The sequence below is a fragment of the Lissotriton vulgaris genome, chromosome 10 (assembly GCF_964263255.1).
Source record: "Lissotriton vulgaris chromosome 10, aLisVul1.2, whole genome shotgun sequence".
NCBI lineage: Eukaryota > Metazoa > Chordata > Amphibia > Caudata > Salamandridae > Lissotriton > Lissotriton vulgaris.
The window spans coordinates 539,882,454-540,026,632 of NC_141698.1; the positions used below are offsets into that span (position 1 = coordinate 539,882,454).

The window sequence follows — 144,179 nt, forward strand, 5'->3', positions numbered from 1 at the left end:
GCCATCTCATATTCTCATAACCACTGAAAAGACACATTTTTTCGTTAGTTCTCACAACTGTGCACTGATTATAGCAATGTCTTGTATGTATCTAGAACAGTAACTGGCCATTCCAAAAAATGATCGTAACATAGAAATGTCTTAAGGGGGGGATTTGCAGTCGACACTTGTACTTTAGTTGGACCAGGTTTCATAACCCTATCAGAAAAGATATGACCAATGAAGTTCATACTTTTGTTTGTGGAATTCACATTTGTAAGCATTCAGATTTAAGTCTGCATCGTTCAGCATCTGACATACTTGAATGAGAGCTTTGTCATACTCTATTTTTGTGCAGCTCCAAAAACCGATCTCATCACTTTAGTTAAATGCATTTACTACAGGCTCCTATGATATGTCAAATGACGTCTTGGAAAAGTTCTTCAGCAGAGGATATACCGAAACTCAATTGCTTGTAGCAAAACAAACCAATGAATAGAAAAGGTTGTAATTAAGGCTCTCTGTTTTCCGTTTTTACAGATTTTTTCAGATAAACAGACAGAAAACCTGTTGGTTTTTTCTCTGTATTTATATTTAAATGTGTATAAAAATTTAAATTAGATTGTTTTTTCACTTATTCTAAATGCTCGCCCAATAGCTTTGTAGATTTCAGGTGTGGTGATTAAAAAATAAAGACATTTTAGTAATGAGGCTTAAAAAGCAGATATACATAATGTTGATAATAAAATGTGCATGTTTTCATTTAAGTGCTGTGATTTATCATTTGCCGGTGATTATATCATTGAAACCTGTCAAGAATTCAAGTAAGCGTGTACATTTATTGGATAGATAAATGTGAAAATATACAAGTTTAAGCTTATTTTTTTCCCCAAGAACCAAAATAAATATAAAAAAATACAGATAAAAGTAGCAAAATTTAAATATGTTTACATACAGACTGAAATATCAAAAAAATAAATACCATAAAGCTGGGAGCCCTAGTTGTAATGTACCTGAATTTTTCTTCAAGTTCAAATTGGCGACACCCTTTACTTAGGTCAAGTCGTGAAAATAACCATTCAATTGAGTTATCATATAAGCAATGTGTGGACCGGGATGCCTCTTGTTCAATTGCCATGTTGGCCTCACGCATGTCAACGCATTAAGTGTAAAGCTCCTTCACTGTCTCTTTTAGGCACTATTACAATGGGAGAAATCCATTGTGTTGGACCAGAGTACTATTCAATAACGTCATGTTTAAGCAATTCATTAAGTACCTTTTAAACAGCTTCTTGCAATGGAAACACTACTTTTCTGTGTCTTTGAGCAACAGGACGAACATCCTCATTGATGTGCAACTTTTTTCATCGTTTTGAGTTTTCCTAACCCATGAAATAATAATGGAAATTGACTTACAAGTTCATGATGATCATTCACATTGTAGTTCACTGATATCAGTCCCATATCAGCAGCGGTGTTAAAACGCAGCAAACAGGCACTTGCAGCTGTTCCTTGAAGTACATGAATAACATTTGTACCACAGTTTTCTTATGTTTCATCATGGCTACAAATGAACCATCACTTTTTAAGGGCATTAAGGCAGCCCATGTGTATACTTTAGTCTTGGACTTCATAAATTGTGGTAACAGATAATTCTTGATACTTCTGCTCCAGGCATGGTATTTATTGACGCACTGCTTTCAATTATGAATGGTATTAAACACCTGTTTATCTTGAGAGAGATCGTTGGACAACATTTGAATGTTTTAAGTACTTTTTTATGTCGATTTTCTTCACCAGTAATTGTTCCTCAAGTACAACCAGTCCCACATGTGCATGTCTCTTTGAAGTAAACATTGTCATTGTCACTTTCACTGGAAAATGATACTGAGGAACTTTTTGTCGATGATTTAGATAACAATCGACTTCATTTGGTGCTGGTTTGCCTCAGTTGGTGTGGCCATTTAGTATTGTGTGAGCGCGTTGAACATCACTGAGAAATTGGTCAGATGACCATTTTGTTTTCATGCTGTGGAACACTTACTTTTCTCTGCGCCTTACAAGTCTTCATGAAATCGTTTGCTTTACCACAGCCGATGAATTTCTGTCCATTGGCGGACATTTATGTTTGTGTGGAAATGACAGTCCAAATCTGTAACATATTTAATTTTTCTGTGGAGAAACCACCTTATGTCCCTCGGCCTTGCACTTTAGCTTACTTTTCATGTTCATTGCTGATGCACTTTCAGCGCCACCTTGTCAGTCGCTTGACGTTCAGCACACTTCAGCACAGGCAACCTTGAGGACTTGTTCCAAGCTCATATTTCTTTCAGCTTTCACTGTCAAAAGGAATATGGCAGACATCCATTAATTAGTCTGAGGAAGGTAGCTTCCTCATCATTAAATTAATTGAATTTACAGTACTTCACCAGAACATCCAGTCTCTCAACAAACTGATTGATGGTTTCACCAGTCTTGTGTTCTTGGCTGAATATGTATCTTTCATAATCCACATCTGGCATTGGGTTAAACTTGACATTCATAGCTGTTTTGGTTTGATCGTACGTCATTTCACCTTATTGTGGTCTCTTTTCATGGCTTTTTGAACTTCATCAACCATGGTCTTCATATACTTTATATTCTTTTTATCATTAAGAATTCAGCAGCTGTCTTTGCTGCAAATTGCCCGATATGGACAATGCTCGCTGTATCTTAACAATAAAATTGGTAAAAAAAATTCAAAAAGAGTGCAGCAGCTGTATGTACATTGATGGACAATAGTGGTCTCAGGCGCTTCCTGTGGAACTTGATTAGACAGAACTTCTCTAGCACCTCGTAATGTGCTAGCTTTGGGCCAACCTTAATGACTTTTGGTGCTTGGGTCTCGCACTTGCTCTCCTTCAGAGCTCTTTATTTGATGGCAGTCTGACTGGGGGTGAGCCAGCTGTAACATCCAGCCAGCCCAGGTACTCACCCATAACCACGCCACACACAGAGTAATTTTACACGTCTTTATTCTGCTGCGTGCAAGTCTGTCTTCAACTCAGCTCTCCAACACTTACATCAGAGCACTACAGTGTACAGTGGGAACCAAGAGTTCCAGCGTTCATTTATTTACAAGACACTAACTTACTAAACCAGAAAAGGTGAAAAGATTGACTATTGAAGTCGGAGTGCATTTGAAAATGACAGCTAAGAGCGGCACAGGCATGGATGGAGGAAGGTAGTGTGGGTCACCTGGGGGCCAAGGCACCAGTTCCAGATTGGTCTTGAATTGCAGCTTGGAATTATTAGAAAATATCTGATGGGTGGCTGTAGTTAGAGATCTGGAATTTCCTTCCATCCCTTCGGAAATTACACTAACAGGGGGAATGCAGAGTGTATTTGGGGAATACATACTACCTGCTATCCATACCGCAACAAAGATGATAAAGAAGGCCCACAGGGTACTGACTAGGACACCTGAAGCTCTACCTAGTTCAACTGGTAGCACCATCATAGTGACCCTCGTTGAACTAAAACATGGGGCAAACAATTAAGACACTGGCAGTGTAGAAACGCTACAAGCTCAGGTACAACTGGTTTTCCTTTTTTCTGATCCCAGCACAGGTATGCAGACAAGGAGAGACTTGTAGGAGGTTCGTAAGGAGTTGGCACACTTATTTATAACTTTGACACTCTGATAACCAGCACAATGGAGAGCAGCACTAGAAAGTAACATGTATGCCTTCAACCAAACCGATGAAGTGTGCTTCTTTTTGGAAAGTGTAAGGTCTTGTGGTGTCCAGACAGTCTAGGATAATGACAACATTGTGGTGATGGGATGATATGGAGATCTCTCTCTGAAGCCAACAAAACTTAAAACTGTATGAGATGACAGAACTTCTTTCATTTTGAAACTATGTACAGATTGTGTTTTTTCCCTTATTCACTTGACATTTTTTCTCAGATCCTTCTTTTTCAAACACCGATGCAGTTAGAACGTTGATGTATATTTTGGAGATGCATTTAATTGAAAGTACTTAGTGGTGTCCAGTAGAGATATTTGTTGATTGTCTAAATTAGTGGCTCATACATGGCGTTAAATCGATGTAGCTTTCTGGAGAAATGGCTCCTTATCTGTACAGTAGGGCAGAGTTGATACTCCAGGCCTCATTTCAAAAAGGATTTTAAAAAAACATTTACATTTTTTTTAAAACGTTTGTAGAACCTAGATAAGTATTTAATGTTTTCCAGAAAGGCAACAGATTTTGCTCATTCTTTAATTAATATTAAGTGCAGATATTCCCACACTGCAGCTTCATTCACACATAGGGTGCATACTGCACAGAAAGCTTTTCAAAAAATTGATTTAAACTCATTGACCTATTCGAATCGTGTCAGGCAAATATATAGATATATCCGTGCCCCCGCCAGATGGATTCCGGGGCACGAGGTTGATGTGGTTTGGGGATCCGGGGAAACCCTTGACTGCAGCAAGATATTGGCATTAACAGCACCAGCAAACAGTCCAGCATGCAGTGAGACCACTATGGCGTTAGTATACCCCCCTGCATCACTTACCTGAAAAGCCTACAGCATTCTGGGACTAGTAGTTCGCTACACATTCGTGAGCTACCAGCAGTGAACAGATACACCTGTGTTGGGGGCGGGGCTGCCGTTGTCCAATCACAACGAAATGGGACTTTTAAATAATTGGGACCGAGATGCTTCCTGAAATACTGCTTGGCACTGAGGAAGGCCGTCAGGCCGAAATGCATTTGCCTTTAATAAAGTGGTTTCCCGGTATTCTCCTGCGTGGCCTCTGCTCTGTCCGAGAGGAAGGAGTTCTGTGTGAGATATATACACACACACATATACACCTACTGACCAGATAGTTTGATGAATTAGTATAGCAAGCTTGAATTGTATTCTTCTGATGAGTTGAACTTTAAGATGCACAGGCATAATTTGCTGCCTTTCATTAATTCATACCACTATCCTAGACATAGTTTTGAATATTTTACAATCTTCTCCACATGGGAGCAGGCAAGTACAAAAATGTCATCCAGAGAGATCCCAGGCTGCCGCTGAATGAGCTTGCGAAGGTTTGACAAGCGTCACCCCTGAATCAGCTGGGTCCTAACTTCACCTAGTTTGTCAATTCCCAAGCACGTGCTCGCCAGCTTGCGCAGCCCTTCGAAGAAAGTGCCCATTGACTCCTCCTCAGCTTATTGTGCCTGCTGGAATTGAAACTTTCATGATTCGGATTCAACTTCGGGTCGAAATGTCACTTGACACACATGATGTGGAGCTACCCGGAAATACAAGGTTACTGGCAGAAGACAGTGGAGACCCTCAATGGAGTATTAGCGCGAGAGTGGGGGTGTAATCGTGAGGTCTGTCTGCTGGGGCTTTTCCCTAGGCCTAAAGCCCGGAAAATTGGCCACAGGTTCTTAGATCTGCAGATGATACTAGCCAAAAGGCAAATAGAGTGCAGATGGCGAGCAGCAGAGGGCCCCAGGGTGTCAGTCTGGGAGGCAGAGGTCTCAACCTAGGCCAGAGCAGAGGAAAAGGCACTGACCAGGGAGGACAAAATAATGAAAAGAAAAGGCGCTAACCCCTTACAGAACCCTGGACTGAAATATTGCGGGCCTGGGAATCGAGGGGATCCGAAGATATTGAAGAGAATGAAGGGGGTCTCGACGACACAGAGGAGGAGAGATCTTCCTTGGTCCCCCCCTACAGCATAACAAGGTTGAGAGCACAACAGAACATACATGCAGAGGGTAATAGATTGCACCGATAGACCTGTTGGCTCCTACCTTGGCTTCCGTCTCCTGGGGGGCCTCCCCCCACCGATGGCTCCCCGTCCTCCCCTCCCCCACCACAGAATAAATACAGAGAAATATGTGGAAGGTAAATTAAGAGACACAAATATGAGAGGAGACCCCAGGGAAAGCAGCAGACAATTGTTATATTTGTTTTTTTTCCTGTTTTGTTTTGGTTAATCGAGGAATATAGAAAGGGAATATATTTTAATTAAATGAACGATCTGGGAACACTACATACCTCACACCACGGACACTCTTTAACCAGGAACTTGAGGTTCATACATTTGTGATTACCTAACCCAGGAATAGAGTGCCACAGAGCGGGAGTGGGAAAGAAGAGTTTGAAATGATGTTGCTGATTTATGCTCGGTTACGACTCCCTCTGCCTAAAGATGCAGCAACAGTGAATACTTAACTTTGAATCTATACTGGATAATACAATGTATGATGTTCAATAACCGAAATTCTAATAAAAACGATATTTTTAAAAAACTGCAGGTCGAATTTTCTACTGAGGGCTGCGGCGGCATCACATTTGTGGTCAGCACCTGTATTAGACAAGTTCCCGAAGAGATCGTACAATCATTACTCCCCATGTGCAGCATCATCGATCTCTTTACTGCGTCAGTCTCTCAGGTGGCGCAGGAGTAATGTTGCGAACAACCGGTCTACTGGCGCCATTGCAGCGCAGCTGTTGCTGGATCCGCCAGTTGAGTGAATGGCGGCAACACAATGATGGGGCGGTGCGGGCATTGCTGCAGGGACAAAGATGAGAATGCTTGAGGTGACATGGACATGCTGCTTGGACGCACTTACTGCAGTCTCATTTGCCCGTGGGACTTGGTTGCTGTGTCCTGGGGTGTCTGGGAGCTGCATGTGATGACTGCGCGTGGATCCTCCCACACACAACACACTGAAATCACCAGTTGTCTTGGCAGGATAATCTGAGGACCAGGCATTGGGACTCATCTGGGCATTTCCTGGGTACTTCGATACTCCGTGCTGTCCAGGACAGTGTCGGGGGAGGTGGCTGGGGGCCACATGCTGCCTTCTAATGACTCCGATCTCACTGGCTGCCACCAGCCCTTCATGTGGGCCCTGCAGGGATCTTCCTCGCAGGGGCTTATAGCAGGTGTAAGCTCTCGCTCGGAGCTCAGGCATGCGGCATCAACAAACCTCTTCCTGGGGGTGTTTAATATTGCTGCCAGCTCCTGACCAGAGCTAGAGTACGTGGCCTCCCCTGGCATGGTGCACAGGGTTGTGTAGGCCTCAGGAGGGGCTAAGGCATAGCACCCGCTGTGATGCACCACTGAAGCAGCAGGTAATGCTTTACTAAGTCCAGTGCCCACCGCTTGCCTTTGTGGTTGCCACACGCCATGCGTATGAGCACCATAACATACAGCAGTGGTTCCCAAACATTTTCGACCCGTGGCTCCCTTGACCCATTGGCCATTGCCCGTGGCTCCCCACTGTTTACTTTTTTGGGAGGGCAGGGGGGAGAGGGGGGTGTAAGCCCGGCCTCGGGAGTACTTGCATTTTTCTCCCTGAAAATAATTAAGATGAAGCTGATGAATGTTTTATAATCAATTACGCAGGGTGTTTTGTATTACTAAGGCGGCGCCTCTAATAAAATATTCCTAGTTACACTTCTTTGCCCATGCCTTTTTTAGAGTACCCTCTTAAACTTTTTTATCCCACTTACAATTTATCCCATTTACGGAGCTAGAAAGATCCCCTATGCTTGTAGGCCCAATTGCCAAAGTTTTTCTGCGTTTGAAGATTATTTGCATGCACTTCCATTTCTACCCATGTCATATGTGCCAACACACCTCTCAGCACTCACAACTTTTTAATCCACATACAGCTTTATTTTTGCTATCTCCTAAAATTTCCTCCAAATCAATGCAAGTAAAATATTCCTCTTATTTTTTTGTTTAAATGTCCCTCTTTCTTGCTTCAAATGTTGGCATTATGCCATATATGGAGTTTTACTTTCCTGTGTTTAAGGAGAGACCAGGCCTGTCTGGAAGTGTGTGTACTGAAAGAAATGTGTACTGGAAGTACCTATGATTCAAGTACAAATGTTAATATTTAATAATACTTAGTATGTTTAATAGACAGGCAACTGTACTTTCCTGATAACTTGCATTGTTGAAAAATGCATTTGGGGAAAAAAGAAACTATTAACATGTCTAACAAAATATATCAGGCATTTTCTGCCTACTTTGGTAGTGTGGGAATCCAGTGAAATATGGAGGTCATCTCCCTCGAGATGCCATCAATTAAGCACTGTTTACAGCTTTAGGCATGTCACTTACAAATCATCAACATCATATGTTTAAGTTCAATTAGTTTAACTGAAGCCAACAATCCCTTCGAAGTTAAATGCATTAAAGTGCTTGGGTGCGCGGCTCCCCTGGCTAGACTTGATGACTCCACAGGGAACCACTGACATACGGTGTGTCGATCCAGCAGCATCCCCACACAGTCACACTGCAGCCCCAGAACAGCTGGGCAGCCGATGCATGTAAGCGGTCACTGCACACTCTGGAGCCCACCTCGTCACCAGTGTTGAGGTGTGGCCTAGGTCAGCGTTTCCTAAACTGTGGTCTGCCGAACCCCAGGGGTCTGCAAAACAGTACAAGGGGGTCCTCAGGACTCGAGTGCCTAACGTAAAAGGTGTGAATGTACTTGGCACCTGGGCGGCAAGACTGCAATACAAGCTGGCCCCCAGGCTCACAGCACATGAGAGGTGTGAAAGTTGCTGGCGCGGCAAGACTGCAATGTAATCTGGCCTATCAGCCTTCAGCTATAAGTGCAAGCTGAAGGGTGATTGCCCTTTTATTGTGTTATTCACTTCTGCCCATCACCAAACGCAGAGATTGAAGAGCATTGGAGGCTGGAGCATGTCGAACGGGCAGGAGGGCTCTTCTTCTGGAACTGCATATAAGTGTTTAATCTGTGTGTGCGTGTTTGTGTTTCCCTCATTTTTTGTGCCCTTCTGCCCTCTGTTCCACTATTTTTTTTGTCCTTCTGCCCTCTGCCACTCGGTTTTCCCTCATTTTTTGTACCTTTCTGCCCTCTGTTCCACTTGTTGCTTGTGCCCTTCTGCCCAGCGTTAATTAAACAACTGGAATCCTACTCAAGGAAAAGAAGGGGGAGTGTAAACCACAAAGATGGGGGGACACTCCGTGTTTTGTAAAATACCCCTCACACACCAACAGGCCCCTTGGTGTCATGCTTCATCATCGGGGTCTTCGCACCCCACTAGAGGGATGCGGCGTGCTGCGACCAGCGACTACGCGGGAGCACTGTCAGAGTAGACTATGTGTGGTGTGTGTAAGGTGCAAGTGATGGGGTATTCGAAAAAGTGAGTGGTGGGGTATAGTGAGGGTTAAAAAATACCTGGCTCGTAGGTTATAGGAAGAAAAATGTATTCAAAACCTCAGGCTGGTATTAGTAAAAGAAGTGCAATATGAGGTTAGTTGTCATCATTACGGACATTACCTCTGGTGTGCGTCGACATGTTTCGGAACTGGTGTTCCTTCTTCAGGACGGGGGCACAACTTCCCCACCTTACTCACGTATTTTTATAGAAAAACATTTTTTCTTGTGGGTATATAGGTAAAAATAAAAAAGTGAAATTATTTACAGTGAGATACTAAGGCTATGGTGTGCCTACAGTGGTATTGGTCTATGCAGTTGCATGACTCATTAATTTGTATTTTCTTGCTTCATGAGCATTTCCAGAACGTCAGGGGTGGTTGATAGATTCGTAATAAAATCAGCCAGAGATTGCCTCCTTGTACCCCCTAACGCTGCTCCTTACACACACCACACATAGTCTACTCTGACAGTGCTCCCGCGTAGTCGCTGGTCGCAGCACGCCGCATCCCTCTAATGGGGTGCGAAGACCCCGATGATGAAGCATGACACCAAGGGGCCTGTTGGGGTGTGAGGGGTATTTTACAAAACACTGAGTGTCCCCCATCTTTGTGGTTTACACTCCCCCTTCTTTTTCTTGAGTAGGATTCCTGTTCTCCATACTCTACCTCCCCCCTGTTGTTAACATTCTTCTGCCCAGTGTGCCACTCGATTTTCCCTCGTTTTATGTGCCCTTCAGCCCTCTGTTCCACTCGTTGTTTTTCCCTTCTGCCCTCTGTGCCACTCGTTTTTAACTTTTTTTGTGCCTTTCTGCCCTGTTCCACTCGTTTTTCCCTCCTTTTTTGTGCCTTTCTGCCCTGTTCCACTCGTTTTTTTGTGCCCTTCTGCCCTCTGTGCCACTCGTTTTTCCCTCCTTTTTTGTGCTTTTCTGCCCTCTGTGCCACTCGTTTTCCCTCGTTTTTTGTGCCCTTCTGCCCTCTGTTATACTCGTTTTTGGTGCCCTTCTGCCCTCTGTTCCACTAGTTTTTTTTTTGTGCCCTTCTGCCCTCTGTTCCACTAGTTTTTTGTGCCTTTCTCCCCTCTGTTCCACTCGTTTTTTGTGCCCTTCTGCCCTCTGTGCCACTTGTTTTTTGTGCCTTCCTGCCCTCTGTTCCACTCGTTTTTTGTGCCCTTCTGCCCTCTGTGCCACTTGTTTTTTGTGCCTTCCTGCCCTCTGTTCCACTCGTTTTTTGTGCGCTTCTGCCCTCTGTTCCACTCTTTTTTTGTGCCCTTCTGCCTTCTGTGTCACTCGTTTTTTCCTTGTTTTTGTGCCCCTTTTGCCTTCTGTTCCACTCGTTTCACCTGCTGCTGTTCCCCCTGCGGCCCGCCCCCCCTGACTGCCCACTCGCTGCCCCTTATCACGATAACTATAACTTATTATAGTTATCGTTGGATTGTAGATGTTGCACTTTTGCATATTTTTCAATATAAAATAATAAAAGCTTTAGTAATGCAAGTATTTTGGTGTGTACTTGTTTGTGTATTTTCTGCGAATTACTGTTTTAATTTTTTGGGAATTGAAATTGTACAAATTGCTTGGGGGTCCCCAGCTTCCAGTAGTGATTCAGTGGGGGTACTCAGGAGTCAAAAGTTTGGGAACCACTGGCTTGGGTGGTTCAGGCCCAGCAGGGGCTACAGTACTTTGCTGGTAAAAATAAGTTGCACACAGAATATGGTTGTGACATGCTTTGCCCTCGGGCAGTCATAGCACTTTATTTATGCCCTTGGGGTGCATGTTGGCAACATTGTAGGGTAGAGGATGGGTGGCTCACTGCGCTTAGGTCCCATGTGAGATGTAACAGGAGTGCTGACGAGAAAAGGGGATTTTTTTTTATAAGACAGGGCATGTGTGTAAAAATTCCACACAAAATCAAAGGTCCATTATTTGCAACAGGGAAGGAATTAATCCGATTATCAATAATAATTCAGCACAATGAGGAACCACTTACATGCAGAATATGACAATCTTTATCAAGTGTAATGGCTTATCATACTTACTAGAACTAGTCTATTCCGTAGTTCTCGTGTGGTTTATTATTTGGGATGTATTCCGTATGAAAAGTAAAAAGTTGGACAAAGAACCCAACTGCCTTAAGGCCAAATCTTAAGAACCTTTCCAAAAATTAAAGGACCGTGTTAACTAGAGAGACGTTATTCATAGTGTCATCCCAGAGGAATAATCTTGGACAAAACACCCATGCATGGATTGGACGTCTGCTCCTAAACTATTTCTCATGGCCCTTGGGTTCAAAGATTAATGGTTAATTTTCTCATCGGGGTCATTGTGCGTGGAAGGGGGATGGGGTTAAACTGTCTAACTCATGGAGATTGCGTTCCACGTATGATGTCATTTGGGTCAACAAGCAGTAGATCCATCACTGTTCTTTCACAAAAAGGTGACTCTGTAGGTTCTACTGACTACCTTCCTTTAGGAAATGGTCTGTCATCCTTATGGTGTTGTGCTTGCATCTCATGTTGCTGCAATGTTCGCAGAGCCTGGTTTCGACTTTCCTGCTGGTCATTCCTTCACAGCGAAGTTGGCAAGGTCATGTAATCATGTATATTACATTCACTGAATTGCAATTCATGGGATTCTTTATCTTCCAGACCTTTCTAGGTTCAAGCTGCAGCATCTTTGGGTTCAGATAGTTTACGCTGCAATTCCAAGAAGCGTAATGACCCACTACTCAGGTAGACCCCAGCTATTCAAAACACAGTGTTCCTCTGTTCAGAATGTCTTTTGGGGCGTGTAGGGACTAGACAATCCTTCAGACTCTTCGCTCTCTTGCGGGAGAAAAGGGGTTTCTCCCAGTTCAGTTTCCCTGTTTGTAGTATGTGCCAGTGCTTGTTTATTTATTTTGTCACTTGATTAGAAACTGGACTGTAAGTTGTCAAAAGTGTGGCAACCCTTGGCACCCCCTCCCTCCGGATCCATGTTGCCCTAGTCAGCAGCAATGTAAGCAGGTGGAATACTGAAGAATTGTTCACATATTTTTGGTTCTCTTATCACTTACACATGAATGGCATGACGCGTAGTTGGGATTGTGCTGCCAATAACTATCAGATGTATGTGATGCGATAGCAAAGGGGGTGAGCCAACGTCCCCCCACGCCCTGGGCCACACATACCTTGAGTTGCTACGCAACACTCGATTTCTGCTTGATTACACTAGTGGTTATAATTTAGGCTGATTGAAATGGGCACATGGTGCCAAGAGGTGCTCGTTGCCGCAAGTAGTGGAATGTGACAAATGAAAGGAAAGGAGCACTTTGAAATGAGATTGTCCTTCTAAAGGAATATACACACTGGAAATGGCATGAGTTGTGATTATTGCATAGTCATATAAGAGGTTATACAATTGCATGCCTCTTGAATACAACACAAGTGCGTACAAAACTGGAAGCGCTTATCCAGTTGCATGAGGAGCATGGTGCACGACACACTCACGCTGCGCTATCTCTGCATTAACTTTATCAGTGTTTTTAATCTTCCATGTTTTATGCATAATGTCTGTCTCGCTGTGATCAATCTTTTCAGATACTACAAGACGTTGGCTAAAAATTGCAAGTTATAGAAAAACCACCCCAAACATGAATGCATTAATGATTACGAGTTGTCTGTATAGGGTTTTGTCCCAAGCACCTTTGTCCTGAAGAATGCCACTGAGACTCAATCAGCACGCATTGTTAGCTGAAACATGTCGATCAAACACCAGGATGTGTGAGACCACTAATTTCTCACTGCACAGCCACAACGGTTTTAACCTTACCCAAGGAATCAACTATTAAAATTGATCCCATTAGGCGGATATCCTGGAGGTAGTTTTAAAACTCACGCAATTTCACCACATCACAAGAAATAATTTGGAGTTGTAGTATATGTAAGATGCACTCGCCATCCTAGGTGGGTACCAATGATGAAGCATGCCACCAACTAGGCTGATGGGGGAGGGTTATTATAAATAATAAAAAAAAAACTAATGGCTTTTTCTGAGACGTCAGTTATATAACGGTTGAATGACATGGTAGCATATGCTTTACAATTTGTACATCAGGATCTTTGAAATATCAATGTTATGTTACAATATAAGCATTTATAGAGTGCACGTACACCTGGTGGTTGATGGTGCTGAATTAACAGAACCACAACATGGCGCCCGCAGTTTTAGTCATATATGCCCATTTAAAAAGCCATGGTTTTAAGACTTGTCTAAATTTGATGTAGCCAGGGATCATCCCAATTTCTGCTGCCAGAGTTCCATATTCATGGGGCGAGTATGGTGAATCTAGAGCAGCCGAGTCTCTTCTTTTTAAAGAAGGTAAAGGCAAGAAGATTCAAATGAGAGGATCTTAAGATTGCTGGTGGGTATGTATTTTTGGAAGCAAGCTCAAATGAATGCTGGGCTTTTGCCATGTAGGGATTAAAAAATTATGCATCCAGTCTTGAATATTGTGTGCTGTTATACTGGTAGCCAGTGCAGTTTGCTCATCAAGGCGGTAATGTGGCATTTCCTAGATTTACAATAGATCAACCTGGCGGCCTGGTTTTGTACCAGGTGTAGCCAGCGGTTGTGATCCTCAGAGAGACCCAGGTAGAGAGAGTTGGCACAGTCTAACCTAGAGATCACTAATGCAATGATTATCTGGATGAGGACCTGAAAGCCCATTGCTGCTGGTCAGAAACTAGGATTCCCTGGATAGAGCTTGGTGCTGGTAATGAAGATTTTCAGCATTTAGTTTGAGCTGGTTGCTATTCATCCAGTCCTGGATAAATAGCAATGTGTTTGAAAGGCAAGTACAGATTTCGGCGAACTGTCAAGAGCAAAGAGCAATTGGATATTGTCTGCACAGATGTAGATCTTCATCTTCACCAAAGAGCATACAAGGAGGCATATGTGCAGACTGAAGAGGTGGGGAGACAGACCCCTTGGGCACTCCACAGGAAACGGGACCTTGAGGGAGAAGGGTGATAGCAGACCGACTGACAATGGTCTTTCAGAAAGTAAACAATCCAGTCTAGTGCTGAGCTCTGTAGGTATGCAGCCCTGGCACAGTCAATCAAAGGTTCATGTCACAGTGATAGTGATCGAGCGTAGAGCCGATTGTTGCCCGGTCTATAGACAAGATTGTTGCTTGTCAAGTGCAGTTCCAACTTTTCAGAACACTGTTCATCTATCAAAGTGTTTTGACAAAACAAATACTGCTTCAGTTTAGGAGATAAGAAATGCCTCCGATGCACAAATCATCTATTTTCAAACAACCTATACTTCAAGCTCTGCCTCTACAGTTGTGCTGGAAAACTGGTGATCTTCTCTTAGAGTTGGCCAGAAGTTTCAACTGAAACAAATATTTACTTATAGACCATACAAGTCTCCAGTGAAAATGCTTGACCATACATTAAAGAGAATGGTTAATGTTGGACATGTATTTAGTTTATGGCAAATTTGCCTCTGCTACAGAACTGATTGTTTGTGGAATGCCATTATCATAAGTATTACCGTGGTAGAGAGAATATAGATGCTAGGTTCCAAACGGTTGCCTAATTTGTTGGTTGTTTGAAACTATTTCCCAAGCTTCAATAACTTTGTATCATATTTCCACTTGCTAGATTGAAGAATCATTCTGAAACTCTGGAACAGTGCAAAGTGTAAAAAGCTGTATCCTGGCTACAAGGTCTAGGTAATATCCATTTACAAGAAGGGCTACTAGTTAAAAGTTCAAAGTAATCTAATCCTCTATTGAGGTATAGTCTATTTGTTTATTAGTTGGGGGGGGGGGGGGGGGGGGAGATTATTTTATTAACTTGATGATTCCAATATATATATGAATTGTTTTTCCATCTTAAAGATCAAACTCAGATATTTATCAATTTCCCCTCACTCTCACTACATAAGAACTTGTGTATTATATATATAAAAATATGGAATAGTTAATTTGCAAACTTCTTCCTTCCAGAAAACATGGATCCAAGATGGGTGGATAATGACTCATTAAGAAGAATTTGGATACCACTAATACATAAGACCAAGAGATGGTTCCGCTTTTGCTACAATACCTTTTATATATTGCTCTCCTACGCAAACTTAAGGTTTCTTTCAAAAACCTGAAGGATGGTTTCTCTTCTCTCTGAACCTCAAATGACTGCTTCATTAAAAACAGACTACTTGTCAACTTACTTTCTTTTTCAAATCGGTTTCCCTTTGTGTCTGAACACCTCGTTTAACAACACTTTATGTTTTGCTTTTGACATTTAAACATGTCATCTCAAAATCAGATCATGCTTTTTTCAGCTAGGAAGGCTAACAAAGGCATCATTTAACAATGTGGTTCTAGAAACTATGCATTACAGTATTGTTGCCTTCGATTTGCTGGTCTAGTCAAATATGCCAAAACACAATTTCCTGAACTGAATACGATATGATTGGAAATAAGCAACTATACAATGTGTTACATTTCCAAACTATAAAGGACAAAACAGAAACCCTGAACATAACCCGCAGCTTTTCTCATTGCAGTGTCCTTACAGAGTATGGCCACTTAGGCAGTTGAGGAGATGGATAGGCTAGTGGTGGTATGAGGGTGTACATCGGCAAGATGGAGCCCGCTCATTCTTTTCTTTACATATTCGAATGCATATACTCTCTGTGATGTTCCAGATGAGATTGGTAATCTTCTGCATACAAGAAACAGCGAGAGATACCTTCATCGCTAGCAACAGGGCATGAGAATTTTGAGAAAGCATGTGTAGGTCTATGGACTGATTTGACCTCTGTAAGAACATTTTCAGGAAGAATTTGGTTACCACTGCAGTTTTACAACCTACATTATAGAAGAACTCACAAGATGTGTCTCCCAAAAATGATTTATTAATTATCTGAGACAAAAAAAATCAGATTCCAAATGTTATTCAAGAATGAATACTTAAACGTTGGTCTTTAAAACTCTTATGACTTCAGGTTCATACAGACACTGGTTGTAATACATCCGTGGCCTTCAGAATCGAATATTCATCAGCACTCCCACCTTTACTAATTAGATACCAGCGCTCACAGCAGCACAGATGAAAATGCCTGACAATGTCAAGGATTCAGAGGCAAACTTATAAATGCACTGCCCAGGTCTTTATGCATCATAATGAGAAACAGTAACAATGCAAACACAGAGCTCTCAAAGTCTAACACCCTGGCATTCTGACCCTCAAGAACTGAAGAAGCCAACACGCAGATCCATTTCAGAGCACAAGGACTAAAATATATAATAACGGAGGGTTTACCAGTTACTGAGAAAGGATACAAATTTAACAAAACACATCTATTCACAACTCTAGTAACCAAGCGCTCAGACTCATAATTCAAAATGCATAAAACATTTCGGAGCAAAGGGCACTTTTGCAAAATCTGAAATGCTAGTTGAAAACCTGGCATTTTCTCAAGATGCCTGGTTTTGGGATTTAGGCCTTAGTGTAAAGTTAGGTGGGGTGAACTATACAAGCTCTGTGGAAAACCACAAGTCACGGATAGGTTTAGGGTCTAGTGAAGGAAAAGAGCATTAGATCTTCGTGCAAGAGAAGAGAAAGGTGCTAGATTAATACCAGCAGCTTGTAAAAAGTCAGTGTAAAATTGAGATGAAATTCAACATGAGTGTTGCGCTACGACCTGAGCGCAATCTCACAAAGCTTAAGTATAAGTAACAAACAGGATGGTGACAAGTGTGAGTGTGTATTTGTGTAAAAAAAGGAACCAGGGTAATACACTTAAGTATGTACTTGTTGGGGAGGTGTGTGTCCCTATAAAAGAGCAAATGCTGATACAGGCAGTGTACCCATTATATGAAGAGTCAAGGACGAGATATAACCTAGATTAATTTTAAAATCAACAGTCATTCCACCCTTTATCCCTAAATGGTGCCATGAGGTTTTGGTGGTCAAATAATATGTCAGAGTCCTTGCTCTTAACTCTTTCTTTGCTTCAGTCTTTCCAAATAAACCTGCAAGGACTTCTGAATGGAGTCTTTGGTGACAAAGCTGACAAAGCTGGCAATGTCTGCGTCTCGGTGAGTAACAAGTCGGTCCCGCGTGGGCTTCCTCATCATGGACTTGGTCAGATGGCGAGCATGGTCTGCAAAAAATAAGACAGTGTTACAAGTTACAGCTCTACAGGCTTGTCCATAGGTTTTAACATAAGAGAAAATAAAGTAACAGGGGAAGATGAGAGGGGAGAAGAAAGCTAATGGCAGTGGAAAATAATCTGCTCTGTGTTAGGTGAAGACTATGCTAGTAACCACATGAGAAGCAGTACTTGGCTCCTTAGTTTAGCTATTACGTTTGTAAGCTGAAGTCTGTGTCTAAATAATAAATTGTTAGCAAATCACTTGCTTCGCCACACCGGATACTGTGCTGAAATAAAGGCATACTTTTTCGCTACAAAAAGTCTCTCAGAATCACAAGGAAAACTCAGTGCTTTATATGATAGTTTATGTTCAATTATTCTAGCAGAGCAGCCAAAGTCATTCTAATCTAGCATGCTGGAATATAAGCAACTCTACAAATTGGTAGCGGTTACATCAATGGTGTCATTTTATTGGCACGTTTATTAACGTGCCACTGTTTTTCAATAGCAAACAATACAAAGGCAATTACAAAATAATCATACAAAGTAAACCTATACAATACAGATCATACAACTTAAGGCAAATCAAGAATGAACAAGTGTAGTTAATAATTATGGAAACGTAGACAATTTGACTACAGCAAGTGCTTAACAGAGGAATTTCAAATGTTTTGTTGTCTATGAAACAGACAATAGCATAGTCTTTCTCTTCCTGGCATAGAGAATCACAAGCCAAAGAACTCAAGAACTGATGAGTGCATTGATTTACATGCCTATTAGAGAACAACTGGTGTGCTGTAAGGCTTACAGTGTGTTTCAGTTGAACAGTGCGATTCCTGTCTTCGACCTTGCTGCATCTGCTGGTGCTTTGTCTGTTACCAAACATGACCATTGCTACTAGTGGAGAAGAGGGTGTAAGCTTTATGTTCCCATCTTGCTTTGCTGTCTACATAATTTCTGGCTCCAGTTCTTGCTGCAGGGTGACTGGGAGGCTTGCTTGAACTAATGGGCTGGTGCACAGATGCTAGGAGTGTAGGTGGTGTGTCAGTCCCTTTCTACTTCACTGTTGGGTCCAGACAGCATTCTGCCCAGAGTGGCTTGCTCATAGATTCTTGTTATTATTACAGAAAGACTTCAAAGGTGCAAGGAAGCTGTAAAAAGGGATTCTTCATTGCCAATAAAGTGTTTTCATCTTTTCCAAGTTAAGAATTTTCTGTAATTTTCATCATACCTTTGCAACCTTTCACAGACCAACTATATAAAGGATGGGGACTGCAAGGGCACAGGTCCTGATAGGAAATAAAACATTTTACACAATCAGCTGTAACTTAATCAGTTCAGCTTGTTAAAGCCACAAGTTAAACAGGCTTCAGAGCTCAAATAAGCTCCCTTCAGATGATCATGAAGGGTACCTGTTCTAGGACCTTTCAAATGGTTGATCACATTCTCTGAGACTCCAGATAGTGGGTTACATGAGGCTGGCGAGGGGCACTTGCAAGTGTCCACAAACGCTATGCTCCCCATTGCAATATTCACTGTAGCTCTGCTTTATAATATCCGGACACCATTTAATCATTTTATGTAGAATTAGGCAGTTGACTAGCAAATAGAAGGACAAAGAAAGGTTTTTTAGAGGGGGTGCTGTAGGCTGAGATGCCCTCTTTGGCATGTGATCAACTCCGTAACACATTTTAGTTTGCATTTTAGAGCTGCCATGGCAATCAAAGCGTCATCAAACCCTGAGCGAGTGCATTTTCATTATTTAACACTATCCAAATTTACATTGATCTACAAAACACATTATATATATATGTATTCACTGAAAAAACAAAGGTTACAAGGACGTTATGGTTACACTCAGGTTTCCCTCGTACAAAACCAGTGAAAATCAGCAGTTCTGGTTAGCTGAGCGAACTATAACTTGCACCCCCGCAATGCACAGCTTATCACCTCATATATTACTTTACTCATGATATGGTCAGAAACATCACTGATGACATCTCAAATAACATCACTGATTACCTCATCCAGCGACTAAGTGTTCTTAAAACGTTTATGAGTGTAAAATATATATACCAAAGTTTATTGGTGAATCAGGGGCTGTATGACTGCCTGCATGAATGATTCAGTGGGTGCGTGACTGAGTGTGTAAGTGAATGATTAGGTGTATCAGGGAATGTATGGATGAGTCACTGGTTGTGTGAATGATTGTGTCAGTCTGTCAGTTGGTGTCAAAGTTGCTGTATGGGTGTGTGAGTGGGTATGTGAGTGGCTGTACAGGTGGTTGATTGGTAACTATGGGTTAGTGAGTTTGTGAGGGGCTGTATGGATGAGTAAGTGTGTATATGGCGGTGTGGGTGAGTGGATGTGCCAGTGGTATATGCAGGAGTAACTGGGTATGTGAAAGGCAGTATAGGCAAGAGATGGGGTACATGAGTGACTGTATGGGTGTGTCAGTGAATGTGAGGGTGGCTGTATGGGTGAGTGTGTGCTTGCATCAGTGACTGTATAGGTGAGTATGTGTTGGTACCTGTACGAGTAATTAAGTGGGTGTGTATGCAACTATGGGTGAATAGGAGGCTGTGTTACTGACTGCATGGGTGAGTAAGTAAGTGTGTGAGTACATCTTTGGGTGATTGACTCGGCGTGTGAGTGGCTGTATGAGTTTATGAGTGTAAGACCTTTTGTAAGGCCTAGAATGACATAGCAGATCATATGACAGGCAGGTGAAATATATGGTCAAGTTCATATAACTGTTAGTCTTGAGGAACTTGGGTGAGAAGTGGGTTTTGTCCTGTCATGTACCAGGGGCGCCCCTAGAGTGGTCTGTATTTTGCGAACTCTGTTCTTGCACAAAAGCGGTTAGTTTTGGGGGTGACCTGATGACGATACTGCTCAGCTATTTCCTCTCGGCCAACGCCACTCCGGATGCACAATGGACTAGCTGCAAAGGGTTGGTTGAGTATTGCGTGAACCGGAAGAGGAAGCAGCTACCTACGTCAGTTGGCAGAGTTGATATTAGGTAGCAGGGTGTTGGTTTCTGGCGCCACTAAACTGCTCTCCCGTTCACCCTGTGGCACGGCCTAGCCCTTCACTCCCCTATAGATGTTGCTGAGTTCAAAGTGGATGGGGTCAAGGCTGTAAATACATTGTTTCAGCATAAAACATACCTGTAAAAACATGAATTATAGACTTCTGAAAATTATGCATAACCTAGACATATTAAAATAGAGTGCCTTTAGCATCAACGTGTGCAATTGATAATGCAATAATAATCTCCCATGGTACATACTGTTTGCATCGGATGGCATCCGCATCAGCTCTTCCTCTAAATAAGCCATTCAGACTGGAAGTAATGCGCTAAGGAAGAGTATATTATTTGATCATCCGTTCTACGGCAAAACAGTTGTGCTTCAGTGCATAATGTTATATTGAAGGATTTCAAATATCAGAAAAAGTTTTTTGCATCGAGCAGCCAGCGACTTTTTGGCAAAAAAGCATAAAGGTGCATTGCAGCGCCTAGAATCAAAAGAATTGAACCTCACGTTTTGAGTTAAGGGCAATTGGCGGATGTATATAAACGTTCTGACACAAAGTCAGAATTTTAACTAAAGACCCAAATGAGTTTGGTCCGGATACGGGAAGACATATTAAAAAAGAGGTTCATACTTGTCAGGGATCTTAACTAATAGATGCATCACTCCAAGAACTGAGAATCCTTGTTAAAGTGAAACATGTGTAGGCAACTAGATACAATAAGATCTTGATTCATTATTTAAAAGAATTTGGGATGGATGAAATACGAAAATATAATCAGAATAAACACAATATTGAACTAAAAGTTAATTTTAATTTGCCTTCCTTTCTGTATGTGTTTAAGATTACTGTAAAGAGTATATCTGTTTATATTAAAGGGCGGTAGCTTGCTGTTGGCCTTTAGTGTTTCACTCTTTTTGGCTCCCTAAAAACCTTTGCGCTTGAAGTCATTGGGCCTTCAGAATGTGTGAGGGGGGAGGTCTTTCTGGCCAAGTCAACATGGCAAACACCTTTACCCAAGTCTGTTGAGCCTAAGCTTGAACAGTCTTTGGGTGTGTGATCACTGCTGCCTTCTCTTCACCTGTGTGTTTGTTGTGAAAGGCCTTGTTTACTGGGGGAACCAGTGAAGGGTCGGCTACCACCTCCAAGGCCATCTCACACACAAACAAGCAAGCATTTGCAATGCAATAGGTCTCGCATTACTGAAAGTTTGAGCTATTGGCGTTGCATTATTGTTTGCAACAGCAATAGCTCAAACTTTCAGTAATGCGAGACCTATTGCATTGCAAATGCTTGTTCATATTCTAACCAATAGGAGCGCCATTATCTTTATTAATTGGATCAAATAGCTTTACACTTGTGCCACTGCCAGCCTTCATGCAAATGCATTCTACTTTGACCCAGTCATGATCATATAAGGCACCAGTCAAGGGTGCTCCTTTGTCCAATTTTATTTTCCCTAACACTACTGCCACTTGCATAAAGACTGCCCCGGCATTACTCCTATAAAACCCTCAGCTTTGCAGACCATACATTTCTCACATTGTTATACGCAAATGATTAGGCGACCTTTATCTCAGTTTCCAAGGATAACCCATTTCCTAATATCGGGAAGAATCAGACCTTAATATAATTTGGAGTAAATGTCTTGCCTTATTACTCCCAATACGGTGAACGGTCCCCTTGACTATCCAGTTATGTGATGTATGGAGTAAGTGAAATAACGGAGTTACCCGAAATCTAGTTGCAAACAATAGGAGATGCTATGGTGTGTCGATCATCAGTGTTGAGGTACGATTAAACACTGATCTGCTTTGCCCCTCTCTGGCAGACAAGCAACCAATATTGATGAAAATGATCCCCCCTCCAAATAAAGTCCTTTATTTATCTGTTGTAGCAGTTGACAGCCTAAGAGCGATGGGTATGCCCAGAAATGGGTCCCATGCTCACTGTGCCACAGGACTCAAGCTACAGTCCACTGACAATCATCATGTAGGGCAAACCTGTCCAGGGTTGCTTGAGGTCCCTTCTGGCATGGGGGTCACCTGCCAGTTCAGGATGGACTGTTCCCACGAGGAGCAGGGTTGGCGCTGAACTGCGTAAGGCAGGCCTTTGTCTAGAGTGGCACGGTGGGTGAAAATGATGGACTGGAGTGTGGCCCAGAGCAATTGTCAGTTTCTGAGAATGGTTCAAGCATTCTATCCATACCTTTGCTGTTGTTTCAAATGATGAGCTATGTGCGATCGGTATGCTTAAACGTGTCTCCTGTGCTCTCTGTACCACAGGATTCAAGCTACACTGCTGACAAGCACCAAGTATTGCAAAACCTGCTGACCTGCCCCAAGTAGGGCAAACCCGGTCTGGGGTTGCTGTGGGCCGTTCTGGAGAGTGCCTCGCCCGGCAGTTCAAAACTCACTGTTCCCATGAGGAACAGGGACTGTACTGTTTTGCATAAGATGGGCTTTTGTTTAGAATGGCCATGGTGTGTGAAAAAACGATGGACTGGAATGCGCCCCATTGCAAATGCCGTTGGCTAAGATTAATTCAAGCATCTCATTCATCAAAGTGTTGTTCTTTTATTTATTTAATAACATCCCCTAACATTTCTTTACCATACTAAGGTCCTTGCTGATTGAAATGACCTAGGCCGGCATGCACCCTAGGCTTAGATAATACCTTTGCACCCATGTGCAATAAGCTCATAACTAGTACAACCTGGTCCAAAACTTACCACAAACCATAACTGAGAAAGATTTTATGTCACCAATTGCACTGCAATTCACTGACCAGGAACAAAAGGTCTGAAATTGATAGTTATTTGCACTGTGCTAGCATAGGAGAAAATGCGCAGTAGAACTCCGACTTAACCCCTTCGATGCTGATGACGGCTGGGAGCCATCATGGCACACAGTGCTCGTGTGCTGATGACGGCTCCCAGCCGTCATGACCACGCCCGCGATTGGAATGTGCCGCACAGGAGCGGCATTCCGGCCGCGGGCAAAGGGTTAATATTCACCCAGTTTCCTGCTCCTGTATCAACCCAAGTTCATTCCAAACTGGGAAGGGAAATCACAGGTGTAGCTACACACACTGAAACTTTCGAGATTCTGTGATTTCTCCCAGAGGATGATTTTATTTAACTATATAACAGCAGGGGGAATTCGATATACCTTAGTAATATGTTTCTGTTATAAGCTGCATTCCACATGCAGGGCTGCCTTCTCCACATTCCCAGATAAACACTCTCAAATCAGGACACTAGCACTACTGCATGCTGGCAAAACCCTTCAGGGCCTCATCACACAAATATGCAGTTCCATGCAATCCAAAGTTCCAACAATTAAGCCCTCTTGAAAGACAAATGGAACCTTAAGCCGCGTTGCCCAATGTCAGAAGCAGACTGGGCCTACTGCTGTGTGCCGACCGGTGATTTCTCAACCAGCAGCAGATTGTGTATAATACATTTTAAGTTCTTCCACAGAAACTACCACTTGTCACTTGCCAGACGATAGCAGGGTTATAGAAGATGGCTTAAGATCTAGATGCAAAGCCACATATGCAGATTTTCTACACCTGGTGTGGTTGTGCTTTCAAATCAATAAATACTGAAACAAGATTATAACAACGTTAACAAAGATGGCAAGTTATCCCTCTGAACTCGACTGTGTTATAGCTCGGTTTGGTTTTGTTATTAATGTTTCCGGGGATGCAAGGAGGCTCATAACCCTAGGGTTACTGTTCACAAAAAGACAGGTACTTAAGCATTGGGGACAAAGTCGCTTATCTACTTGCGGCATAAGTTTCAAAGATCATATATACTGCAATGAACACCTTGAAATGTATGCAGAACCACTCCCCTCCTCGCCTTGTCCTAGAGATATTGTGGATCCCTAAGGAAGCTATCTGTTATGTTGGGAAGGCAAGTCTGTTTCCAGTGACTTATAGTTACACTCTTCATGTACTGCTTCCTCTAATTTATGCTGGAACCAGAGAAAGGAGTTTGAGATTTATGTCTTTTTATGGTGTGTTGCCCAAGAGTCTAGAAATTCTAACAAGTAAGTCTGGGATGAATCAAAGAGAAACAGGGCTCAAAAGGACTCTGTATATAGTATTATTTTGGTTTATGATCCCAATGGTGGTGATGAGAATGTGTGCCCTTGCTTTCCTTTTTAAAGACGGGCGGTTGCTCTTGGCAGCATCTGGCAAAGTTGTGCGCACACCTGTGAGTGACAACTTGGTACATACAACATGGGGTCTACCAACCATGCATTAACATCACGGATAAATGGAAGGGAAAGATTTTTGTTTGCAGAGTGGTGTACAATTGGCTAGTACAGAAAGCTGAGCTTTGGAATGAAACGAGGGGGCAGCAGTAAGCACAAAGTTGTCTTGATGCATTGCAGTTGGGCCCAGAGTGAAAACTGAAATGTGTGATCCAATAACCTGATGGACTGAGTCAGGCTACAGTAAATACCAAGGGTTGAAGAAATTAGAGTGAACCCATAGCACTGAAGTGTTACCATAAGTACTCTAGCTTTTCCCTGAACCTTTATGAAGGATCGCCTGGGTATCTCAGAGCATGCTTCTTCGACCTAGTTACAGAAATGTGGGCTACATCCATTAAAAGTGTATTTGTGGGAGGATATAAACGCAAGTTAAATGTTTTAGAGGGGCTATCTAGTTATACAAAGCTAAAAAACACAAATGTCTTCAAATGTTGAGTTCCACTCAACACATTGCATGTCATTGAAAACATAGGGTGTATTTAGAATGAACGAAGGGAAAGTCTGTTGCCATCTGTATTAAAGCTATTGTGCCCCCCCCCCAACAAGGTGCTAGATCAGTGGTTCCCAAACTGTGCGCCACGGCACCCCGGTGCGCCGTTAGGAGTAGCCTGGGGCGCCGCGCTCGATGTGGGAAAGATAGAGGTGGCTGTGTGCTAATCAAGCTTATAATCATGTTGTGAGAATGTGGGCCAATGAAATAATGTGAGTCTTTTGACGCCTAACAGAATGCAGCAAGTGAACCGTATTCCAGCGGCAGCCAAACTCACGGGGGAAATACGAATGCCATTGCACCTGCATGATCCGGGGTTTGGCCTAGGAGCGCAATGCCGCTGTAGTGCCTACGTGCTTTCACAGACATAGCCTCCGCATGCACAGCATGACTGTCGAACGTTATTGCTGCCCACCGTGTTCTGCCATCGGACGACCCTCTTCACAAGTTACATGTAGGTAAGAGGGCTGATTCACTGCACGCTCATTAACGGGCTTTAATTTGTCAAGTGGAGTTTGAAAGGGACAAGTTAAATAAATGTTTTGTGGCCCACAGTCTCGTCGAAAAACAGGAGTGCATTTTAATGAACACGTAGGCTCCTCGCATAACAACTTAAGCAAACAGGTGCATATGAATGAAATTTATGGCGCAGTAAAGCTTCCTGGAGAACCAGAGTTATGTAGGGGGGAAAACACAGACTTGTGACATTTTCACTCGAGTCAAGATGAAGATTTCAAATATTGCTACAACTTCACACAGCCCGTGTATTTATATGCTGGCTGCTGTTCCGCACTTTGAGTGAACTTGTAGAAACGCTGTGCCAGAATTTATAAACCAGAAATTCCAGTGGGCAAATTCGCTTTGGAAATAGGCCGCATTGCAGCAGGATTCATTTCCTGACCCCAGTCTGACCCTCAGCCAAGGCCAGGCAGCACGCATGTAATAACTGAAATAACCTGTTTCCCTTTCAGCCTCAGTGAAAGCAGTTCATCATTGTTCCCTCCATATATTTCTCCATGTTATTGACAACACTAGAGGCCCCCCAAATTAAATAAGTATAAAACATTTTCTGGAACTGGTACTACCCGTCCCTGTTTCTTACACTACTAGCCTAGCGCTTACATCGGACAAGATATCGCAGGGCTGATATGCAAGTTCAGCTCAAACTGCGGCAACCTGGGCATCGGAGAAGCTGTTAAATCAACTCAGACTGTGCCACATATGTGTTTATTTCTGTGAAGTGGAGTGCAGCAGAGGGATGAGAAACATAGGAATCTAAAAAGTGACACTAAGACTTTTAGTCTGAGAAAACAAGGGCAAGCAGCAGGTGGAAGAAGGAATGCACGGGGTAAAACAAAGTGTGAAAGAATCAAAGGGGGAGAGAAGGAAAGCAGGACATAAAGGAAGAGAGAGGGGTGAAAAAAATGTTGAAGAGCAAAGGCAGCAAGAAGAGGTAGAGAAACGAAAAGGATGAGGGAATAGAAGAGGCTTTAGCAGGCTTTAGTATAATTTAAAGTTTCATTAACTGACCAAAAAGATGCAGCAGAGGCTGCAACTATGCAAGCTTCCTTAAAGGACTGAACAGGCACACATATAGCTGCTCTTTTTTTCTAGCTTTTAGTAGGGCATTCTTGGGCTTGTAGTTTGCCTTTTTTACATCATGATGCTGATTATTTCTCACAACTCATGGCTAGGGAGAGCTTTTAGCTAAAATGCCTGGACTGCTCGGAGGTGTCATACTCACAGAAGGTGATGGCAGGAATGCTTTGATCTGTCTAATCATGGTACACTTGATTAAGCATATTTCACTGAATCCATTATTAAAACTTTTATTAAACAACTGCTATATTTTTATTTTGTTACAAATATGATTATAATACTTTCATCGCACAGGTAAAAAAATGGTGGGGAGCCGCGGCCAACTGCCAATTAGGCCAAGGGAGCCACAATTCAGATTCAGGAATTTCTAGAAGAAGTCCTTCAAGCATCTCTAGAACTTAATACCAGAATCATTCTCTCTGGGCTATGCATGGACTATAATGTAAATGAACTCCGTACGAGATTTGTTGTCTATGTTATGCTTTTGGCAAGGCGTTAAATCTGTAGAGCCTGGAAGGATCCAATTCCCCCTTCCTTTTCAAGCTGTTTAAGACATATTATCTTTACAAGTAAATCCGATATGGCATGTGACCCTATAAGTTTTGATAAGACCTGGACGGCCTTAGTCTCATGGCAAGATAAGTGATTGGTTTTCCGATTATTTATCTGGGGCCCTGATGGTTCCCGTGCCTTCAAAGTAACACAGGGCGCCAACACGGTGTGAAATGGAGTTGAACTGGGAAAGCAGTGGCTACTTGAGGGATCAGGTTTGCTATCTGTCTAGTGGTCAACAAAATCAGGGCTGGATAAGGATGACCATCTATATAGAGGCTGCCAGTTTCCCATCAAGACTTCCAACAACGGTATATGAGGATTACCAAAAAAAAAAAAAAAAAAAAGGGGGGAGCCACAATTCAAAAAAGTTTGGGAAACACTGTGCTAGATAATGGAAAGAAAAAATGTGCAGCCTAAATGGGGATTCTTGCTACGTCTTTAGCTACAGCGAACCTTGTCAATTAGTTGTCACTTCAATCCTGTGTGCATGCATGATTTAAAGATATCACTCAAACATTATTTTAACAGATTTTTATTGTAATAGTAATTTTGTTGTTTTTATTAAAACAAAGTAAGATGTTTCCTTTACTGCTCCTGTGTGCATGATAATCCAGACTCCCTTCCCGCTCGGCAATTCATGCTTCTGTTCCAAAAGTCATCACCACAGCCAGGATTGTATACAATCAGCACATTGAAAAAACGTCTGTCCCAAAAGTTCATACTTTCACATTTCAAATTGATGACTTTTTCCAATCATGGGTAAGCTCTTTTAATTTGAACAAGTGTGTTAAATTGCAAGTAAAATAGAATTCATTACTTTAGCATTGTTGCATCATTTAGAGATCAAAGATTGAGAGAATAAGATGAAAGACATTTCCTTCATAGAGCTTTAAGTTGTCTTACGTTGTGCTGTAAACATGCATTAATATTCCTGTCACACAGAGTAGGGTAAACTAAAAAAAAACAGTCTCCAGCTCTTACCAACCAATGACAGTCAAACAACCACACATGATATACTTCACACATACGTGTCACAATAACGCAGACAAACTTCACCAGAAAACTCACACAACAGTCTAATAAAATTGCCAGGGAAATGTTCATTCTTATATTTGCTCTCACAAACATTTTCAAGTTGTGTACTTCCACACAGGCCAGTCCCGCTGAGGGACTTTCTGGACAAAGCACAAGCCAACAGAGGAGATGCTTAAAAACACACTCATATGTGGAATTTTCAAACAAATCCTACCTGGAATGGCTAACCACTCAGACATCTTAGTAGAGGCCTCTGTCTGCACCTTGTCTTCAGACACTAACTGATCCACCAAGCCCACCTTCAGGGCATCTTCAGGGCTGTACATATACCCAAGCTGAAGGGCTTTCTCAGTCTCACGGTTTCCAATCGTATTTGTCATAGTGTCCTTAAACCTGAAATAGGAAATAAGATGTTGGTGTATATGGTGGAAAAGAAACTAATAATTACAATTCAGAATTTGCAGTGTGACAGATGTAGGAGGAAAAACCTTAACAGATTCAGACTGAATGAATGTCAGAATACTGATCTGCAAAGTGAAAAACGCATACACTCATTCCAACCTCCAGCTTGTGCTTTTGCATTGTGCTTAAGAGGGATCTTGGAGTTGGGACGGTACAAACCGGTGCAGAGACTGTGGTATAACTTAGCAAACCTCCTTACAGATATGAAAAGCCAAATCTTCATAGTTTTCTGGAAGAAAGTCTAAGGCAATCTAAGACAATTTTTCATAATTCATTGTGGAGAATTTTCCACATAGTATGCGCAGATCCAGAGAATGATGTGCCTCAAAACTAAGGTATCCTAAACTACAGAATGGTTGGCCAATAGGAAATTAGAGTTACTGCCTGGTCCCTACCATACAAGTTATGCAGAAATCTTGGATATGTCCACATAAAGGCTCTTTGAACCAAGCACAAAACCAAGCACAAAACCTTGACAGACATTCTTTAATAGGAAGCCACTGAAGCTTGAAGAATGGCTAGATCTATAAGGGTTGATCACTATCCTACTGGCACAGTTTTTCACAAGCTGAAGCGTGTTCTGATGTTTTGCCTTATCCAGAGAAAATCTCTGTAATCAATCTACCAGGCAGAGAGCAGCTCAATGTTCATCATATGTAATGTAGGGCATGATCTTTAGAAGTATTTTAGATGGAAAACGCACGTCGAAGAAACAATAATCAATTTTAAAACAGAGGTTAATCACAGCATTTGAGGAATGGGATAGTCTCACGAGGGCGACACCATAAAGAGGAATTCCACAGCTCCATGTTCCCTTATGTATAGTGTGCAGATTCAGCTCTTAGTGCTTCAAAACACTGCAGTGTCCACAGCCTCTGCTGGGATACAGCAAGCATCCATTGGCCAATCCATCCCGCCATGCATCAAAGTCTACAATATGTTAGAAACGAAACATTTCGAAATTTGCAATGTTAATAAATATGAAAAAGAATAAATATGTGCAAAAATGAATCTTGCGCTATCCTTAAATAGAAAAGAGTTAAAAAACCAGGGATTCCTGTGAGGCTTTGTCAGTGTATGATTTTTGTTCTTGCAGAAACCAGAAAAAGGAACTGTGTCAAACATTTGCAAATGAAAGTTCTTTACATCTAAGAGTTTTTCACGGATCATAGTTTTTTCACGTTAAAGGACTAACGGCTTGGTTTAGCGCAGTATTAGCTAATTTCATAAAGCGAACCAGTCTGCAGGCTAATTGAATGTCCTCCCCATTAAAGCACGCCAACAATGCCTGTCGGCGGGTTCACAGACGTCTTTGGTTCCAAAGCTGTGTTAGTTGTCTCCTTAATTCGAAATCTAGGGCTTTGCAGCTACGTAGCAGTGCAAAACGTCCTCCTTTGGATCTTCGCAGAGTCTGCACTTTGTGTTGGATCCCAAGCGTTTCTACAGGGGAAGATGTTCTTTTGATGGTATTACCCCCATCCTCAACTGCAAAAAGGATTCCTTCGCCGCCCTTGAGAAGCCAGTGCCTAGGTAGACCTGTGGTTGGAGCCTGGTGTAGCTCTGGATCACGAACCACCCGTGAATTCTCCTGGTTAATGCTGCTTTGTCTTCTTCCAGGGATTGAATCTTCACAGTTTTGTTGACGAGCCGTTTAAAGCATTTGTGGCTGCAGCTTGCTTCCCAAAGCTCTTTTAGCACAAGGGTGCTTATTGCTGATTGGAGATAGACCAATGCAAGGCTGTCCTTGTTTCTTTCCAGCTCCTTCCATAAGTAAGTATTCAGGGTGCCCATCTCAACACTTTTTACTTTGTGCCAGCATTTTGCGTAATCACCCTTACGTGCTATTTGTTGTTTCTGTAGGCCGAACTCAAGCCTTAGTTGGGCTGGCGAGGTATACGGTGAGAGACTGAAGAGTATTCGCATTGTTTTTGCTACTACTTTGTCTAATATGGATTTATCTCTCCCTCTCATACATTCGCTACCATAGGTTATCAATGACGGAAGTCTTGCTTGTAGAACGTCTAGCAGAGGGATTAGGTTTGGTCCCGCTATTTTATTCTTAATGCTCTTTAGTGCAATGGCCAGTGATATCCCTCTGTTCTTAATTGCAGTTTTTTGTTCTTTGAAAGAGCCTTTTGGAGTCGAAGATTATGTCCAAATATTTATATTCTTTGACTGTTTCCATTTTCTGGTCTCGCAGAAACCACTGTGGGTGTGACTTTTTAATTTTTTGATTTAATATCATTACCTTTGATTTTCCTAAATTAATACTTAATCCGTTCTTTTCTGAGAAATGACTTGTTGTGTCAGCAGTGGTAGATCTGCAGGGGAGGTGTGTTAGACCTACAGTACACTACTTTTCCTTTAATTGCTCCAGCCCTTGGGAGAAGCCATTGTTTTAACATTGTCCAGGCCAAGGAGGGACCCACAGCGCAAGTCCTCATACCATCCCGATCTCTGTTTAATACAGGATATAAAATCTTGTACATGATCCTAAGGACCAGGGTATCTTAGTTCTTTAGCACTAGCTCATCCAGACCAGGCAGGATGTGTTCTAACGAGGAACATGGCAGCTTATGAGACTTCTATTACATGTTTTTAAACAAGGCCCTTCGAATGCCAAGATGCAAGCAAAGCCATCCGTCAATATGAGAAAGACATTACACACTTTGACTTGGCAATATTCATTCACACTCAGAGGAGCAGGGGTTGAAACAGGAATTACGAGGTGGGCACAGCTATTTTACACAGCTCCAAGGGTGAGAATGAGAACAAGGTGGTGTACCAGGCAGATTGACTCATCTCATTTCTTTTTCATTCCGACAATGGCACCACTGACTGCTGGATTGGGAGTGTGAAGAGATTTGAAAAATGATCAATGTACACATATAGTCTCCCTATTATAGGTGGATGACACCCTCATATCTTATGGGTAGAGACTTGGGAGGTCAGCAGAGACTGGGGCAAGGGTGGATCCTTCAGTGTTGTGTTAGTAGGTGAGAGTCTGAGAGGGGCATTTGCTATTGACACTAGGTCGAGTGGGACTAGCCAAATTGGTGACACTGTCACATTAGCTGTATTTCTATGCGCCACTACCTATGAGTTTGCCCATTAGAATAATTGGAAAAGTCAACAGGTTGTCAATTTGCCTCACATGGGGAGGTAAAAGACCTACGACTTCGCTCCTCAAGTTCCAATCATCTAAGGCGGAGGGGTGATTGAATGGCCACAGCTTTAAGTGATGTTACATAGTGGCCCTAGTCCAGAGGGTATCCAGCCAGCACAGATGATCTGGAGGTAAGGTACATTCTAGGGGTAAAGGGTATTACTGAAATTCTGTTGCAACATTTTGGGCTTCACAGTAAATATGGGGCCAATGGAAGACTATTCGGGGTGGCCAAATACTGTTGGCATAGGGTGGTCTCCGTAACAGGCACAGAGGTTGCACATTCACTTCTGCATTACAGAAATTGTGCCTCCCTGAGTTTGCGGTAGTGGCCAGGAAAAGCAGAGTAAATCGAAGGTGGGATTGATGGCACAGAATCTGTTCTTAAATGGAGACCAACTGCATTCCTTTCACAGCCTGTGATGAGAGTCTGGGCTGCTACAGGGCCAGTTCTTGAACGTCCATGACTTGGTGAGGAGGTTAAAAATCTGCTGGAACACAGATAAAAGCACCACCACAGGCATATGCAATCATATATTTGTTGTTACGGCTGCAAGGTAGTATATGGGCGGTAACCACTTAGTCACTAAAGGCAATTCCTGAGGGGCCTGGACGAGGTACATTGGGGAGGGGAGGGGGGCAGAGGGCACTGACAGAGAATATGAGAAAATGGTGTGGTATCTAAATAAGCCACCTAGAAATGTCAGATTACAACTTACTCACTTTAACATATTGCATAGGTCTGATCCGACACCAAACAGGTTACACAAAATGCTTGTTGTCATGCCCCATCCCACAATAGACTCATATTAGATGTATACCCTATCATTTACAGAAATTTCGACAGAGATGCCACTTGTCCACGACCCCAAAATCTGTATGCTGCCATTAATGGATAACAAAAGACACACAATTGATTGTCAGGATACAGAACAAATCAAAACATTCACCCAAGGGAGGACCTGGCCTGGCAGTTCGGGCTGGACTGTTCCCATTTGGCGCAGGGTCAAGACTGATTTGCATATGGCTGGGTCCAAACTGGAATGGCATGGTGAGCAAAAAAACGATGGATTTAGGCCCAGATCTCTGTACTGTGGTGAATGTATGACATTGTTCTACATTCTGTCCATCAATTGTTCTTCTTTTGGCATTAATGGGTAAGCCCTAGAAAAACAGATTTGCCAGTAGATTCAAGAATCTAGCTAGCCTATGGACCAAAAAATTGCTTGCAAAAGATTGGAAGAATAGTTGTGCCCTACAGCACGGGAATCAGGAGAAGGATTTCATTAAATGGGAGGATGCCTAGCGTGCCACACTAAGCTATCTGCAAAAGAATGAAAGCAAGCAATAGCGACGGAATGAAATATCCTAAAATTGTAATCCACTAGGAAAAACAATGAAAGACCTTCTTGAATACAGGATGTGTGTTACATACTAGGAGTGCTGTTGGCGTGCAAGGTACTGTCCAGACCTTAAGGGAGGGTGTGACCAAGGATTGGCATTTAGATCTATATAGTCAAGATTTTGGATGTGTTGGAAAGCAGACTTTTCTGTATGTTCACCCTGTTTGTATTGCCTTTTGCATGACTATATTTTTGTTGGCTTTAGAACTTTGTGCACTTTACCCCTTCTAACTAGTAGTAAAGAGGCTGTGCTCCCTCTTGAACACCCAGTTCAATGGCATTTTCATAAATGGCATATTTAATTTGCCTAAAACTTGCTAGTAAATGGTAAAAAGTGTACCCATGGTGTGGAAGTTGAACACAATTAATGGACTACAGCACCTATTGTGATAGCCCCTACAGTCGCAGAGCAACATGGTTTCTAGCACTGTAAAAACAGAAATTCGACCTGTCAAAATAAACCCTTTTGACAGGTAAAAACGTTACTTTTAAATACTAGTACGTAACCTTGATACAGGCCTCGTAGACAAAGCTGCATGCATTGTATTTAAAAGACACAGAGAAATTTAAAGTTAGCACCTCCTTACTGAGACTAGCCCCCAAAAGCTATTTTCAAGGTGGGAAGGTTACGTCCCATAGACAAATCAATGGGAAGCAATAATAAAAACTAATAATGTATCTCGGGAAAGGGACAAGCTATAGGTAAACCTCTATTTTTAATTAATAAAAATCCAATTCAATATTTGTCACATTTTTTATAACTACTAAAGGGAAAGTAACTTTTAGAAAGCTACAGAACTATCAGAAGGCTAATTAACCTAAACCTCTGCAGCCAGCAACTAGTCTTGAATAAGCGTGAAATGTCTCCCAGGAGCAAACAATAGGCTGACCTTAATGGGGAGAGAGTACTACTCTGAAATAGATGGTGCAAAGGGGTGGCTATGAGCATGGTTTTGGACAACACAGTGTCAAATTCTGCTTGACATGTTGAATTGGCACATATATAATTCTTGGGGCACACTTGAAAGGGGAAAGAACAGGATGTCAAGACAATTTCTGCGGACTCACTGTCTTGTATGTTGATTTAGTTCATATGCATTTCCCGATTAATGCACTTATAAAGGTACATTTCACATTGCCCGTATATAGGCATAGATATCCAGTCCTTATATAGGCATAGTCCATGCTACCCAAATACAGGCATGGCTACTTCAAGCCGTTCATCTACGTCACAACGAGTTCCTGGAAAATCAGACTCTTAAGCCGTTAGGGACTTCCCCTTGCTTGGATATTGATTTCTCCAAGAACTCATTTATTATGCATGAACATCTATTCCTTAGGGGTTCACTAATGACGTTCATATGCCCTACTTTACGTCAATACTGGCATTCCTAAACACCTTCAAGGTATAAATATACCTTCACTTGCTATGGCAAAGCACGGTGTGGTTCGGTGCAGTTCGACTACCTACTTGCACGACGCAGCAAGTACCAAAGTAATCCAACTCTCCAGCTAACGCACAGACTAGACGCTGTCATCCTCCTGCCGAGAATCCAGCTCCAGTGATTCTGATTCCCCTAGCGGGGTGATGGGAAATCGAGTCCCGAGAAAGAAATACCAACCTCTCGCATTCTAAGGTAAGGTTATTTCCCACAGTGCTACAATAACATTTTGCGGCATAACAGTACACTGTTAAAGCCCAGAACCCCAAGTACAGAAATCAACATCAGGGAGCAGCAGGTTCACAAAAAAAATGTTGAATCAATAAATCCATTAATCAGGGTTTACAGCCAAAAGACAGACCTTGTTGATGGGGGGGGATTGCTCTACATGAAGCAAAAATGATCCCGCAATTGCTACTTTATTTTCAAAGTAAATACGTCTACAGCTCTATTGTTTGTTGTTGTTTTTTATTTAAGAAGCAGACCGAACTCACACAAAACTGGTGTGGGGCAACAGTTTGAAAAGGGTGGTAATAAAAACCTTAGAGCTCACCATTAACTGATGAGTGATTCGGCAACCCACATAAGGCACCTCAATGTTGCCACTTAAGAGGGTAAATCTTGGAAAAAGTGCAGTATCCAGACCTATGGATCAATTAGTACTCCGACAATCCTTAGGTTTACTAGGATTATCTAAAATAATTATGGTCATTAAGAAATGCATCGACCAGGTTAACGGATAATCAGATCTCCATGCTGACCAGATGCACCACTGTGGCCCAGGTAGACCTTTAATAGGGCTGCTTTGGGTTTGACAGGATGGGCCATCCTTACAAAATGCAGGAATTGCGCCTCTTCACAACAATCGGGGATGATTCTGCTACCCTTGGTGGGCACTTATTGTACTACAAGAGGGAGATCACAGCAGTGATCGGCAAATAAAGAGCTACCACAAACGAATAAATAAAGAACAAACGTTGGCTGAGGTAAAGGCTCACAAAGATTCAAAAGGTCTTATTTAGAGTTCGCCAGCGGCCAGGACATAGCCACTTTTTCCCACATGTCCTGTTCCGTCAAAATCCAAGTTCCTAAGTTTGATAAGTAACCCAAATGAGGAATGAGCTTTGGACCCATGTGTTGGATCAGACGTTGGTACGGGTTATTTTGAATTTAAAAGTTCAGAGCAATGCAGGCTCAAAAATAAACAATACAGTTAAACATACAGAACACACATTACTCCAGTGTTAATTCATAAGATGAATGTACCGGAAAATAAGCAAAAGATAAGGAGTGGTAGGACCATATACTATTGCCCCAAGATGAGTTTACATGGTCTGCTTAACCAGGAAAATGTTTGCAAAGTAGACCAACAAGTTTACTGATCTAGCACCAATGCTGGTTTAAGAACAATCTCTATGAAATGCAAGTCCCATGCCAACCTAGCTTTGTTGTCAGTCTTAAAGATAAGTAATAATGTCACTTTCCAGACTTTTTGGTGGTAGCCTTTTCATTGCGCTTATGACATACATACATAATCAAAAACATAGAAATGTGGTCCTTTGCCAGTGCAGAGACATCTTGACAATAAACGGGTTTCTTAAGTGAAACCAGTTTTCAACAGCAGATGAGTGATCACTGTGTATCTCTAGGTGGTTATTACATCTCAAGTCTACTAGAGAACTGGGCAAGTCACTTCATACCATCTATCCTTGACTGATTAACAACAATGGGATGCCAAGTTTAACTTCCCATAGCTAACTGTATGCTAGGCATATACAATGAACTCAATGAACACTCGCTGCCAATAACAACATTATGGGATTCGTCACTCAACTTTGAATATCTGTTGACCAATTTATAACTGCTGACTGTTGGTTCTCAGAGGCCATTAAGAGATTTATACATATATAATAAACAACTTAAAATGATTAGTTGTAACCATCTTCTCATTCTAGCCAGAAAACTCACCGAACTCACTCTGGACAACTGCCCTTGGTCAAACCGTAATACAATACAAGTCAACGAAACCTACCACTCCAAATTTCCTTGCCACCAGAAGGCAAAACCAACAAGTTCAAAACAGAGCAGCCATGCTACTCTACAATCTTAAACCTCAAAAGCGTTCAAGATACATTTTAAAAACCAATTGTCTACCATGAACGCTCACATCAAATTTGACACAGCTTGATTCACTGACTAAGCATTGCACAAGGCCAACCCTAGCTCCTTGCAGAATTGGCTTTCCAGATACAGGTAATACAACTAAAATATGCCAACTTTGTTTCGCTACTCTGTGGCAACATGTTCTAGATAACGCTTTAGAGGATACAATGTCAAGTCAAGCTCCTATTTTGTGGGATTACCTCCTCCTACCCTTGAGATATGAGGCCAACCGCAACAATCCCGAACAATACAAAAGGAATTCTTTTTTATCAGCAGCCTAGCCCTTAAAAACTCACATCCCATTGAGTCAGTCTCTACTATTTGTCTCTCCACCCCAATATATGCACCTTCCTGCCCATCATGCACAATCTCAACTCCCACTTGCCTCCCTTCGAATCTGCTATACAGTCAGAAGCAGTTCCTATCTGCAAATAGCACTTTACAAATTCTCAATAAATAAAAAAGGATAAACTCGAAAAAATAAGTGATTACAATAAGGATTTTACCAGAAAGGTGCCACAATTCCCAACTTTGTTTCATTGAGTCCAATACTAAATTTTGGATCATCAGCCATGATTCGGTAGTCGCAGGCCATTGCCATTAAGCAGCCTCCAGCAGGACTTGAACCCTGAAAATAGAAAATAGATTGAATTTCAGCTATCAATAAACCATCTTATAGCACATTTAAACTCCCCAGCTATGTATGAAAGTGGACTTCTTTAGCACAATCCTATTTACAAAGCAACAGAGTGATTCATCAAGCTTTCAATCTTAGCCGGTTACTTTTAGGATTCTGCTGTTAAATGTATTAGTTTTTTATGTATTTTTGGGTTTTATTTATGTTCTACACAGTATTATTATACTATCTTGTAATTATCTACAGTTGTGGTGCCTTGAAGCATTAACGAGTCTGGGGGTGGACCAGGAAGGGAGCTCGGCAAGGGAAGAGAGCTCCTCTATGGAAAAGGGGAACAAGGCTGCCTCCCAGTCAAAGGCTGTGGAAAAGACATCTTTTTTGAAAAGCCAGATTTTGACAGGAAAAGATTTCCACACTCTTCAAATGTAAGCTCAAGATAGACTAGAGTTTGTATTTTTTTCCTATGAGTTTCATTACATCCAGAAATGGTTTAAAGGCATGGGAAAATTGAGCAATTGGCAAGGACACCTCGAAATACAAGAAGCCTCCCTGGTAAAGAGACTGGGACATTCAGGAAACTATCTTTACCTCTCTTTCTATTCTGTACCTTTCTCCATCTTGGCAGTTCGGGCTGGACTGTTCCCATGAGGCACCGGGTCAGGCTGATTTGCATATGGCCATGTCTGAACTGGAGTGGCTGAGTGAGCTAAAGAATGATGATGGATTAAACCCAGATCAGTTGACTGGGGTGAGTGCTTGCAATGTTCAACACTCTGTCCATCGTCCCCTTTGGTTTTACTTTCTCTTTCAACCTCTTACATCTATCTCACCATTCTATACCACTACCTAAACCCCTTCTCTTGCCCCCATTTGCCCTTCTCTGATTTCCCCATCATATCCTTCTATTACACCTCTATCTACTGGTCTCACAATCTCAGCTCTCTAAAACAATTCAGTGCTCACCGATAGATCTCCACCTCAATAATGCAACTCTCTCAAGCCCATTTCAAACTCTACACCTAGGTGCTCTAGTTTGATCTCACCTCCGTGGATCTCATTTATCTACCTCACCTTCCCCCCAGTCCCATCCTTTTACCTCGCCTCATCTCTCCATCTTAAACTCCCCCTGTATCTGGCCTCTCTATTTTTCAGCCCTCTCTGTACCTCACTAACTTCTAGTTCTCACTGCCCAATACCTCTTTACACACCTCTCTCTACTTAACCTCTAAATGTATCTTGTCATTTGTTCACCATCACACATCTCCACAACCTCTCTTGTATTTCAACCTCTGGTTAATCTGCCTCAACTCTCCCACTATGTTACTTATTTCTCACTACCTTTGTCTCTTCTTCTCTACAATTACTTTCTCCATCGTCTCTGCACCTTACTCACTACTTCAAATCATCGTCTTTAATACCCTAGCTCTATTTTTCATGTCTCCCTGCAGCACCTGTTTTTACTTACCTCTCTTGTTCACTCATCATCTATCTTTCACTGTATAAACCGAACCTTTTATCAACCTCACTTCGGTCTCTCTGGACTGCATCCCTTTACCTAATCTCTCTACCACATTCTCAACCCTCTTCCGACCTCTTTCCCTAATATCTTACGAACGTCTTCACCTCATCCCTCTCTCTAAATCGTTTCTCTCTACATTTCACATTTCCTCAGTCCCTCATCCATCTCTACTTCACCTCTATTTCACTTAATATTTAACCTCTCAGTAAGCCTCAGCACATGTTTGATACCTTGTCTTCCTACCTATGCGGTCTACCTCTAATCTTACTACCTTACTCCTTTCCATTAATGTCTTTTTCTCTATTACCTCCTCTATCATTTCTCTTCACTTCTTCACTATTTCACCTGATCCTCTATACCCTGCTTCTCTCTATTTTATATCTCTCTACTGTGCCTGGGACTCTTCTTCTCTCCTTATCGCTAAGCCTAAGCTATCCTCTCCCTACAGCACTATAAGAACTTAACCATTGTCTACCTCGATTGTCTCTCAATTTAAACTCTCTGCCCCTCATCTCTTTCTCCCCTTCACCGCTACCTCTACTTTTCTCTTTGCTTCACTTCTTTCTTTCACTGACTTGTCTTTCTACACCTCATTCTTAGTTTCCTCTCTCTACCGTCTCCACTCTATACCAGTCTACCTCTCTTGCTCTTACCACTCTAACACACCTTTCAATCTACCTAACCTAGTGTTCTCAGACCGCTATACATATTCTTCACCCTTACAATAGTTCTCCAACGCTGTACCTCAAATAAAAACCTTGCCTATCCACTGTTCTTTGTCTACATTCCTCTTACCTCTCCATAGCATCCTTTGGGGCTACCTCACCCTTCTATTTTTATCTTGCATCTCTCTACATCACCTATCTCTACCTTCCAGCAAACTACTTCACTTCTCCCATTACATCTTCCTCTATACCTCTGTTATTTTCAGGTCTCCTGCTGCCTCCCATTTTTAATTAGCACAACCAGAAGTAACAGTCAAGAGAGTGAAGTGTAGAATTAAAAAGGAGGCGAGAAGGGTTCCGGCGGCTGAACAGAAGAACAACATTTTCAGATTTTATCTTAAGAGCTCAGAAAAGTACTTGGATTTTCTTTATTGTAGCCAGGTGGATGTGGACAGGAGAGCCCACCTCTTTGACATACCTGCAGCTGAGCAAGACTTTTGCAAACAGTACTCCAGAGATCATACACCTGCACAACGCTCAACTCCAGAAAGACCCTGGACACTCAATTCAATGCCAATGTAGACCGCTTCCCATCAGGATGAGATTTGTACTTGGGCAACATCATCAGCCTGCCCCTCACACGCCTACTGACTGCAACACGCTCCCTCTGCTCTGCATAGCACAACAGACTGTATCCTGTTTTCATTTTCTGTCAATCACAGACTTAATTCACAACCTTTTACCTTGGGGATCCAAAAATACCCCAAGCCACCGCCGCGGTGTTGCTATCCCCCAGTAGTATAAACAGTAATGTCCACTGTTTTTCTCCTTTGTACTTGCTGGGTTGTTTAGTTCGAGATTTGCTGGGGCAACCAATGCCTGCTGTGGGTGGCAGGAGGGGGAAACGGGGGGTGGGTGTAATCAAGATGCTGTTTATGTTTAATGTTGATGTTTTCCCACGCATACTAACCTTGAACTAAGTTTTATGTATGCATATGCCTATTGCCTTACATACACTCACTGATGTTACAAATCAAAACATTTGAAGCCCATTTTATAAGATGCACATTGCTTTCTTGGAACATTAGAAGTCTGAATAACCCCCGCAAGGGTAAGCACGTTTTGGGGTATCTCACAAAAAATGGTACTCAAATAGTCTTTCTACAGGAGACCCACCTCTCACCTGGTGGACCTTAGAACTTAGCTTCCCACTGGGGGTGCCACCGCTATTTCTCATGTTACAGTACGTATTCGAGGGGGGTCTGCATTTTGATTCACAAAAGTGTACCATTCCACCCAGCGACAGTTGTCCTTGATGAACAAGTACGTTTTTATGCCTTGGTGACTGGGATACTGGTGGGTCACTCAGTGTTACTGGCTAATGTCTATGCACCAAACGTTGATTCTCCCATACACAATTCACCGAACTTGACTTTGACCACCTTATTTTAGGAGGGGTTCTTAATCTACTCATAGGCCTATCCAGTGACACAACAGCTAGCTCTCCGTCTGGCAAATCCCATTTACTCCACATATTAAGTGATATGTGACACTTAAATTCCGGGACACAGGGTGCCTGAAGCGTTCCTCCCCCTGGCATTTGCTCACTATTTCACTTTTCACGCTACCTGGGCCAACGATTATTACCTAATTTCTGAGTCATTGGGCCCTTGGCTAGAATCGGTCCATCACTTGGCACGCATCATGCTCCAGTCCGCACTACTTTCCGTTCACCATTCAGGGGAGTTCGGGAAAGACCGTGGGGACTCCAAACAGTGGCGAATCAGGCTGCACTATTCCGCTCAGACTTGCAGGATTCAGTGCTAGAATATTTTCAGCTCAGCGAGGGCCCCATCCCCACACAGGCCACATTGTGGGAGGCATTTAAAAAGGTATACATCAGAGGTGTGTGCATTTCTAAACAATCTTCAAGAGCTCCCCGTGGGGCTGGCAAGTAATGAGAAGGAACTAACCGGACTAGACTCAGATAGCCATCAACATCCGGAAACCGTGAGCTTCCTTAAGCGCACGGCACTCCTTTACAGAATACCGTGGCCTGGCAGACCGCAAGGTATGGTTCCTCGGGAAATATACCATGGCTCGCAGATATGGGGAGGGTGAACACCCCAGGCGCACATTGACCTGGCTACTTTGCCCCCTAGGGGCACCTCCATTAACACTGAATTGCACACAGACTCTCGTCAAGGGTAACTTCCAATGACAACGTATTGAACACCCTTCTCCTGAACTACACACGCCTTTATATCACTCAACTCTTCTCCGATGACTTATTGGCCTAAACCGCATACCTTGATGAGATAGCCATGGTGTGGCTCTCAACAGCACAAAATCAATTCCTCAGCGAACCCCTCACCTGTGATGAGATCGTTCAGGCTATAGACTGCTTTGACTAATCCAAGGCCCCCAGCCTTGATTGTTTCACCAGGTAATTCTATAAACACTTTAAACATATTTTTGAGCTGCGACAATTGGCCATTTACATGGAGCCTATAAACACGGAGGCATTTCCCCTTTCGCTACGGTAAGAGGTTATAACTCTGCTCCTCAATCCCAGCAAAAACCCAAGACACTGCGGATCATAGATCCTGATCATTTTTAAATGATAATATCAAAATACTCGCCACAGTAATCTCTAATAGCCTCGTCTTACTAAGGGGCCAAATAATATCTCCTACACAGTCTGGGGTTGTCCCACATTGCCCCACCTCCTTAAATCTAAGGATGGTCTTCAGTCCTCAACAGGATTTTCCCTGAGATACCGGCCACAGTAGCCTTCTCGATGCAGAGAAGGTTTTCAATTCACCAGAATGGCCATTCCTCCATGCCACCCTGCGCAAACTAGGCATTCTCAAAGGATTTTCCTCTTTGATAAGCCACCTGTACACCAGTGGCTCATCTCAGAGTTAACTCCTCTACTCAATCATTCCCTGTCACTCAAGGCTGCCTCTTATCCCCTTACTATTTATCACAGCAGTGGATTCTCTGGTCCGTCACAACGGGATCATATGCACCACGGTCGACAATTCTGCCCAGGACCACTACTCTTTCTATGCAGATGATGTTCTGCTGTTTTTCTGAAACCTGAAGTCCATGGTTCGTGAGCTGGTGCGCTTCTGGGGCTATTCTGGGCTAATGATCAACTGGTCAAAATCCGAACTATTTCCCTAACCAACTCCACTGCCCCTTTTCAATGTGAATTCCTACTGACCTGGTGTGATGGCTCTGTTAAGTACCTGGGCATCCATCTAGTCGGTGACAAAGAACAAGTAATACGACTGAATTACGGCCCAGCCGCTGACACCTTAACCATTCAGGTGGAACGCTGGATAGGTCTACCACTATCCATAGGACAAGACAAAAGAAGGGGGCTTCCCAAGGGTTTTGTTGATAATATAGGCAGGCCAAGGGGGAAAAAACAACTGTATAGAAAATGAAAGAAGGTACCCTGCCTAGTGTTTATAAAGGTCCTAGTTGGAGGATCCAATCATGATGCAAAAAGGGGGGGTGATTAGCCCAAGGGCTGACGCTGCACAGGACAAACACCAGGTCAATCAAAACAGACTAAACAAGATATATTAGAAAAATACATACTTTTTATTTTTCTTCTTTTTAAATATATTATTAGTGATTTTCAGAAGACAGACATATGCAAATTAGATAGTCACATTGATATATCACAAAATACATAGCAAAAGTTTTAGTTAAAGATTAAGAGCTACCCAGTACTGACCACACTTCAGACACACTTGCACACTCATTCATGCAGGGATTGTCTCTAACTCTAGTTTAAGCATTCAACTACCATTCATCCATTCATATAGTCCTGGCTTAGGCAACAATAGATATTCAATAAGTTGCCTAGATCGGGAGGTTCATCCAGGTAGGTAGTATTAATACGGGTCCTGATGTAGTTAGGACAGAATTCCGTATTCCTGGGACAACATGCCGACGCGCGTTTCGGTGAAAAGCCAATATGGCAACACCTTCATCAGGGCCAGGGTAGTATGCTGGGTAGGGGGAGAGAAGTAAAATCTGGAAGTAAAAAAACTTTGTCTTAGTCCCGTATTTCCAATATATAGGTACATAAACATTTCATTTTCATAGTATTATTAGCGTTTAGAAAAGAGGAAACATGTATAGACCTTCTCTATATAGTACATTTGAAGTTGACAATTTTTTGACACTGTGCAGCAACAGACCAGTTGGAGACACTCCCATAAAAGATTCCCTGTTCAGTGGAATCTAAAAAAGGGCAAACTGATGGCCTAAGCTAAATGAACAATAGAATCTACTTCACAACACAAGACACGCATTTAATAATCACACACTCATTGTCATAGACCTAAGACCCCAAGGTTTTAGCTAGGACACTCAATATTGGTGTTTTTAATACAGGAAGGAGCAGATGGTAAATTGCATGACCCAGTTATCCTGATTTGCCCCAACAACTTATACGTTCTTCTAAACTCCTGTAGCATTGGTGGTTTCACTTTTTTTAGTATTACCTGTTTATTTTGTTTAAGGTGGCGTGCGATTAGAGGGCCAACGTCACGACTGCAACGGGAGATGGGTTCCAATTGTAACCTTAATGAAAAGGTATAATCGATTATTGTCTTTGATCAAAGATCTCCTTTTTAATACTTGGTGTAACAGTTATAGGCCGAGGCAGTCAATTTACCAGGCTATTTGATCTGGGTTTGTGGTTCCTTTGGTCGGGCTTATGCGGCTCGTTGCTCCACCAGTTAGTTAACAAGGGAGAGGTAACCAGAGGTGTAGAATTTTCTAGATATAAAAAAGATAGGTCATTATATCTCTGTTCTTAATAATTCAGGAGACATTCAAACGCCCCTCTAGAGAGACAAACTAATAGGCAGGTACCTACTATGATGTAAAAAACTTTCGAATGTTATCCTATCTCTTCAGAGACGTCCTGTTGGTCAAGACGGACGTTGAACCTGTCGTCTCGCTGTCAGTCGTGGTTGTATCGATAGTAAGTGCTCCTGTTGGTAGTGCATTAAAAGACGCCCATTAATAATAGCCTTAGCAAATTTGAACTTAATAGAGATTTACAGCTTTTCTTTAGGAAGGTTCGACTTCAAAAAAATTTCCAAGAGGCACCTCCGACTGACAATAACCAGAACAAATCAGGATGTAAACCACCGTCCTCGTTTACTCCCAGCTTAGAAATGGTGGGCCCTGAGGTTAACATCTTTGAAAAAACAGTGTTGAAAAAAATAAACAAAATGACTAAGTATGTACCCATACCTAAGGCCAATATGTCCATCATAGAGAACAGAGCCCTCAAAGAACTTGAAACAAATCAAAATATCACTATAAAATCGTGTGATAAAGGGGGAGGAATCACAATACTTGATACGTCTGACTACAAAAAAAGAATGACTGACTTACTGTCTTCTTCAGGCCACTATGTACAGATCACCCGGAATCCTGAGAATGCCTTAAAAAAGCGCATATTAAAAATGGTCCAGAAAGCTGTATCACAGAACCAAATCTGTGAGGATGAAGCAGAGTTTCTAACTCCTAGCAACACTAAAATGCCCATAATTTATGGGCTCCCCAAGACCCACAAGTGCAGCTTGGATCCACCCTTGCGACCAATTGTTTCGACGATTGGCTCGGCCACCGAGCCGTTGTCCAAATATATTGATAAATTCCTTAATCCAATGGTGATCGAGCTAAAATCCTACGTGCGCGATACAGGACACTTTATTCAGCAGGTGGAGGGCACCCAATTCTTTGAGAACTCCGAAGTCATGGTCACACTAGATGTGGAAGCATTGTATTCTAACATCCCCCAAAAAGGTGCATATGATGCGATTGAAACTGTCATCTCTAGAAACACCGAAATCACCAACAAGGAATTCATCCTGGAATGTCTCAAGATAGTTCTATTCGAGAACTATTTTGAATTCGATAACACCATGTACAGGCAGGCCTCTGGAGTAAGTATGGGAGCCAGTTGTGCCCCAAGTATTGCCTGTCTGTACATGGGAGAATTTGAAAGAACAAATATTTTCAATGAACTGGCCCCCTTCTACGAAAACGTCAAAAGCTGGAAACGTTTTATTGACGATATCTTTTTTATTTGGAAGGGGGCTGAGGAACAACTGCACGAATTCATTGAGTGGCTCAATGCGGCGGACGCCAACTTGAGATTCACCAGCCACCTTAGTACAACTAAAATAGAATTCCTAGACATTTGGATTGAGCACCAGGACAACATCATCAAAGTTTCTCTATACACCAAACCTACGGCACGCAACACTCTACTTCAATATGCCAGTTACCATCCGCGGAGCCAAAGGGATAGTATCCCCTACAGTCAGTTCCTTCGCATTAGAAGGAACTGTACGTATCTGGATGACTTCCTGATTCAGGCTGACATTCTTCAGGAAAAACTCCGGATTCGAGGATATCCACCCAGACTCATTAAGGAGTCATTTAAACGGGCGAGATACACCGACCGGGAGGCTATGTTTGTTGAAAGAGAACCGGAGAAACCAAAGCAACTGGTATGCGTGATCCGCCACTCTGAGATGAACCACAAAATACGACAAGCGATCAACTCCAGCTGGCAAATCCTGAATTTGGAACATGAAACAACACATTTAAACCGCCCTATTTTTGCGTTTAAAAAGAACGCCAACCTTAAAAACCATCTTGTTCGGGGCAAATTTCGGGAAAAATCTGGAAATAATCAGACAGCCATCACCGGACTGGAACCAATATATGGCAACCACAGATGTGGGACATGTCACATCTGCCCGCAGGCAATTACTGGAGAAACTGTCACCACCAATACCCGTACTGTGTCTGTACGACGCAACGCCAATATGACTAATTGCCGTACAAGCAATGTCATTTATTTGATATTGTGTCCGTGCAATCTTCCCTATGTCGGAGAGACTGGCAGAGAATGCAGGACTAGAATTGGAGAACATAAGTCCAATATTAGGAACCAAAAACAAGCAGCTCCATTGGTGGCACATTGGGTTGAGAAAAACCACACAGAGTTAGAGCTTCGGTGGTTTATTTTAGAGAAAATAAAAACCTGCCCAGGAACCAACACCACAAACCTCCGAAAAAAACGGGAGGTATTTTGGATCTTTTTTCTAAATGCGGTGGGAAAAAGGGCTTAATGAAGAATGCCCTTGGCACCAAGCGATTCTGTAAAAATATGCTGGAAAACCATTGGTCAATACATATGGAATACAGTATAGTCAGACTGAATATAATAACCTGTGTGAATATAAGGAAATGGATTGGAACAATAGCTTGCGCATGTGAGAGCATTTAAACCCGGATGGGAGCACTAGAATATGTCTAGTTTTTAGCGCTATCTACTTCCTTATTCTATCCCTCTGTAGACTGGGCTAAAATGATATAACATGTTCCTGGCACATAACCACGATTACATCTCTCCATATGATCCTCCGTTATGGCATATCATTGGGTCACGCAAGATGGCTGAGTAGGTGCTCCTTTTAATGAGGAGAAACGTTAAGAACTATAAGGTCCCCATTTGGCATCTCAACCATCATGGTGGATATTGCCCCTCCACAGTTGGGAGTCCCTTTTCAGTGTTCTGCAAAACATGAGATACGGTTGGGTTTAGTCCCAAGTCAAAGCACGATAAAAATATTTACTTTCACGCCATCTGAAAGGCGCCTGGTTTTACTTTACTCAACTTAACCAACATGGCGGGGACAGTTCCCCCACAGAAAAAAGTCCGTCCTCAGTGTCCGTTATAACGCGAGACTCGACTGGGGAGAGTTCCGAAAAAAAGCGCGCGAGCAAATACCTATTTAAATGTCTTCCAATTAGCGCACAGACGAGTGTCCTGTATCGTGCATTTGGCCGACTTGGCTGCCGGCGGAACCCCACATGAAGATGACGACCGACTCTGCGACGGTAAGCAGAACTACGAGACCACCTTAGCCCGCATAACGGAGCCTTTTAAACGCCCCCATATAACGGACAATATGTAAAAATCTTTTTTGTTGTCCATCTTTAGAAATGCGAGTAAGCCTTTACCGTCCTGAGCGCGTCCGAGTTGGTGGAATCCCTGAGACAAAGCCTTACTTGACTCTACTAAGGTAATTACCTTATGAAAGTTACCCAACATCGCTGTTTAGCCTAAGCGCCCAGCCAAGCCCACATAATGGAGCCTGTCAAAATGCCCTCTCGTAACGGACAATATGTAATTATGTTGTCCGTTTTTAGGAATGCCAGCGAGCAGCCTCCCTTCCTGAATATGTCCTAGTTGGTGGAATCCCCGCGATAAAGCCCGACTTGATCCGTTGAAAGGTAATTGATTCTTTAAAATCACTTGCTAGTGTGGTTACGCTTATCGGCAAGATGTTCCGTGGTGTTATTCACATACCCGACTGTATGAGACCACTAAAGGGTTTTGCTATTTTCAGCACGACTGTTTGATATTATTTAGGGTTATCCCCCTCACAGTTTTTAGGTTACACCTTTTTGTCCGCCATCTCCCTAGAGCACAGATTAAAGAAAGGCTATTATTAATGGGCGTCTTTTAATGCACTACCAACAGGAGCACTTACTATCGATACAACCACGACTGACAGCGAGACGACAGGTTCAACGTCCGTCTTGACCAACAGGACGTCTCTGAAGAGATAGGATAACATTCGAAAGTTTTTTACATCATAGTAGGTACCTGCCTATTAGTTTGTCTCTCTAGAGGGGCGTTTGAATGTCTCCTGAATTATTAAGAACAGAGATATAATGACCTATCTTTTTTATATCTAGAAAATTCTACACCTCTGGTTACCTCTCCCTTGTTAACTAACTGGTGGAGCAACGAGCCGCATAAGCCCGACCAAAGGAACCACAAACCCAGATCAAATAGCCTGGTAAATTGACTGCCTCGGCCTATAACTGTTACACCAAGTATTAAAAAGGAGATCTTTGATCAAAGACAATAATCGATTATACCTTTTCATTAAGGTTACAATTGGAACCCATCTCCCGTTGCAGTCGTGACGTTGGCCCTCTAATCGCACGCCACCTTAAACAAAATAAACAGGTAATACCAAAAAAAGTGAAACCACCAATGCTACAGGAGTTTAGAAGAACGTATAAGTTGTTGGGGCAAATCAGGATAACTGGGTCATGCAATTTACCATCTGCTCCTTCCTGTATTAAAAACACCAATATTGAGTGTCCTAGCTAAAAACTTGGGGTCTTAGGTCTATGACAATGAGTGTGTGATTATTAAATGCGTGTCTTGTGTTGTGAAGTAGATTCTATTGTTCATTTAGCTTAGGCCATCAGTTTGCCCTTTTTTAGATTCCACTGAACAGGGAATCTTTTATGGGAGTGTCTCCAACTGGTCTGTTGCTGCACAGTGTCAAAAAATTGTCAACTTCAAATGTACTATATAGAGAAGGTCTATACATGTTTCCTCTTTTCTAAACGCTAATAATACTATGAAAATGAAATGTTTATGTACCTATATATTGGAAATACGGGACTAAGACAAAGTTTTTTTACTTCCAGATTTTACTTCTCTCCCCCTACCCAGCATACTACCCTGGCCCTGATGAAGGTGTTGCCATATTGGCTTTTCACCGAAACGCGCGTCGGCATGTTGTCCCAGGAATACGGAATTCTGTCCTAACTACATCAGGACCCGTATTAATACTACCTACCTGGATGAACCTCCCGATCTAGGCAACTTATTGAATATCTATTGTTGCCTAAGCCAGGACTATATGAATGGATGAATGGTAGTTGAATGCTTAAACTAGAGTTAGAGACAATCCCTGCATGAATGAGTGTGCAAGTGTGTCTGAAGTGTGGTCAGTACTGGGTAGCTCTTAATCTTTAACTAAAACTTTTGCTATGTATTTTGTGATATATCAATGTGACTATCTAATTTGCATATGTCTGTCTTCTGAAAATCACTAATAATATATTTAAAAAGAAGAAAAATAAAAAGTATGTATTTTTCTAATATATCTTGTTTAGTCTGCTTTGATTGACCTGGTGTTTGTCCTGTGCAGCGTCAGCCCTTGGGCTAATCACCCCCCCTTTTTGCATCATGATTGGATCCTCCAACTAGGACCTTTATAAACACTAGGCAGGGTACCTTCTTTCATTTTCTACCACTATCCATAGCAGGACATATTGCGATTATTTAAATGGTAGTCATTCCCCGCTTTTTATACCTATTTCAAACTATCCAGATTCCCCTAACCAACTCTTTTTTTATCACCTCATGAGGGTTACTATTGAAACTCATCTGGACTGACAAGACGTCCTTGCATTAACTGGGACAGGCTGGTTCTCCCTTACGATGTGGGGGGGAGGTGGGGGGGGGGGGGGGTCAGGGTCCCACACTTCTGCCTGTTTTACCTAGCAGCACATTGCCAAAACTCGTATGACTGGTTTCACAAATATGCCAGGCTCCCATACACCAAACTGGAAAAATCGACCAGCCCGCATCAGTTGCCTCCATCCTACCGAAGGGTCTTTCCCTAGACCCCAATGACATACAACCCTTATCCATCACATGTTGGGCCTGATAACAGCTGATAACCCGTGGCATCCTATCATCTGTAAGGCCTTCATCATTAGTACTTTAATACAATATTACCGTTGCATATTTGCTGATCTTTTCCACGATGGACATGTCCTCTCCCATTCTATGGATGTACACTTCGACACCGCAACAGGCATGGACCACTTTGTGATTTAACGTCTACACTCCCTGCGCAGATCCCGTCTGATCCTTTGGCACCCGAGGAGTTCACACCTCTCACACTTTTGAAAGATAATGAAAATGGCACTCGTTTGGTGTCCAAGCTTTAGCACACATACCTAGCTGTATTGCTCATCCTCTCTCAGAAACTTCAGAACTGTTGGGAAAACGATGCAAGTTGCCACTTTACAGATAAAGTGTGGACTGCCTGTTATGTTAAAATTATTTTTAAAGCGCACTTACACCAAACGGTTTCACTGCCTGCTGTTTGCTGACATGCTCCAAATACCCTAATCATTGCCATAAACATATCCCTTTCAAGTTGGTACAATGCACAAATATCACTCCAGCAGACCACCACAGGTTCGACCACACCAGATCCACCCAATACTCCAAATGCCATGACATAGAAGCAAACGTCCTTCATACGACTTGGAACTGTAGACATATTGCAAGCTTTTCCTGCCTGGTCCAAATGGTAGGGGTGGACTTCAGCACGACCACCCTTCCAGCCCTACTGGGTTATGTGCAAGACTTCCCAAAAAGCAACCACCGAAACACAGGGATGGCCCTCCTACTTGCTCAACTGGAGATTGCCCTTCACTGAGGGAGGAGACAAGGCCCCCCTACCCCCCCAACCTCAATTGATAAAGACTGGCTGATGGGTTTGGCTTACTGCGACACCACCAATGAACTATACACCTCACTCCATCCTCCATCTTCCAGAATGAAGGACTTGTGACAGCCCTTCTGTAATTATTTACTATCAGTGACTGACTCTACCCAAAAATCTTAAGGCAGGAACGACTCGACACACCGTCACACACCAAACGCTACCCCTTCCCGCCCTCCTGCTCAGCCTGCCTCTTCTGCGGGAATCACCTCGATCCCCAACAGCATGATCCCTACACTATGCCTCCTCCCAACAAACGAGGCATAACACTCCTGCCCCCAATACACACACACACTTCCTCATGGGCTCCATTAAACCTGGAAAGGTCATTAGATACGAGTCATTAACCATAAAATGCAGCTCACTGTGCCACAATTGGTAACACAATTTCATGATTCTGTACATTGTTTTCCGCTGTTTAATTGTATTTTAAAAATGAAATCTGGCACCCGAAGATGCCATATGAGCGTGTATTGCTCTCCTTCATTGTTTTTTCTTCCACACAACACATTAACTGGCGGAACTCTCTTCTTTTATGCTATATGTACCTAGATTTTGTATTTGATGAAAGGCTGGTTAGGATTTGGAAGATTGTCATGATGCGATATATGTCTGTACTATACACAACAATAAAAAAAACCTTAACGAGGTCCTGAATATGTATTTTCTACAGTGGGTTGAACAGGCTTTATAGAGACTGAATTCTATACATCTCTCGCCGCAGCCACATCCCACCTCACCTTATAGACCTGCACTGGCTTCCCGTCAACAAGAGGATCACCTTCATGCTCCTCACGCACACACACAAGGTACTCCACAACACCAGACCGGCATACCTCAACAGACGTCTCCCCTTCTACACCTCCAACCGCCAGCTCCGCTCCACCAACCTTGCCACCGTCCCCTGCATCAAAAGAGCGATCTCTGGCAGCAGATTGTTCTCCCACATCGCCGCCAAGACCTGGTACACCCTCCCCACCCTCCTACGGCAGACCCAGGACCTACTATCTTTTAGGAGACTACTCAAGAACTGGCTAATTGAGCAGTAGCAACATTCGGCCCCCGCCCAACCCCCCCCCCACTTTCTCGCACCTTGAGACCCTCACGGGTGAGTAGTGTGCTTTACAAATGTTAACATTGATTGATTCTATTGCTTTCGCGAAGCAAAACATATTTTAAATCCAAGAAGAAAACAAATGTAATTCATCAGCTTGTTGAACCTTTCTTTTGCTACTATTGGGCTGCCTTATAGTATAATTCAATAGTGGTTGGCATTACAAGAGTTTCATTTGGCTGAAATGGGTTAATTGAAAGTTTTTCCAAACAGAGAACGTTCGGGTGGCAAAATACTACATGCCCAGGGCCCCACAAATCCTTAATACAGTTGCCTATACCTTTGTGAAAAGACCATGCCCTGCAGGAGATAGAATGCTCTGTATTCTTCTGCTGATAAGAATCACTGGCAAGGCTGTAAGTGCTCTATACTGCCCAATTTGGAGCTTCGAATCAATGGAATCCTCATTATATCATTTTTACCAGCCAAAATGGCTAGAAACTAACTCTCGTTGATAGTAAAAGAGGCCCGTTACTATGATGGGTGATGAGATCAGTGCCTGCAGCTGTTAGCTAGCAGTGGCTAAGATTAACCCATGCATACACATTTCCTTAATTAATGTCACATTTCGGTCTCCGTTGTATTATATCTGGGAGTGGGCTTCTAACTCCCGTGAAATGCTGCACGAGAACACCGACAACTGCCACAGCAACTAACTTCAAAACACTGATTAAGCTTACTGCCCGAGTCCCCTAAGGGAGGCTTCAAGTTTAAACGGAAATATGTTTCCACTAATTTGAAGAGACCACAATATCAGTTTTCGACTCATTGACCAAGGTGTCTTGGATCTTCCCACAAATTTTGTGTCCTGAAGATGGTCTCGCAGATATATTACAACAGAGACTGAAACATCGACGTCTACTCCAATCTTCCTTTTAGTTATTGTTAATTCATTTAGCCAAATTCAGATCCCATGTATAGGACAGACTCCATGTTTGACATTAAGGAGATGGGCATTTTTTGAATTGATGACTAGTTAATTTTCATCTAGTACAACTGGAATACCAATTATCAAGGTATGTGAGAATTGTTGTGAACCCCAAATTCTATGTATTTTGATATAAACTGTTTAAGTAGAAATACACCTGGCTAATGGAATTTATTTCTTCAGACAAATAATGTGCATGCATTTTTTCAACTAATGTGCGATGTTATGAGGAGACATCTTATGTAAGATATAGATTGATAAACTATTGAGTTAAACAAATCCCTTGTTTGCACCCTTGCCTGTTTAACGTTAATTACCCAAGCCCACAAGGGTGTATTGGGTTTCCTAAATTTATTTCAATACAAGATTAATCCAAGCATATCATTTTGATGTTTGAAGGAGTAGAAGTCCTAAGGCCGACAGGTTTTCCCGGATTTGAGTATCTTGCTCACTGTGATACAGGACTCAAGATATACTAGAGGCCTAACTTGGCCAAAACCTGTCTGGAGTTGCTTGTGCTCCTTTTTGGGTGGGGAACTGGTTTTGCACTGTAGACGAGACTGTCCTTATTGGAGCAGGAGCAATACTGATTTGCATATGTCTGGTCTCTCTCTAGAGTAGAAGGGCGAGAAAAATAGTAGACTGAAAAATAACTGAACAAACGCCAGTGGCTGCGATCAATTCATGTGTCCTGCCCATCACTTTGTTTTTTGTCACAGTCATAGTATGACAGTAGGGTGGACACTCATTCACCCCCCTTCGACCCAGTCACTGTCTACAGGCGACATCAGAGCTTCACTGTCTGCAGTAGATGTACTGCTACCGGCCACCCAATAATGGGGAATTAAAAGAACACCTCATTTTGTAAATAAAGCATGCTATTAAAAAGCACAACCACCATGGTATACCATCTCAACCACACATGGAGAAATCGAGCTTTGGTTCAAACAGACAATTCCTGTGGACAGAAAGTCTGAAGCCCGGCCTGTGACATGCATATTCGCCTCCCCTTTTACTATGTTGTATGATCAGTCTCTTCAAGATTTTCATGCATGTAAATGACTGGAGATGGGATCGCCTGTACAGCTAACAATTTAGGCACTTGCAAGTGAACATAGAGAGCAGGTTCTGAATTTAATGAGTAATGAATGTAGAACTACAGACTAATACAAGAGGATTGGATATGAGAGCACAGATTGGCAAGGAATTGACAGTAGAATAACACGTTGAATTTGCCCTCAAGTCTTCCCTTCACCAAATGAAAGCAATTGGTAATGAATGGTTAGTGTGCTTGGGTACGTTTATACGTTTTTAACGCTTATTAGATGCCTCATGTAATTAAATATTTATCATACCATATTTCTAATAGATTAAAACTTCACTTTAAATTTGTGATTTGTGGACAAAGGGTAAAAAATAATAAAGGTAATTGAAAGATTATGGAGGGTATATTGTTTCCCCATTTGATTTAATCATCGTAAATTGGCTATTCACATTATTCTTAAGAATGTCCAACATAGGTATGACAGAATAATTTCCCATTTATACAGACTTACAGAGCCATACTTGGTGAAAAGGTAAGGTATGTTTAAGGTGTAGTTAGTTACTGGCATTCCTGGAACATCTGATAATACCCAGGAAAGGGGGCAGTGCTTGAGGTGTTGATAGGGAGTGCTTCATGGTTTGTTTTCATCTGGAAGTATTTTGATCATTGATACCAATTGCTCTAAAATGGTGTTATTATAATAAAAGGCCAACTGAGGTCCTCAGTGCCCAGGCATGCACACCAGAAAATCCATATAATATGTATTCACTGCCTAACTCTATGCAACAAATGTGTGAATTCTAAATTGGACTTTTAGGTATTGACAGACTACTAAAGAGTAAGCAGTTGGTGAGCTTTAGCGCTTGGAGTCAAATGGCATTTTTTGCACAGGAAAACCATCTAGTAAGGTTGGTGGTGATGGCCTGGGCAGAATCTCGATTTGCTAATATACGAAAATGAGGCAAACCAGAGGCAACGGATTTAGCTGGCACAATAACAATGATCGAAAATATACCAGCTACAAAGCGGTAAAACAAGTACCGCTCTACACTAGGCCATGAGAAAAAAGGTATCAAATCATGTCTAGAACCCAGAATTGCTCATTTGCTCTGGCTTAAGTATAGATCTCTCCCATCTCCACAGTAGTTTACTATCAGAGGTTTCTGCAATCAGGGCTTGTATGACATTAGCATGCCTTACTTCACCATGTATATCTTTACAACGCCGATTTTACAACGCATAAAACTGCCACGCATTTACATTCATTCACATTAGAAACACCTTCACCACGCATTCCTCTACAACGCATACTTTTACCGCGTTTACGTTCCTAAAAAATCCTGTTAGTCTAACACTGCCACCTACTATTGTTCTAAAATTATAAATTAAATGTTAATATATTAAATTAATATCCTTTTTCGTTTAAAAGTTCGGTACTATTTGAACATCTTATAATTGGGAGGGGAGGGGCGAGACCACCCCCCAAACCCCTTTTAATTACCCTCAAAAGCATGGTTGTCTTGTAAATACTTGCGTGCCAGCAGTCTTTACGATGCAAAAAATGCGAGTAAAATGTAATAGAGTAAAAACTTCAGCGTAAAGGCTGTTTCCCAAATCAGGACAACCCACAAGGCCCTTAACTACAACAACTTGCATTGTAAATTTCAGAAACAGTGAAAGCCACTTGCATTAATGGCAGCGATGGTGACCATGTTGGAGGCGTAGAGCTTCAGCCAAAAATCCTGCACGGCTCTCCAGAACGCTGCATAGTGCTCAGCGCTCTTTCCACACATCTCTGTGATATCCAGGCCAGCTGAGAAGACCCTGGGAAGAGCCTGCAACATAAAGGCAGAATATTATTAGTATGGTGTGAGCTAAGAGATGATCACTATGAGGAGCTCACACTGCAGTAATGTGGAAAAATAAAAAAAGACGAGGGAAACCCAGTTGGCATACCTTCCAGCACCATCATATTTACAGAGCAGGGACTGTTCTCAAGCGATCGCAAAGCAGGGCAAAATAATGCTTGAGCATTCGTTTTGTTTTTCAACACTAATGCCTCCTCGCGCATTCGCAATTCTCAATTCACTGGCAACCCAGTCAAGATTAACTGGGACTGCGGTCTTGAAGGACAGGCTAGTGGTATATAGCATAACTACACCAAGAGGAAGAAAAGAAATGCTCAACGAGGAAACACTAAACTTGGGAGTAAATTACCTTTATGGAAATGTCTCTCCACAAATCTCACTAACTATGAAAATTGTTAAATTTACCTATCGGAATGAAACGAGAATGCGGAATTCTTATATCTGTACTATGTGGACATTTGTCGTACAACAGGTATTCAAGTGCAGTGATGGTCATGTGGGGCAGGACGTGGCTGCAATACACACATTGGAAATTAGTAGATCCTTTTTGAAAACATCTGAGGCATTACTAATCAAGCGCACAACAACTCATTCTGAGAGACCGAGGTGATAGCTACTCTATCTGCGGATGAACATGTGACCTGAAAAAAGCAGAAAAACAGTCTAGTAGCAAACCACATTCAATCGGAGATGGAAATAAAGACACTGTAATGGAAGGTACAACCAAGTTTCTTGAAAGAAACAAAATTCAATCAATATTATTATATTACTAATTGACATAAGTGCTAACAGGAGATTACTCCCGACTGCTTACATTATTTTTAACAAATACTACTGGAAGCTCTTCCTGTATTTTGATTTCTCATCTCGAAATAAGACTTTTTTCCTCTTCTTGGAGAAATGCAACTCCATCTGCCCCACTATGCCGCCAGTCTTACCTGCAAAGTATTCCCTTTAGCTCCCTTACACCGCTCATGGTGCTCAATACCTCGTTGTACCTGAACTCCACTTGTGGTCACCTTTGCGCTACCAAGATGTTTCGGTGTGTGCAGATCCCTCTAACATGTTAGTCTCCTGTGCACTGCCGAAAAGCTGTGGTGCGACCAACCCCTATATTTACACTGCATGGCACTCCTATAAGGAAAGAAATCTAAGACCTTTATAACATTTTTTTTTTTTTTAACAAACTGCTTGCATATTATGTTTTCATTTTATTTAGCAGTTTTTTTTAGTTTATTGTATTATTTACATTTTTTGTCAGTTTCCAATATTTTCAGTTCATTAATTCTAAATAAGTTTTAGGAGAGGCATAAGACATCCCCTGGAGACCTCTTAGCCTTTGACATTCCTCTGTAGGTTTAAAAAATAAAAAGTTAAACGGAAAATTCACGTTTACAGTACACTCAACTCAACCCACTACGCCGGCCACACGCTTGACCCCGTCTTCTCATCCGGCAAGCACATCTCCTTCAGCCACGCCACCGGACTCCACTGGACCGACCACAGCTGCGTCCACTTCAGCTTCAGAAGAACTACGACCCACCACCACCCGCAACAGGTCCCCCGCCGGAGCTGGAGCAAGATCACGCCGAGCAGCTCACTGCCTCCCTCAACCAGAACACTCACACCAGCACAACGGACCCCAACGAAGCAGCCAGCAACCTCCCTAAGTGGCTGACCGTCTGCGCCGATGACCTCGCACCACTAAAGAACCCTCCCAGCAGACCCAGCAGCAAGAAAACCCCCTGGTTCACCAACAAACAAGAAATCCAAGAAGAACTGCCGCGCCCTCGAGAAAGCCTGGCGGCTCGACCAGACCACAGACAACAGGACCGCCCTCAAGCACACCACCCGCAAACACCATCAGGTGATCCGCGCCACCAAGAAGTCGGCACTCGAAGAACGACTGGACAACAACGCCCACGACAGCAAGGAACTCTTCAGCATCGTCAAAGAGTTCTCCACCCCAGCGCCGGAAACAACAACAGCATCACTCCCTCGCAAGACCTCTGCAACTCACTCGCCTCGTTCTTCCACCGCAAGATCGCCGACATACACAACAGCTTCGATGCACAGACCACACACCCTACCACCGAACCAACGCCCGCCACCACCACACTCTGCAACTGGACCCTGATCAGCACCGAAGACACCACCCGCACGATGAACTCCATCCACTCAGGATCACCAACCGACCCCTGCCCACACCACGTCTTCAACAAAGCCGGCGCCATCATCGCACCCCATCTCCGGGACATCATCAACTCCTCCTTCCACACCGCCACCTTCCCGGAGAGCTGGAAGCACGCCGAGCTGACCGCCCTCCTGAAGAAACCAACGGCGGACCCCACCGACCTCATGAACTACCGTCCCATCTCGCTCCTTCCCTTCCCGGCCAAAGTCATCGAGAAGACCGTCAACAGACAGCTTGCCGCCTTCCTCGAGACGAACGGATCCCTCGACCCCTCGCAGTCCGGGTTTTGGGCCAACCACAGCACCGAGACCGCCCCAATCGCAGCCACCGACGACATCAGAACCCTGATCAACAACGGAGAAACAGCGGCCCTCATCCTCCTGGACCTCTCCGCGTTGTTCGACACGGTCTGCCACCGCACCCTAGTGAAGCGCCTCAGCAACATCGGAAAACGACAGAAAGCACTGGAGTAAATCATCTCGTTCCTCGCCGGAAGAACCCAGAAAGTCCGCCTCCCCCGTTCAGATCTGAGGCCACTGAAGTCATCTGCGGAGTACCACAAGGATCTTCACTAAGACCAACCCTCTTCAACGTCTACATGAGCCCCCTCGCAGCCATCGCACGACAACACAACCTCAACATCATCTCCTCCGCCGACTACACCCAGCTGATCCTCTCCCTCACCAACGACCCCACCACCGCCAGAGCCAACCTACACGAAGGGATGAAAGACGTCGCCGTCTGGATGAGGAACAGCCGCCTTAAACTGAACTCAGACAAGACGGAACTCCTCATCCTGGGATCATCACCCTCCGCCTGGGACGACTCCTGGTGGCCCCCGGCCCTGGGCACCGCTCCCAAGCCAACGGACCATGCACGCAACCGGGGCTTCATCCTGGACTCCCCCCTGTCGATGACCAGACAAGTCAACGCTGTCTCATCTTCGTGCTTCAACACCCTGCGCATGCTCCGCAAGATCTTCAGATGGATCCCCACTGAAACCAGGAAGACCGTCACCCAGGCACTCGTCACCAGCCGACTGGACTACAGGAACACCCTCTACGCCGAAACCACGGCCAAACTTAACCCCTTCGATTCGGCCGCGATTCCCCTGGTGTGCTGTAAACAGCACGAACAGGGGCGGGCCGTGACAAACCCCAGCCGTCATCAGCACACGAGCACCGTAGTGCATGACGGCTGGGGTTCGTCATGAGCATGGAAGGGTTAAAAAAAGACTCCAAAGCATCCAGAACACCTCCGCACGACTCATCCTGGACATCCCCTGACACAGCCACATCACCGGACACCTGAGAGACCTGCACTGGCTCCCCGTCAGCGAGAGAATCACGTTCAGACTCCTCACCCACGCACACAAGGCTCTCCATGACCTGGGCCCCAAGTACCTCAACGACAGCATGACCTTCTACACGCCCACCCGCCAGCTACGATCAACCAGCCACGCCCTCTCCACCGTACCACGCATCCGCAGAGCCACCGCCGGAGGAAGATCCTTCTCCTACCTGGCAACCAAGACTTGGAACTCCCTCCCCACCCACCTTTGGCGAACCCAAGACCATCTCTCCTTCAGGAAGCAGCTCAAGACCTGGCTGTTCGAGCAGTAACATACCCCTCTCCCCCAGCGCCTTGAGACCCTCCCGGGTGAGTAGCGCGCTTTACAAATGCCGTGATTGATTGATTGATTGATTGAGTGTGCTTCAAAAGTTCCTAAAAACAGGAAGGCATGGGACCAAGGACAGAAGGCAGGCAATAGCTCCATCTGATGTAGAAGATAGAATCTCCAAAACAAATGACACGTGACCTTTGCAACTGCAGGATTCCGAATCCTTAGGATCACCAGTATGATGACCAGAAGCATTTGTGATAAAGTGCACCTTCCCAGACTCTGAACGTAATGAAAAATGTCCTAACGTAACAGAAAGTTTCAATTCTATGGAGGATACGGAGGCAAGGATTATACTTTGCTTTCGCTGCTTTCATTTTACAGCAGCCATTTCACAATACTATCAAAAAACTATCTTTTCCATGAAACTTCGTGAAAGAGAAATAGAAGATGGTCCAATCAACACAAGGTCATTCCCCTCATAGACCTTTCTCTGTGTTCACGTCCCCTCTTCCTTTCCGCGACCAAGGTCCATTCATTCTCCAAAGTTATTCCTGCATGATTGATTCATTCCCTGGAGAACAAGCATTTACAATGCAACGGTCTCGCCTTTGCAAAAGTTAGAGCTATTGGCATTGTAAATGACAAATTTTGTATTTATGTGTTGGTTTTGAAAACAGATAAATAAATGGAATTGTCGTTTACAATGCCAATAGCTTAATCTTTCGCAAATGCGAGACCTATTGCATTTGCACCCACACTGACAGAGAGCCACACACACAGAGCCACACACACACACACACACACACACACACACACACACACCCACACACACAGAGCCACACACACACAGAGCCACACACACACATGGTGGTGGTGGATGTGGTGGTGGTGGATGTGGTTGATGTGGTGGTGGATGTGGATGTGGATGTGGATGTGGTGGATGTAGATGTGGTGGATGTGGATGTGGTGGATGTGGATGTGGATGTAGATGTAGATGTGGTGGATGTGGATGTGGATGTAGATGTGGATGTGGATGTGGATGTGGATGTGGTGGATGTGGATGTGGTGGATGTGGATGTGGATGTAGATGTGGTGGATGTGGATGTGGATGTGGATGTAGATGTGGTGGATGTGGAAGTAGATGTGGTGGATGTGGATGTGGATGTAGATGTGGATGTGGATGTGGATGTGGATGTGGTGGATGTGGATGATGTGGATGTGGATGTAGATGTGGTGGATGTGGATGTGGATGTGGATGTAGATGTGGTGGATGTGGAAGTAGATGTGGTGGATGTGGATGTGGATGTAGATGTGGTGGATGTGGATGTGGATGTGGATGTAGATGTGGTGGATGTGGAAGTAGATGTGGTGGATGTGGATGTGGATGTGGATGTAGATGTGGATGTGGTGGATGTGGATGTAGATGTGGTGGATGTGGATGTAGATGTGGTGGATGTGGATGTAGATGTGGATGTGGTGGATGTGGATGTAGATGTGGTGGATGTGGATGTAGATGTGGATGTGGTGGATGTGGATGTAGATGTGGTGGATGTGGATGTAGATGTGGATGTGGTGGATGTGGATGTAGATGTGGTGGATGTGGATGTAGATGTGGTGGATGTGGATGTGGTGGATGTGGATGTGGTGGATGTGGATGTAGATGTGGTGGATGTGGATGTGGATGTGGATGTAGATGTGGTGGATGTGGATGTAGATGTGGTGGATGTGGATGTGGATGTGGATGTGGATGTAGATGTGGTGGATGTGGATGTGGATGTGGATGTAGATGTGGTGGATGTGGATGTAGATGTGGTGGATGTGGATGTGGATGTGGATGTGGATGTAGATGTGGTGGATGTGGAAGTAGATGTGGTGGATGTGGATGTGGATGTGGATGTGGATGTAGATGTGGTGGATGTGGATGTGGATGTGGATGTGGATGTAGATGTGGTGGATGTGGATGTGGATGTGGATGTAGATGTGGTGGATGTGGATGTGGATGTGGATGTGGATGTAGATGTGGTGGATGTGGATGTGGATGTGGATGTAGATGTGGTGGATGTGGATGTGGATGTGGATGTAGATGTGGTGGATGTGGATGTGGATGTGGATGTAGATGTGGTGGATGTGGATGTGGATGTGGATGTAGATGTGGTGGATGTGGATGTGGATGTAGATGTGGTGGATGTGGATGTGGATGTAGATGTGGTGGATGTGGATGTAGATGTGGTGGATGTGGATGTGGATGTGGATGTAGATGTGGTGGATGTGGATGTGGATGTAGATGTGGTGGATGTGGATGTGGATGTAGATGTGGTGGATGTGGATGTAGATGTGGTGGATGTGGATGTGGATGTAGATGTGGTGGATGTGGATGTGGATGTGGATGTAGATGTGGTGGATGTGGATGTGGATGTAGATGTGGTGGATGTGGATGTGGATGTGGATGTGGATGTGGATGTGGATGTGGATGTGGTGGATGTGGTGGATGTGGATGTGGATGATGTGGATGTGGATGTGGTGGATGTGGATGTGGATGTGGATGTGGTGGATGTGGATGTGGATGTGGATGTGGATGTGGATGTGGATGTAGTGGATGTGGATGTGGATGTGGATGTGGTGGATGTGGATGTGGTGGATGTGGATGTGGATGTGGATGTGGATGTGGATGTGGATGTGGATGTGGATGTGGATGTAGTGGATGTGGATGTAGTGGATGTGGATGTGGTGGATGTGGATGTGGTGGATGTGGTGGATGTGGATGTGGATGTGGATGTGGATGTAGTGGATGTGGATGTGGATGTGGTGGATGTGGATGTGGATGTGGTGGATGTGGTGGATGTGGATGTGGATGTGGATGTGGATGTAGTGGATGTGGATGTGGATGTGGTGGATGTGGATGTGGATGTGGATGTGGATGTAGTGGATGTGGATGTGGATGTGGTGGATGTGGATGTAGTGGATGTGGATGTGGATGTGGATGTAGTGGATGTGGATGTGGATGTAGTGGATGTGGATGTGGATGTGGATGTGGATGTAGTGGATGTGGATGTGGATGTGGATGTAGTGGATGTGGTGGATGTGGATGTGGATGTGGATGTGGATGTGGATGATGTGGATGTGGATGTGGTGGATGTGGATGTGGTGGATGTGGATGTGGATGTGGTGGATGTGGATGTGGTGGATGTGGATGTGGATGTGGTGGATGTGGATGACGTGGTGGTGGATGACGTGGTGGTGGATGACGTGGTGGTGGATGGCGTGGTGGTGGATGGCGTGGTGGTGGATGGCGTGGTGGTGGATGGCGTGGTGGTGGATGGCGTGGTGGTGGATGGCGTGGTGGTGGATGGCGTGGTGGTGGATGGCGTGGTGGTGGATGGCGTGGTGGTGGATGGCGTGGTGGTGGATGACGTGGTGGTGGATGACGTGGTGGTGGATGACGTGGTGGTGGATGACGTGGTGGTGGATGACGTGGTGGTGGATGACGTGGTGGTGGATGACGTGGTGGTGGATGACGTGGTGGTGGATGACGTGGTGGTGGATGACGTGGTGGTGGATGACGTGGTGGTGGATGACGTGGTGGTGGATGACGTGGTGGTGGATGACGTGGTGGTGGATGACGTGGTGGTGGATGACGTGGTGGTGGATGACGTGGTGGTGGATGACGTGGTGGTGGATGACGTGGTGGTGGATGACGTGGTGGTGGATGACGTGGTGGTGGATGACGTGGTGGTGGATGACGTGGTGGTGGATGACGTGGTGGTGGATGACGTGGTGGTGGATGACGTGGTGGTGGATGACGTGGTGGTGGATGACGTGGTGGTGGATGACGTGGTGGTGGATGACGTGGTGGTGGATGACGTGGTGGTGGATGACGTGGTGGTGGATGACGTGGTGGTGGATGACGTGGTGGTGGATGACGTGGTGGTGGATGACGTGGTGGTGGATGACGTGGTGGTGGATGACGTGGTGGTGGATGACGTGGTGGTGGATGACGTGGTGGTGGATGACGTGGTGGTGGATGACGTGGTGGTGGATGACGTGGTGGTGGATGACGTGGTGGTGGATGACGTGGTGGTGGATGACGTGGTGGTGGATGACGTGGTGGTGGATGACGTGGTGGTGGATGACGTGGTGGTGGATGACGTGGTGGTGGATGACGTGGTGGTGGATGACGTGGTGGTGGATGACGTGGTGGTGGATGACGTGGTGGTGGATGACGTGGTGGTGGATGACGTGGTGGTGGATGACGTGGTGGTGGATGACGTGGTGGTGGATGACGTGGTGGTGGATGACGTGGTGGTGGATGACGTGGTGGTGGATGACGTGGTGGTGGATGACGTGGTGGTGGATGACGTGGTGGTGGATGACGTGGTGGTGGATGACGTGGTGGTGGATGACGTGGTGGTGGATGACGTGGTGGTGGATGACGTGGTGGTGGATGACGTGGTGGTGGATGACGTGGTGGTGGATGACGTGGTGGTGGATGACGTGGTGGTGGATGACGTGGTGGTGGATGACGTGGTGGTGGATGACGTGGTGGTGGATGACGTGGTGGTGGATGACGTGGTGGTGGATGACGTGGTGGTGGATGACGTGGTGGTGGATGACGTGGTGGTGGATGACGTGGTGGTGGATGACGTGGTGGTGGATGACGTGGTGGTGGATGACGTGGTGGTGGATGACGTGGTGGTGGATGACGTGGTGGTGGATGACGTGGTGGTGGATGACGTGGTGGTGGATGACGTGGTGGTGGATGACGTGGTGGTGGATGACGTGGTGGTGGATGACGTGGTGGTGGATGACGTGGTGGTGGATGACGTGGTGGTGGATGACGTGGTGGTGGATGACGTGGTGGTGGATGACGTGGTGGTGGATGACGTGGTGGTGGATGACGTGGTGGTGGATGACGTGGTGGTGGATGACGTGGTGGTGGATGACGTGGTGGTGGATGACGTGGTGGTGGATGACGTGGTGGTGGATGACGTGGTGGTGGATGACGTGGTGTTGGATGACGTGGTGGTGGATGACGTGGTGGTGGATGACGTGGTGGTGGATGACGTGGTGGTGGATGACGTGGTGGTGGATGACGTGGTGGTGGATGACGTGGTGGTGGATGACGTGGTGGTGGATGACGTGGTGGTGGATGACGTGGTGGTGGATGACGTGGTGGTGGATGACGTGGTGGTGGATGACGTGGTGGTGGATGACGTGGTGGTGGATGACGTGGTGGTGGATGACGTGGTGGTGGATGACGTGGTGGTGGATGACGTGGTGGTGGATGTGGTGGTGGATGTGGTGGTGGATGAGGTGGTGGATGAGGTGGTGGATGAGGTGGTGGATGAGGTGGTGGATGAGGTGGTGGATGAGGTGGTGGATGAGGTGGTGGATGAGGTGGTGAATGAGGTGGTGAATGAGGTGGTGAATGAGGTGGTGAATGAGGTGGTGAATGAGGTGGTGGATGAGGTAGTGGTGGATGATGTGGTGGTGGATGTGGATGTGGTGGTGGTGGTGGATGTGGTTGATGTGGTGGTGGATGTGGTGGATGTGGTGGTGGTGGTGGTGGATGTGGTGGTGGTAGGTGTGGTGGTGGTGAGGTGGATGTGGTGGTGGTGAGGTGGATGTGGTGGTGGTGAGGTGGATGTGGTGGTGGTGAGGTGGATGTGGTGGTGGTGAGGTGGATGTGGTGGTGGTGAGGTGGATGTGGTGGTGGTGAGGTGGATGTGGTGGTGGTGAGGTGGATGTGGTGGTGGTGAGGTGGATGTGGTGGTGGTGAGGTGGATGTGGTGGTGGTGAGGTGGATGTGGTGGTGGTGAGGTGGATGTGGTGGTGGTGGATGTGGTGGTGGGGGATGTGGTGGTGGTGGTGGATGTGGTGGTGGTGGATGTGGTGGTGGTGGATGTGGTGGTGGTGGATGTGGTGGTGGTGGATGTAGTGGTGGTGGATGTGGTGGTGGTGGATCTGGTGGTGGTGGATGAGGTGGTGGTGGTTGTGGTGGTGGATGAGGTGGTGGATGAGGTGGTGGATGAGGTAGTGGTGGATGAGGTAGTGGTGGATGATGTGGTGGCGGATGTGGATGTGGTGGCGGATGTGGTTGATGTGGTGGTGGATGTGGTGGTGGTGGTGGATGTGGTGGTGGTGGTGGATGTGGTGGTGGTGGATGTGGATGTGGTGGTGCTGGGTGCGGTGGTGGTGGATCTGGTAGTGGTGGATGTGGATGCGGTGGTGGATGTGGATGCGGTGGTGGATGTGGTGGTGGTGGATGTGGTGGTGGATGTGGATGTGGCGGTGGATGTGGTGTATGTGGTGGTGGATGTGGTGGTGGTGGTGGATGTGGTGGTGGTTGATGTGTTGGTGGATTAAAATATATATTTTTCAATAAATGATGCTCAATTCGGGGATACATTCGTACATACTTAATCAAAACACTGAAATATGTTGAAAAATAAAGGTTTCCATTGTAAAGTCTTTATCACTTGTTTTCAAAATATTTACTGCCGGATTTGCATATGGCTCGGCACATACTCTGCTCTAAGAGCCAATCCAGATCTCTGCTTTTGCCACTGAACTAATACCGTATCTTGGACTTCCTCCAAATTGCATGATAACCTTACGCATTGAATTCGCTGGGTAAGCAGGATAAAACATTAACAACAACCTGCGTAGAAATACAAACTAAAAATATGTTTGCATTTGTTGGAGCAAATGTTACCCAAAACTGTCAGAGTATCCTGACATAGACACTAAGAGGGCAGAATGTATTAATGAAGCACATTTGTTAGGAAACCATGATGAGCAAACACTCGCAGTTTGGATGTGGTTCACTGAGATTTTAAGCACAAGTCCTCAAGAGCCATCAAATCAATTAGACTGGAAGTGCTGATAAACTAGCTATGCTTGGAGTTCGTTTTACATATGCCGGGTGGAAAAAATAAATTAGCGGCGGTTCTGTTCTAGCTTTTGTTGTATTGCTGTACAGCAAACAACTCCATAGAAAATATTATTGTGTGGGTATTTTTTTTCTCCAAGTCACACCATAAGAAATAATAATCATCATGTTGCGACAATCCCAGCTCCGTAACAATACTCCCATCCCCATAGCTGAAGAAATACTTCGCCATGTCGTCCAGACTTTCGTCCTAACCCGTCCTCACACTCACATTTGTCGCAGACAATGACTGGTGTTGGAGAACTACTTCTGCTCCTCAGCCCGATAGATGCCCACAATAGAAGCACTAGATCGGTACCTAACGACAAGAACGGGCCAAAACGTAAACAGGAAGTGACCACTATCCAAAAACGACAACTTCCGCTATCAATTTAATTCACCAACCAACGGCACCCTTATGAACTTCCACCAATCACAACGAAGTTCTGCGTGACTGTTATTTCCCCCACGTTCTGCCTATCATCACTTTATTGATGCATTTGAAACAATTATTGCAACACGAAGTGAACGTTTATATTCAACTATTATCATATAAAAATCCTCTACCCCGCATCCTCCAGTAGTGATAGTCTCCCTTGCACCAGGCCGGGTTTATCTCCGCCTTTCCCGGGCCACCTTCTCCCGTGCCGCCAGGCGTCTTTCTATCTACCCTTAGGCCGGCAGCTACTCACCTCTCCGTGAACTGCGACGCTCGCCACCTGGGCTTCGCTGCCGTTGCCAGGGTGCTGTCACGGCTTCCCAGCCCCACGCACAATAAGGCAACTTTATGGGGAAGAACATCAGCGTCCAGTGCAAGGAAAGGCGGGGGAGGGAGGGCAGGACCGGAAGTGGGAGGAAAGAGTTGAAGGGGCGGGCGAGAGACATGGCAGTTGGAGGGCTGGGCTAGGGGGAGGAAAAGCGACGAAGACAGAAACAGGGCTGGTGTCAAAGACACGAGATGACGAAAGCTTGGACTGAAGGGGAAGGCAAGGTGAGGAGCAGAGGTAGCAATCATTGCAGTGAAACAAAACCAACTGAGTGCGACCCGAACCGAAAGTGGGAGGTGTTCGTGGCGAGCGGCGGAGAAAGGGCGGTCAAAATAAATGATGGACAACTTTGCGACGGAGAGCAGCACACTGTAAAATGAGAGGAATAAAGCACAAGAGTTTAGAATGGCGGTAAGTGGGGCTGGGGGCGCTTGTATGTAGGCGGCGGTGGCGGCGGGCGGAGGGGGGTGTCTCTGTATGTGTGTGTGCGTGCGTGTGTGTAGGTGCGCTCCTGCGTGTGCGCGGCGGGGGGGTGCGCGCGTGTCTGTGTGTGTGTGTGTGGGCCTTCCTGCCTGCGTGTGCATGTGTGTGTTTAGGGAGTCTGTGGCAGGGGACGTGCACGGCGCCGGGCTGGGCGCCGGGCTGGGCGTGCGCGCTCACGAGGTCAAATCTCGGCCTGAAAAAGCGTGTGGCACTTTGCTGTCCACATTCCCCCAAAAGTAACAACATAAATTGTCTCGCCCTAGACAGCAAAAGCTTCGCTTTTGCTTTCGTCTAGGCGAGACCTAAAAAGGAAAATGCTACTTACCAGAATGCATCTGTTCTTGGCATGTAGAGCTGCAGAGTTGCACACTGTGCATAGATCGCCACCTAGTGTTGAGCCAGATGTTTGCAGTTTGTTGTTGTCCTGAAAAGTTCTTTGGAAGTCACGAGATAGGTGACTCCTCCTTAGGACCTCATTGTGCATGGGCATCGGCTCCATCCCCAGATTGTTTTTCGCCATTAGGGAAATGATGGAGCTTTGCAATAAAAGGAAGGATGCTCACTAATTTGTATCTAATTAGGATAATACTGGAACAGACAAGGGTAGCCGGGGAGGCGGTTGTTCATGTGCAACTCTGCAGCTCTACATGTCAAGAACAGATGCATACTGGTAAGTAGCATTTTCCGTTCGAGGCATATGAGCTGCAGATTGCACACTGTGCATAGATTGTATAGCTGTACCCACTCTTAGCGGCGACCACCCCTATCTGTTGCAGTAGTTTGGAATAATGTTTTGAGAACAGCCTGGCCCATATTAGCTTGTTGTTTTGTTTGCACATCTACACAATAGTGTTTTGTGAATGTGTGTGGTGTAACCCATGTAGCTGCTCTGCAGATGTCATCTAGGGGAATGTTTCCCAAAAATGCCCTTGAAGCCCCTATTTTTCTTGTAGAGTGGGCTTTAGGGGTAACAGATAACGTATGTTTAGCATTGTGGTAACAAATCTGTATGCATTTGACAATCCATCTAGCTATCCCAGATTTTGGAATGGGATTACCTTTGTGTGGTGGTGAGAAAGACACAAAAAGTTGCTTTGTCTTACGAAAAGGTAGAGTTCTTTCTATGTAGTATAGCAATGCTCTTTTGACATCTAATGTGTGAAGAGCTCTTTCTGCTACTGACTGTGGTTGCAAGAAGAAGGGCAGTTCCACAGATTGATTGAGATGGAATGGAGAAATGACTTTGGGCAGGAATTTTGGATTAGTACGTAGAACTACCTTATTTTCATGCATTTGCAAGAACGGTACTTGGATGGTTAGTGCTTGTAGTTCACAAACTCTCTGCAGAGAAGAAATAGCTACTAGGAAAGCAACTTTCCATGTTAAAAATTGTAATTCACATCTGTGTAAAGGTTCAAAGGGAGGTCCCATTAACCGTGTGAACAACATTTAAATTCCACACAGGCGAAGGTGGTACTCTGGGAGGGATTATTCTTTTAAAGCCTTCCATAAAGGCTTTAATGGCAGGCACTCTGAACAGAGATAGATGTTGTCTGTTTTGCAGGTATGCTGCTATTGCAGCGAGATGTAGTCTAATAGACGTATAGGCTAAGTTACATCTTTGGAGATGCAGTAAGTATCCCATGATGTGTTGAATAGACACATTTAGGGGATCAATATTGTTGTTGTGACAAAATATCACAAATTGTTTCCACTTTGCTGTATAACATGCCCTAGTGGTTGGACGTCAAGATTCTTTAATGACATTCATGCAGTCTGGAGGAAGGTTCAGATATCCAAATTCTAGGACTTCAGGAGCCAGATCGCAAGGTTTGAGCTGAGCTGGGGCCGGGTGTCTGATCTCTCCATGGTTCTGTGTTAAGAGGTGTGGAGACAGGTGCAGTTTTTGGTGCAGTACTACAGACAGTTGTAGCAGTGTGGTGTACCACGGTTGTCTGGCCCATGTTGGAGCAACTAGGATGAGGGTCAGAGAATGCTGCTGTAGTTTGCGTACTACTAGTGACATGAGTGGTAGAGGTGGAAAAGCGTACGCAAATCTCTTTGACCAATTCATCCATATCGCATTGCCTTTTGACAGTGGGTATGGATATCTGGCGTGGAAGCTTGGGCATTTTGTGTTTTCGTGGGTGTCAAATAGGTCTATTTGAGGTTGTCCCCACATCTGAAAGAATGGTTGAAGAACCTGCATATGAAGTGCCCACTCATGGGTCTGTTGCGTTTGACGACTTAACAGATACGCTATAGTATTTTGTACTCCCGGAACATGCTGGGCTAGGAGGGATATGTTTTGAGGTATAGTCCACCTCCATATGTCATGCGCAAGTTGAGAGAGTTGCAGGAAGTGTGTGCCTCCCTGCTTCTATATGTAGTACATTGCTGTCATGTTGTCTGTGCGGATTAACACAGCTTTGTTTGCTACTTGCTTCTAGAAAGCTTTTAGTGCTAGGAATATTGCTAGTAACTTCAGATGATTGATGTGGAGTAATTTTTGTTGCGGTGTCCACCTGCCTTGCATGGTGTGTTGCAGTAGGTGGGCTCCCCTGCTGGAGAGCGAGGCGTCCGCAGTCAAGATTATCTGAGGAACTGGCTCTAGGAACGGTCGTCCCTTGGAAAGGTTTTTGGTGTTACACCACTGCAGAGAATGAGGAGTCTGACCGTCTACCAACACTAGGTCTGTTAAGTGACCTTGAGCCTGGTTCCATTGACGTGATAAGCACTCTTGTAGGAGACGCATCTGAAGTCTTGAATGAGGTACTATGAAGATGCAAGAGGCCATCATCCCTATGAGTTGCATGAACACTCGTGCTGGGAGGGAGTGTTGTAGCTGAAACTTTGTTAGAAGAGTTTGCATGCTGGCTATCCTTGCTGGAGTGGGATAGGCTAGCGCTGTTGAGGTGTTTACTGTGGCACTGAGGTACTGTTGTTCTTTGGATGGTTGTAGATGAGACTTGGTGTGGTTTATTGTGAACCCCAAGTTGTTGAGCAGTTGGATGGTGGCATGAGTGAGTTCCACGCATTGATTGTATGAGCTGGCTTTTATGAGCCAGTCGTCGAGGTACGGGAAGACATGTATGTGCTGTCTTCGTAGATGCGCTGCCACTACTTCTAAGCACTTGGTGAATACTCTTGGTGTTGTTGCGACTCCAAATGGGAGTACTTTGAATTGATAGTGCTGTCCGTCTATTACAAATCTGAGATACTTCCTGTGAGCCTTGTGAATGGGAATGTGGAAGTATGCGTCCTTGAGATCTAGAGTAGCCAGGAAGTCATTTTGCAGCAGGTGCGGAAGGACTTGTTGGGAGTGTGACCATGTGAAAATGGTCTGACTGTATGTATATGTTTATCGGTCTGAGGTGTAAAATAGGCCTTAAGAGAGCGGTCCTTCTTTGGAATCAGAAAATATAGAGAGTAAACCCCCTGGTTTTATTGGTGCAGAGGAACTGGTTCTATTGCACTTTTTTCTAGCAGGGATATTACTTCTTGCTTTAACAGTGATAGATGTTTTTGTGACATTGGACGCTGTTTGGGTGGTATGTTTGGGGGATAGATGTTAGTTCTAGACAGTAACCTGACTGAATAATTTGTCGCACCCACCTGTCTGATGTGATGTTGATCCAGGCAGGCAGGAATTGTTGAAGTCTTGCCCCCACAGGAGTGGAATGTTGGGGGGAAGGGGAGGAAAGTCATTGGGTAGGGGCAGAGCGGGAGTTGTTGTTTTTGCCTCTGCCTTTGTTGTTGTTACCCCTTTAACCCACTCTCTGGTAGTCCTTAGTGAATGTGGATTGACCAGGGGTTTTGTAGGAAGTGGAGGGACTTTGAGGAGTAGCTTTTGCTGTATCGGTGTCTTTTTTCATTTTCTCTAAAGACACGTCAACATTTGGGCCAAATAAATGCATCTCATCAAATGGCTGATTAAGGATGAAGTTTTGTACTTCAGGTTTAAAACCTGAAATACGTAGCCAGGCATGTCTCCCTAGTACAGTGCTGGTGTTGATTGCCCTCGAGGCGGTATCTGCAGCGTCTAGGGCACAACGAATAGAAGTATTAGTGATATTTCTACCTTTCTGTAAAAGTTCATTATCCCTATTTTTGTATTTGTCTGGTAGGTGCTGCATGATGGACTCTAGTTCATCGTAATGTGCCCTGTCATATCTTGCCAGCAACGCGCCAGATGTTAGCTGCTTGTGCCGCTGTTCGCTTGTCAGAGGCGTCAAGGAGTTTAGATTCTTTGTCTGGTGGTGAGGCCTAACCTGATGTCTGGGAATTAGCACGTTTACGTGCATTAGACACTACTAGAGAATCTAATTGTGCTGGACCTTTAATATAAACTGGGTCTGCAGGGGCAGCTTTATATTTTTTTCTCAATGGGAGGATTGAGGACCCTAGACCTGACAGGATCCTTAAAAACCTCTGTTGAGTGCTTGATGACACCTTTCAGCATTGGTAAAATGGCAGTAGACCTTTGTGTGTTATCAAAAGTGTCTAGTAGGAAGTCTTCCTCCACTGCAAGTCCACCCCATGATATTGTGCAGCCCTTTGGACTAGTAGGTTCAACCCTATAGTGTCGTCTGGAAGGGTATACATCATCTTGTGGGATGTGAAGCACATCAGGGGTGTTGTAATCATCCCATGGATTAGGTGCCTGAGGGGGACAATTGGTGCCTGCAGGGTCGTGTGCACCCCCACGCATGTTGTCAGAATCTGTGTCTACATCATCATCTGGATTAGTAGATGGTGTAGGTGAATGTTGTGGTGGAGGAGTAACAATATGGGGAGGTGGAGGAGAAGGGACCCTTAATGGAGAGGTTGCAATGTCCTCCTTCTTTCGAGGGGGAGGAGGTGCTGGCGCCTCAAGTGGTCTCTTCTTCGAGCTGAGAGTCAATTGTCCTGTTTTAGGATCCTTTACAAGAGTTTTCTGATTGGGATCCGGTGTAAAAAGTTCTTCTGAGTGGGGCAAATCCTTTGGCGTCAAAGTTTTCGGCTCCGTAGGTTTTTTCGGCACCAAGTCGGTAGCTGGTGTCGAGTCTTTTGAAGTCGGTAGCTGGTGTCGAGTCTTTTGGCTTAGGAGTGTGCCCTTTAGCAATGTCTTTTACCGGAACCGGTTTTTTCGGTTCCGGGTGTGTCTTCGGCTCCGACGCGTGTGAATCTGGCGCTTTGGGCGTTTTTTTTACCCAGCTCAGAGTACGGTTTCGGCATCGATGAGCCGCTGCCAGTCTTCGGCGCCTTGTGCTTAGGTTTCAGTGCAACAATCGGCGTAGTAGAGGAAGATGGCTTTTTTTTCGGTGTCAGTATAGGATTGGCACCGGGAATAGGCTGGCTCGAGCCCGAGCCGCCTGAAGGCTAGTGGGCTTCTTTGCTGGGCCCGAATGTGGGGCATGGGAAGCAGTGTCTCATGTGCACCCGGGCCCGAAGGTGAGGGTGTGACCGAAGCCTTTTTTGAGGGTGTAGAGGAAGGGTTGGAGTCGACGGTCTTACTTACGACCCGTTGAGCTGGAGTGAGGTCCTCAACGTCGGAGTCTTTGGCATCTGAGGATCCGATACTCTCTTCGGCGTGCTGGTGTTCTAGCATGTCGACGCCCTTTTCAAAGATGTCGTCGGGGATCGAAGCTGACGAGCGAGCCATAGTTCTCCGAGCTAGTCGGTCCCGAATGGTTTTCTTGGAGCGGAATGAGGCACACTCCAAACAGTCTTTGGCCTCGTGCTCCGGTGAAAGGCAAAGGTTACACACCTCATGTAGGTCGGTGTGGGGAAACTTCGACTCACATTGAGGACACTTCTTGAATGGCGTTCTTTCCATGAGCCAGAAAGCAAGGCCTAGGTAGGCCCGAAGGCCTTCGTCGACGACCGGAATCGAAGACTTCGAATTGGTAGAGAATTGCGTTGAAGTAGTGCGATCGAAACAATACCGTCGAACTGGGTGAGGATTGCGCGCCGAAGAAAAATTGGTTCCAAACTGGAGCGCAGGAAACACAGCCGAGCCCGATGGCGGAAAAAAAAACAATCGGGGGATGGAGCCGATGCCCATGCGCAATGTGGTCCTAAGGAGAAGTCACCGATCCCGTGATTTCCAAGGAACTTTTCAGGACAACAACAAACTGCAAACACCCGGGTCCAACACTAGATAGCGATCTACGCACAGTGTGTAATCTGCAGCTCATATGCCTAGAACATACATTTCTAGAAAATAATCTGACCTCCATTAAGTCCCATCACGTGTATATACAGTAAGATTAACTGTATGCACAGTAAGATTAACCAATACTACTCCATATCATCAATATTGTTCATAATCACATACCAGAAACAACTGATTGCAAAATTCCTAGAGAAATTGATACTTCCTACCATACGCTGTTCAGGAAAAAATGTTAATTTGTCCCTACTATACTGGGTGGGACCTAGAGTAACTTCAGGGTGAGATAATCCTTGCCGCTGTGTCCTTAATAGAATTCAAGCTTTCTGTTACGTTAGCTAGGAAATTTTTCATTCTATGTCAGGATCTGTGGTGCAAACGTATGCTTGTTCAAGCTTTCTAACAATGAGGGAGGCCATATTTACCACTGGTTTAAAATTAAAGCTTTTAAAAAGGTAGAATCCGAGGACCAATCTGGCAAATTAAAAATGTCCTCCAATCTAGCCCCCAGAGAGAAGGCTTTTGACACCAGGGCCCCTCTAACAGAATGAGCACCAAATTTGGAAATGTTAGTTCCAGCCTCCTGCGCTACCCATTTAACTCCTCTAGCAATTGTAGGGGAAGAAATTGCATGGAACGCTTTCCGCAAGCCAATGAGTAGTTGTCGTTCACCAGGAGGCCTGAACTTCTTAGTCATGGGTGCGAATGGTTTAATAGACCTCACAACTCACAATTGTAGATGGTCATCACATGGCGGCTGAGAGATTAGCCGTGAGTGGCACTTTGTGCGTCTAGACACATGAAAAGTAATCCCTTCCGGGGTAAACACCATCTGTAATCTCCTGTGCTTTAACATTGGAAACACCCTTTCAGGAGATAAGGCACAGCAGCATAGTTAGTATTCCCGAAAGTTCTTTTGTGGAAAGGTATTTACTACTTTTCCAAGAGAGGAAAAAGGTGGAGGAAAACATTCACATACCAAATAACGGAATACCTTGGTTCTGGCAGAAGTTAAAGGGGTAATCCTCTGATAAGGTTACAGACTAAAGAATGTTTCCCCAACTTGATAGCCATCAATAGGGGGATGTCCAGCAGATATAGGTGAACAGAAAGTGCTCACAGATCTATAAGCCATACCTTTAGATGCCAGGGATGACAAGAAATTCAGAACTGAAACAACTCTTGATCCCTTGGGATCCAAGTCTCTCCGGAGACACAAACCCAACCATTTCGACCATGTTAAGCGAGATCTCTTGGTGGTGCCCTCTGCTCATGCCTTTGATAAGAGGCACTGAGCTTTCCACGAAAGTCCTGGGACTTTCCATGGTTTCCAATAATCTTCCACGCCATATGAAACAAGTGACCCCCGATAGCAGAGGGTGAGGGTTCCCTTGGGGATCCAGAAGAAGGGCTGGGTAACACTAACAGAGTTCCAGAAGAACTGAATATTAGACTTGTGATCTCTAGATCAGAGTTATTACCACAAGATCTGCCACTTGGCACCTCATCTGTGCCGACAGGAGAAAGATCGTAATGAATGGGAGAGACACTTATTCCTTCTCCCAATTCCAATCATGGGGGGATGCATTCTTTGCCCCTGCCATGGGATTGGGTCTCCAGCGGAAGAATCTCTCTAACGGGTGATCCACCCAAGAAGCATACAGGTTCACAGAGAAAGGACCCAATCTCTTGTTGTTGGCTTTTAAAATCAACGGGAAAAGTTTCCATAGCCTCGAGTCTTGGAAATATTTGGAATTACGGTCTACCACGTTTGCTTCCCTGGGGAAATGTTCCACGACTAATGAGATGTTCCGTTCCAGACAATAGTGCGACAAAACTCGTGGCCAATTTCGCCAACATCCTCGAACATGTCCCGCTTCAGTGAAAAATATAACAGATAGCTTGACACGTTGTCCATCTTCAACAACACGCAGCATTGAGTCTCATCCTTGGTTCAGCACGTCCTGCGAATGAACCCGCCAGGAGTTTCAGATAGTTGATGTGAAACTGTCGATTTTGAGAGGACCACTTTCCTCCCCTTGATAACTTGGCACAGAAAGCACTCTGGCCCTCTCTGCTGGCGCCCGACTCGATAATGATGTCCGGGCGCGAACCGAAGATCACTCTCCCATTCTACGCCTCCATGTGTGAGAGTCACCACCTAATTTCTTAGTCGACCTCCTGTCTCAACTGAACAGTCTTTGAATACTTCACACCGCTGAAGAGATGTTGCGCCTTCATGCGTTGAAGGGAGGCCCTGTAGTGTAGAGGACTCAAAGATGGCCTGAATTGACAAGGAAAAGCGGCCTACCAGTCATGCTACTTGCCTCAAGGACGTTTGTTCTTTCACAAGTGTCTTGGGGAGCTCATGCCTGATTTTTTTGCCACTTTGTCGGAAGGCTCAGAGTAGGCTGGCGAGAATCTATGATAAGCCCTAGAAAGGTAGTCATTTAAAAGGGCATCAAGTTCTTCGTGTTGATGACAAAACCCAGAGTTCCCAACAGCTGCAATGTTTGAAAATGTGTCAAGAGGTTCTCCCGGCACTGATCCATAATAAGGATATCGTCCAGGTAGGATATCGTCCAGGTAGAATTTCGGCTGTATCCCTTGGGATGGCAACTGTTCCATGGTTGGTCTCAAAACCTTGGTGAAGCACCAAGGCGCGAATGATAGATAGAAGGGCAGGGAAGCAAACTAGTAAGTTTGGCCATCCAGATGAATTGAAGAAATGTCTGGACCCTCTTGTCCACTAGGAATAGGTTGCACACAAATCCCCTGGGATGAAGGGAGGTACGGTTAACCACCCCTTTGGATAGCAGTTCCTCCACCTTCTGGAATATCACGCATAGTCTTGTTCCGATAACCTGAGAGGTCGAGGAAGTTGCCTTTGTACCGGGGTACCAAAGAATTTGATATGGAAACCCATAAAGGTTTGTAGGTCCCATGCGTCCGATGTGAGGCTTTTCTGTTTGAGCACTGAGCCAAGCAACCTCCCACTCTTAGGCGGGAAGAAGGGAGAACATTTACCGGAGTCAGTGGAATGGATGTTTCCACATAATCCTCCTCTACCGCACCTTTGGCAAGGTCATCTGGACGGGTAGAAATTGCTTTACTTTTATTGCTCTTGCTATTGACCACGTTGACAGCCTTGACCTCTGGAGGGGTGGATGGAGGATGTGCAGCAGGACGAGCCCCCTTTACCTCGACCAGCCCCGGAGAAAATCCGAGGGTGAGAAATTAGTTTGATTGTAACTTGGGCCTTCTCCAGGGACATATGTTTTGCCACAAACTTGCCCAGTTCTTTCACAAAGAGGTCTCTGATGGGTCCCCCTGGTGTCACAGGGCCCGCTTCAGATGAAGAAAGATCTCCCAGCTTGGGATCTACTTTGATTAGTAGGGATCATTGGCGCTCGGTGGACAGGGCGCAATTAGCGTTGCCCAGGAATATATTGCACGCTGTGCCCATTTCGAGAGTGAGTCAGGGGAAATAGGAGAACCAGACTGTTTCGCTTCCTCCACCATATCGAGGATCTTAGTAATGGGCCCTGCCACATCCGTAATTTGTCCTGGCATAAGTGCCAGGAACAATCTATACCCTTCTTAGAATCTTTGATACACTTGCCTAAGGTAGCCATCCTCGCATCTATTTAGCTGGTTAAGGATACTTTGCATTCCAGGGAAGGGCGGGGGCATTCTGCCGGGAAGGGAACTCAGGTCTCTCTTCTAGCAACTTTCTAAGCTGTCCTACGACATAGGTCATCACTTTGGCTGCTGGAGCCCGCTCGGAGGAACAAGGGTGCATCAACTCATTGGGGGTCCAGCATATCTGAGGTGCCCGTGGGGTGAGATTTTGGTAGGAATACATCCAGTTCTGGGGATGTACGCCATGGCCAAAAAGGGGCCGGAGTCTCCATCAGACTCCCTACGAGAATCCTCTGCCTGGGATTCAACCTGTCAAGGAGAGGAGAGAATGAGTTCACAGACTGAGTTGAGGCAACCCCTGGAAGAACCCCGGAGGGGTTAGGGGGATGAGTCGAAGCTAGTGACTGGGACGTCTGTGAGCAAAGGCTGGGATAGGAACGCTCATTTGAAAGGATCAAATGCATTAAAGCCCCTATCTTTTGTGAGATACCAACAGGCATAGCTGCCCGCAGTGGGGGATCTTGTGCATGGGGGGGAAGGGTCCATTAGGCAAAAAGCGGTAGACTGCTGAAGCGCCATTATCATGAGCTTGTGCTGTATAGATGCTACAGCGGAGGCCATCCCTGGTGGAAAGACGTGTCCACAGCATCGCAAAACTCTTCATCAGAGGAGAAATGCGTAGGGCTTCACTCTTCGGCCACAGAGTGGTGCATTATTATGGCCAGGAAGAGTCAGTATACTTTATAAGGCAGCCGCGGACGCTGTAGCATTTTGGGTACTGTAAACAGCAACTGGAGATCAAATTCTCTCCAGAGGGGTAATCCCTAGGGCATAACGCCCCTGGTTAATAGGGGCAGAGCATCTGGGTTGTCCCCACGATGTGAAAGCAGGTGCTGTACCTGCCAATAATAGAGCGTCAAGTGCAATAGTACTTGGGCTTAGGTGCCCCGAAGAGCAGTACATACGACTGTTGGGGCCGCTAGACAAGTGGGTGCAGTGGGAGGCAACTTTGGCGCAGGGAATGGACACCAGGAGCCAAACCGCCCGGAAGTGAGTCTGGTGGTTAACTTGTCTGCCCGCCAGCTCACACCGGAAGAGGAAAAAGTGTTACAAAAAGGACTTGGGTTTGTTCCAACTAACAAATGTGCGAAATACAGAAGTTTTTTTCGCAAGATCAGACAGAGCTTTCATTGAGGGAAGACCACAAGAGACCACTGAGGAATCAGGCCTTCACAACCCTTCTACCTTTACCCCACACAGTGGGATGGTCCCCAATGAAGTCTTGACTTATGAGCAGGCAGTGTTTAAGGAAATTGGGTCAATGGAAATAAATAATAAACATCTCCAAATCAGAGATGCAGATACTGGACTCTCTAGCCAACGACCCATCGATAACGATTAAGCAGGCGGACAAAGGCGGCGCCACCGTTCTGATGAACACGTCTGACTATGACACTGAATGCCTCAGGCAATTGGGTGACAGACGTTACTATACGCCTATCCCCTCTAACCCTACAGAACACTTGAAACGAACCATCACATGCTTAGTTGAGTCTGCTGAATGCCAGGATTGGATCAGCAAGAAGGAGGCGGAATTCCTGGTCAAGAAAGAACCCAAGGTTCCGTATTTCTATATCCTCCCTAAAATCCATAAAGGGACTATCCCGGTACCAGGACGCCCTGTAGTCTCAGGTATAGATTCCGTGTTGGAACCTCTTTCACAATTCTGTGATCAATTCCTTCAGCCCTTAGTCAAACGCATCCCATCTTACATTCAGGACACTACCGATGTCCCAAATTGACTTTCTCATCACCCTGGACGTGGAGGCCCTCTACACAAACATTCCGCAGAGGGCCACACTAGAGGTGATCGAAGGCATCCTGAGTACTGAGGAATGGACCTCACCTACACCTCCATCCTTCATAATGGAGTGTGCTACCCAAGCACTGACTGAGAACTACTTTGAGTTCAAGGGGCAATACTATCATCAAACCCAGGGTACTTCCATGGGGAGTACATTTGCCCCTTCGGTGGCGTGTCTCTACATGGCAGATTTTGAGGGCACGTGCATTCATGAACAGACAAACCCCTACTACACCAACATCAAATTATGGAAGAGATTCATTGATGATATCCTGATCTTCTGGGTTGGCAGCTCTGATTCATACATGGAGTTCTTTGAATGGATCAACTCTTTGAACCCCTACCTTAACTTCACTATGACAACCTCCCCGTCACAGATTTCCTTCCTGGACTTAACTATCAGGCTCACGGAAGGTCAACTGAGCACTAGCATGTTCAGAAAACTCACTGACTGCAACAGTCTACTCCACTTCACTAGCCACCACCCCAAAGCGCTACTGTTAAACCTACCATTTGGACAGTTCCTGAGAGTTAGACGCAATTGCGGCAACCTCTCGGACTAAGACCCAGTCTACCATTCTGTGTAGGAATCTAACTGTCAGGGGTTACCCTAGCAGGGAAGTGGCCAGGGCACAGAAAAGAGCTTGAAACAACCACAGGGGAGATCTCCTTGAACACCAGACTCCAAACCCCCAAGGGAGTGACCCTATAACATGTGTTACCACCTTCACGCCAGCCTCCAAACAAAGTCAAGCAAATCATGAAACGCCATTGGCAGATCCTTAACACAGGGACTATTCACCTAGAGATACCCAGATTTGCGTTCAAGAGATCGAGGAATATTAAGGATATTCTGATTCAGACTAGACCGAAGAGAGTGGGCCCAGCTAAACAGACAACCTTGTGGCAACTACCACCCGTAAAGGGACATTACCCGTGTGGCACATGTAGCGCATGCCCTTTCATGTCTGTCCATATGACTGTCCTACTTTCAGAATCCTTCACGTGGGAATTAAGGGGGCACACAAACTGCAACACAGCTAACTGCACATATCTATTGGTATGCCCCTGTGGACTTCAATATGTGGGCATGACCACTCGACCCATTAAGACTTGTATCTCTGAATATAGGAGCAACTTTCGTTGCAAAAGGACAAACACCAAAATGTGCATGCACTTCAATGAGTCAAACCACACTGCTTACTCATTGACTTGGCTGATACTTGAAGCCAGTACCAGCATATCTGAGCAAAACTTGTTCTTTAAAGAACAGAGGTGGATACACCGACTAGCCACGGATAGACGGGGATTGAACAAAGAGATACCCTGGAGCTCGCTGTGATGAGCCAGCACACGATCTGGTTGGGATCCCAGGCTGATGCCCCATGTAATTTAACCTTTCATTTCATGGGTCCCCTAACTGGTAGGCTCTAAGTGTGGACCTATTAACTCTGTCATTTGCACCACATTATTAAACATACAGCTCCTATTGATCACCCACCCTACACCTGACGCGCCAAGCAATCGGTGTAGGGTTATGATCCCGACCCATGCCATACAATTTAATAAGGTTGCTACCATCCTGCAACCTTCAACAAGCAAGACAATTTCCATCGATTCCCACCCTCTGAGGTGGGCATGCCCTCTACACCTGACCCTGGCATTTTCTAGACGGGGGCTGAGATACGCTATTAAGTACACTAACAAGCACTTCTATTTTACAATAGTTTGACATTTCTGACATTTCTCACCAATACGCCCCATAATATGCCGCCAGACACTGATATACCGACCCACTGCCACTAGTTTCCATCCCCAATAACCAGTATTGGCCTGCTTATGACTCCACTACAAAATGGTCGCCCCTCTCACTGCCCTTATCACGTGACCACAGGGAATATCGAGGCAAGTGTCTGCAGTCACATGGGCTGTGCCCGCCCACTTTTCCTATATAGAGCATTGCCGTGCCGAAGCTCCCTACTACCCGGTCCCAGCGGTGAGGGGTAGGCGAACAGACACGGACAAAGGAGATTGAAGTAAGTTCCTATTTCGCTGCCGCCGAGGGGCAACGCTCGCAATGTGGCTCAACGATGTTGGCTGTTAAAAGACCATTCTACTAACTTAATCCCCACGAGCTCTTATACAGCGTCCCCTCCAACGGGCATGCGCACAAGATTTACACTGTTGAGAGGGAGACAGCCTATTCAGACTGATGGAGTCTCGCCCCTGGCTATTCTCCACGGGAACCGGCAGGGGCGCCTGTAATGATTGATAGGGTTAGCGCGCTGGGCATCAGTTTATTTATAAACTCTGACAACCGGAACTTTAATCACGGTTTAACGCCCCACCACGCCACGGCAAAAACTAAACGATCAGCGGTAGCTGAAATTGAGGCACAACAGTATAAGACAGCCCTTGGCCAAGCGACAGGTGTTAATGTGAGGTTTGGGTACTGCTACATGCCGCATTAATTTGTACCTGCTTACACTCAATCCGCTATTTATGAATATTTCGGAGAGGTTAGTGCATCTTAACATACCTTAGGGGTGACTGCTACTATCAGCTCCTACCGAGTGGAGTGGGACTTTGTGGCTAAAGGGTACAGGCATGATAAAACTGGCTATTTATAACTTGTGTTGGGCAAAAAGAGCGGCACTTGGATGCCCCACTGATGGCGACAGTAACAGATTTAATGTGCTTCTGGCTCCTCTCTTCCTTCCTCCGCATTTGTTTAGCCTTACACACACACAGAGGCTTCACTCCTGATGGACGACCCGCTGGGCACTGTTGACACATATTATTCCTGTCCATTAGGCGAGTCAGGTTTCCTAAGAGACCAAGCTGAATGCTGCTGTTTTTAATTGTTTGCTAATGGTTTTATAGTGTTTTACATACTCATTCAGAGGAGCAAATCACTCACAATGCTCTCAGAGTTGGGTACTCACCTTTGGTTTTATTGCCATACTAGCGGAACCCTCACTAGTATGTCACTGTGTGTTTGGTCACTATCTAGTGTGAGCACTATACCTTACCTGTTGTAAATGTTTCCTTTGTCTCCCATTCTAAGCAAGAAACAGTGTCAAGCAGGTATCTCTTTCCAAATAAACTGGATAATGTCAAACTGATACTTATTTAGATCATGTTTTTGTAGACAGTAGTTTAACTCTACTTAGGTCCTGAAGAATAGCATGTTATTGTACTTCTAGCGAGAAACATGTCGACCACACGTTTCACATTCTAGTCCTGTCTTACGCGTGGACACCTACTGTCCCAGCAAGTACAGACTAGTCTCTGGTTTTATTTGAAGCAAAGGAACACCAGAATAAAGTTGTTTTCTGGTACCTATTGCTTCATTTTAACTCACAACACCGTCTACACTTTCTTGGCCCCTCACCCGCACTTCACCCATAGGCAGTTGGATAAAAGATCTCCGCTAAAGAGCCCCTCTCTGAGGTGTTGCCCGTTGGGGATTGCACGACCTACCCAACGAGGAGCATTGCCTATGATGAAGCATGACACCTGCAAAGGTGTGTGAGGCCATTATATCCAACATATTGGATACCTATTGGTAGGTCTCCAACGAGCCCTCCACTACACACCCTATTGACCGCTCACACTCCGGTTCCCCAGGTACAGCCTAGTTTCCTTTTGATAACCTATCCACATCGTAACAGAGGCAGACTTGCTTATACAGACCCCCGTGGGGGCATAATTCTTCCAAAGGGTGCAGGCTGAAGAGATTTGCAGAGAGCTTACAAGGTTCACGAGGCAGCCATACCAGCAGAAAAAACTGAATTCTGACCGGAAATGTGGCGTTTACCAGGGACTCTTTGGTCCCAATGCACCAAAACCGCACTCTCTAGTGTGTGTGGAGGACCCCTTTGAAAATGCACACACGTCCGCAAACGTATTATAATACCAGCACCGAATGAGCAACGCTGAATCGCGATCCCGTGTAACCCTTTGCAAAGCGAGTGGGAGAAAAGGCTAGCAAACACACAACAAAGCCCAAAAAACAATGTAATGGCATAAAAACATGTTTAGAGCGGAAGAGGCACTTAACTCTGCAGATTAAAGAAGAAAGAGGGGGCGTGAACACAGAAAATGGACTCTGAGGAGACTTACTATGTGTTGATTGGACAATGATCGGTTTCTCTTTCCCTAAGATTCATGGGAAAGATAGTTATGTGATGGTACTGTGAATTGGCTGCTGTCAAATAAAAACGAAGGAAGCAAAGCATAATTTTCACTTTCAGTTCGCAGATACAATTCACTATTTACCGAAAATGTCAATAGTGGGTTTGCCAGTGCTGCAAAAATGTCTAATTCGGCAAATGAAAATACTCATTTGAAGTGTTTTTATGGGCACTGAAATATTACTTGCAGGAATTAAATTTAATTCTATTAATATGCAGAATATACAACAAAAGATTCAGAGTAAACAGTTCTTTATTTGGAAAGTCAAACAGAGCTGATGCAATTCCAATATTGGTCTAACACACACTTATTTATTGCAAACAATACTGTTGATAGCAGTTAAATTCAAGAGGCCGGACGTACAAATGTTAAATGTTAAATGTCGTATACTTGTAAAGCGCACAGCTGCCCCAGCAAAGGGGCGTCCCGGCGCTGTATACCGCTGGGGAACCCATCCTGGCTTTCCCTGTGAGATGGTCCCTCCTGGGCATCTCCAAGGTGAAGACAAGCATCCCCGGCGCTGATGGGGCCGTTAGTAGAGATTAAGCAAGCTATTGCCCAGAGTTGCTGAGTGAGACCCATGGTTAGAGTAGGCACCGAGGCGAGAATTATCGAGTCCGCCGACCATGGCCCAAGACCCTGCCGCGTCGGGAATCAAACCCTGGTCCCGGGCCGACCTCTGCTTCCGGGTATGCCGCCTCTAACCAGTGAGCCACACCACTCCAACAAGAGTTTAACATATTAGTCACATCAGGCACATATACAAAGTTCACTTACAAAAACTAACATAACACACTACCCTGCTTAAGATCACATCCATATTATAGCAAAAACCGTCCTGCTAATTTTTTTTAAAATAGCATAAATCTTGCAGATGACGGTGCAAATAGAACATCTTGAAAGGATGAGATTAACCCACTCTTCAAAGATTTTATTATACGCCTGAAAAAGGTCATTCCTACAATCCTTGTATGTGGCACGACAATATAAAGACTTGTTTAGGATAACGTTAACAATGACCCTTAAGTCTACTCGAGTAGGTTAGCTCTGTCCTTTAGATAATGGGCACTGGCTAGAAGTACAAATGGAATAACTGGAGCAGGCATTATTGGCCAAGCTATGCCAGATTCAATTCAAGTACTTCACTCAAGGGTTTTAAACTCCTATTCGCCTATGGAAAAGGAGTAGAAGCAAATCACTCTTGGTGGGAGCACAGTTGCATTTCATAGAATAATATCCGAAGTTATATCTTATGAGGCTATCATATGGATATGTCATATTCCTCAACGTACATGTTCCTAATCTGATTGTAGTGCTCATAACAATGAGTTTGTCAATTTGTGCACAAATCACGGTCATTGTTAAATGCCAATAACATAATTAGGGAAAATAAGGGTAGTTTGGAGGGCACTGAACTGAAGTAGGAAATATTTAATGTGGTGCTGTTTGGGGCATGAAAGGGCACCTACCTCTCTTGGGCCAAGAAATGTCTATTTTCTAAGTGGACAGCAGTAGAATGCAATGCGAGGACACTCAAAATGAAGATCTATAATGAAATTTGGAACCTGGCATACTGACTACAGAGCATATCAACAAATTGGCAAATTCAAACACTTCACAATTGCTCTTAATACTGACCTTGTTCTATGCTCCACCAAAACCGAAAACAAAATGTGTCATAAATGGAACACAGTGACCAACTGGGATTTACTCCCGTGCACCGCAAATATGCTAAAATTAGATACCTCAACCACATAATGGACGAAGTCAGACTTTCTTGGACAGAAATACCCTAGCTTGAGGACATCTTTTCTATATCTTAAGAATGATACATTCTGGCCCTGACATGCAGGAGTGGGTTAAACTGTACAAGAGGATAAAAGCTAATCTGAAGACACGAGAGTTTACTCAAGAGACATGCCAGGTTTAATGAGGCTTCAGACAGGAATATCCACTGTCTCCCACTTTATTTGCTTATTTGTTAGATCTGCTAACACAACTGCCGATAGGGATGAAAGGTGAGGATTAGCTCTACCTTCCTAAACAGGGCTATATTATCCCTCCGGAGGTCGATATTATCTTATGGTATTTAAGGGAACCATGTGCTATCATTTCAAATATGCTTATTTTGATGAACAGGATTGACCAGATAGCTATATTCCAAGGTAATTGGGGTAAACATTAGCCCCATCTCCTGAGACCATCTAAGTAACTGTTGCGCTGCGACAAGCACTCAAATATCTGGGGATATTTATTCTAAAAAAAATTGAATACACCAGTGCACACAATATTATGGGGTCACTGAATGCTCTTAAGAGCCTGTCAGTACCTTGACCATGCTTGAACAAGAATATTATAGGTAGAATAGTCCTTATGAAATGGATGGTTCTGCGGATGCAAAGCAGTTGAAACGTGTGTCATGTGCATACTCAGTCTTACTAAAGATGAATGCAACAAATAAAGAATAATCAAATATCTTGTGTCCAGTAAATACGGAGTTCACAGTTCAGGCTTTGCTCCTTGCTTTGTAGCAAAGTGCATTTACTGGGTACTAGAAGATGCAAGGGGTGATGATAAACAATTACGTTTGAGACTGGTGCTGAAAGACACGTGAACCATGCTTTCGGTTGATGGGACACTAAGGCAACGCCAATCAAGCTACTGGATTGTGCTATCGCCGAGAGGAGATCAAGAAAGAGTGGAAGTGCAGGATGCTTTTCATGTTCACAAAATCCCCTATTTACTGCCCACATTAGCAGAATACTGGACCCTCAGTGTGAAATGATGAAGTGATGACGCCCTCTCACCCACCAAGCAGTGAAACCCTGCATTCTCTTGAAGTACCTCATTACCTCCTCGTCCTGGTCTCCCCGTCCCATTCCTTACAAGTGAGCAGCTAGTCTGCTCCACAGAAACCTAGTACCTAGCAGAGCTTTTTGCCCCTCCCCCAGTAGGGCGTCACCATCATGTGACAATAAAGGGAGAGGAGCAGTAGAGAAACTTCCTGTTCTTTCTTTTCTGCGTTCGCAGTCTACTGATGTCCTAGCAGGAGCTGTTTGGGGGTAAGTTTATCTCTTTTTTTGTTGTTATTGTGGCGGCCTGCTTTAGCGGCCGCCTTTTTTCCTTTTTATTGCTTGTGGGACTACCGGAGGTTCGTTCCCTGCTCTTTGTGGCTCCACCTTCTTGTATGTTTATGGGGGGGGCCTGTCACTTGCTCGGTCCGCTCTAGCGGCCGGCTGTGCCTCCTTTTTTTGGCTGCTGCTTGCTTTTGGGCACTGGAGTGCTCTGTTCAGTGATCTCGTGGTGCTTGGTACCCATGCTCTTGGGTTCTATTCTGGAAAGTGCACGGGCAGTTGCTATACGGCACAATGCTTCACATGAAGAGAGCAGTTGTGGAGCTTGCATGTAGTGTGTATAGGTTCCATCTGTGAACCCACCTTTTTTGGCCTCGTTTGTTGCCCATTGCATACGGTGGAGGCGTTGCGCTTGAAATCCGTTTGGGTTTCCCAGCGCAGGTTTGAATCCTGTTTGCAGCGTCTTGTGTTTTTGTGCCTCCTCGGCCTGCTCTAGCGGCCGTTCCTCTCGATGCCGGCCTGCTCTAGCGGCCGTTCCTCTTGATGCCGTTCCCAATGCGCCTTGCTTAGCGGGCGAGGTTTTCGGCTGTGATTCCTGCTGGGTGCTCAGCTCCCTGAGGATGTTTTTGGACCTCCTCGGCCTGCTCTAGCGGCCGTTCCTCTCGTTGCCGTTCCCGATGCGCCCTGCTTAGCGGGTGGGGTTTTTCGGCTGTGCTTTCTGCTGGGTGATCGGCTCCCTGGGGTAGTTTTTGGACCTCCTCGGCCTGCTCTAGCGGCCGTTCCTCTAGCTGCGGTTCCCACTGCACCCTGTGTAGCCGGGGGGGGGGGGGGAGGGGGGGGGGGGTTCGGCTGTGTTTCCCGCTGGGTGCTCAGCTCCCTGGGGAAGTTTTTGGGCAGCCGGACGCTTTTTCAGCGTGTCCCCCCCCCCCCTGTTTCCCGTATGAGGACTGGGCCTCGGGGCTTCATGCTTTTCCGGGCGGGTCTCTTTTTTTGGGTCCCGTCCTCTGTGGCGGCTTTGTGTCCTCCTCTCTTGCGTTGCTGTCGTGGTGCTGGATGCCTCTTCTCCTGCGGCCTCTCTTGGTTCTCTCAGTGCACTGTCATCTCTCGCGATGTACTGTACTGCGCCTTGTTTGCCTGCTGCTCTGCTGGCAGTGTGGTGGTGCTCTTTGAATGCACCTCTTTCCATCCTTGCACCTGCTTCTTCGTGTGGAGGTTGCTGCTGCCTTCCGGGCTCGGCTGGCTGTTGGTGGGGTGTGGCGTTCCTCTGCTGCTTCCTGCTTTTTTGTCGGGGCGTGGGCCTGTTCTGCCGACATGGTCCAGGCCGTGGTTTTTCTTTTGCGGGATGGTGTGGATGCCTCCTCTCTCTTGGCCCTCCTAGTGTTGCGAGTGCACTGGTTGTTGTCCCTCAGTGTGCCACTGCGCTGCTTATGCCGCTTCGGTTACTGCATGGCGTCCCGCCTGGTTGCGTTCCGGGTAGGCTGGATCTTCTCGGTGGTCGGTCCTGCTTGGGTTGCCCTTTGTGGGTTCCCGTGGACGTGCTTGTGGTGCCGCGTGCTTGTGGCTCCTGTATGCCCTCCTTCTCGGAGACGTGGGTTTGCCTGCCGCCATGCCTTTGCGGCTCCTGCTTGGGGTACTTCGCGGCCCTTTTTGTGGCTGGGGTCGTGGCCGGGGGACCCTGAGGGTGCCTGGTCCCGTGCCCCTGCCGGTGTTGCTGCCACCACTTCTTCCTCTTCCCGTTGGCTTTCTGGCTATGCCTGTTGGTGGTCGCCTCCAGTCCTTCCTGTCCCAGTGGTTGTCTGTTCCGGTTGCCTGGGCAGTTCGGTCTGTGTCGGAGGGTTGCCTGTTGGTATTTTCTTCTCCTCCCCCTCCGGGTTTCATTCTGGCTCCCCTGCCCAGTCTTCCTCTGCGTCGGAAGGCGTTTGCTGACGGGTGTACGGCTTCTGTTGGAGGTGGTGGCTGTTGTGGGGGCTGCTGTTCGGTCCTTTTTCTTGTCTCCAGGAAGGATTCTTCGGTTCGGCGTCCTGTTTTGATTCTGAAGCGGGTCTATCACTTCGTTCTCCGTCGTCCATTCCAGATGGTGTTTCTGCTGTCCTTCCTGCCTCTGGTGCTTCCGGGTGGCTTCCTGGCAGCCCTGGATCTGTTGATTGCGTTTCTGCAACCGAGGTGCTTTGGCTCGTTGGTGCGTCTTGTACCTTTGGTGATGCCCGCCCTCACGGTCCAAGGTTCGTGTCCTCCCAATGCTGTGCGAGTGTCCCCAGGTGGTATGTTTTGGGGTTTTCGCCGAGCTCTTGGCCCCTCTGGTGGGTTTTCTTCATTCCAGGGGGCTGCATGTGTTTCCCTTTCTGGTTGCCTGGCTTCTTCAGCCACCGGACGTCCTCCCTGGTGCCCTCCCGGTCCCTGTGGTTCCTGGGGGCTCTCTTCCTCTTGGCCCTGGGCTCGGTATTCCTCTCCCAGGGGCGCCAGTTGCTTTTCTTTCCCGCTACGGGCCTCTGTTCCCCGTCTCTCCGGGGATTCGAGCGGATCTCCAGTAGTGGTTGTCCCCTCAATGTTTTTCCCGGGGGTTCGTCCTCCTGCCTCCTCTGGCTGTGGTTGTGTTGTCCGGGGATGCCAGTGCTTTGGGGTGGGGTGCCGTTCTGGGTGCCTCCTGGGCTCGGGTCGGTGGTCCCGTTTCGAGTCCCTAGAGTCCTTGGCTTGGAAGGTGTTGTGGGCGGTTTGGTTGGCTCTTCTTTGGTTCGCTCCTCTCTTTCGGAGTCAGACGGTCTCTGTGCAGACCAACAATCAGGTGGTTCGTTCTTTTGTGTATCACCTCGGTGTCCCTCTGTCTGTCCCCGGATCTGTTCGGTCGGATTGTCCTCAGGTTCCGCCTTCCTTGGCTGGATCTTTTTGCCTCGGAGGATTCCGCCCTTCTTCCTCTGTTTTGCAGCATCGTTCCCTCTCCGTTGGCGTGGGCCACCGATGCTTTCTCGATTCAGTGGTCGGTGGGTCTGCTATTTGCCTTCCCTCAGTTTACTTTCCTTCCGCGGGTCCTCCGGACGATTCGGCTGGATCGGGCAGAGGTTCTCCTGGTGTTTCCAGAGTGGTCTCTGCAGTCTTGGTTCACCCTTCTGCTGACCTTTTCTGTTTGCCCTCGTTGGAGGTTCCCCTGTCTCCCTCCCCCCTGCGGGCTCCTCTTCTCAAACTTGCCTCCCTGCGACGCCTCCGGCTGGGGGTTTGGCACTTGAGTGGTTGAGTTTGCTGGGTCTGGGTTGCTCGGTGGAGGTTGCCCGATGTCGCCAGCTTTCCCGGCGTCCTTCCCCCTTGAAGTCGTATGCCCGTCACAGGAAGAGTTTCTCCACCTGGTGTCTTGGGAGGGGTCTCTCTTCTGCCTCCTGGGTGGCCGTGAGGGTGTTGGACTTCTTGCGGGATGGTTTTGTCTTGGGGCTTGCTGTTTCTTCCCTGCGGGCGCAATGGGCTGCCATTCTTGCTTTTCGGGGTTCCTCTGTTTCCTCTGTCTCCCCGTTGGTGGCTCACCTTCTGAGGAGTTTCTTGCTTTAACGTCTTGTCTCTCGTTCTCCTGTGCCTCCTTGGGATCTTCCCTTGGTTCTGCGGGCTTTGTCGGGTCCTCCTTTCGAGCCTTTGGACTCCGTGGCCCTGACGTTCCTTTCTGCTCAGGTTATTTTCCTGGTGGTCATTACTTCTGGGCGGTGGGTTGGTGTGATTGGGGCGCTGCTGGCTTCTCCCCCCTTCTTGCGCTTTTGCGCTGCCATGGTCATTCTCAGTCCGCGTCAGTTCTTTCTTCCTATGGTGGGGTCTTCTTTTCGCTGTCAGGAGGATGTTGTTCTCCCGGTGTTTTTTCCGGCTCCTGCCTCTCCATTCGTTGGATGTGCTGAGGGCTCTCCGCATCTACTTGGAGCGTACGGCTGATTTCCGTGAGGTTGATTCCTTGTTCATCGCCTATGGCCTCTCGGGTCTGGGACTTCGGCCTACTTTGTCCTCCTTGTCTCGTGGGGTCCGGGGCGCTGTGGTATCTGCTTACGATTCTGCCCACTGTCCTCTGCCTTCTTCTGTTCAGGGTCGGTAGACTCGGTGCGTGTCGTCTTCCTGGGCCATGTTCTAGGGGGCCTCATTGAGGGTCATTTGCTATGCTGCCACGTGGGCTTCTCCCCATACTTTTGTTGCACATTGCCGTCTTCAGTTGGGGATGGTGGCCTCTGCTGCCTTTGGGGCTCGTGTCCTGTCTGCGGTACATGTTTTGTGGAATGTACTGTTTTCTGTTGATTGAAATGTACCTGTTTTTTCTCGAACTTTCTGGTCTGTTTTTTTCTTACAATCACCGTGTGCTTGGGTATGGGCTCACTTGTAAGGAATGGGCCAGGGAGACAGGACGAGGAGGTAATGCCCGGTTACTCACCGGTAATATCCACTACTCCGAGTCCTGGTCTCCCCGTCCCATTCCTGAGCCCTTCCCTCCCTCCCTCTTTTTGGTTTTGGGGTGATTGTTTCGTTTCTGGGTTTTTTTCTTTGGTATTCTCAGGAAGTTTCTCTACTGCTCCTCCCCCTTTGTCACATGATGGTGACGCCATACTGGGGGAGGGGCAAAAAGCTCTGCTAGGTACTAGGTTTCTGTGGAGCAGACTAGCTGCTCACTTGTAAGGAATGGGACGGGGAGACCAGGACTCTGAGTAATGGATATTACCGGTGAGTAACCGGGCATTCTGAAGGAGGAGGGTATGCACCCAATGTAAGTGTTAAATCTTTCACACTAACCCTTTTTAGTAAAAAGCACAAGAGGTCTTGAATTACATGGCTCATTTCCATTTTCTCTTTAGCGTTATCTAAAATGTTTTGCTTTAAACCAAACTAAAAAGATAAAGGCCTTGAAAGAAACATTTTTAAACGAACTGCTACAAAGAGCACATAATGACTCTGAGGGGGGTTCTATCACTGAGCTGCAGTGTGGCTGCTTTAACATCCCCCATATCCCCCTTCGTGGTCCGAAGGCACACCAGTCCTACCGACGTTATGATGACTCCACGGCAAGCTTTGTCCATCTCCAACTTCTCCAAGCCGATGGTGAACTCAGTCAGGAAGTCCAAGCTCAGGCTATTGACAGGAGGGCTTTTCATGGTCAGTAAAGCAACTCCTGGAAGACAGCAAAGCAGAGGTTCAGTTTGTTGGACATCAAAAAGGAATTTCCGCCACTTAGATTCAGATATTAGAGGTGTGACTCTTTAGCAGAATGCAAATCAATAGAAGTCGGAAAACTAAAACCCTAACTTCAATATCACTCCCAAAGTGGACCACTCATACAAGAACACAAGGATAAATTACTTACCTGTAATACTAGTTCTTTTCTAGGGTATAATCAAAGTCATAAGCACTGAATAGTCCCGTCCACGTGCGGGGAGCCAGAGCAATAACAAATTATATGCATATATATATATATATATATATATATATATATATATATATACACATACACACACACATACACAAATATACACATACATACATATATAACTATATACTAATATATTAAAGAGAGAGCCCAAACCTTTGAGGCGGGTAATCTCAGGAACCACAGCACCAATCACAACACCCAATACAGCGTTGGAAAGGGCAGTTGCAGCAGAAGGACATAGGCTATACAGACGCCCACCATATACATTTAAAAGGTAAAAGAACCGTACCAGCAAAGTAGTCCCTTGTGGGCGTGTCTGCGTTGTGCTGTGGGTGTGTGCTGGGGCGTGACAAATGCTGGGGGCGTGTGGTACGTTCCGCCCTTCATGCCATGTCTCATATCGAGTGGCGTGGGCGTGTGCTGTGGGCATGTACTGGGGGCGTGGGCATGTGCGGGGCGCGGGATTACGGAAAAAAAAGCGAGCGTTGTGCCCAATATTTCATTGTTTTTTCTTCCCAGGTTCTGTACATTCCACCTCCGGGTGTCCACCCTGCTCCCTTTAAATACCCCTGCACCCCATAATCATAACCCACCCTTACTCCTTAAAATACCCCAACACCCTTAAACACTAACCCATCTTAACCCTATAAATATACCCTGTACCCCAAAACCCAAACCTATCCCTAAAAATACCCCTGTACCCCAAAACCGAAACCTAGTCAAGAACCCTATAAATACCCCTGTACCTCAAAACGCAAACCTACCCCTGAACCCTAAAAATACCCCTGTACCCCAAAACCCAAAGCTAGCCCTGAACCCTAAAAATACCCCTGTACCCCAAAACCCAAACCAAAAATGCCCCTGTCACCCAAACCTACCCCTGAACCCTAAAATACCCCTGTACCCTCAAACCTAGCCCTGAACACTTAAAATACCCCTGTACCCCCAAACCTACCCCAGAACCCTAAAAATACCCCTGTACCCCAAAACCCAAACCTAGCCCTGAACCCTAAAAATAACCTTTACCCCAAAACCCATACCTATCCCTAAACCCTAAAACTACCCCTGTACCCCATAACCCAAAACTATATCTGAACCCTTAAAATACCCAAACACCCCAAAACATAACCCAGTACCCCAAAACATATACCCCTATACCCATACTTACCTTATCGAAACAATTAAAGAAAACATGATTTTACCATTCATGCATTTACAACGAATTTTGTTGTAAATGTATGTGTGGTAAATGCATATAAAATGTAATGCCATGCGTTATAATGGCATTGCGGAGTCATGGTACTTTCGTAATGAAAGTATGCGGAGTGATGGTATGCGGAAAGAAAGTTACGGAATAATGGGTGTTTACCCTCCCCCGGTAAGTACATTGGTGGCACGGTGGCCCACATCTCCAGCAACATACTCATTTTTTCACCACCCATTTGAAAAATGCACAGGTCTCTCTCAATGATGGCCAGCACCGACATAAACATTTTAGACACACCTCCCGCCACAAGTTCTAGAATTGCGAACTTTAGAGCTGGGGAGCTACATTCGAATCTCGGCATCAGCTCAACATCCTGTGATTCCAGGCAAATCGCTTTGTCTCCCCTTGCCTACTACAAATTAATGTGTTCTTCTGTAATGTAAATTGTGCTCATGCCATCTTGTCGAGTTCACGCTAAATAATATTGCAAGGAAAAATAAGTAGGGAAACTCGAGTTCACACACTACTGAACGCGCACTCTTAAGTGCATCAGCAGTGCCCTGTGAATCGGAGCATTTCACAGGCCTGTCACAGATAAGAAATGCTATCAAAACGAAATCCTACAAAACAATATACTACTGGCCGGCAGCAATTCATACCCAGACAACGTCGGGACGGGCTGCTAGTGTATTCAATACAAAAAAAATGATGAACACGCTGCACACTTCTTGGATCTTCATGCAGTTATTTATTCAAAACGTGCCTCACTCCTACGCGTTTCGAACCGTAGTTCCTGGTCACGGTAGTGATTGTGAGTAGTCCCTTTTTAGGTTTCGGCTGCAAAAAATCTGCGCAAGCAGCTTTTGCGCAGGAGAAATCTATTGAGTTACAGTATGTGGCTCTGGAATCCGCCCTCTGTTTCATTGGCTAGCTCGATAAATGGAGGCTAGCCATTGGAACAGAGAGGCGTCCGGCATGGCCGGACCAGATTCGGGGGCGTTCCCGAGAATTTTTGGCTTTTGGCTACGTCAGGCTACGTCATCCAAAAGCCAAAAATTCATTGCCCATGAAATCATCCCTGCCGCCGCCCGGCGCCCGACCAGGAAGTCAGGCAGGCCGGGGGCGGGCCTCCGGGACACCCGGAACCGGAAGTAGGAGGGCGGGAGCCAACCCCGCCTCCCCCGGAAGAATCGCGGCTGCATTGGGCACCGGGGCAGGCAGGAGCCTACTCTGCGCCCCGGTGCACTCACCCGGAAGAAGAGAGGCGGCGGATGGTGCAGGCGGGGCTCCGTTGCGAGGAGGCGAAGTCGCCGCCCAGGAGAAAGGAGCCGTCCGCCTGTCCAGCCACGTGACCTCCATGCGCTGAGGAGGGCCCGCATCCTGCCGGAACCGCAACAACAGGAGAAGCCGGTGAGTGGGGCAGCTGTTTCTGCTGTTCCCTGCTTGTTTTAAGACGCCAGGGCGCAGGAGGTATAGTCTGACAGCTTTATTGAGTACAGAACAGCATACCCATTCACGTCTTCTCACTTCAGCAACTGCCTGCTCTCTCTACTGGAATCCGCAATCTAGAGTCCAGTGTGGATGGTGGCCAGTTGCTATGATACAACATGTTCAATAATACAGAGTTGCCCAGATTTACTCATGTGATGCTAAACTTTGTTTTGCAGTTTAAAGCAGCTCAAACGGAAGCGCAGATCAACTTTGGTTGCAAGAAGTATTTTTGAACCCTTAAGAATGTATTGAAAGGTGGCATAACAGGCAGAAACAGCACAAACGCGCTTGATTCTACACGGAGCCAGGTCCATTAAACTAGCATGACCTGGCTTTGCATGGAATGGTAGCATCGAATAAAACCGCTTGCAAACTATGGACAAATGGGATGTTGCATGATCTTCCTGATCGAAAGATGTAATTTCAGAAAAATTGAAAATGTTAGGCATTTACCCTATTGACTTTGTCAACGCCTGCTTCTGTATTTATGGTCCATAATGTGTGAGGAATCTATGTCTATGTTTGTGTATGTTAGTGTGTGTGTGTGTGTAGTCCTGGTACACTGGGGTTGATCCATTTCTGCTGTCACCCCTGAAAGCTCTGGTTTGTGAGAGTGAAGCCCAGGGGGCAGCATTGCTACCTTGGGTCCAGGGGGCCCCTGGAGTCCTTGCAGACTGGAAGAGGCCCCTGCCTCTGTGGGCCCTGAGAGGAAGGTCTGTTTAATTTGTGGCCCCCTTCCTCTCGTGTAGCTCCCCCTCCCCATACCCTCACTCTTTTCTCCTTTCCTCCTCTTGCTTTGCGACCCCTCTCCCGTCTCCCTCTCCCATCCCTCCCCCAACCCTCCCTCCACTCCATCTTCTGCTCTCTTCCTCCCTCCCACCCTCCCCTCCCATCCACTCACACCTTCCTCCCCAGTGAAGGTCACTCGGCCTGGCCTCAAGCAGGTGACGTCACTCCTTCCCTGCATGAGGAGCATCTTAAACGTGCCCCCCCCCCTCCGCTCTCATGGGGTGGTGTAAAATGTGCACTTCCCACATTTAGCCAGCAGACAGCCGAGCGGGCGGAGCGCCTCATCCGGGCATCGAGGCGCCTTCTAGGAAAGTCTGATAGTGCTATCCAAGAGCCAGCCAGAAAGCGCCCACTCCGACTCTACATGGGCCTCGCGGCGCTTTCTGCGGTCCGACTGAGCATCCAACGTGGGCACAAGAGGTCCCCACGGCCCAGAGTCTGATGCAACCGGGGAGGTCTGCTACAGGTAGGGTGATGCTGTGTTACAGAGAGTGATGCTGTGTTACAGAGAGTGATGCTGTGTTACAGGGAGTGATGCTGTGTTACCGGTATTGTGATGCTGTGTTACAGGTAGCGTGATGCTTTGTTACGTGGAGTGTGATGCTGTCTTACGTGGAGTGTGATGCTGTCTTACGTGGAGTGTGATGCTGTCTTACAGGGAGTGTGATGCTGTGTTACAGGGCGTGTGATGCTGTGTTACAGGGAGTGTGATGCTGTGTTACAGGGAGTGTGATGCTGTGTTACAGGGAGTGTGATGCTGAGGAGGTTGCGCCTCTGTGCGTGCAATCCGATGTAGTGGGCAAGCCGACTGGGAACACAGTAATAGGACACTCCAGGCCAGGTGCACCGGAGAGAGGCACAACCCCTAGCTTGCAGAGAGATGACACACTGTCGAGGGTGTGCGCAGGAAGAGAGGCATTTTGGGGTGGGCTATCCATCAAGACCACGCTATTTCGAGCATGGTCACATTGATCCGTTTGAGTTCCCATTAGGGCTTGTTGCTGAGGCACCACTTCTAGTAAAATACTTTTCCAGCTATCTTCAATGAGCTTTGATCTAGGCAGATGACTTGTAGTTTGAATTATCTCGTATGTTTACCATGTTTAGTAAAACCGTGGCTGTGTGTGTGTGGCTGGCTCTGTGTGTGTGTGTGTGTGTCTGGCTCTGTGTGTGTTTGTGTGCGGCTGGCTCTGTGTGTGTTTGTGTGCGGCTGGCTCTGTGTGTGTGCGGCTGGCTCTGTGTGTGTGCGGCTGGCTCTGTGTGTGCGCGGCTGGCTCTGCGTGTGTGCGGTTGGCTCTGTGTGTGTGTGGCTGGCTCTGTGTGTGTGTGGCTGGCTGTGTGTGTGTGCGCGGCTGGCTGTGTGTGTGTGTGTGCGGCTGGCTGTGTGTGTGTGTGTGCGCGGCTGGCTGTGTGTGTGGCTGGCTCTGTGTGTGTGCGCGCGCGGCTGGCTCTGTGTGTGTGTGCGCGCGGCTGGCTCTGTGTGTGTGTGTGTGTGTGCGCGGCTGGCTCTGTGTGTGCGGCTGGCTCTGTGTGTGTGTGTGTGCGCGGCTGGCTCTGTGTGTGTGTGTGTGTGCGCGGCTGGCTCTGTGTGTGTGTGCGCGGCTGGCTGTGTGTGTGTGCGCGGCTGGCTGTGTGTGTGTGTGTGGCTCTGTGTGTATGTGTGGGTGCAAATGCAATAGGTCTCATATTTGCGAGAGATTAAGCTAATGGCAATGTAAATGACAATGCCATTTATTTATCTGTTTTCAAAACCAACACATAAATACAAATGTTGTCATTTACAATGCCAATAGCTCTAACTTTTTCCAAAGGCGAAACCATTGCATTGTAAATGCTTGTTACTTTCTGTATTTATACTGATGCACATCACTCTTATTATCTGGTGCATGCTGGGACTTGTAGTTGTCCCTAATGTTTTGCTCAAATTGAATCGCGTTTTGGGGGCCGCGATTACAGGCGGGGTGTACATTATGTTACTACACTGAAAGCGTTCCCAGGGTTGGGGGAATACATTGCTTTCTGTTGGCTATCGTGCTGAGCACGAGCGGAAAGATCGTGAATCATTGTACCTGATCCAGGATCATAGTGTGTAACTTTGGACTGTATGTCCTTAGACAATTACGGGCTGAGTGCCCTACGTCCCCACTCTGTGCCACAACCCACATCGCGCGATCCAATTTCGCAGCTCTTGTTTAACATTTTTATCAAGTTAGGTCTCACATTTGATGCAGTCATCCATCACCCAACCTATTGTTATACAAATTAACAGCGTGTCTTTGTAGCATAAACGGCATATAATGTTACTGCATTGTCCCGTATCATAAATGGACATAAAGCTCTATCTTTACCAATCCAAAATATTTTATGTCCATCCAGGTTTTTGTCTCATGATTAGCCATATGTTTCACAATGGCGTATGATTGATCATCATTCTGGACTGCACGTATGTGTTGTAGGATTTGATTTAATGATTTGATTTGATTTAAAAATATTTCTATAGCGCACGTATACCAGCGGTTTCTTGGCGCTGACTCTAACTGGATCCAAAGCAAGTAGGCAGAGAGGGGTGGGGGAAAGTTAGTTAAAGGACTTTTTGAACAGATAAGTCTTAAGGTGCTTACGGAATTGAGGGTACTGTGTAATGGTCCGGAGTTCAAGGGGAAGGGAGTTCCAAAGGGTTGGGGCAAGGGTGGCGAATTTAGATCCTCCCCACTTCTTTCTCCGGAAACGGGGAACAGTGAGGAGGGATTGGGAAGACGAGCGAAGTTCCCGAGTAGGAACGTAGGGAGTGATCTCGGACGAGATAAAGGCCGGAGCCAATCCAAGTCGAGCTAGAAAGGTCGTAGTTGCAAGCTTAAATTGGACCCTGGCGCCCACAGGGAGCCAGTGTAGTGATTTCAAGAGGGGGGAAGAGTGGTGGAATTTTGGGAGATTGAAGACCAGGCGGGCTGCCTGGTTCTGGATCTGTTGAAGGCGCCGCAAGCTGTAGGCGGGGATGCCGGCATATAAAGCATTGCCGTAATCCAGGCGGGATATCACCATGGCCAGGATTATAAGCTTGAGAGCAGAAAAGGTGAAAAAGCGAGACACTCGGCGAATAGTTCGCAGGGAAAGAAAAGAGGAAGACACCACGGAGCTAACCTGGGAGTGAAGGGTGAGTTGCGAATTGATTTTTATACCCAGGGTTTTGACAGAGGAGGAGGGAGCAGGAGAAGTACCAAGAGATGGGGGCCAGAAGAGGGAAGACCAGGGGCTGGATGAACCACCCGTCAACACCAACTCGGTCTTATCAGGGTTGAGTTTAAGGTGGTTGTGGTTCATCCAGTCCCTGATGTGGAGCATGACAGATTGAAAATTTAGCACAGAAGAAGGAGAAGAGGATAGGTTGAAAACAAGCTGGAGGTCATCCGCATAATTAAATACGGCGACCTCCATCTGTTGAAGGGAAAAGATGAGGGGGGCAAGATAGAGATTGAACAGGAGGGGGGAGAGGGAGGAACCCTGGGGAACCCCGCACTGCACTGCTCGGACGTCCGCCGTAAAATCACCCAGACGGACAGCCTGGGTGCGGTCACTCAGGAAAGAGGACAACCAGACCAGGGCGGTCCCCCCGATCCCCGCCGCCTCGACACGGGACAACAAGATGGTATGGTCAACCGTGTCAAAGGCGGCTGAAAGATCTAGGAGCACAAGGGCCTGGTGCTGATTGGTGTCCATACCCTCCCTGAGGTTGTCCAGGACCGAAATGACAACGGACTCCGTGGAGTGCGCGGGGCGGAAACCGGCCTGGCGGGGGGCAAGGACTCCATACGTCTCCACAAAGGAACTCAGAGCGCGGGTGACATAACGCTTGAGTACCTTAGCCAGAAATGGCAAGAGGGAGATGGGGCGGAAATTGGCGGGGACAGAAGGATCAGCCCCAGGTTTTTTAAAAATGGGGACAATAACCGCCGATTTCAAAGAATTGGGAACTACACCTTGGGCAAGGGAGCTGTTTAGAAGATGGAGGGGAGGGTCCGGGCAGGTAACAAAGATGTGACGGAGAATATGGGCCGGGCAAGGGTCAAGAGGAGACCCAGACTTGACCAAAGGCACTAGGGTGGCCAAACTTTCTCTGGTGATGGGCGGAAAGGTGGTGAGTTCGCCCATGGGAGGGGGGCATTGGGGGTCCACAAAGGAAGGGGAGGGAGGGGGAATGTTGGCCTTGATGGTGGTAATTTTGTTGATAAAGTACTCATTTAAGGAGAGGCAGAGTTCTTCGGACGGGGCAGGCTTGAGAGTTGTTCTGTCCGAGAATGCCAGGTCGTGGACGAATGTAAATATCTCTTTGGTCTGGTTTTCCGCAGCTAGGATTTTAGAGGAGAAGTATGATGTTTTAGCCTCCAAGATGGCTTTTTTATATTGGGTGAGAGTGTTGGTATACTCCAATTTCAGAATGGGGCAATAATTTCTTCTCCAAGCTCGTTCTGCGCGACGTACTTTTAGTTTGATGGTTTTGAGTTCGACGGTAAACCATCGATTGGCGTCCTTCGCGCGTTTGGAGGTGATACGTTTGAGCGGGGCAACAGATTCGTGGCCAGAGGAGAGCCATTTATCTATGGCTTCCACCTGGGAAGAGGTGGAAAGGCCGTGCAGGGAGGGAGTAGAGGAACTAAGAAGGAGAGAGAAACTGTCTGGGTTAACTCGACTCCATGATCGGACCCAGGTGTTTTTGGGGCAAAGGGGCTTGGTGGGGGGGAGAATGGGAAGAGAAAAGGAGATCAAGTGATGATCAGACCAGGGGCAGGACGTGATTGATAGGGATTCCACAGGGCAATTCAGGGACCAGACCTGATCGAGCGTGTGACCTTTGATGTGGGTGGGTGAATGAACAAAAGATGTAAAGTTAAGGGAGTGGAGGGTTTCAGAGAATTACTTGGAGGATGGACATTCTGCTGGGTCAGATGGCCAGAAGTTGAAATCTCCAAGAAGCAGAATGGAGGAGTTGTTAATTGTGATTGTGGCCAGGACATCCAGGAAGTCAGAAAGGAATTGTAGCGGGGATTGAGGAGGACGGTAGGTAAGAAAACAGGTCAGAGGAGGAGAGATGGAGGAGGTACGAATCACCAAGAATTCAGAGGTCGCGATGTTGGGCATGGATAAAGTTTGGAAAGGTAGGTCGGTACGTGCGATGACCGCTACACCGCCCCCAGCTTTGCCTTGAGGGCGATCCGCCCTAAGGGCGTAGTAAGTGGCCGGTAGGGTGGATAGAAGGGCGGGGAGGGAGTCATCGCAGAACCAAGTCTCCGTGAGGAAAAGGAGATCTGGGGCATGGAGATCTAGCAGGACCGAGAGCTCATGCGCATGGGCGACAGCCGACCGGGTATTAAGGTAGAAAACTTTGAGTGTTTTAGGAGTTGATTGGGGGGCAGTACAACAGGGCGGGGAGGGGGTCCCAACAGCGAGAGGGGGATTCTTGTTTTGAGGGAGCATGTCGTGCTACCAATATAGGATTTGCCGCAGAAGCATTGTAGCATGTAGACAATAAAAGTTGATTCACATTTGATGCTTGTTCTTATCATAAAGTTTTTTCCTTCTGGGTCCTTAAGGTTTTTTATATTTCGACCTATCTTGCATGCCTTGCATGTTGTGCATTTGGTAAATCCACGTTTTCTTGTGTCTAACCATGTTTCTGATTTTTTTTTATTTCAAAATGACTTCTAACCAAGTGATCAGACAGATTTGGTGCTCTCCTGTATGCGATCAGGGGATGATCCCCCCCAAGTTGGTTCCTATATCTGGGTCTTTGCGCAGCACATCCCAATATTTCATGAGTATTTTCTGTATTTTGTAGCTTTCTTTGCTAAAAGTCATTATCATTTGTGGTTGTTCCTCTTTTTCTTCTGTTGTTTGCTGGGTACCATCTCTGGCCTGATTTCTTTTCTCCCCTTTATTCAAGAGGGTCTCCGCCCTTGTTTTGGTTCTCACTTTTGTTTCACTTCTACTAAGGTCAGATGTTTTGTATCCTCGCTGTTTAAAGCGTTTGGTGGTTTCTTTGAATTTGACCTCCATTTCCATGTCTTCTGAACAGTTTCTTCTCATCCGTAGTAGTTCACCATACGGTATGCTCTGTTTTAATTTCTGTGGGTGAAAACTTAAGCCATGGAGCAGACTGTTTGTGGCTGTCTTTTTTCTATGGACAGTGGTTTGTATTTTGTCATTCGCAATATAAACCCTTGTGTCTAGGAAGTCTATCTCCTTCATGTTGACAGAGCAGGTACATTTTAGTCCCACTTGATTGTCATTGAGAACTGCGAAGAATGTGTAGAACTCTGTTTCTGTACCTCTCCATAAAAGGAAGAGGTCGTCAATGAATCGTAGCCAAAGGGCCACTTTGGCCATGTGATGGTCGTTTTCTTCTCTCCAAGCCACGCTCCTCTCCCACCACCCCATCATGAGATTAGCGTAGCTTGGAGAGAAGGAAACTCCCATCGCTGTTCCACAGCGCTGTTTATAGATGGTCTTATTAAAGAGGAATATGTTATTGTGTAGACACATTGAGATCATTTCCATTATCATTTTGGAGTGTTCTCTTTGATTGATAGGTTGTTGATCCACGAAGTATTTGATCGCCTGTAGCCCCATGTTGTGGCTGAGCGTCGGCGCTCTACCAGGTGTCTTCACAGCGTCGAGTCGGAGGACCCTGTGTGCACTCGGGAGTCTCCCAGGTAAGAGAAACGCCGACACAGCCCATGAAAGTTTACATAGCCGCACTGAAGCCATACGTACTAGCAAACATCGCATTACTGGCGTAAATGATACTAAGAAGGAATTCTTGAAATAAAGCTAGCCACAAGGCTTTTCTTGGAAGCAGTTAAAAAACGTGTCTGGGGGTATACTCAAAAATCGCAACCCCTCACCAAAGTAAAGAACCTTCTGTTACTGTGTATTGAGCCCCAGTTTACTGACATAACAACTGTAACAATCAACAAGTAGGACTCTATGAGGCAGTCAAAGTCACTAACAACCATGGAAGAAAGAAGGGCCAAACGAGCGGCTAAAGCGGAAAGCCTATTCCAAACAGGCACAACTCCGGCCAATAAGGATGAAACGAGAAAAAAAACAGAAGCAGGAGTAACTACCAGTAAACAACTATTCCTACAATTGGAAAAACTGATGCGCAAAGAAATCTCAAGGGAATGGGAAATTATCACCCTAGAAAAATATGTGGAGTGTAAAATGGTACCAAGAGGACTTCGAATCTTTACATTACCCAATCACCCCGATACCAAACCTGAGATGCTTGAAGAATGGGGGAAAAACAACATGGGTTGCTCAAAAAACATGATGTTAATCATCATCAAATACGCAAAAATTGAAGTGGAAGATCTCCATGAAAAAATAGCAGATATTGAAACGAAAATAACAGCAATAAATGAAGAAAGTGGAACCTTGAAAAAACTAAGGAGTGAAATGGATAAAAATCTAGACAAACATGAAGAAGAGGTACAAAACAGAAAAAAACCGAAAATTCTGCAGAGATCAGGATGATTATGAATATGGCACTATTCTAACTTTTGCTAAAAAATATGACCTCTTTAAACAACAATGGGGTGCAAATACCACAACAACGGGAGATCAAACAAGTGGCTCTGAATCTGACTTTAGCGAAGTTGAGCAAAGACGACCTGGAATCAGAAGATTCTCTTTTTTAGACGAAATGAAGTTGCTCTATCAGGAGCAACAAACACCACGGAGCAACACCAAAGGTCGAGGGCAGAACAGAAGCAGAGGAAGAGGACGGGGATCCTACCCCCAAGGAAAACCAGTAGCAAAACAAGACGAAGCAAGCGCCCCAGGGGGCAGATACAATCTGAGGAACAGAACAGTAACAAGGAAATAATGGAAATACAAAAAACAACCCCTAACTTAGTGATAAACCTGTCAAGACACACACCAACATCCATGGAAACCAAACTATTAAATAAAGGTCTCTCGTTCTGCCAGGAAATACATCATGATCTCACGGATACGAAGATTGATCTCTACAAATATGTGAGAAAACTAAAACTAAAGAAATTCGTTGCCAAAAAAACAACACGAACCGACACCCAGCATGAACGCAAATCATCCGAGCAAATGAGCAACTACCAAACAAATGAAATGCCACAAATTCAAGTCGCCTACGAACTTGCGAATTAAATCATAACAACTCAGGTACCAGATACTCAGGTACTGGAAGAAATGGGCATAACCACAGACAACCGCCAAGCCACGGACTTCAAAAATAAATCTACATTTTGCCCCATCCTTCACCCAGGCAATAAGATAGACACCTTCTATGATCTGGTGATGAGTGAAATTGAAAAGATGCCGAAAAACTACAACAAAAACAACAAAGAAAATGTAACCAAAAGGTGAAAGAATTGCAATACAAAGTCTCAAAAACAACATCAAAATCGAGATAAAACCCGCGGACAAAGGCGGAAACATTGTTGTAATGGAGAAGGAGCACTATGTCGAAGAAGCAATGCGTCAACTGAACAACACTGACAGCTACACCATTCTCGCAAGAAACCCCACAGACGAAATGAAAAATGATGTAGAAATGAAACTAAATGGCTGGTAACAAAAAGGATTGATAACAGAAATGGAAAGGAAATTCTTAATGGTTGAGGATCCAATTACCCCAACCATTTACTTCCTACCAAAAGTGCATAAAACCCTGAACAAACCGCCAGGAAGGCCAATCATTTCTAGCTGTGGCAGTCTCTACGAAAATGTGTCAAGCTATGTGGATCATTTTATAGCCCCGATTGTACCTACATTAAGTTCCTATATAAAGGATACAGGTGATTTCCTACGCACCCTTATGAACACATTATGGCAATCAAATTATTTACTTGTCACAATCGATGTTGTATGTCTGTATACATCAATCAGCCACAACATCGGGCTACAGGCGATCAAATACTTCTTGGATCAACAACCTATCAATCAAAGAGAACACTCCAAAATGATAATGGAAATGATCTCAATGTGTCTACACAATAACGTATTCATCTTTAATAAGACCATCTATAAACAGCGCTGTGGAACAGCGATGGGAGTTTCCTTCTCTCCAAGCTACGCTAATCTCATGATGGGGTGGTGGGAGAGGAGCGTGGCTTGGAGAGAAGAAAACGACCATCACATGGCCAAAGTGGCCCTTTGGCTACGATTCATTGACAACCTCTTCCTTTTATGGAGAGGTACAGAAACAGAGTTCTACACATTCTTCGCAGTTCTCAAGGACAATTCATTCTCAATAAAATACATTCCAGGAGTGGAAAATACTATTGCTGATGTTTTGTCGAGACTAGTTTCGGCTAAGGATTCACATTTTTGTGATGATGAATCGAGTAGAGGTAATGATTGGGTGTGTGTTGTAGATCATGGTCACATATGTGAGGAGAAATGGTGTGAAGCAATTGAGTTGGAGGAGACAATTAAAGAAGTGATGACTTTATTACAAGGGTTGTGGCCTAGTGCCAAGTTAGAGTCGACGAAAGCAAACCCTTTTGGTACGTTAGACACGAGTTGTCAGTGGAAAATGGTTTATTGTTTCGAGGTTCGAAATTAGTTCCTCCTAAGAGTTTAAGAAATGATTTAATACATTTAGCACATGTCTCTCATCCAGGGTTTATGAAAACAAAAGAAAGGATACGAATGTCATACTGGTGGCCTCGTTTGGAAAAAATGGTAGAAAGGGAGATTCGAGAATGTGTACCGTGTAATCTCAGCGATAAGTCCAAGTCTCCGAGAGTGCAACCCATGGTTGAGAGAAGAAGACCTTCACGTCCATGGGAGGATGTTGCACTGGATATTTTAGGGTCCATCAATGAGAAAGGTTCTCAGGTATTTTGCTAGTCTTAAGAGACATGTACTCTCACTAGCCTGAGATTTTCTTCTTGACTAGTATTGACTCTAGTAGTGTCATTAAGTGTCTACGAAGTTTGTTTTCAAGAGAGGGCATTCCTTTTTCGATTCTTACGGAAATGGGGTACAACTGACTTCAAAAGAAATGCAACATTTCTTACCCTCCATTGGTGTATCGCACAAATTGTGTTCTCTTTACCATCCAGAGGCCAATGCTATGGTTGAGAGGCTCAACAGAGTTTTGAAAGAAACTATTACACTAGCGAAATCAATGTTCCTTAATTGGAACAAAATGGTTCTTGAAAAAATTGATGAGTATAGATTGACTCCACATCCCACTACTGGAAAAAAAACCTTTTTTACTCTTTAGAGGCAGAATACCTAATACTAATCTCGAACCATCATGGGTCAACAAATATTCGTTGGCCAAAGAAAAAGAAGGTATAGCAAATTGTGGTGATGTACAAACTAGGGAAGAGGATAAAGCAGTACAAAGGGAGATGTATTTTGACCACAAGAAATCTACTAAAAAGACTTATGTGAAGGTTGGTGATTGGGTGGCAATAAAACAACCAGGTTTAAATACTAATCCGAAATATCTGAAACCTATGAGAGTTATTAAACTTTTTACCAATGCTGTGAAAACCCATGATTATCGGGTTTGGAACCCAAGTAGAGTGGTGTTCTTAAAAGGAAGGTTCCAATGTCCTCCTAATGAGGTGTCTGTTTTGGATAATAATGGGTATGGTGGTGATGGGGGTCATGGTGGACCTTCTGGTCTTAGGCGTTCCAGCAGACCTTCTCTTCGACCCAAACATCTTCATGACTATGTCCAAACTTAAATGCTTCGTGATTTTGTATATAGTTGTTGCTGATATCATCTGTACAACTCAAAATGTTATGAGTACGTCCAAATTCAACACTTGATGCAATTGTATTTAGTTCTATAGTCGTATAGCAATTCTTTGTTAAGGAGGGAGAAGTGTGATATCCTCAACACTTACCATTCTCTCTTCTTCTAGTCTCTATGATTCTTATGTATCCTTTCTACAAGTTGAATGCTTGACTATGGTTAGAATGTATGCATGTCATAGCTAGCTTATGAAATGACTTAGAGATTCTGGTAAGTTGAGACAGCCTGATCTTACTTTGTGAATGAGATCCTTTTTGAAGAATAAACTGCACCTTTAAAGAAGCTTGTTTCCTGTCTGCTTACTTGGAATATAACAGGCAGCTAAGAAAGTTTGGGTATTAAGGTGGAGACTTTTTGTGGTTGCAGTGACTAAAGAGTGGTAGTAAATCCAAGGTCATACATCTACATGTTATTTGTAGCTCAGCCAAGCTCTGCAACACTTCATTCATACAACTGCACGCTCACCTTTAGTACATTACAGGTTAAGCCCTTCTTGAGTGGAAGGAAAAATAGGCCCACTAAATGTCGTGAATGGGGATTTCCGATTCCCTGTGGTTCTTTTCCTCATAGAAATACTGTGTGTGTTCAAGAAAGAGGCAGACCGCTTAAATTACCTGTTGTGCCATCCAACTCGACTGAAATTTTGTTGCTGAACATTAGCTTGTTGGTGGAGAAAAGACGCGCGACCTGTGCGGAGCTGACTCCATGTTTCTGAAAGGCACCTAAAATACAAACACAATGAATATGTAAGGTCAGTTGAAGTAAACAAATGATCACTCTCGGTGCACGTCCATAAAAAAACTAAGTAATGAGCACACTAACGGCCGACCTGAAGCGCCTGCTATGTGAAGTTGTTCAAGTCAAAGGACCAAAAAACATACTGCGGGGACCAAGCAGCACGTCTCAGTTTCAACCATTCAGTTGGGGACAAAAACAAGGGGCAACTTGCTGTCCTGCCCTCCAAGTTAAGTCGTCCTCATAGATGCTGCACTTTTTGAAATGTTGATTCTTCTGCCTTTGATGGGCACATTGTGTGCTCAAGGAGTGGTGGGGGTGAAATATGTAAAAATATAGTTTAACACCCCACCTAAAAAAAATCACTCCCCCCTATACTTTCCATACCCTTTATGAAGTCAGTTGCAAGGACCCCACTGCTGCTGTGAGATATTTCTTTTTAGTGGCGAGGAAGGCTCCTGGAGGCCTCATCACTATTTTGCCAGTACTCCGTTTGTGCTTCAGGGACTATAGCGCACTCATCATATTGGCTGGGATGTAAGAAAAGTTAAGGGAATAAGACAACCATTTCTTTTACCAGCAAGACTAATCATAAGGGAGGTGGGCATCCAGGAAAAGTGAGTAGCAATTATTGCGGGGGAAGCAAGTATCGGTTGTTCTTCCGTGGGGGAAGGAAGCATTTCTTTTGCTGCAGATGCAGAAATTGAGGCCTGCTGGTGAACTATAGAGCTGGTGAGGCCAAAACACACATTACACTGGCCCTCAGTTTTCAAATGGTACAAGGCATTTTTCTTCACTTCTTGCATTCCACTTACTTTCATTGTTTCCATCCTCTCCTCAATCTTAACAAATTATTCAAAATCTGCTTGTATGGACCAGGGGAAATATATAGCACTGTTCTGTTTAAAACTCAACTCACAGGCGTCCCAGAATGCCTATGTTCTCTAAAATGTATTCTTCGGGTTTAAGAAAAAAACAGTATACTCTACCATAGCACAGTCCCTTATCTAGACCCTGGTGACCTAGTGTTAGTTTACAGATGTATATTATATAGTATTGATATGTTTCTCTTAATATACATGTACTTTACAACTTATATCTCAAAAATCCACCCAATCTATGCATATTTTGTATTATACGCGCAGTTGAGTGATGTTGACCCACAAGTCTTTTTCCCTAACTGCATAGGGATCTGATGATGACTTCACGTGCTTTGCGCTCTAGAAAAGCTCAAATAAAGAGATCTTACAGTCCCAGACTGTATCCACCATCGCTAGACAGATTTATAGGGTTTGTGTATAAGTTCTACGCCTCATCTTATATAGGGAGGAACTACTGAGAAGAAATAGTGGGGGGGGGGGGGGGGGGGGGGGACAGTTAAGGTTACAAAGGTCTCTCACAATCCAAAGCAGTTGACATCAATTGTACTGATTTAACAGGCTTGCACAGCAGTGTTACCACTTGGGTTATATAGGGTGTAGCGGTTCATCAGCAGATAGGTTGCACCTGGGGATAAGGTCATACAAAGGTTTATCAACATTGACGACATGTCTCCACAGAAGTCTAGAAACTAAAGTCACAGGCGCAATGAAAATGCATAAGCAATAGTAGTGTAAACATCAATCATAACGCAAATATTCTATTTGAATATATTATGAAATCTAGCCCTCTGCCACCAGTCACCTCCTTGGATTTATAAGCTGGAGAAAATACACATTTAGCTGTGAAATACAAGCTTTTAACTTTTGAAAAACAAACCATTCCCCGCACTTAAGTTTGTCAAAATAAAATACAAATTGAAAGCGGATCCACCAGCTTTTTTATTTCAACAAATGAACACACTGGTCCTCAAACCTCTGCTTTTAATGGTCTTAAATGCTGGGTATATACGGCTACAACACAAACTATACACCTTGCAGACCCATGTATCACCATCACATGACAAAGAATTCGCTTCATATTCCATTTACTCGAGAGCGGGAAAATCCCTAGAATATCAAGGTGTCATGAGTGCGCTGTGCCAGTGGGCACTGAGTCGGGGATGACACCTGTCCACTATTTTTATTTCAAGGCCATGAAACATTTGGTAATACAATTCAGAAAAATATTTGTCTCTAACAGAAACAATCTGACCTATTTTCCGAAATATTCTAAAGCAAACTGTGGGATATTCGTGTGCAAGTTGCTGCACCCTACAAGATAAGAAAACTTTTAACATCCGAACGGTGTTTGTTTCTGAGAAGGTGTGAAGACTTTAAGGAAGCGCTGTGTGCGTTTCTACTTCACTGAAAATAATCTGAGACTTATTTCAGACACTAAGGGGTACCATGGCATAGGGCTGCACAGGTACACCAACCAGGCACTGCAACCAGCGTTTAAAGGGTGGATCTTCGCAGCACGGGTCAGGAAGCTGATCACGGCTGGCCAAGTGGAAACGGTGACCCTGGATATGCTTCCCAGTGACAACATTCCCTTTTACCCTCTCGAGGCACCGCGCGGCCCCATGCGACCTCCAGGAAAGCAATGAAGGTCTCCCGAAAGTCCGGCCCCGTTACCGTGCACGAAGAAGTTTAAAGGAGAGACGCGCACCTGCACGGAGGACAGACACCGAGCACTTCAGAAGAGCCGCCATCTTTAGCAACAGAGGAGGAGGCGCAGCGTCCTGCGGGAAGGCGGAGAAAGAGGAAGAGGCGTGGCCAGCCGGAAGGAGGGCGGGGCAAATACAAGGGAGCATAGAAGGGACGAATGAGAAGGGAGGCGTGGCCGACAAGAGGCGAAAAGCAAGGTGCGAAGTGTAATCAGACCTCCGGCCTTTAAGCAGGGCATAAGTGTGGCACTAACAGGATTGCAGACGTCTTTATCACTTCGCAGTACAGCTAAAAAGCTTAGAATGTCACGCTTTGCGTACGCGGAAACATCAGCGTCAGTGTGTGTGTGTTTTTAGGTTGAGTGACTGTAAGTCTCAACGCGGATTTTAGGGGTGTCAATCTGAACCCACTTTCTCTAAGTCACACAATACTTATACATTTAACTCGGTCGGATACTGACTTGATGAAGTTTATTTTACTTATGTAATGTAATGCATTTTTATATAGCGCGGACTTACCCGAAGGTGTCAGAGCGCTCTACAATAGAACCAGTTACGTTGCATGAGAGAAATGTTACAAAATAGAACGTTACAAAAATAAACAGGAGACTAGAGGAGGTATGGTAAAACCATAGAAGGCAAGAACACAATATCAAACACAGCAAGCAAGGGTGAGGAATGTACATGAACAAATTTTACTATGATGAACGAACTTCCTAGAGGGATCCGAGAATTAAGGTATTAGTATGATCAGGGCTTTAAGTGGGCTGGGTCTCACCTTTAGTGTCCTGCGGGCACGTTCTAGTGTGCCACAGGAAGCTGTACACCCAGCCATTCCCTTGAGGGCTGGACACACTGCACCCACACACCCATCCATCACGGGAGTCATGAGTGACGTGGCCCGCCAATAAAAGGACCCGGGTTCCCGTGATCGAGGCCAGTTACTCCACTACGTTACCTGGTGTCTGTGTCCGTCATTTCAATAATGTGCGCCTGAGGCCCAACACCACATTGGCAAAGAGGCGGGTAGCCAACCCCACGTGCCCGCTGCTCTGCACCTCATTGTCCCTCGTGGGGAAGGAAATGAGCCCCGGCAAGCGGCACCCCCACCGAGCCATCCACGGCCACCCGTGTCTGTGGTAATCTCGACGTCCAGGAAGCAATGACCGGAGACCAGCCTTGCCTCATTCCCGTCGGCGTTAGAGGTGAAGGAGAGGACATGCGACCCTGGTGAAGGCGAGTACCCCGCAATGCCAACTACGCATCCGCTACCAAGCTCTCCAGTGCATCCAGAGGACCCAGCAACTGCCGAGTCCGGGGGTGGGACACCCACACCCCCACGACAATGCCTGCTCTATACCTGCTGCTGCACCATGCCGGCCGCCTCCACAAGTAAGAAGCCTGGCACCCACTGTTCGCAGCACACCTCAAAGCCCGCGAATACAAGGGAGGCAACCGGTGAGGGAACCGCCGTTCAGCAGCCCAGCCTGCAGTGTTCCTGAGAAATGCACAAAGGTAGGAGAGGCCACCTCACCAGGGATGTGTGCCTCTGCTTCAATCCCATGCCGTCATGACCCTCACCCTGTAGCGGGCAGTGAGCGAAGAGCCGTGCTTGCCGAGTCTCCAGCCCCTCTCTGCGCCCGCTCCTGTGAAACTCGTCACACAGCCAGCGGCAGCTGAGCAGCGGCCGAAACGCGTAAAGAGAGGGCCCAGCAAACTCTGTGCCACCTAGCAATCAACTGTGGATACCACAACCCTCCCCCCCCCACCGTCGCATCAAGGGGGCCTGCCTACCCTGAGAGCCTGGTGCACATCCAGCCAGTGAGGGGAGAAGCAAAGGCTACTGCCGCCCGCTGTGAAGCCTGCACCCGTGTGAGCCAGGACGCGGAGATACACATTCCGCGTGGCCCATGCTCAAGGCACCTCCGTCACTCCCATCAAGCCGCCCAACCCATGCGCACCGCCCCTACTGTGCCCCCCTACCTTCCTCAAGCAATTAACACGGTCCATAGGTAGGCTTGCGGCCGTAGGTTCCAGATTGCCAGCAAGGTCTAGGCCCAGCACCTGATGCCACCAAAGACCCGCTCCAAGCTCTAACAGCTGGGGAGAAGCGTATCAACCCAGCGGCCTTTGAAAGTTACCCGCCAGGCGAGCTCCAGCCTGCAGGGTCAGCCCCCTGTGGACTGCTTAGGAAGGGGAGACTGCTGCACTGCAAGTCGCAAGCACCTGCAGCGGTGCGACTACCTCAAGATGGAGTCGGCAGTGGCCCCAAGACAGGCAAGAGAGGATTTGAATGCTCTATGTGTCAAGCCGCCACTGAAGATCAACCTCAGCCAGGCGGAGACACTGGGCTGCTAGGTCCCTCCTGACACCGAACTCTCCTAGCAAGTCACTACCTCCTGTCATCCCGACTCACCGCATGGCTGGCAACCGCCATCACGCCAGCCATCAGCACATGCGTCAAACACCACTCCCAGAGTACGATGGACTGGAGTCCTACACCGTTGCCACACCAACCGACTAAAGAAATCAGAAGCTACCTGTGAACCTGGCCTACACTGGAACCTCGGCAGCGAGCGTAAGTCTTGGCCAAGACTCATCAAGCCATGAGGGTTATACGTGCAACTAAGTAACGGCTCCTCAGCGGTCCTGCAACTGCCCCCAGTCAGCACACATGAGGCCCCAGTGCAACCTTCCTGCCGTCCCGCAGCAACCCCCGACAACGGGCCTCAAATATGCACACGGAACAACAGCAAAAAGATAATGTGTAAAAGTTGTGGTACCATATTTGCGCTCTGAAAACAAGGGCGTTGAATATTAATTAGATAAACACACACTATGTACGGCGTGTAGAGGAATAAAGAGCAAAAATGAGGAACACTGCTTTTGTTCGGACGAGAACCCTCTCTCATTCTAGGGTGACATGCTTCATCATAGGGTCCTCTGTGCCAGTAGTTGAAGTGGGCATGGCCTGCCCCTCCTTCTTTAATTTTATGCAATCCATTCCCCAACTTTAGTATTTTGAAAATGTGCCCCAGGACGGCAGAATAACCAAGTCCTATAGATAAGGCTTGACGTTTGTGTCAGTTCAGGGACAGGTGGGGAGGGCATAGAAGGAAAAGGGCTCTGTCTCTTCCTTTTTGCCCAGAGACGACGAGGACAGTCAGTGTTAACTTCTCCTGCTTTGCTGCTGCCCCACCTGTTTTTGTTTCTTTTCCTCTTCTTCCCTCTCCTTCTGTCTCTTTCTCGCTCCTCCTCACTTGCTGAAGCCTGTGACTTTAAGAAACGGCCCCTAACCTTTTTTTTCATATATTTGTTCCCCTTTGAAATGGATCCAAAAAATAAAAACGCTTTTGCTGGAAATGTCATCTTTTTCTGACATTTTTCAATTACAAAAGTGCAGCCTTGGGGACAGAGAGAAAAAAAAAGGTTCAAAAGATGAGAAATAAATAAATAACTAAATAAAGCGAGACAGAGTGGTCGCAAAGTGGCAAGATTGGTTTTATTGACAACCACACACATAAGTACCACTTTACAGAGTTTGTCAGTGAAGTGCTACTTTCGTTTTCTGGTCTTTCTTTGAACAGCATTGTTTTCTCTGAGTGGGAAAGTGCTCCATTCCTGGAGGTACTGCAATATCTGGTTGATGGGTGGATTGGAAAATGTTTAATATGATCATTGTCAGCTGTATTCCTTATTTTAGTTCATAAAGGGTGTACTGCTGCTCTCTGTTCATGGATGTGGTCTTTTAAACCATACTCAGTCTCTGTAAAGATTTCCCCTCATTAGTACCAGTGTAACATACAAATGCAGCAGTGAGAAAGGTGAACAGTTGACCTTTACAAAGGGCCCTTCACTTTGCCGCAACACAAGTCAAATTTTTCTGTAATTTTCGATCCGTTTGAGCTACAAACAATTTATTCGTTAAAATCGTCAGATTATGCAGCAGATAATATATTATGTGGCAAATATGGCAGAGCCATAAATTATGTGGAAAACATTTGCGAACTAAGATATTTTGCTATTCATGTTTTAACTTCTCTTGTGCAAAAAGGCAGGAGCAGTGCTGATGACAGAAACTCAATGGCTCAGAGACAAATGGCTTGTGATTCCACTTTTAAGCGTATTTGGGATATTCTGTGATTGGAAATGTATCCCACTTTGTGAATGTATTTTAATGTCAATAACTCATATTAACCCTTAAATAAACATGGGTATCCATAGGTTGAAATAATGTAATAAGCTATAACTGGCCAGTGAAATGCAACACAAATAATACAAATTGGGATGTGTTGCTGTTTCTGGCCACACCTCTGACTCACCTACTGACCCAATCATTGGGTTATTCCTGCGCTCTGATTCTCCGCCCACAGTTCCCCTACTTTTTTCCCCCCACTTTGACCACTGCCCTCCGCACACTGGGGCCACAAGGTACCCAGTGTGGGCTACACATCTCCCGTTGGAGAGGAGCAGGGGTGATCTACAGCACCTAAAGTACTGCTTCCTATGTAGGCGCGGTGAGGGGCAGAGTACAAATAAAAAGTGAATAAACCTATCTCCTGGGTGGCGAACAACTTTATTCTGGTGCCACCAGTGGATAGGAATAAAAAAGTGTAGGGAAGTAGGAATATAGATATTACCCTATCCTATGGTCAACATGTTTCTGGCATGTAAGACTGAAAAGTTCAAAGCATTCCTCAGGACCAAAGAATGTATATCACTCTGCTATATGTAGTGTATAGAATAACAAAAAATATATATATTAGGCCTTACAGTCCTCTCAAAAGCTACTCTTGTGGCACCATCATCTTGAACGGTCCAAATGACACAGTAAGCAAAATATATATATATATATTTTTTTTTCTTAGTAAACACAGTTCCTCCTATTCAATGTGCAACACCAGTGTCCACCACCAACACTGCAAAGTGTGTATTGAGTGCGTACGTGCTCCCAGTGAGAATATAAGACAACCTTACCATCACCATGTAGGCAAGGATCCACTCAACCGTCGTCAGACTTTTCCCAGCATGTATATCTCTATGTATGTTTATACAGAAGAAGTAAGATTAAAATAAAGAGGGTACACACCATTCCATGGACAATATATCAATACCCATACCATGGTTGCAGTTATATGTCTGAGTGATAGGACTGATATAAAGGAAAAGAATAAAAACTTCAGGAGTTTAGGCCACAAGGGCAAAGTCATTATCTCAGTCTCACTGTACTCTTATTGTGGGGAAAGGGAAGCGACACGTAGGGGCAAAAGTGGAATAGATAAGTGGAATAAAAAGGCAGAGATGTGATAGCAATAGTCACTTTCGTGGCAAGATAAAAATATATGTGACGCTCCTTAGAGCCACCTGGTAAACGGGCAATTCAATGCAGTGTGGCTATCACTAATCAGTGTGCGATGTAAGTTAAAACCGTTAAAGGTGCAGGGGTTGTGGCAATAGGCCATGTCGAATCTCGCACAGTAGTCAAGGTGCATGTGTGAGAAAAATACCTGGCACCCAGGGAAACTTACACTTTGGTAGCAAAGTAAAGCTCCACAACTGAATGAGTTAAGGTAAAAATTACAGAACCACATTTCAGATGGGACGAAAACATATCTACTAGCAAAGTATGACCCTGACGGAGCCATGACTTAAGTCACCCTATTGAATGATTATTAGGCATACACACACTCGGGTGCAGCCGATGTAGCTCACCTTACATGCTTCTTATCGATTCTGTGTTGGACATGTCTGGCGGGAGTAAACACACGAAATACAGCGTCTCTTTAAACCCATCACCCAGTAACCCGTAAGTACCGGTAGGGTATTCATGGGAAGTGTAGTTCCCACTTGCTATGTTCAACAATCTCCTAACGGGACATAGTGAACACAGCCTATTTTTAAAGGGTGTACAAAATAAAGTAAAATGGCAAGATTAACCTTCAAGTTCGGCCCACCACAGTCCATACTGGAGACATGTCACCACCTATAGGATCTTAAGGCCCATATTATGTACCCTAGGCACTACAGGACAACACTTACACTGTGGCAATATACAGGTGTCTTAAGTCTTGGTAAATTGTATAATATGAATCTCATACAGTAACTAGGTGTAACTTGTGTGGATTCTGTCCTATAGAGAGCATCACCGAATGTCATAGTTGAGACCCCTCATGTGGCTACATAATCTGAACACCCAACACTGTTCCCTATTGAACAGAACTCTATCAAGTGGTCCCATCTCTCTACAGTAGTAGGGTTTATCCAAAACCACCCATTTGATGTCATCATCAGTATGTCTGGCCTTGCCTGTGTTTGATAATTCTAGTTTTTAGTTTGCGGATCGTCATACTGACATAGAGCATCTCTCAAGGGCATCTTATCAAATATATGACCCCCTCTGAGTTACAGTTAGTGTGAGTATTTAACGACCATGGTGTTTTCATGCCAAGGTTCAACTGTTTTGTGTGTTGGGTTGTTAGACCTGGCATCATTGGCTTGAGTCTCTCCTCCATTTTTTCTGTTTGCCTCCACTGTTTTACAATGTTTTTGCTGGTATACTGCTTTGGGCACTGTTCCACTGCTGATCAGTGCCACAGTGCAAGTGCTCGCTATGTTAAATTGCTGTATTGATTGAATTCCATGTTTGGCTTATTTGGTTTACTATCAGTCCCTAGTCTAGCGCACCAGGAGTGCCAGGGCTTGTAAATACAAATGCTGCTCGTGGGCTTGCAGCACATGTTGTGCCACCCACAAGAACGGCCTAGTAAAAGTATGTCTGAGGGTCTGCCATTGCCAGACCCACGTGCAGTCTAGTACTGTCACGCTGACTGCGCAAGTACACCTACTTGCCAGTCCAAACCTTCCCTTAACTTCATGTTAGTCACCTCTATGGTAGGCCCACGGGCAGGGTGCATTGTAAGTATAAGGTAGGACAGGCCTGACCAAGTTGGCATGTCCTAATAGTGAATTACAGCCATATTCGTTTTTCACTATTGCGAGGTAACCTGCTCTCCATTAGTTAGAATGGGCTGCCAGGATTATTAATGCTATAATCCTAGCTGGCTCGGGGAGCATGGTGCAAAGTCGAGTTTGGTATCCCTGAACTCGGGGTTTATTTACGCATCCGTTTGTGTGGATGGTTTTTGGACTCTGGGTTTGAAAATAGCACTTTTAGAAAGTGGCTATTTTCTTGTCTAACTATTTCTGGTTTCTGCTGGTTTGGTGTGTGTGTGACAGGAGCTGGGTGGCTCCAGAGGTCTGAATGAGTCAGTGTGGGATGAGTGGGACATTTGCGTTGAGAGTAGGGGGAGAGTAGTTGCTGATAGCCTGCCCTGCCTGATACAATGCTGGCTTCACCTCCTGCCAGGCGACTGATGGCTCTGGGCCTGCCATGGACGATCCTGGCCCCACCTCCTACCAGGAGGCCGATAGCTCTGCTCCTGCCAGTGACAATGCTGGCTCCACCTCCTGCTGGGCGTCTGAGGACCCAGCCCTGCTCAGTGAATAGGCCAGGTGCCTCTGCCTGGTTCCAACCACAACAGACCCAGGATGTTGGGAAATTCCCCTGCATGGACAAAGGGATCAAAGCCAAAAAGGGGTATAAGAGAAGGGCCCCTGAACCAAGACTTTAGATCACTTCTGACAAGGAACCCTGAAACCAAGGACAAGAAGCCTGCTGATCCAAGGACTTGCCTACCCCTTCTGCCAGTGTGCTGTTTGCTGGGGGGAATCCTGCAGTGCTTCTTTATTTTTGCCAAGGAACCAGGAGAGAGGAACTGTGTGTGTACTCTCAGACTTTGCTAAGAAAATCTCCAAGGGCTGGAAGAGTGCCAGCCTCCGGTTGAAGTCACAGGCCTAAAGGACTTCATCTGCTAAAAGTGCTTGTTGCTGGAACTTGAGAATCCAGCACCTCTGAAAGAAACCAGCAATCTCGATGCCGACGGACGTCGCCAAATCCAGCTCGACATCTGAGTAACGGCTCCAGTGTCCCGCTTCCTTGACGCCGGCCGCCGGGCCCTATCGACGCCGGCAGCAATGCCAGTGAGTAGTGAGTTCGGCTCCAACTCCAGCTCCAAGGGACCTCGTGTCTGCACCGCTGCTGATCGCATCGACTTCGTGCCCTCTCGACGCCGTGAGCGCTGCTCACTCTTGCAACAGCATCATCGACCTCGACGACTACTGAGGCCTGATCGACACCGACGACGCGACGCCGGATTGCTCGACGCCGTTGATCATCGTGTGCTTCATTTTCCTAAGGTACTGTGTTGTTGGGGGTCTGTGTGACTCCGGGCTCGACGTAGCGCTCCTCGCGGTCGACACCGACCCCTTTGGATTAACTTTGCCTCGACGTCATGTGACTCCCGTGTGGGTTACATTGTTGCTAAGAACTGTGTTTCCAAGAAGAAGAGTTGCTTTTGATACTAAAGACTTTGTGCTAAGAAGAAACTAAACTTGAACTATTATTTTTCCTTCCAAGAGTATTTATTGAGATTGTGGCATATTTTTGTCGTCATTTGGTCTTGTGCTAAGCCTTATATAAAAATACTTATTTTTATAATACTACTGTGTCATGTCCATTTGTAGTGTATTCACTTTATTACTGTATGTGGTCATAAATGCTTAACACACAGCCTCTGAGATAAGCCTGTCTGCTCTGCCAAGCTACCAAGGGGGTGAGCAGGGGTTATCAAAGGGTGTGATCCCCTTGCCCTGACTAGAAAAGGTGTGTCCCTATTTGTCAGAAGTGCATACCTCTGCCAACTAGAGACAGCCGGTTCTAACATTGGCAGCAGCGAGAGGATTTGAACCTTGCATTTATGACCCATGTGCAGCGATTTCTGTGCGCTACATAGTGAAAGCAGACCGTAGCGCAGCCACAATCTAATTTGGAAGGATTCTATTTTTTGTCCTCCGCTTTTCTGAAGCTTGATTTTTTAAACACTGCCAGTTTTGACCATGAGTGACACCGGAGTCACTGCCCCTGTTGTTGTTGTGGAGGAATTTGATAGAAGTAAAATCCCGGATTACAGCAGAAAGCAATTAGACCATTATTGCAAGCAGTTCAATGTTCCTACCAAGAGCTGCAGAAACAAACCGGAGGTTATCAAAGCCTTGGAGGCCTGGTTAGAGTCCAGAGATCCATCTGATGCGGTGGTGGTATCGCCAGGGGAAGGGGATGAGGAGGTACCAGTGAATGGGCCTGTGTTCTCTCCCAGTAGCAGTGTTTCCTCCAAAGGTCTTTCCCCTGAAGAAAGAGAAGAAAGGGCGAAGGAGCGTGCATACAACATGGAGATGGCAAGGCTTAAGATAAATGGGCAGTTGGAATTAGAGAATGCAAGAGGTAGGAGAGAAGCTGATTTGGAGACCAAAAGGTTGGAGTTTGAAAGAGAAAAGTTAGCTTTGGAGCGTGATACCAAGTTGAGGGAGTTGGAGATCCAAGCTAAAAAATTAGAATTGAATCCCTTTGGTGGCAGCATCCCATCTGTGCCTGCAGAAAGTAGGTTTTATTTTCCTAAAGATGTGATCAAAGATTATCATAAGAATGAAGATATTGGTCAATGGTTTAAAGCGTATGAGTTAGCATTGTTGGCCCACCGGGTCCAGCACCTTATCGATAGCAAGATATCTAACCCTAGAAAACTTGCTGAGGAGGCGGACCGCTGGGTCAGTACCAGGGTCCACAAGGGTCCAGTGGGAGACTCAGCCAAAGGTGGGCAGGGTCCCCAGCAGAAGAGTAGGGGGGACAAGGGAAAACAGAAGGAGTCCCAGAAAGGGCCCCAAGGTAATCCCCAAGGGAACCAAGGGAAAGGTTCCCAGCCTCCCCCCGAGAGAAGCCAGGGGCCCGACAGGTAAACCTGTTTATAGGGGCCCACTGACCTGCTACGTTTGTGGACAGGTGGGACACCGGTATTATGACCCCCAGTGTCCCATGAAGAATTCTAATGCACCACCGCGTGCACCCCCCCGTCAGTTGGCGAGTGTAGCCTTGGGAGGGGAGGAGATGGTTGTCCCGGGTGGGAGGGGTCCCGCAGAAATGTCCCTGGTCTCGCTAGGAGACATGGAAATGGTCCCTCCACCCCCTCTGCCTAGTAACATTAATAAATATAGGCAGTGGGTGACCATTAATGGCCATAGAGTGGAAGCTCTCAGAGACACCGGAGCGAGTGTGACAGCTGTCAAGTGTAACTTGGTGTCCAGAGAGCAGGTGGTTTCCCCACGCATTCTGCCCCGTGATAGCGGCTGACAACTCCCAGAAAGAGTATGAGGTAGCTCAAGTTTCCTTTGAATGGGGGGGAGTTTCAGGTACTCTTCAGGTTGCTGTGAGGCCCGCCATGCCTGTTGATTGTCTCCTGGGCAATGATTTAGAAGACTCCCCTTGGGCTAAGGTGGAGAGGGAGACACATTTGAAAATGTTGGGTGTGCCAGAGTGGGTGTGTGCAACCACTCAATCCATGACAGCAAATAAGGGTGTTGATGGGGTCCCAGAGCCTGAAAATATGGCCCAGGACCCAGCTGTGAAGAGAAGAGGCAGGAGGCGCGGGAAACCGGCCCCCGTAGTTCCCGTGGTCCAAGAGGAGGTAGACCCTTAGGGGGATGCCCTGGAGCTCACAGGGGAACAAATTGCTGTACTGGGAGACCTGCCCGAGCCGACCCATTGGCAGCAGGATGGTGGTCCCTCCAGGGAAGAATTTTGTGCCGAACAAAAAGTGTGCCCTTCCCTTGTGGGTATGAGGCAGCAGGCCTCAGCCCAAACCTCAGGTGATCAGTCAGGGTCGCATTTTGTTTACTGGGAGAACGACCTCCTGTATAGCGAGCCTAAGGCTGCTGAGCCTGGGTCAGCCCGTGTGCTGGTGGTACCCCAGCGCTTCAGAGCCTTCCTACTGGGTTTGCTCATGACGTTCCTTTAGCTGGACATCTGGGGCAGTACAAGACCTCTGACAGGCTTGTAACCCATTTTTATTGGCCTCAGATGCAAAAGGATGTAGACATCCATTGTAAGACTTGTCACACTTGCCAGGCAAGTGGGAAAAGCGGAAGGAAGCAGAAGGCTCCCCTCCAACCTTTTCCAGTGGTCAGTACCCCCTTTGACCGGGTGGGGATTGACATTATTGGGCCCCTGGACCCCAAGACAGCCCTGGGCAACAGGTTTATCCTGGTCTTGGTGGACCATGCCACACGGTACCCGGAAGCCATCCCTCTCAGAACAGTGACGGCCCCCGTGGTGGGACGGGCACTGATGGGTGTTTTCTCCCGCATGGGGTTCCCCAGAGAGGTGGTGTCAGACCGGGGCACCAACTTCATTTCCAATTACATGTAGTCTCTGTGGAAGGAGTGTGGGGTAACCTACAAGTTCACCACTCCTTACCACCCTCAAGGTATTGGGCTGGTTGAGAGATTCAACTGGACCCTTAAAGGCATGATCATGGGTCTTGAAGAACCAATGAGGCGGAAATGGGACGTCCTCTTGCCATGCCTGTTGTTTGCTTACCGTGAGGTGCCGCAGAAGTCTCTAGGGCTCAGCCCCTTTGAGCTTTTGTATGGTCACCCGGTAAGAGGGCCTTTGAGTCTGGTCAAAGAAGGCTGGGAGCAATCTCCCAGGAAACCTCCCCAGGATGTATACAGTTACATGCTGGCCTTTAGGAACCAGACTCGGCGCTTCAGAGATCTTGCTCAGGCAAATCTGGAGGCCAGCCAGGAGGAGATGAAGCGTTGGTACGACCGGAATGCCACTCTGGTAGAGCTTCAGCCTGGTCAAGAAGTTTGGGTCATGTCCCCTGTGGAACCTTGTGCGCTCAAGGACAGGTGGACTGGAACGTTTAAGGTTGTGGAGAAGAAGAGCGATGTCACCTACTTGGTGGACTTGAAATCTCCCAGGAACCCCTTGAGGGTCCTGCATGTCAACCGTTTGAAGCCCCACTTAGAAAGGTCCAAGGTGGGCATGCTCCTAGCTACAGATGCTGGAATGGAGGAGGAGAGTGAGTCTCTTCCTGACCTCCTGTGTGCTAAAGAGCAAGATGGGTCGGTGGATGGTGTTGTCCTCTCTGACACACTGATCCTTGAGCAGAAGCAGGATTGTTGCCAACTGTTGGGACAATTCCCTGATCTGTTTTCCTTGGTTCCGGGTGTCACTCATTGGTGTGTCCATGATGTTGACACCGGACACAGCCCTCCTGTGAAGCACAAGGCTTACAGGGTGACTGACAAGGTCAGAGCATACATTAAGGAGGAGGTCTCCAAAATGTTTGCCTTAGGGGTGATTGAGTCCTCTAGCAGTCCTTGGGCCAGCCCAGTGGTCTTGGTCCCGAAGGCTGCAGCGCCTGGTGCTTCACCAGAACTTCGGTTCTGTGCGGACTACCGAGGACTCAATTCAGTCACGAAGACTGACGCGCACCCCATCCCCAGAGCTGATGAGCTCATAGATCGGTTGGGGGCTGCCCGGTACCTTAGCACGTTTGATCTAACGTCTGGGTACTGGCGGATCGCCTTAACTGATGGGCCAAAAGAGAGGTCAGCATTCTCCACACCAGATGGGCTCTACCAGTTCCGGGTGATGCCCTTTGGGATGAAGAATGCCCCTGCCACCTTTCAGAGGTTGGTCAAGCAGGTCTTGGCTGGACTGGAGGATTTCAGTGCCGCCTACCTGGACGACATCGCAGTGTTCAGCGCCAGCTGGGAGGAACACTTGCACCACCTCCAGGAAGTGCTGTTGGCCCTGCGCAGAGCAGGCCTCACAATCAAAGCCAGTAAGTGCCAGATTGGGCAGGGTTCTGTGGTGTACTTGGGGCACCAAGTAGGGAGCGGCAAGGTTGCCCCCCTGCAACCCAAGATTGATACCATCCTGGCTTGGGCACCGCCCAAAACCCAAACTCAGGTGAGAGCCTTCTTAGGTCTCACGGGTTATTACAGGAGGTTTGTCAAGGATTACGGTAACATTGTGCACCCCTTGACTTCGCTGACTTCCAGGAAGCAGCCACGAAATGTGATCTAGACTGACGCCTGTCAAACGGTCTTTGACACCCTGAAAACTGCAATGTGCACAGCACCTATACTCCAGGCACCCGACTTTTCTAAAGAATTTATTGTCCAGACGGACGCTTCAGAGCATGGCGTGGGGGCTGTTCTAGCTCAGGTGAATGAAGAGGGCCGAGACTTGCCTGTAGCCTTCATCAGCCGGAGGTTACTTCCCAGGGAAACGAGGTGGAGTGCGATAGAGCGAGAAGCATTTGCTGTGGTCTGGGCGCTGAAGAAGCTAAGACCCTACCTGTTTGGGACTCACTTCCGGGTTCAGACAGACCACAGGCCCCTCAGATGGTTGATGCAGATGAGGGGTGAGAATCCAAAAATGTTGAGGTGGTCCATTTCCCTACAGGGGATGGACTTCACGGTGGAACACCGCCCTGGTACAGATCACGCCAATGCTGATGGTCTGTCCAGATTTTTCCGCCTTAGTGATGAGGACTTCCTAGGTCAAGGGTAGTTCTCCCCACATTTCAGCTGGAGGGGACACGTGTTAGACCTGGCATCATTGGCTTGAGTCTCTCCTCCATTTTTTCTGTTTGCCTCCACTGTTTTACGATGTTTTTGCTGGTATACTGCTTTGGGCACTGTGCCACTGCTGATCAGTGCCACAATGCAAGTGCTCCCTATGTTAAATTGCTGTATTGATTGAATTCCATGTTTGGCTTATTTGGTTTACTATCAGTCCCTAGTCTAGCGCACCAGGAGTGCCAGGGCTTGTGAATACAAATGCTGCTCGTGGGCTTGCAGCACATGTTGTGCCACCCACAAGAGCGGCCTAGTAAAAGTATGTCTGAGGGTCTGCCATTGCCAGACCCACGTGCAGTCTAGTACTGTCACGCTGACTGCGCAAGTACACCTACTTGCCAGTCCCTAAACCTTCCCTTAACTTCATGTTAGTCACCCCTATGGTAGGCCCACGGGCAGGGTGCATTGTAAGTGTAAGGTAGTCATAATAGTGAATTACAGCCATATTCATTTTTCACTATTGCGAGGTAACCTGCTCTCCATTAGTTAGAATGGGCTGCCAGGATTATTAATGCTATAATCCTAGCTGGCTCGGGGAGCATGGTGCAATGTCGAGTTTGGTATCCCTGAACTCGGGGTTTAATTACGCATCCGTTTGTGTGGATGGTTTTTGGACTCTGGGTTTGAAAATAGCACTTTTAGAAAGTGGCTATTTTCTTGTCTAACTATTTCTGGTTTCTGCTGGTTTGGTGTGTGTGTGACAGGAGCTGGGTGGCTCCAGAGGTCTGAAGGAGTCAGTGTTGGATGAGTGGGACATTTGCGTTGAGAGTAGGGGGAGAGTAGTTGCTGATAGCCTGCCCTGCCTGATACAACGCTGGCTCCACCTCCTGCCAGGCGACTGATGGCTCTGGGCCTGCCATGGACGATCCTGGCCCCACCTCCTACCAGGAGGCCGATAGCTCTGCTCCTGCCAGTGACAATGCTGGCTCCACCTCCTGCTGGGCGTCTGAGGACCCAGCCCTGCTCAGTGAATAGGCCAGGTGCCTCTGCCTGGTTCCACCCACAACATACCCAGGATGTTGGGAAATTCCCCTGCATGGACAAAGGGATCAAAGCCAAAAAGGGGTATAAGAGAAGGACCCCTGAACCAAGACTTTAGATCACTTCTGACAAGTAACCCTGAAACTAAGGACAAGAAGCCTGCTGATCCAAGGACTTGCCTACCCCTTCTGCCAGTGTGCTGTTTGCTGGGGGGAATCCTGCAGTGCTTCTTTATTTTTTGCCAAGGAACCAGGAGAGAGGAACTGTGTGTGTACTCTCAGACTTTGCTAAGAAAATCTCCAAGGGCTGGAAGAGTGCCAGCCTCCTGTTGAAGTCACAGGGCTAAAGGACTTCATCTGCTAAAAGTGCTTGTTGCTGGAACTTGAGAATCCAGCACCTCTGAAAGAAACCAGCAATCTCGACGCCGACGGACATCGCCGAATTCAGCTCGACATCGTGAGTAACGGCTCCAGTGTCCCGCTTCCTCGACGCCGGCCGCCGGGCCCGATCGACGCCAGCAGCAACGCCAGTGAGTAGTGAGTTCGGCTCCAGCTCCATGGACCTCGTGTCTGCACCGCTGCTGATCGCATCGACTTCGTGCCCTCTCGACGCCATGAGCGCTGCTCACTCTTGCAACAGCATCATCGACCTCGACGACTACTGAGGCCTGATCGACACCGACGACGCAACGCCGGATTGCTCGACGCCGCTGATCATCGCGTGCTTCATTTTCCTAAGGTACTGTGTTGTTGGGGGTCCGTGTGACTCCGTGTGCGCTCCTCGCGGTCGACGCCGACCCCTTTGGATTAACTTTGCCTCGACGTCGTGTGACTCCCGTGTGGGTTACATTGTTGCTAAGAACTGTGTTTCCAAGAAGAAGAGTTGCTTTTGATACTAAAGACTTTGTGCTAAGAAGAAACTACACTTGAACTATTATTTTTCCTTCCAAGAGTATTTATTGAGATTGTGGCATTTTTTTGTCGTCATTTGTTCTTGTGCTAAGCCTTATATAAAAATACTTATTTTTATAATACTACTGTGCCGTGTCCATTTGTAGTGTATTCACTTTATTACTGTATGTGGTCATAAATGCTTAACACACAGCCTCTGAGATAAGCCTGTCTGCTCTGCCAAGCTACCAAGGGGGTGAGCAGGGGTTATCAAAGGGTGTGATCCCCTTGCCCTGACTAGAAAAGGTGTGTCCCTATTTGTCAGAAGTGCATACCTCTGCCAACTAGAGACAGCCGGTTCTAACATGGGTAAAATTACAAACAGAACTGGAACCACATGGAAATTGACCCCCTACTGGCTCACCCATCCATAGTGCTTGTACAGAGTTGGTCCTAGGGCGCAGATTGCTACTACATTTCAATGCAAAAAAGGGTTTCTCACAGAGTTTGTCACCTTTATTTAGGATGTGCCAGTTCCTTTTAATCGCTTTCTTGACTGTATCAGTCAGGTGGCTAAATGTACTGGCACAGACCAATCTTTTCATCTTAGGTTTAGGATATGTTTCCAGTAGTGCCTGCTGATTGTGTTCTGTGCCCGTATAAAGGCTCTTCAAATGAGATATTTAGGATACTGATGTGCCAGGAGGTTCTCACTTAGGTTTTTGGCATGTTCTTTGTACCTGTCTATTTCTGTGCCGTTTCTTCTCAGATGAAGGAACTGTCCTATCAGGAGATTGTCCGTAGGGCCCGTGGATGGAAGCTATTGTAACTAAACGATGAATTGCGAGCCATCAGTTTTTGATACAATTCAGTGTAAATGCTGCCTTCTTTGTGGTACAATATATGGTCAAGAAATGGAAGTTGTGTCTTGCTGCACTCGCAGTTGTACTTCCATTGGACATTAAAGGTATTGAGCCACACAGAAAAAAGCCTCTAGGGACAAGCGGACTCCATCCCAGATGACCAAGATATCATATAAATATCTCTTCCATAGCTTGAGGTTCATCTGGAAGGGGTTATCCGTTGGGTAGATGTAAGTAGTTTCAAACCAATGCATGTACATGTTGGCCATACTTGGGGTGTAGGTACTGCCCATGGATGTCCCGGCCACTTGCCAATAAATTTGGTCTTCAAAAGAAAAGAAATTGTCTTTCATAGCAATAGAAGCGCATTCTATAACGAGGGATGTCAAATCATCATGTAGATGTTGTTCCAGCAAGAGTTTTATTGTTTGTAGAGTATCATTTTGCAGAATGTTGGTGTATAAAGACTCCACATCATATGAGACCAAAACATATCTCTCAGGATCAAAATAGACTGCAGTAAGAAATGACAAAACGTGTTTAGTGTCTTGAAAATGTAAGGGTCTCTTAGCCACTGGCAGTCTCAGAAAACAGTCCACAAACTGGGATAGAGATTCTAGTATAGAACCAAAGCCGGAGATAGGTCTTCCAGGTGGAGGTCACTGAGTTTTGTGGATCTTGGGCAAGACATAGAATGCTGGGATCCTTGGATGTGTTTTAATGAGAAAGTCAGCTTCACCATTGGTGATCCAGCCAGATTATGTTTTTTCCTCTACGTACCGGAGCATTGATCTCTCTTTGCTGTCTTGGCGTGGGGTCACGATGTATGAGTTTGTAATATTTTGTATCACTTAACTGTCACAAACATTTAGTGCGATATGTAAGAGTGTCTGAAATGACTGTGGCCGCTCCTTTATCTGAAGGCTTCAGTACATTTCCAAGATCAGATCCTAGCCTATTTAGGCACAACTCCTCTTCTTTAGTCAGATTGTAAAATGGTTGTCTGGCTTGACCTTTATAGGTTGCAACATCCTTGATGGCACTTGTTGGAGAGAAGGAAGGAATTTGGACTTGTTTTTAATTCCAGTATTAGGTGGAGTCTCAGAAATGGTATTGTTCTGTTTATCAAAAAAGAAAGATCATTTGTATTTTCTGAAAGAAATCTGCTAGTTAGGGATTCCAGAACATTCTGCCAACCATGGACTTCTCGAAGTGGTTTGAGGGAGGATGTGATTCGGCGGGAGATCTGTACCAGAACGGAACCTTTATGACCTTTGATGAGGCACAAGACTGGTTACAGATACCAGTAGAGCACTTCCTGCAATATGCAAAGACCTTGCGTACGATTTGCAAGATATTGATAGCTAGGCATGAGCGAATTTTGCGGATCTCGCGTTTGCGAATTTTGCGGATTTGCGGATTCGCAATCCGCAAAATCCGCGAATTCCCGCGAATTTGCGGATTTTTTTTTTTTGTGTTCGCCCGTGTTTCTGCCAGTTCGCGAGGGTTTTGTACACTTTCGCAAATTGCGAACTTACCTGTCGGGTCGCAAGTTTCGCGAACTTGTTGTTTCTACGTGTCCAGCCTGTTTGGGACACTCTTCTTCATCACTGCCACTCTCTGTCACCACTGCCACTCTCTGACTACTCATGCCACCCTCTGGCCCACCCATGCCACCCTCTGTTTCATCACCACACCCTCTGGTTGTCCAGTGTACATTATTTTCGGCAAAGCAAAGCACACCTTCCCTGCCTCAAGTGACCTGAATTAATTTGGGGCTGATTAATGTGTCACAGAATATTTTTTTAGCTGGCACCTGCTTCCTTAGTGCGCCCTGATTAGTGATCTTTTGCACTTGCTAAGTGCTTTCATTGTTGCAAAATTAGTTACAACACCTGCCCTGCCCCAACTGACAATAATGAATTAGGGGCTGATTAATGGATTTTAACTTCCAGCCTGGCTCCTGCTTGTCTCCCTTAGCTGTAATTCAGGACCTTTGTGGCATATGTGTAACTATTCTGAGGTTCAGAGCAGGGTCACATAATAGTTTCAACTGGCAACTGAACTCTGGAGGGGCCCCTCAGGAAGCACTACAGGAAATGGCTACTAATGATGAGCCTGAACTTTTGAACCTGGTAAGTAGTTACTTTCAGTTTTGCTAAGATCGTATTTCTGCAATTTTGCACTTATTCGCGGGGCGCGAACTCACGCGAACTCACGCGAGCAGTGCGAGCAAAATCCGCTGCTCGCGGATTTGCGGATTTTGCGGGAGATTCGCAAATCTCGCGGATTGCGGATTTCCCGAAAATCCGCAAAATCCGCGAGCGGAACGGATTTTCCGCCCACCCCTAGATATTGACTACTTTCCCGGAGGAGCAGCAAGAGTCACGCAAGCTGATGGTGCTGCTGGACCCAGGCTCTAGTAGGGGCCTAATTTTGTGTATATATAAAGTACTGAAGGAAGACCACAAGGGCACCCTTTCTGCAGTCAGGGGGAAATGGGAAGGGGACCTACCTATCCCATTGACAGATGGAGAGTGGAAAAGAGCTCTAGCACAGGAGGCTGAAGCAAAAGTAATGCAAGGTTCAAGCTCACTCAATTCCATTATTTGCATCACACATATTTGACCCCACAGCATGGTTTACTCTAGGGCTAATCCCCTCCTGCCCATGATGCAGCACAGAGCCTGCCACATTCTTACATGTGACCTGGAGTTGCATACGTCTACAAGTGTACTAGAACCAGCATGTACAGAATCTTCACACAGCAACAGCAGTGCGAATAGAAGTCTCCATAAAACAATGTATATTAGGTGTACTCCCAACGCCGAAGAAAGGGACACGGCATAAGTTTGCAATGTTGGGTCTGGTTCTGGCAAAAAGACGGATCACGATCCACTGGATCCATCCGGCACCCCTCACATTGGATTAATGGAAGGATGATGTACGTGAGTGGGGCATGACGGAGGAATATCACCTCAGAGCAGCAAGAATGGATGAGAACGCTGAGAGAGATTTGACAGAATGGGAACAAATGCTAACAGAAGTGTGTGTGCGAGACAACAAGACAGAGTGATAATGAAATCGTACCCACACAGTCACCCATCCACACTTCACAGTACTCAACGCAGGAACATCCCAATAGCCCTCTCACACAAACCTTAAGTCAGTTACGCCAATTGCCTGACCCCCCACACAATAAGTAATGATGCTCCCGGTTGCTGCCACTGGGGTAGGGCGGTTTCTTTTCATTTTTTTTTCTTATTTATGCTCTAAGGTTACTATCAACAATTTAAAGTGCATTGCAGTGTATAGTAATCCACTATGTGAGTGGAGATTGTAATGCAATGTCATGTGAACAACTAGTCACAACAGAAGGATTGTTACAATGTAATATATATATGACAAATGTTTAAGATGTGATAAGATGCAATGTGATCAATAAAAACAAGTTATAACAAGCATTTACAATGCAATGGTCTCGGCATTGTTAAAGTTAGAGCTATTGGCATTGCTCATGACATTTTTATTTATGTTTTTGTTTTTAAAATATAAATAAATAGCATTGTCATTTACAATGCCAATAGCTTAATCGCTCGCAAATGTGAGACCTATTGCATTTACACTCGGACAGAGAGCACACACACAAAGCCACCCACACACACACAGAGAGCCACCCACACAGTCATTCACATCGAGCCACTCACACACACACAGAGCCACAAAACTCATAAAAAAATAACAGGGGGGAAAAACTACGAGCACCAGTATGCCCAGCGCGGTTGAATGAAAAGTGAATCCCTTGGCAGCACAATGATTTGACGACACACCAAAAATACATGCTTTATAAATTGCAATGTGTCTGAGTGCGGCCTATCGGGAAACAGGTTTATGCATGCATATCTTTAATTTACATTTTTTTGTGAATTTAGCTCAGATCTACTAAACGAGCACACATCTTTCACTTCAGGAAGTTTTGCAATCAAACTACAATTTGCAACTTAATGATTTATATGAGCGAGAAAAAATACAGCAATAGGCTCCGCGGCCAGCACATTCCTTCTTCCTTTGCAGTCACCCCTGCCTCTTGGGAGTTCTCAGTGCAAACCTGAAACATGTTTCCTACATGCTGCTGTGTGGCCCACTTTGGCATTTGGCGTTAAGGCACTGAAAGCCTTTTATTTGACATTTCCATTTGTGTTTCTGAGATGAATAATGCTAGCATTAAAATCGTAGGAAAACTCGGCAGCATGAGGCCTGTCATCCAGAGAATAAGGAAGTCTCCATGTTTCACACAAAAACGACACAGTGGAGGAAAAGACATAAAACGCGATTAAAAAAAATAAATGTGCAGGTCAAAGGTCCAACGAGGAATGAAGAAGGATTTATGAGGAATGTTGGACCTTTCAGAAAGAATGCCAATACCTGCGGGCCTAGTCTGTCCTGCCCGGGGCAGAAGTCTTCTGTAGTCCCTGTCCTGTCAGCTGGGCGCTGCTCCGGGCAGAGAAGGGAGAGGGCGAGTTACCTCTTGGCTCTGGCTTTGGAAGTGGAGAGAAGCATTCCCGAGCTTCAGTCCCAAATGCCACTGACAGCCTGTGTGATCTATTCTTGATCTGGCCACTTACTTCCCCTGTCTTGCTTAAGTCCGCTGTAATTGGTTAGCACTTGGTATCTGGCCGCTCCAGCATGCAGCACTAAACACAACACATTGATTAATTGTAGCTTTGCTACTCGGGCCCATTTGCTCCCTGCCATGAGCCACTTTGCCATGGACTGTGTCCATCACCAGGGAAGGCTATTCCCCGCAAGAGTCAGTGCGACTCTCTCTGGAGGCGGAGGGGGCCTTGAAGTCGATGACAGCCAGATGGACTCTTTAAACCCGCGGCGGATCCCTCTTGCTTTTACTGCCTTGTTTAAAAACACTTTGCAAGCATTTTCCAGTTGTCTGTCACTGCTTTTATGTCCAGCACACGTCATGAAAACCGCGCAGTAAAAGCCACTTTTACAAATGCATTTTAAAGCATGCTGTACGTTATGTTCCCTTGCTTATCTTAATCTTTACGAAAACAAAAACATGTTAGCCTCCGATTTAAGCAAGAGCTTTTGTCACTCTTTCTGTGAGGTGACCGGCCATCGCGCACTTACTAGAAAATCTCCATGTTCCCACCACTTTCATTGACTAATTTCTTCAAACTTAGTGAATGCCTGGCTGGTTCCCAGAGTAGAATGACCACCTCACTCCATGTAATTACGTGCAGTGATTCCATGCCTGAACTTTCCGCCTACAAATCTTCGATTTCAAGTGTGCTAAAAACTCAATTAAAGCACAAGCATACATGTCAATTAACCCAATTTAGGCGGCAGTCACTCGATTTCTAAAGCAAAACATGGCTTTATTTGCGATGTCTTCCACCTAAAATTGCCTCTGCTTAAATAGAAGTCAATCGGGGAAATGCATTCTCCGGTTTTATTTACAGAATCTCCTACTTTCTTTTTTTTTAAATGTTTGCGTGTCTGAAACTACAAAACCCAGAAGGCATTTTCAAACACAGAGGGAGGGAAGTTTTCACCTGATCCGGTGTAAATATTAGTGAGCAGCCCTTATCACTGAGGAATTTAGATGCCACCAATGACACTGTGCGTATTGCCTTACTTACGGTCTACATGTTGTCTATGCTGGTGATTGAGCGCCTTTAATTAAGTCAGTGCCCCTCGGTAGTTGCAGTGCTATTTATATTGTGAAATGTTCTTTTGTTTTAAAAATCTACTCACCCTATCTCTCTGCGCGATTTTTGAGAGTGGGGGCAAGAGGTCTCGAAAACTCGATATTCATTCTCTAGCAAAACAATGACCTATCTCTGCGTCACATCTTTCAACAAGCAGTGGCGCAGCATGGTCGGGTGGAATCCCGCCGCGGCCGCCCCGGAAGTCAGGCACGGTCGCCTGTGACGGGGGCGGGGCCACGTCCAGACCGGAAGAGGAGGCAGGCGGAGTCGATGCGTCTCGCGGCCCGGGGCTCCTGTGAGCGGTGTGGAGACCCGGGGCCGCGCTAGCAGGAGGTTGGGCGCCGCGTGCTGAGAGAAGAGTCCCCGACATTAGCCAGGTAAGTTTCAAAAGGCTGGGGGGGCTTGGTGCACTTGTGTGTGTGTGTGCGTGTATGCTCGTGTGTGTATGCGACGGTGACGGCGGGGGAGGGGGAGTGCGACGGTGACGGCAGGGGAGGGAGGGAGGGCCTCGGTGCACTTGTGTGTGTGCGCGTGTGTGTGTATGTGTCAGGGGGGGGTGTCTCTGTATGTATGTATGTGCGTGCGTGCATTGGCGCTTGTGTGTGTGTATGCGCATGCGTGTGTGGTGCTTGAGCTTCCCAGGAGACAGCGCCTGGCCACAGCGCGCGTTCCAGTTACAAATCGGCTCGAAGGATGCGCGTGGCCGAAACTGTCTCCTGGGAAGCATAGTCGCTAACAAAAGATCTCGGCGGAGACGCGCTTCCGCGCGTTTAGCCGAGACCTAAAAAAAAAAGAATTCTGCTAGTTATTGATATGTTCTGAAGTCAACCCCCATACAGGTGGGCACACAACCCAGGCCCTTCTCCAAGACTCAAGTTTCAAGCGTGTTCAAAGATCTACTGCTAAGGTGAACTATGAGTTTGTCGCTCCGCTTGTGGATGCACTCGTCATACTCCTGGTTATGCGTGGTTCTAGAGACGGATCCCATTGTACCTGAGTGCTCTGGGCCAGTCTCTTGTGAGTGGCTCATCGTCCGCGGTCCTTCCCCAAAAAGCGCCACTGGCCTGCTTTAATTTTAAAGTGTGTATTGGGACTCAAACACCTACAGGGCTAGATCGCCCTCTCTCCTGCTGCTTTCACAATAGCCAATGATTGCATGCCAAGACTGTCTTATAGAAAACAAAAGGAATGTACTAACCACGTCGAGTCTGCCAGCCTAAAATATGCATGCAGAACAACAACAAAAAGATAATGTACAAAAGTTGTGATACCATATTTGCGCTCTGAAAACGATGGCGCTGATTATTAATTAGCAGAAGCCGGGACAGCTGAGTTTGAATGTGCCTAATAAAACAGATGTTTCCCTCAGCCTTGGAGGAAGAAGCAATGCGGGCACCGATCGTAAATCACTCGGTGTGTGCGGGTAGTTAAAATACCTTTCAGCAAAAGAGCCTTGATACCTCATAAGCGAGGGGGATGTATGACGTTACAACGCATAATTTTACAACGCATACCTTTACAACACATTTTTTACAACGCAACATCCATTACAACGCATTCCATTACAACGCAGGCCATTACAACGATTTTTTAAAAATTACCTTTACAACGCATTCCATTACAACGCATACTACCTTTACAACGCATACCATTACAACGCATAGCATTAAATTGCATGTATGGTAAGTATTGGATAGTGCAGGAGTGAAAATTACTATTCTAACTCCAGGGGGGTGCAACAGTAGGGTAAGTTTTGGATAGTGTAGGGGTTAAAATTACTATTCTAACTACATGGGGTGCAACAGTAGGGTAAGTGTTGGATAGTGTAAGAGTACTATGCGTTGTAATGGTATGCGTTGTAATGGTATGCGTTGTAATGACTGCGTTGTAATGGCATGCATTGTAGTGGTATGCGTTGTAGTGTCATGCGTTGTAATGGCTGCGTTGTAATGGGTTGCGATGTAATGGATGTTGCGTTGTAAAAATTGTGTTGTAATGGTAGTGCGTTGTAAAAGTTGTGTTGTAAATGTTGTTTCCCAAGCGAGGGTCACAAACCGGATAAAAGAACCCAGCAGTACTTTACCAAACTATTGCACGTGACTGTGGAGTTCTGTGACCATGGCACTTTGGAGCCACTACTGGACGAGCTATGATGCCACAATTAGCTTCCTTTCTATAATGTTGATGTTGTGCCGGTGATGGCATCCGTGTTTGATGAACAGCTGCAGGCAGCAGCGAGGTCAGACAGCCGATTCTGCAAGTTTTACCAACATGAATGGCCCGGCTGAGGTCCCCAGAGTCAGCTTCCATATCCAGTCCCTATGCTGCTCTTATGCTGTGAGAGCAGTGCCACGATTTGATGGAGTGGGCTAGCTCACTGCTCCCACTGGCACTTGCGGCCAGTGTTATCTATCCACCCGGCTCTGTCACAGCGCGGGTTGGGAAAGTTTAAACTACGCATGTCAGCCTGACCATCACAAGACGGCCGGCCAAAGTGACATGGACAGTTTAAACTGGTTCAGCCAGGCATCCCTCCTCCTTGCTCTCAGGGTTCACTTTAGCAGTGGCCCTGCCCCGCAATGCCCTTAATCACAGCTCAGAGGAAGAGCAAAACATAAAATGGTTATAAAGTCACTTTGTTATCATTTTATTTTTCACTTTTGCTGTGCCCATAGCAGGGGGGCGCTGCTCCACTGCCAAATGGAGCAGCCACCATTACATTGGAGTAAGCCTCAACCACTCGCTAGTATTGTTATTTTATATAACCCTTACTGCCCCTTAGGAGGCATGTTATTTTATGTGTCTCTGTAAAGTGCACTATCACCCGGAAGGGTATCCTGTCGGTGGACAGCTGAGAGTTGTGAGGTCCTCTATGTAGGCCTCACAGGCATATAAAGATTAGTACCCCCCGCAGTTCTGTTACTTACTGGTAATAACCACTGCGCCCAAAACTGAGGCCTGTCATTTAGGTCGCAGCCAACGAGACAGCACAGCTGTCTGAGTTTGATAATTAGGTCGTAGCCTACCAGACAGCACAGGACTTTCAGACAGTTGACGTAGTAATGCAGTCCACCTGTTGCTTGCTATTGGCTTTGTGGTTTGTAACTCATTTTTTCTTGCTTTCCATTTGCTGGCTTTATTTGCTTTTTTTTAGGCTGTCCAGATTTAATTTCTCCCTCTCCTTGCCTAAACCGTATTTCTGATACTATTCCACAAATTTGTTTTCTGTAAACAGGTCTTTAAATCTTGTTCTTATCTTGGCATGTGTGCTTGGCATTCAAAAACCAATGTCAAATGTCAGGCGCTGTCTTCCAAGGGCACTTGTTTACTTTTCTTTCTCTGACTTCAAAGTGAGAGAATTTATGTGAAAATCTTGCTGCATACTGGGGATAGCTAGGAAATCGTTTTTTTCCTAGCACACAACAACATTTAAATGAACTGTGTAAGTATTTCAGAATGCATCAGAAGTATCAGATTTTTGTTATTTCTGAAGTGTGATGGAAACAAATACTTTAGTATGATCAAAACAAATCATTACATTTAGGTGATGGAATTTCCCCACAACTGTACTGCACTGCACTGCACTGTATAGTTTTATTAGTAAAAGTGTATATCTGTGCAAATGTAATGGTCATTTTATTAAAAATGTGTTGTCTGTAACTGCTGTGTGCTTCCACACCATGCATACTGCATTCTACTCTGCACCACTCAACTTTACACCACGCCACTGCCCTCTACACCACTTCAAGCTACACCTCTCTACTATACCCTCTACCACTCTACATTACATCACTGCACTCTTCGCCACTACACTCTACATCACTTCACTCTAGGCCACACCAATCTACTATGCGCAACGTCATTCTGTGCTTCTGTACCACCTCACTCTGCAACATGTAGTCTACCCAACACCACTGCACTCTATGCCAATACACTCTACGTCAGTGCACTTGACTCTGTAACACTCAACTCTATGTCCCTGCACTCTACGCCAATACACTGTATACTACTCTAATCTACTCTGCACCATCTGCACTCTATGCCACCGCACTCTAGACTACTTAAATCTATGTCATTACACTCTATACTACTATACTACTGTCTACAACTGCACTCTACCATGCACCACTACACTCTACACCACTTCACTTTACTCTGAAACAATCTACTCTACACCACTGTACTATTACCAATATACTCCACACTGCCCCACTTCACACTATGCGACTGCACTACACTCTGAATCACTGTACTCTACACCACTGCTCTCTACGCCACTCTACTCCACTCTACACCGCTGCACTTTGACAATCTACTCTGCAACACTGCACGCTCCACCACTTAACTCTACGCCACTCTACTCTGCATTATTCCACTCTATGCAACTGCACTCTACCACTGCACTCTATGGCACCATACTCTACTCTGTACCGCTCAGTGCTACTCTACTGTACACTACTCTATGCCACTTGACTCTACTTTGTGCCACTGCCCTCTGTATGACTTAACTCCACTCTGCACCTCTCTACGCTACTCTTCTCTTTGCCACTCTACTTTGCGCTGCTCCACTTTGTGCCACTCCACTTTACTATGCACCATTCTAATGTACACCACTGCTTTCTACGAAGCTGAATTCAATGCCGCTGTACTCTTTGCCATTCCACTCTAGGATACTCCACACCACTCTCCTGAATGCCACTAACATTTAGCCATGCTGAACAGCAGCCATGCTGGTGTACAACATGGCTAAAACACATTGGCAAAGCCGAAAGCTCTTTCATAACTGAGACCTATTGGCTTTATTACTACTTGTTATTGAATGCCTGACGTCATGGCAGGCAAACACTTCTCCCACAACAGGCAGGGATTTTGGCCTCTGTGACCACCACTGACACCCCTCGTCATTGTTGCGCTCCCTTAACTTCAGGAGCCCCCCTTCGATGTAACATCCCTCGCCACAAACAAAACAAGAAGAACCCCCAAACAGTGAATCCATCAGTCACTAAAATGGTCAGAACTGTCACACCAGAAAGTCTTTCAGCCTTGCGGATGCAATTGGGTTACCTTAGAGATTATAGCGACTCCACTCCAACTGTGCCGATTTGTAGGCTCAACACCACCTTCTTAGTTCACTCTCCCGACCACACCCATAGCTGGCAGAACTGCTCCAGGTCCTTAGGACACCTTCCCCTGGTCTTGGACCTTTTCCCCCATCTCAGCTTTGGTCTGGGACACTTGACGGATCACTCCAGTCACCCTCATCTTGTTCAGTTCTTTCCACTCTCAAGTCTGGACTCTTCAGTCCTTGTTGTCCTGGTGGTGTGTACCTTTTGAATAATGACACATTCCATGTCACTTCTTCCTCTGCTTGCAATCACTACGGTGCCCTGCCGACAGACCATTTACCACTGTTGAAGCTTGAATGGCATCCTGAACTTGCTGCCCAGATGGCAATCCTTTACTAGCACTAGAACACCGATCCTCAGCTATGAGTCCTGAGCCCACCATTGTCAGATGACTTTGTTGTTCTGATGCTCCCTCCTTTGGAAAACCAGCTGGTTACCAATGACACCCAGTTGCAGATACGGATGATTAAGGATGACATCTTGGACTACTTGCTTCATGCAGACTTAGACAGGAGTTGGCCTGTCGTGGCATGTGGAGTTTGGCGGTATCACTATAGGTATGAGTAAATGGCCCATTCCAGAGGTTAGCCACTTTTGAAATTTGAATAACCATATTCACCCTCCTGATAAATCTTTCAGCCTCTCCAGTTACCATCATGGCATGATTTATTTTGTCTCACATTCAATGCTTTCAGGTATTCTGCCATCCTTTGGCTGTTGAAACGATGACCATTGTCAGTATGGATTTCTTGAAATATGCCATGAGAGGCCATGATATTCTCAAGCTTTGGCAGAACTTCTCCCCCAGCCATGTTGTTAATTGCTTCCACTTCAGGATACTTCAAATAGGCATGGCTTACCACCAGCATATGGCGACCATCTAGAAGGCTGTCACTGTCCATGATCACACAGATTCAAGGCTGCCAGGGTGCTTCTTAAGTAACAATCAGTGCAGGAGGATCCGAGCAGCCTCCTGCTTGACACAACATGCAACTCCTGAACATGGTCTCTACAATCTCATCAAAGACGTGGAACCAGACCTTACTCCTTAACCTGGTTTTAGTATTTGCCATGCCTTGATGTCCTGGGTGAGGCAGTTGCACTATGCAGTGTATGAGACGGTCGGGCACTACCAGCCTTGTTACTCTCAAGTGACACTCATCAGCTCTCTCTGCTAACTAATGTCGGACATTGTACAAGGTCTGGAGTGTCTGTTGGGCTTCTGGTGTCATCCGCATCCACTGTTATTTTACCAGCTCCCAGTGTCCTGTGGCCGCCCCTTGCAGTGTTAACTGAAGGTAGTCATTGCATCGGGTAGCTTCCCGGATAATATCCAAGGTTATAGACAGCAGCTGTGATCTCTCCACCATGTACTGACATACTCTTGCATTTCCGCCTCTTTCTACACTTCTTGTTTTGTCGTTACTTGAGGATGTCTCAAAAGAATATGCTAGGTTGGAGGAGCCTGGCTGATTTTCCAGTTCAAAGTTGTACTCTTGCAGTTGAAGTATCCATTTCTCAATGTGGGCTAGGGGCTGAGAGGATGACTCCTGGAACAGGTGTACCAAAGGCTTGTGGTCGATGTAGAGGTGGAAGTGATGGCACACCAAGTGGACCCCAATCACCTCTCTTTCATTCTGCGAATATCTCTGCTCATTTGAGGTCAGCACCCAACTGGCATAGGTTACTGAAGCCCACTCCACTCACAGCTGTTGATGTAACAGGACAGCTTCCAGCCACACTGGACTGGCATACAGGATAATGGCTGTTGACTTACTGAGGTCAGAGTTGTGCGATTTTTTGTGTTGCAACTCCTCTTCCTGAGCATCACCCAAGACCCATGGTGTGGTCGATTTTGTAAGTTTTTGCAGGGGTTGAGTCAGAGTGGCGAGAACCTTAATCAAGCTCTCACAGTAATTTGCCATCCCTAGAAAGCATTACAGTTTGGAGATGTTGGTGGGGGCAGGCGCTGTCTTGACATGTCTCACCTTCTCAGGATCAAGGGCCACACCCTCTGCTCAAAATTTATATCCGAAGAATTTAATTCTATTCTGCATGAGGGCACTTTTCTCCCGATGCAGTGTCAAACATTTCTCTCTGAGATGTTGGAGGACATTCTATTGCTCTACCAGGGTTCTGGCATACCCAAGGATGTGAGTGCTGACATTTTTGACACCGTCCAACCCATCCAGCACCTCACAAATGGCGTTTTGAATTACCTCCACCACTCTCAAAATACCAAAATTGAGCCATTTGTAGTGACTGAATCCTGTGTGTGGAGAAGGTTGTGATGTATCTAGAGTCGGGGAGTAGAATGAGCTGATTGTACCCTGGTCAGGTTCCCATCTTTCACAATACCCCTCTCCACTTAATTCTTCGATGATGTCATCAACTGTGGGCGTCAAATGCCTCTCCTTGATGGCGACATTGGCGAGGCGCATGTCGCTGTACAGTCACACTTTTCCCAGTTTCTTGGGTGTTGGGGTGACCACGATAGAGGAAATCAATGGCGTAGGATCTTCCACTCATTCTATTATGGCTGCTCGTTCATGTTTGTGTAGTTCAGCCTCCACCTTCAGCCCAAGGTTAAATGCAATACGTCGGTGTCTTAGAACTACTAGCTAAACTGACCGATTTATGTAAAGTGAAACTGGCTTATTCTTCAGGGACCTTGTTCCTCTAAGAGGTCCCGGAATTCTTCCAGAATGTTTTTGTTTGCCCCATGTGTACTCTAAATGTGAAATGTACAAGCCCCAGTTGTTCGGCCGTGTGACAGCTCAGGAGCATGTCCAAACAATCCTGTGTGACATACACTGGTGCAGATGTCTGATGCACCCCATCGGATATCATAGTTGTGAACTGTCCCACCATGATGAGTGGTTTCCTTTGTCCAAACGCAAAGTCTTTGACTTTGGCTGGAGGCAGCGCTATTCGGAGTTTCAGTGTTTCTTGGACTTCCCTGGCCATGATATTGATTGAACCTGTGATCGCTGGGGCTTCCGCATCCCCCACTCGTACTGAGCCACTTGATGGGTTGGTGATAGAGAAAAACCGAGCACCTACAGCTTGTATTGTGTGAAAGGTGAAGTGGTTAAGCTTGCCACATGCTGTTCACTTCTTGCCTCGAGTGAGGCATATAGACTGTCAATGTTGAGGCCTTCTGTAGTATCTGCACAACCCTTGGGGTGCAAGGCAACCTTTTGGTTTATTTCTGGTTTGTCCCTAGATGACCAGGTTGACCAGTTTGGTCTGCACTGGCTTGTGGAGTGACGCTTCTATGTGGATAACCCTGGCTTGTGACAGCTCTTTGGACTGTCCTAGGGTGAGCATTTCTGGGAGAGGCTTCACAGGTTCTTGTAGCATCTGTTCCTTTAGTTGGTTGGAGCTGCACCATTGGATTATCTGCACCCTAATCTCCTCAGTCTCATTGATAAATGTGTGGATGCTCGTCAGCTCCTCCAGTTGATAATGGAACCCTTCAATGTATTCTCCAGGCATTGGTGAGTCTTCCTGAAAATGAACTGTTCATAGTCCAGATTGGCCATCTCCCCAAAATGGGTGTTGAGTACCTTCACTATTGTGTGGTTGGTGTGTCGGGGATCAACCTTCGTCAGCATGCATTACAGCTTGTAGATCCCAGCAACCTCCAGGTGAAGCAGCATGGCCTTTTTTGTTCCTCCTCCACCCTTGTCACTGTGAAGTACAGGTTGAACCGTTCCACAATAACTTCAATTTGGGTCCTTGGGCCAAAAGGTGTTACTCAACAATGAAAGGCTCAATGGCTGGAATGTACAAAATGAGCATGTACTGGGGATGATCATGCCAAACTGATGTGCCGGGGTCATGTGGTCGTAAATGTAGGGAGCTTTCGTGCCATCTCTAACTCTCCCTCCCCCCCCAGGAATGGGCGTTAGCTCTGTGCCTCCTTTGGTAGCTGCTTGGTACTTGGAAATCTGAAGCTCTCGCTAGGTTGACCACCTGCAACAGACCAGCTTTTTTCCCTCCTATGCACCGCTGCATCGGACAGTAGTGGCCTCTATGTGGCTCCCTGCAGTATAAGAGCTTTCCTTTTTATTGAGGGCCGCACTCTCACTCCATGCAGGACAACAGTGCAGTATGTCACAACGTGTCACATCATCAAACTCCCCAAAAGGGCATGGGCCTCTTCCTCATCTAAACACCTCACTCCTTGTCCTCCAGGTGCTGCTGGAGATGACTCTGCGTCATCTTGCAAGGTCATAAATATGAGGCCCACTGTTTCTGTACCCGCCCTGCACCCACTTACTATCTTCGAGGGGTGCCGGGGAGGGGCTCACGTGAGTCCTCCCGCACCGTGGCCGGGCCTTAGCCGTCCTGCTACTCCAGCGCTGTTCAGCCCAAAACACGGGGTATGCTCATACCACCGCTATTCCATGAAGCAGTACCGGGTTCAACGTATCTTTGGCACCAAGCATGTGCGAGGAGCCACAGAGCTGTTCTAGTAACCATGTGTGAGGTGATCTTCGTATGCCTCATAGGCATATCAAATATTGGTACACCACACAGTTCTAATACTCATAATAACCAATGTGAACAAGAGGGCCAGCCTTTTTATTGAATGCTTGACATCATGTCAGGTGAACACAACTCCCTCAACATGCGGAAGGTTTTGTCCTCTGCGACTACCACTGACAACCCTCATCATTGGTACACTTCCTTCAATCCAGGTACTACCGGGTGCTGTTCAGGAGCCATTTGAAGTTTTCCTCAGCGTCTTTTGTTGTGTGCTTCCTGCATGGCCCATTGTAGCTTTTCCTATGTTAGCCAAAGTGTGCATGTTATAGGCAGCATTTTACTTTGCACATGTTACTTTATAATCACTCTTGCTTTTGTGCCACAGCGTATTTTCACACAGAACCTGCATATGTTTTTGTGTTCTGTTCTTTTACCTGGATTTAGTCTGCACACCATAGACAAGGTCAAATACGAATATCTCTTGTGTTTTTTCTCTGGTCAGGCACTAGCACCTACACATAACATGAGAAGCAGCTGTTGTTTGTGAGCACACGTCTTGTCATATAGAGGAGCACATGGAGAGAGAGTTCAGAGACAAGAGCAGTGCATCAACCGAAATGTAGAGCATCCATCTATGTATGCTAAGATATGGAGTTCACCACTAATCCCAGATATCTTTGATATATAATCATTTAGCTTCAGTAGAAGTGGAGAGGAGTTAGGTAACTCTGTCTTATAACATGACAGGGCTTTTAATGGTACACCGTTTATTGACCATGCTAACAGTAGTTTTAGTATGCATTTGTTTTCTAATTGTGGCACGAATACTGCTTTTTAGAGCATAATGGTTTAAATAAATATTCTAAACTTCCTTTGTGTCTCTTGTTTATCTTATTGTGGACAAATACGAGTAGAGGTGTGCTCTATTACCGCAATCCATGAGAGGGTTAAGCGTGTTGTGTCTGGGGTGCCAATACACTTGTTCCTCTGGTAAGGGTAGGAGGACATGTGAGGCACTACAGCTAGTTGAACACAAGCGCATAGATACTGCGTTGATATGGTAACTCTGTCCTTACATGCCAAGGCTCTGTGGTCCCAAGCTTAGCTCTGTTCCTGGGCAGAATCCCCCCAACACTTCAAGGTATGTCATTGACTTAGGCGGTCATGTAAAGTTTATTTTTTGCTGCCATTAATAACTAGGCATGGGCGGATTTTGCGGATTGGCAATCCGCAAATTTGCGGATTTGCGAATTTGCGGATTGCGAAAATCCGCAAAATCCGCAAATCCTTGCGGATTTTTTTTTTTTGTGTTCGCACGGGTTTCTGCAAGTTCACGAGGGTTTTGTTCAATTTCGCAAATTGCGAAATTGTACAAAACGCTTGCGAACTTGCAGAAACCCGTGCGAACACAATGTGCCCAGTAGGGTATGTGCCTCTTGTGTGTAAAAGGTCAGAGAAAGATCAGTTCAGCAGATGAAGAGAAAGAAGCTCCTGGTCACAGGAACAGCACGGGTATTGCGCTCGTGAAAGTCAAGGATGCAAAGTCTATCCAGCATCACAGCTGATTTTCCACGGTAGATTTGGGAAGAAGGCACACCTGTCCAGCCTCAACGACGCTCACAATTGTTTTTGGGCTAATGAATGAGTCACTGAATTTGAGCATCAACTAGTTCGAGCGACCATGTGTGTGTTACTATGCAATCGCCCCGAAGGGCGCAGGGGTCCCTTGAGTGGTCCATCAGCTGATTTTCCACGGTAGATTTGGGAAGAAAGCAGACCTGTGCCCAGCCTACTCATGCAACTATTTTACAATGGCGCCTGCAAGCTGCCAGCGCCGTTGTAAAATAGTTACAAAGTTAGCTTGCACAGGAAGCACTTAGATAAAATAAAGCAGCACCTGCTTCGTTTTATCTAGTGGTTCCTGTGCAAGCTAACTTTGTAACTATTTTACAACGGAGCTGGCAGCTTGCTGGCGCCATTGTAAAATAGTTACATGAGTGGGGGTTCAACTTTTGAACCCGTTACGTCCGCGGATTTTTTTTTGCGGATTTTGCGGGAAATCCGCAAAATTCGCGGATTGCGGATTTCCCAAAAATCCACAAAATCCGCGGGCGTAACGGATTTCCCGCTCACCCTTATTAATAACTCAATCAGCAGCGCAAATAATGCTCCTTCACAGACCTCTAACTCTTTATAAACAAAGAGGAAAAGACGTAATGATACAACCACAAAGAAATTGGTAGGAGCGAAGAAACCACCTACAAAGCCTGAAGAACCCCCTTTGAACACCAATCCCAATACTGGCTCAGAAACCAAAGCTGCCCTACTTGCGGTGTGCAAACACTTTTTTTTGCCAACCTGGTATCTTTTATGTTGGACTTTCGGCAAGAGATCCTCTCCCAGCTCGAGTCGTTGGGGGACAAATTGCAAGTGCTCTCTATCCTACACC

General features: G+C 45.9%; 1 protein-coding gene across 1 annotated transcript; it reads right to left on the bottom strand.

Moving 5' to 3' along the window:
• Window positions 1–16,060: 16,060 nt before the first annotated feature.
• On the bottom strand, window positions 16,061–110,204 carry ECI1 (enoyl-CoA delta isomerase 1). The gene is made up of 7 exons (XM_086941378.1): window positions 110,108–110,204; window positions 107,398–107,505; window positions 92,101–92,228; window positions 56,000–56,146; window positions 37,466–37,587; window positions 28,538–28,716; window positions 16,061–17,331 (listed from the first exon to the last, which is right to left on the bottom strand). Exons 1-7 carry the CDS (start codon window positions 110,148–110,150, stop codon window positions 17,165–17,167), a joined length of 894 nt encoding a protein of 297 aa, XP_086797504.1. The 5' UTR covers window positions 110,151–110,204; the 3' UTR covers window positions 16,061–17,164.
• Window positions 110,205–144,179: the final 33,975 nt, after the last annotated feature.

Excerpts from the sequence above, each read along its gene's own strand:
- ECI1 (XM_086941378.1), bottom strand. The coding sequence starts at position 110,150 with ATGGCGGCTCTTCTGAAGTGCTCGGTGTCTGTCCTCCGTGCAG. Across the intron at positions 92,229-107,397 it reads CGAGTTGGATGGCACAACAG|GAGTTGCTTTACTGACCATG; the intron begins GTAATTTAAGCG and ends GCTGTCTTCCAG. Across the intron at positions 28,717-37,465 it reads GGAATTGTGGCACCTTTCTG|GTTTAAGGACACTATGACAA; the intron begins GTAAAATCCTTA and ends TTCCTATTTCAG.